The sequence below is a fragment of the Pipistrellus hanaki genome (assembly GCF_964339955.1).
Source record: "Pipistrellus hanaki genome assembly, chromosome: 3".
Classification (NCBI taxonomy): Eukaryota; Metazoa; Chordata; class Mammalia; order Chiroptera; family Vespertilionidae; genus Pipistrellus; species Pipistrellus hanaki.
Window position 1 is genome coordinate 130330626 of NC_140505.1, and position 136799 is coordinate 130467424.

Sequence of the window (136799 nt, forward strand, 5' to 3'; positions counted from 1 at the left end):
AGAGAGAGAGAGAAACACTAAAGGAGGCTCTTCATTACCCAATCAGATGACATGTACTGCTTTGAGTTTATTACCTGATATTGAGCCAGATATTCTGTAGGGACAAAGTGTACCAATGCCCTGGGCTGGGTTCCACAGTGGTAACTTGCTGAGAAACCCGTTTTCAATAACTAATACCTACCTTCCCTGCCTGACCTTAACTTCTGGAGAAACAGCAGTTTGGGTTAGGTCTCCTGTAAACTGTGGATGAAGCTAATCAGCCATCCAACCTCAGCCAGAATCATGCAAACAGACCAGGATATAATACAGGGAGCAGAGCTCAAGCCTCGTGTTCTTCTGACCCACACAGAGGAGGTGTAAACATTAGAAAAGCAAATGGTTTTCCTCCCTCCCCATGTTCCAGGGAAACAGGCAGGCATCAAGGACACGTGTAGGACTGATTGACCCGATGGGACCTCCATGGACTCTTGCCCTGTCTGTCCTCTTCCCCACAATTTGGAGAAGGCAAACACTCTGGGAAGGGTGAAAAGATTATAAATAGGACAAACTCAAGGAAGGCCTCTCTCCCCTCTTCACTGGTGCTCTGCCTTAGGAATATCCCAGATGTGCATTTGAAACAGGGAAGAGAAGTGGGCAGAGCCATCTTCATGGATGTGGGGACCTGCACAGTCTCTCGGGGCCCTTGGTTTAATGCCATAGTTTCACTGTTTTGAAATTCTCAATTTTTAAAAATATTTTTATTGATTTTAGAGAGGAAGGGAGAGGGAGAGAGAGATAGAAACATCAATGATGAGAGAGTATCATTGATCAGCTGCCTCTTGCATGCCCACTACTGGGGATCAAGCCTGCAACCCAGGCAAGTGCCCTTGACTGGAACCGAACCAAGGACCCTTCAGTCCGCAGGCCAACACTCTATCCACTGAGCCAAACTGTCTAGGGCTCAATAATTTCTGGACGTTGTACCTCACATCTTCATTTTGTACTGGGCCTACAAATTGTGTAGTTAAGTCCTGGAGTTGGGAGCTGGCAAGAACTAGCCTTTAGGAAAAAGCAAGATCATGCCTGACTCTCACTGGTCAAATACTTCCTTTTCCCAAGTATGTCAGAATAAAGGGATTCTGGACTCACTAACCTGGCTCTGAGGGAAAGCAGGAAACAGCTCTCCTCAATTGTGACATTTCTTTGAAAGCTTATATTTTATCCTAAAGGGGAAAAGGTGACATTTGCATGCTGTTCCATAATATATCTGTTGGATACATTTTAAAAATAAGGAAGACTTTCCCTTCCCCCCCAAAAAAAAAAACTCATTAAATAAGACAAACACTTTAATATATATTTTATTGATTTTTGTACACAGAGAGGAAGGGAGAGAGATAGAGAGTTAGAAACATCTATGAGAGAGAGTCATCGATCAGCTGCCTCTTGCACACCCCCTACTGGGGATATGACCACAACCAAGGTACATGCCCTTGACCAGAATCGAACCCGGGACCTTTTAGTCCCCAAGCCAAAGCTCTATCCATTGAGCCAAACCGGTTTCGGCAAGACTACACTTTAAAAAGATACCCCTGTCTATCACTTAGGCATGAAGGTCTTCTGACTTGTCAAATGACCCCTCATGCTGTATCAGTGGGGGCACACAATGTTATAGTAATAGTAATAAGGATAAATATAATACTGAATAAGTATTAAAGTGTGGAATTGAAGTGCGATATCTGAAAGTATGGAATGTAATGTAAACAAACTGATAAGTCCACTATTGACCTGTACATAGGAAATAGATAAAGTGATCTGTACCCCAAATGGGACCTGCTGATAAGACACACTGAAGACGCATCTGAGCACTGAAGACACATAAAAAGAGGAAGCTCCACTGAAGATCAGAAATGTTCCTTCTGCTCCTCCACAGAGGGTCACTCTCCACTTCCCCTGCCTGCACCAGTCAAAGCTCTGCCCGAGCCACGAGCCCGAACCCGGAGCTGGGGACTGTGAGCCGTTGTGAGAGGCCTCAACTCAAGCCAAGTTATAGTTGCAAAGTCCTCCATGAACCGTGTGTGTGTGTGTGTGTGTGTGTCTGTCTGTCTGTCTGTCTGTCTGTCAGTGCGGATCCCCAGGTGGTCTGCCGAGGTCTGGAACCCACCAGGACTCTGGTAAATAAACCGTGAGTGATTCATGCATTGCATGTCTGCCTCCTGTGTAACTTATGCTCGGTGGATTATTAATTAAGTACCTAGGGTCGTACGTGTCAGATTTCTGGCTGAGGCACCCGAGGTCACCTGTGCATACGTCCCTTATGGAATTATTGGGACACACAGGGCCAATTCAGCAAATACCCACGCACGGACTCCAACTTCCTCTCTGTCCTCACATGGTACCCCTTCACTGGCACATTATGTAACTCATGGCGTCTGGTTCCTTTTTTTCTGCTCTTCTTCCTCTTCCAGTAAAGAAAACCACACGTGCTTGCCCTAAAATTGCTTTACATTTTCTCTCTCTGTCTAGATGTGCCCTCACAGTCAGGGTAGCGGGCTTCTGATTAGGCCTCCAGTCTCCTGGTGGGGCTCTGCTCTCCTGGGCTCTACACCACCGCCCAGTCTTCATCCCTCTTCCCTGCTTGGGACACAAGATTTATTGTTGGTGTGGTGAGGGGAGAGGGGTTGAGGGGCTGTCAGGGCCAATATTCAGCATATGCAATGGGAACTCTAACATTAATGACAACCATCAGGTTCTCTCTTACTTCTCAGGTTTGCACACACGGTACTCTCTTAGAATGCTCAAGGAATCCTACCTGTCCCCAATTCTCAGTTTAAATACCACTTCCTCTGGGAATCCTTTCCTGATATACCCCACCCCACCACCCCACTCCCCACCAAGACTAAGCCAGTCCTCCCATCCTACTCTTTCTTCCCCATATAGAAATTCTTACCACAATTCACTTACCACATTCTTGCTAACTTGCCTGCATGCCCCCTTGACCCCAATGTGATCAGAATAGGGACTTGCTTCCCTTGTTCTCCACTCTAGTCCTAGAGCCTGGCAGCTATCCCCACCAAAGATAAAAATTAAAAAAGTGTTGAATACTGTTGAAGGCTAGACACCAAGTGATTTTCATGTATCATCTCATCACAATCTTAGAAGGCAAGGACTAGTATTCCCATTTAATAGATGGGGAAAGTAAGGTTCAGAGAGGTTAAGTTGCCCAGGGTCACACCATTGGAAGTGGTGTCATGAGGTTGTCAGACTTCAAAGTCTTTATGTTTAATTCCCTGCACCAGTTGGAGTTCAATCAGAGAAGCAGAACCACTAGGAGTGATACCAATGAGGGGTTTAAGAATCAGAACTTTACTAAAGCCATTTGGCTCAGTGGATGGAGTGTCGGCCTATGGACTCAAGGGTCCAGGGTTCTATTCTCGTCAAGGGCATGTACTTTGGTTGCAGGTACATCCCCAGTGGGGGGTGTGCAGGAGGCAGCTGGTTGATGTTTCTCTCTCATTGATGTTTCTGACTCTCTATCCCTCTCTCTTCCTCTCTGTGGAAAATCAATAAAATATATTATTAAAAAAAAAAAAAAGAATCGGAACTTTCAGCAGCAATTTTTGGATCTCCTTAAGTGGTCTTTGCAAAGCTATTGATTCTGCCTCTGGTGCTGGGGCCTGCAATCTGCAGGGTAGGTAGTCAGGAAGGAAAGGTGGACGTGAAGTGGAAGACAGCAAGCACACACTGGAACCCGTGGGACCCATCTGGACCCTCCAGGACAGACTGGTACCTAGAGAATTGCTTGATGGTGGTGGAACCCCCAGCCCCCATAGAAATTGGGTGTTCAGAACCTCTTTAGATGGGGAACAGCTGTTAGAATTGTTTGGAATGTAGGGATGCTAGAAATGAGGAGAGCATATGACAGTGTACATCTATTTAAAAAAATGAAACTACTCATTATCTCAATATTGTCTCTAAGGTGTGTAAAGTAATGTAATAAAAACTACATGAGAGTGTAAAATAAAACATACTCTTCTCTCTGCCTGAACCTCCATGTCTCCGTCCTCCCCAGGTTTTATCCCAAACACACATCTTCGAGAAGCCTTCTCTCACCTCCACCCATACCCACCCCAACCGGATTTACATTTTGTAATACACATCAAAATGTTAATTGAGTGGTTGTTTATCTGTGAGTCTTCCCCAAGAGCATAGGAATTCTATTAAGGTAAAGGCTGTTCCTGCTTTTCCACCACGGTATTTACAGTGCTTACAATATTATTGGATGTTCGATAATTATTGACAAACTGGCTGAATGAATCAATTATGCAGAGATAAAAGAATCTGTTTTGGCTGCTGTCTGAGTATATTTATAATCTCATTTTGTGAGGTAGTGTTGAATGGACATCATTTAGGCTGTTTTCAAAAGGATCATTGAAAAGAAAATGATTCCATGAACTTACAAGTATCAACTACAGCATTTCCCCTTTCACTACAGTTTCACTTTCTGCAGTGTCAGTTACCTGCAGTCAACCACGGTTTGAAAATGTCATATGGGAAATTCCAGAAATAGACAATTCCTAAGTTTTAAATTGCATGCCATTCTGAGTAGTCTCGGACTGTCCTGCTTGGGCATGAATAATCCCATTGTCCATTATGTATCCTTTAGTCATTCAGTAGCCTTCTGGTTATCAGATCGACTGTTGTGGCTATCTCAGTCCTTGTGTTCAAATAACCCTTATTTCACTTAATAATGGCCCCAAGCACAAGAGCAGTGATGCTGGCAATTCAGATATGCCAAAGAGAAGCTGTTATTAGTGTGTCATGCAAGCGAAAAGGTGCCCATGCTCAACTTAATAAGAAAGGTATGCAGCCATGTAAGATCCCTACAACCATAATCACCAAGTCATGGACACGAGGGTTATCTCCGTTTTCCAGAAGAAAGATAGAGTCTGCATTTCCAGCAAGCTCCAAGGTGATGCCAGTGCTGTCCCTGGACCACAATCTGAGTTGCTAGATTCTGGATCTTCAGCCCTCAGTCCTCTGTCCTCCCCACCTCCATTCTCTGACTGACTGCTCCTGAATCTGCTTCCCTTCCCACCCAGTGTGAACTCCAAGGACAGTCATTTCAGCTTTACCTTGCCCCTGTCTTTCTGGAACAACCACCCTGGCCATCTCCACCCCGGCCACCTCCACCCCTGTCCTGATAAAATCTCCCGTCTCCACTCACAGAACCATGAAAGGCAGCCATGGAACTGCCACGGCTTCTGGTGATTTCTCACGTACAATCAGCGACCCTTCACTTTGTTCCTGTCAGATCCCTTTCCCAGGCCTTATGGTAACTTTGCCTAAATTTAACTGATCTCCCTATCCCCACACCCCTCCTTTCAGTGAACAATCAAAGGAGAGCCTTTTCAGGCCTTCTATCAATAGAAGTCCCTTCTAGCATCGTTAATGGCTGCGTACTTTTTTTTTAATCCACTAAAAAATTCAACAATATCAAATTAAAAATTTCCAACTCTTAGAAAACTATTCGGATAGTGGTATTAATTAAACTAGATTATTTCCTTAATAAACAGCTTACGGAGTGATCCAGATGTGTGACACTTTATAGTCTTTGCTCTGAAACCTTTCTGTTCTGCTGCCTGGGAATCACAGGCCGATTTACAATAGTACCTGCCGCCAAAAAAGGGCAGGCAAACTCTCGAAGGCACTTTTTAAATTTTTTGAAAACTCTGTCCTTTTCTTTTGTGCATTTACTACAAGTTTTTCCTTTGTGGTTACGGTGGGTTTCACATATAACATCCTATTTACTTAACAGCAGTCTATTTTAAGTTGATAGCAACTTAAGTGTGAACACATTCCAGACTTTATTCTTTTACTTCCCAGCACATTTTATATTTTAATGACTTTTTTACTTAATTTAATACTATGTCTTCCTTTACCCAAGGCACTAAAAAAAAAAAAAAAAAAAAAAAAAAAATCTCTTCCTCGGCCTCAGAGAGAGAAACCCTGTTCCATTCGTATGGGGTGAGGCCGTGGCACCACCACTTTTAACGTGTGGAAGAGGAATGTTATTGCCAATCAGTGGTTTTCAAACTTTTTGTATATTCACAGGACCCTTGGCACCGAGGCCCTCATTACCTTGCGGTCACAGGCAATGCGGTCACAGGTAATGCGGGACAGGTGTACGCGGTCTCCGGCCCCTCCCTCCCCCAAACCGCCTCAGGTTTGGGGGAAGCCCTCCTTCTCCCCAGTGCAAACACAGGCCACCCAGTCCTTCCAGAAGGAAGCGTTTTAGGGAGGGAGAACGGATGTTGACCTAGGACATATGAGTGGAGGGAGCCCTGGATTTGCAAATAGTGGCTCTGCTTTGTTCTCTGCGATTTCCAGCTTTAAATAGAACTCAGGTTTAGTCAACTCTCATTCACCATATACTGTAATTTGCCGGAAATTTTCCTTGACTCCACACTTGACATTTAAAACTTTCGCACACATGCTTTCTTTTTCAAATCCCACGCGACTGCAGAGCGGGGCTGAGGAGCCTGGCGCGGCTGGGGGCGCGGCCCCGGCCCCTCCGCCCGCAGGGACCCCCGGAGCCGCCAGTGCGGCGCTCATGCACCCCGAACTCAGCTCGCGGGGCGCCTCCCGCGGCCCCCAAGACCCAGCGCGGGGAGCCGGCCGAGCTTCTAACATCTGCAAACAAACTGGCCGCAGCAGCTGGAGACACCAGACGCCGGAGCGCCCGGGAACCCCTCCGCGGCGGGAGCTGGAGCGGAGCGAAGCCGGAGACCGCGCCGCCTGCCCCGGCGCCCGGGAGCCCAGGTGCGAAGGAGGCGGAGGAGCCCGGGAGGCGCGTCCCGGCCCCGCCTCGGAGGGACCCAGAGCGCCGGAGTGGGCCGGAGGGACGTCAATCAGGAGACAGGGGCGGGTCCTGAGCGCGCCCCGCCCCCCGGCCGGGCTATAATGGGCGCCCGTGCCGCCGCGGGCCGGTGGAGGTGTGCGCGGCGCGGGGTGAGGCCGGGTGCGCGCGGACCATCAGCGGAGACGCGGGAGGAGAGGGGGGCGCAGGGGGCGGGATGGCGGGATGGCAGGCACCCCAGGCTGCCCGTGCTCCGGGGGCACTCACTCCCCAAGGTGTTGCTTCCAACTTTTGCCTCCTCCTTCGGGAGCGGGGAGCGGTGATGTCCGGAGATCGGACGCTAGACTGTCAGTCCCCGGGGCTGGGCACGTCCACCCCGGCTCCCGCCCCGCCCGTCCCATCCCCTTCCCAGCCGGGTCTCCGCCTGATTGACCGTTTCTATTCGTCTCCAGACCATGGACTTCGCCCGCCTCTGGCTCGGGCTGCTGCTGCCCTTGGTGGCCGCGCTGGATTTCAGCTACCACCACCAGGAAGAGATGGAAACGTTTCTGAAGAACGTTGCCCAAAACTACAGTTCTGTCACTCACTTACACAGTGTGGGGAAGTCTGTGAAAGGTAGGGGCCGCCTTGCGCGCCGCTGCAAACCTTGCTTTTCCTTTAGTGCACAGACCTCAGCTCCGGGACCCCTCTCCAGGGAGCTGCTCCGGGGGGCTCCGGGCGGGGACCCCATGCCTGGCTTGCTGGCGGCTTTATGCCTTGGTGTGTTGTGTCATTTGGTCTCCTGAGAGGAGTGGCAAGAGGACCACCTGAGTTTTGCCTAGTGCCTCCGCCGCCGTCGTTCGAAGTCATTCGGTCCTAGGAGTGAAGGGTGTGGTGTCATTTCGGATCTTGCAGGCATTGGTTGGCTGGGATGGGTCTTTGGGTTCCTTTTGTAGATAATCTGCCCAGGAGGTCCGTGTGTCCGTCTCGGGTTTCCCTTTTAAGTTGACTTCTTTAAAATATGACTCAGACTGTTAGTATCAAGTCTAAAAGGTCTCTCTTAAACTCAAACAGTGCAGTTCTGTTGGTGAGATTTCCATGTCTTGCATAATTAGTCCAAATGCTTAATGTTTTGTGTTTTTTTTTGTTTTTTTTTTAAAAAGTGGCTCTGATACTGTTAAAGGCTGTTTTTATAATTATCCATTTGGATAAGACAATTGCAGGATAAGAAATATGTTAACAGTGATTTCACGTCTACTGTTTAATCGCTTTATTGATTTAGTTTAGAAACTATACATTAAGTGTCAATATATAACGTTATATTGGATAGTTGTCATTTCTATAGACAGGGATGTTGAATACCTTAAAGACATTAAGGATTTTGCCCAAGGTCACTCAGATGGTAAGTTTTACAACCAGGATTGGCTCTGAGATCAGTACTTCAGGGCTAGGACATTTGGGGGCAAGGCAAATAAAGTTATTAGCTATTACTTCTTTTTTAATCTTCATTGCTGAAAGCATTACATAGGTCCTCCTTTTCCCCTCACTAACCTCTTCCAGCCCACTCCCGTGCCCCCCTCCTGCCACCCCATTGTCTGTGTCCATAGGAGATACTGCTGCTTAATCCTCCTTTGTTTTACTGATACCTACAAAGATGTCTGACTGGTGGGTGAGACCAAACCTGGGTTCAGCAACCTCAGACTTGGGTTCTGGCTAGGAAAGAATTCAGAGCAAGACCCAAACTGTAAGAGAACATTTATTGGGTAAAGTACAGAGGTAGGAACAGTAATTCCTAGAAGAAATGGGCTGAGGAATCAAGTTATAGAGCTAAAGGAAGGGTCCTGGGAGCTGGGGAGTGAAGGAGCTAATGGTAACATGCCTGAGGCGAGGAAGAGAAGAGAAGAGGGAAGGGAACAGAAAGACTGGTGTGTGCTCCTGAGGCGAGAGCGCCCTGGGTCCTCAGTCCTAAGGTTTTAGGGTGGACATTTTCGGGGAAGTGCCAGGGGAAGATTTTTTTTTAAATATATATATATATATATAATTGATTTTTTACAGAGAGGAAAGGAGATTAGAGAGTTAGAAACATTGATGAGAGAGTAACATCGATCAGCTCCCTCCTGCACACTCCCCACTGGGGATGTGCCCGCAACCAAGGCACATGCCCTTGACTGGAATCGAACCCAGGACCCTTCAGTCTGCAGGCGGACGCTCTATCCACTGAGCCAAACCGGCTTTGGCCAGGGGAAGATCTTAATAGAATTTTCAACAGTTTTTCAGGTGTGTCCTTTTAAGGTTGTGGTCTCCACACTGATTGGCCAGCACCAGGGCAGGGGGTCATGACTCAATGCAGGAGGTCCTGACTTGCGGCTGTTTTTGTTGCTTATCTGAACCTGACAATGGAAGCATAGATGTTATCTCTAAGGAGAAGAAGTCAGAGGGTCCAAGCCCTTGATCTTCACTAGTGGAGGGAAAGTTACCCTGGGGCCAAGGTCCCACCCTACAAGTGATTGTCCACTAGGCATCTGAGGCTTTCAATCCTGGGGACCTTCTGTACCCAGCTCATTGTTCTTGCTCTACTCAGTCTGTCTAATTGCCTACAACAGTTTGGATCTCTATTTTTTCATCTTCAAACTCCCCCCTCCTCCCTACTCCTCTCCCCTTCCCGCAAGGTTTATTTTAAAGAAGTATAACATACTCATGTGCAATGCAAAATATAAATAAAAATCCAAGGCTTATGTGTATAATGGTGCCTTTGTTTTAAAACATTGCCAAAAGAGATGGTGCTAGAATTACTCTACATTGCCCTGTAATCCAAAATTATAGAGGTTAGATGCCTGAGAAAGCTGTATCTTGAATCAGCATACGTATTCAACCTTTTGAAATCATTTCCCCTTAAGGTTAGAGAGGGACAATTTTAAAAGATCTAAGGATACTAATTACATTAACAAAGAAAATATAGACCACAACTAGCTTGAGTTATTGTTCAGTCATCATTTAAACCGCAAGGTGAGAAGGATGTTGTTAATTTTAATACTGGCTTCAGTACTAGCTTTGGTAAGTTCTTACTTCTTTAAGCACAAAGTGTCCTTGAAAGCTGGGGAGTCTCTTCATGCTAGCCAGCTGTTTTGATCTGTCCTGCGTGATACCAGACCACAAACTGTTATAGAATGGTAAGAAGCTAGGAAAATTCCAGGACCAGCAGAATAGGGAAACTTAAGTTGGTTAAACAGCAGTTTGCAGCCACCTGATCAATCTTATCTTCCTTAAACCAAGGACACTTAAGAGTAAGTGGTTTGCACTTCTCCTTCCCAACCAGAGGGTAAATAGTTTAAATACAATGGTAGCCCTACTCTGAAAGACAGATAACAGAAACCCAACTGGTGCCATTTTCCAACCACACTCAAGGACAGACAAATTAAGGGAATAAATCTCATTTGGTACGTCAGCATAAAGCTGTTGAATAGTCTATTGATCTGCCCCTAACACCCTGCCTAAACACCCAGCCTTTATTTATTTATTTTAAAAATATTTTTATTGATTTCAGAGAGGAAGGGTGAGGGAGAGATAGAAACATCAATGGTGAGAGAGAATCATTGATTGGCTACCTCCTGTACGCCCCCTACTGGGGATTGAGCCCGAAACCCAGGCAATACTCAGCCTTCAAAACCCCTAAAAGTGAAGGTTCCAGGGCACTCTCCCTCCACAGAGCATACCTGTGCCACCCTCCTTCTCCCCCTCCCACATGCTAACCTCTAAGAGACCCTATGATACTTGTAGTCAGGGGAGCAATGGGGAGCAGCACCTAATCCAGGGCTAATCCCCTTGAACCTGTCTCCAAGGCCCCCTGTTCTCTGACTTCCCAGTGAGCTAAGGCAGCCCAGCCTATGTCTCCTGTTGCTTCCTCTATGCCCTTCCTTGTTTCACTCTCCTAAGTATATTTTTGCTGCGGTCAATAAATTCTTGCCTGCTTTTGTACACTTGATTGTCTTTTGACTGAAATCTTTTCCTCAAGAAGACAAGAACCGAGATCTTCTTGTCTCTCCAGGAACAGGACCAGCAGGCTTTTTGCTGTGGTGGTGGTTTGTTATACGTGTCCCTGTGGTTAAAGGACTGAGGAGTTATCCTGTGAAAAGAAAAATCTGACACTAGTGGTCAAATGTTTGAACTGAGTATGTTCTGAATAATCCACTCAGATTGAGAAAAATCCCAAATCTGCTCTTAGATCCCAAGTGGTAGGCGAACCTACACACTGTAGCTGAGAGTCATGGCCGCAGTCTCTCTGCATGTTAGTAGGGGCATTAAAGACAGTGCCCCTTGGTTGGCACGCTTCACTAGATAGGCAATTTCTCCTGGCCGACCTGCCCTCTAGTGCAAGATAAGTTTGCTTAGCAAACAGGATTCATTATACGTGATGTTTATTTTTCTTTTTCTGTTATGAACACGTGCAACCTACCCTGAAGGGGAAGTAATATTCCTGCCTCACTGAATATATTTTTTTATTTTTGTAAATGCATATTTTATATGTTTTCATTGTTGTAATCATGAATTCTACTCTGCCCCCCCTTCTTGTTATTTCATTGCATAGGTATTTGTTATTTATTTATTTATTTTTTTAACAGAAAGGGAGAGAGATAGTTAGAAACATTGATGAGAGAGAAACATCGATTGGCTGCCTCCTGCACACCTCCTACTGGGGATGTGCCTGCAACCAAGGCATATGCCCTTGACCAGAATGGAACCTGGGACCTTTCAGTCCGCAGACCGATGCTCTATCCATTGAGCCAAATCGCTTAGGGTTCATTGCATATTTTTATGAATTGACAAAGTCTGCAGATGTGAATTGGTTGTTATATAGTATTTCATACTTTTGATTACCTGGATTTTCTTAGTCATTCACCTCTTTGAGGCATCAGTATAGTTTCTGATCTTTTTTTTTATAAACAGTGATGTTATAAAATCATTGATGCATGACATAATAATTTACTTGTTATATTTGATGATTTTTTTCAGTTTTTAATTTGGAAGTATTTGAAAACCACACAAAAGTTGAATGCATGTGCACCCTTCACCTAGATTCAGACATAGTGGACTGACCATATTTCAGTTGAATCTTTTGGAGAAACCCCACTACCTAATGCCATAGTAAAAAAAAAATCTGCATGAAACAAGAGAAGCAACTCAGAACAAACAAGCAAAACAACCTGACAACTGAGTTGAAAAAAAACAGTAAAAGTATAATGGTCATTGGTTCATCCCTCCATTCAGTTAAGGAAGCTTCTCCCCTGCCCCTTTTTAAAAATTCCTAATGCCACCGAAACCAGTTTGGCTCAGTGGTAGAGCATCAGTCTGTGGACCAAAAGGTCCCAGGTTTGATTCCGGTCAAGATCATGTACCTTGGTTGAGGGCACATCCCCGGTAGGGGGTGTACAGGAGGCAGTTGGTCGTTTCTCTCTCATTGATGTTTCTAGCTTTCTATCCCTTTCCTTTCCTTTCGGTAAAAAATCAATAAAATATATTTTTTAAAAATTCCTAATGCCCTTTGTGTAGCAGGCTACCTGGTACATATTCCGCAATCTATGTTTACGTAATGAATATTTGCTGGGCAGATACTATGCGGAGCAAGCCAAGATAGGTGCCATTTGTTCCCTGCATCAGGTAGCCTGCTTGAAAATACGAATGTGTTTATTGTGTGTTTCCATTGTGAATGCATACATTCAACTTTTGTTTGGCTCTTCACACCCCCCAAAATTAGTTCTAGGAGCTTTTACCTGATTAAGGAAGGTTGCAAAGGTCAAGGGATAATAATAAAAAAATCTCTGTTATCAAGTGTTTTCTCTGTATTAGGTATTTTAACACATCATTTCAATCTCAACAACTCAAACTAGGCATTATCCTCATTTATAGAACAGGTCAAATGAGACACAGAGAAGTCAACGTGCTGAAAATTGCACGGCTGACAAGTGTTAGAGGAGGGTTCGAACTCAGGTTCACCTATCTCCCAAGCGCATGCCTTTTCTCTTTCAAGAAGCAGCCTGACATGGATGTAGATGGCTACATGGAGACTGAGGTTGTGAGTGAGGGTTTCAGGTTCATGGTCTGGGCACATTTGATGTGAGTCCAGCTTCTGCCAAGGATCTGTAGCTGTGTTGTCCATTATACTACCCATTAACCACTTGGTAACTGAGTAGCTGAAATGTGACTCTACTAAACAAGTTCATTTACAAAATTTGGGAGATACAACAAAGCACCAAAAAGAAAATTAAAATCTCACCGTCCAAAGATAACAGGTGGCTTCCCCTCTCCCACTGAGCCACAAATCTTGTTTGTCCATGAAAACGTTATCTAGAAAAATATATTTTTATTGATTTCAGAGAGGGAGGGAGAAGAAGGGAGAGAGAGAAAGAGATGGAAACACCAATGATGAAAGAGAATCATTGATTGGCTGCCTCTTACATACCCCCTACTGGAGATCAAGCCCAAAACCTAGGCATGTGCCCTGACTGGGAATTGAACTGTAACCTCCTGGGTCACAGGTCGATGCTCAACCACGGAGCCACACTGGCCAGGTGAAACCTTGATTTTTAATACCTGCTTTGTGTCCTATAGATGTACTATTGCTTATTTAACTCATACCCCACTGATGGACATTTAGTTTGCTTGTAAACTTTTCCTGTTACAAACAATGCCATAGTGAACATCTTTGTAGCTAAGACAGCAGATTCTAGATTCTTTACTTTGTAGGTTGTTAGAGTAACTCCTGGCACATAATAAGCCCTACATAAGAGCTACTGTTTAGGGATACATTAGCTGCTATTAGAGATACATTTCCAAAAAGGAAATTACTGGGTCTTCAGCAGTTTTATGTATTTGATACATGTAACCAAATTGCCTTCCAAAAGGATTGTATTGATTTATAATCTCAGGAGAAATGTATGCTAAGAAAAAAAACAACTCCAAATCTTATACCACTCATAAATCAATACTGGCCTTAATGGTTTGAAAGATTACAGTAGTATTTGTCAAAGGGTACAAAGTTTTGGTTATACAAGATGAATACATCTTAGAGGTCTACTGTACAACATAGTGCCTATATTTAATAATACTGGAGTATATACTTAACAATTTTGCTAAGAGGATAGATCTTGTGCTGAGGTGATGATGATGATGATGATGACCATGATAGATTACTGTACTATCAATTTTTCATTGTGTTTAATATATATGGAAGAATTTATTTCTCATGCTTTCCTCCCCAAGTGCTCTCACCTTCATATATTCATTGAACAGATATTTATTTAATTCCTCTGCCAGGAATCTTTATACAATCTTTATACAATTTCAGATGCTCAAAAGACTCCCGAATTTTGGCTTAGATTCCTGCCCCTAAGAGATAGAAACATCAATGATGAGAGAGAATCATTGATTGGCTGTCTTCTGCATGCTGCCTACTGGGGATTGAGCCCACAACTCAGGCATGTGCCCTTGGACAGAATAGAACCTGGGACCCTACAGTCCACAGGCCAACACTCTGAGTGAAACTGGCTAGGGCTTGTTTTTGTTTTTTTGTGAGTGATCTGTGGAATTTCTTGAACTCTTTTTGGTATTCACAGTTTCATCCAGAGCAGTTTGAATTCCTTTTTTTTTTTTTTTTTTTTGTATAAACCTAATTTTTTCCTAAATGCAAAACTCTTGGATTGTGAGACAGAAGGCAGAGATTCTGGTTTACACATCTACAGAACAGACAGAACACCCATCCACCAAACTGCTTTCTGAAAACAATGGTTCTCATTAAGAGCAGTAGCCCCCCCTAGAGGGACTTTTGGGAATTGAGGAGGTTTAGGCCATATGAGTAGGGGGTTCATTCCTTGATGAGGCCTCCTGATCTTGTTAGCAAAGCACAGAATAGTCATGCATAGTGAAAAATTGCCCCCAACATTTTCTAATGCCCCCCATAGAGGAAAGACCAGCTTACAATGATCTGAGCTTAAAACCATACTCTGGCCCTAACTGGTTTGGCTCAGTGGATAGAACATCAGCCTGCGGACTGAAAGGTCCCAGGTTCGATTCTGGACAAAAGCATGTATCCTAGTAGGAGGTGTGCTGGAGGCAGCTGATCAATGTTTCTAACTCTCTATCCCTCTCTCTTCCTCTCTGTAAAAAAAAATAAATCAATAATGTATATATATTTTTAAAAACCATACTTTGTTTTATATACAAACACAAAATACTTCTCCCCCATCCTCACATTCTTAATAAAGAAGCTTTTCAGGAATATAAGTAGTTAAAAAGGAAAATTTTGATTTTTGTTTCTCTCTGAACTTGACTGAGAGGTATTTCACATTCATAAAATGCTGACACCAGTGACCACACAGCTGAATTAGTCTGCATGTGTAATAGATGCATTCACCGTGTGACTGGAGGCGACAGTGGTGACAGCAGGGTCTGGGGTTGAGAGATGATAACCGCCGTTAGCCCTGTTTCCTTCTTTTTGTTTGCATAGTTAGAATTTCCCTTTCTCTAAGAGTATAAAGCAAGAAAGTATACAAAGAATTTTAAAGTAAAAATTTAAAGAAATATTATATTTGCCAAGACCGGTTTGGCTCAGTGGATAGAGCGTCGGCCTTCAGACTGAAAGGTCCTGGGTTCGATTCCGGTCAGGGGCATGTACTTTGGTTGCGGGCACATCCCCAGTGGAGGATGTGCAGGAGGCAGCTGATCGATGTCTCTCTCTCATCCATGTTTCTAACTCTCTATCCCTCTACCTTCCTCTCTGTAAAAAATCAATAAAATATATATTTTTTAAAAAGAAATATTATATTAAATACCAACATGCTTTTGGGGGAGAGGGAAGGGGTTCAATGAACTCTTCCTATCCAGTGATTTGAAACAATTGATATGCTTCCTAGCTTCTTAGCAGTTCGGTGGCATACAGTCTAGCTGTTCACTGAGAGGTTTGTAAGTCCTCATTTGAGTACGTGTTAAAATAGAACAGACATGCATTGCACATTCAAAATGTTTCTTATCTTTGCGTGCCAGGTGTTTAAATTAAAGTACAGAATTTCTGGTCTGTGACCTTTCACATGCATAGCTTCACACCGGAGGGCTCAGTCTTCACTGTGTCAGGAAAAGTGCGGCCGACTTCAAACACGGTGCCTTCAAACTGGCCCCACAAACTTATCATGAATTTACCCAGAGCTAAAGATAACGGCCTTTTAGGTGGGTATGGAGGCATTAACAACAGCGCTCACGTATTTGGAGGATTTACCCTATCACGGAGTTCACCAGATGAAACCATCTAAGTAACTCTTCTATTTGTTTAAACCATGAGCTTTCAATTAGTTGCTTTCCCGGTGTTTTACTTTCTCTGACAGGAATCTCTCTGAGGAAACTAGATCCCCTTTGCACTGGCTGATAGAAAGCTCAGTGCAAATAGGTCATTGATCTCCAGCAAAAGTCTGGAATACTTTTGGTACCCATTTGAGATACAAATTATGAAACCTAGCTAAATCACAGGAACAGACAATTACCTAAATGCATACCTAAGACTCTTTTCTGACAAAGTGCACAGGTGTATTACGGATACAGCAGGTGAAACTTAGCATGATTTCTCATTTTTAGAGCAGGTGTGAATGTGAAGGCTTATTTGTAAACTAGAGGCCTGGTGCACAAAAATTGTGCAGTCGGGGGAGGGGGAGAGACCCTCAGCCCGGTCTGTGCCCTCTTGCAGTACAGGAGCCCTCGGGGGATATCTGACTGCCGGCTTAGGCCCTCTCCCCACGGGGAACGGGCCAAAGCTGGCAGTTGAACATCCTTAGCGCTGCCATGGAGGCAGGAGAGGCCCCCGCCACCACTGCTGCGCTTGCCAGCCATGAGCCCAGCTTCTGGCTGAGTGGCACTCCCCCTGTGGGACCACACTGACCACCAGGGGACAGTTCCTGCATTGAGGTTTGCCTCCTGGTGGTCTGTGAGCATCATAGCAACCGGTTGTTCTGCTGTTCAGTCAATTTGCATATTAGCCTTTTATTATGTAGGATTGTACCTCCTCCTGAAAGCCTTGTCCTAGTCCTCTGGAAAGAGTTAGCATCCCTTCCCACGCCTCTTCCCAAGCATCTTCCTTCTATACATTGCACCTGGAGAGCAGGGACCAGGCTTTGCCCATCTTTGTGTCCAAGGCCAATATGTGCTTATATGTGACACACACTCTACAGGTCAAAGCTGAAGACTTTCTATATGTGGCAAGTGGAACATGAATGTAAATATATTTTTATACAGTATCTCTATCTATCTATCTATCTATCTATCTATCTATCTATCTATCTAAAAGCCTAAGTGACCAAAGGACTGGTCAACTGGTCGCTATGACATGCACTGATCACCAGGGGGCACTGCTCAATGCAGGAGCTGCCCCCTGGTGATCAGTGTGCTCCCACAGCGGGAGCACCGTTCAGCTGACCAATGGGCATCAGACACCGGGCTCGTGGCTGGCAAGTGCAGGTGCAGTGGTGCAGCCTGACCTGCTAGGATCTGTCCGAAACCCGCAGCCTGACATTCCCCAAGGGGTCCCAGATTGCGAGAGGGCACAGGCCAGGCTGAGGAACCCCACCAGTGTGCGAATTCATGCACCGAGCCTCTAGTAGTATATAATATGTTATATTGTATAAGTATGTTGTATAGGATGTGTATTTATATATATACTTCTACATACACTGAGTGGCCAGATTATTCTGATCTCTGAATACATAATAATCTGGCCACCCAGTGTACTTCTCTTGAGTACCTCATTTATTTGATATCAAAGTTATTATAAATCCTGTACCTGATGATCAGTTTTCCCCTTTGCACTGGCTGATAGAAAGCTCATTGCAAATAGGTCATTGATCTCCAGCAAAAGTCTGGAATACTTTTGGTACCCATTTGAGATACAAATACACTGAGTGGCCAGATTATAATGCGTTCAGAAATCATAGTAATCTGGCCACTCTATGTAGTTACATAGTAATCTGGCCACTCTATGTAGTTACATAGTAATCTGGCCACTCTATGTAGTTAATATGTAATGTTACACATATATGTAACATTACATATTACTTTACATAGTGACGTATATAGTATATAGTATATAGTAAGTACTTCAGTCTCTTGAGAAAATGAACCTGTTTTTTTTTGGCAATGTAAACCTTTTTGGCTACAATGTTTTTATGGTCAGTAATATAACTTTGGAGCAGTAGACGTGGAGGACTTCTTATGCCACAGCTTCAGGAACGCTCCCGGAGTGGAGGAGGAGGCAGCGGGGAAGTTGGTGCGTCTCAGGCAGGGAAGGGCCTCATTCAGCTCTTCACTGACAGGTCTGGAGTGGTTCTTTCCTCCCTCCCCTCAGCCCCAAACCTAACCAGACATGTAGCTAAGGAAGAGAGAGTAAATACAGAATACACACACCTCCATTAAGCAGAGTTTAAGTAAATATCCCTGGTTCTATTTGAACAGCACAAGAATAATTCTCCAAATAACTTTATTTGGAAAATGTTAAAAGAGAGAAGCCTTTCTCTTTCTTCATGTGATGAAGACTTTCCCACCAAAAAAGTTAAACAGAGATCTGAAACCCCTCAATTTTAAGGTTTTTTTTTGTTGTTGTTTATTTGTTTTTTCCCCTCTCCATACTCAGGAATGTTGTACAGATTTAAGATGAAGGCACTAGTGGGTGCCTCTAGTTATTAAATAACAGCAGAGCCTGCACCCTCTCCAATCCAGGACCCCTCGGGGGATGTGCGACTGCCGGTTTAAGCCCAATCCCTAAATTGGACCTAAACCGGCAGTCAGACATCCCTCTCACAATCCTGGACCACTGGCTCCTAATCACTCACCTACCTGCCTGCCTGATCGCCCCTAGTTGTCCCCACCCCTGCCCCCCGTGCTGCCTTGATCCCACCCCCCGTGCTGCCTTGATGGTCCCTCATTGCCTCTGCATGCCAGCCTGGTTGCCCCCAACTGCTCCCCTGCCAACCTGGTCACCTGCCAACTGCACCTGCCCTCACTGTCCTGGCTACTCCTAACTGCCCCCCTGCCAACCTGGTTGCCCCCAACATGCCCCCCTCCCCGGCCTGGTCATCCCCAACTGCCCCCACCCCCCTACCAGCCTGGTCGCCCCACGCAGCCTGCTGTTCAGCCATTTGGTCGTCCCTCACTAATACCCCTGCCAGCCTGGTCATAGGCAGCCATCTTTGTGAGAGAGTGATGGTCAATTTGCATATTACCTCTTTATTATATAGGATTCTTGCTGTGAGTGGTTCAGAAAGACAGGTTTGGAAAGACACATATAGGTAGACTGTTGAAGGTATCTTAACTTTAATTTTTAGGCCCTATTAAGTATTCACTCTCTTGCCATTGTTGGCAACTTGGTAGAGCCCAACCATTAAAATTCTTCTACTATGGCCCTAACTGGTTTGGCTCTGTGGATAGAGCGTTGGCCTGCATACTGAAAGGTCACAGGTTTGATTCCGGTCAAGGGCATGTACCTTGGTTGCGGGCACATCCCCAGTAAGAGGTGTGCAGGAGGCAGCTGATTGATGTTTCTCTCTCATTGATGTTTCTAACTCTCTCTCTCTCTTCCTTCCTCTCTGTAGAAAAAAAAAATCAATAAAATATATATTTTTAAAAATTCTTTCAATGTGTATGCAGGGTATTCACACTTGTGAAAGTGTAGAGACCTGGGGACACAGGAGCACAGGTCATTTTAACATGAGGTAATTCCACAGGAGCTTTGCCATTCGTCTTATTTAGAGAAATTTATTTATACCTTAATAATAATACCAGGTGCACATGGAGTTAAATTTCAGATAAAGCTTGCTCCACTGGGGAACATTTTTATTTTTATTTTTCTATTACCCTTGGGAACTCAAAGGGATAACCTTATTGTGCTAGAGATAAGCCTAGCTGGTCTATCATTTGTTACTGGTAAGTTCCTTTCTGTTTATTTTTATTTTTTAAATATATATATTTTATTAGTTTTTTACAGAGAGAAAGAGAGAGGGATAGAGAGTTAGAAACATCAATGAGAGAGAATCATCAATCAGCTGCTTCTTGCACACCCCCTACTGGGGATGTGCCTGCAACCAAGGTACATGCTCTTGACTGGAATCAAACTCGGGACCTTTTAGTCCGCAGGACGACGCTCTATCCACTGAGCCAAATTGGTTTCGGCTCCTTTCTGTTTATGAAGAAACAGAAAGATAAGCTGGAAAACACCTCATTCTAGCCTTAACAGACATTTAATCGGGTTTGGTCATTTTTTGAGTTTTAAGAACATGTGCTTCTACGTGTACGAAATATGTTGTCAGGCTCTAGCATCCGCTGGTTCAAAGGGAAGAGGCCGAAGGTAAGCAGGTGTGCTGTGCTCTGTAGAAAGGAGAGCAGAGGGGCCGAAGCCCACTGAGCAGGGGAGAGGTGCTAGGTGGAGGGAACAGACTGGGAGGTGGGTGGGCAGGAAAAAGTTGAAAAGCCAGGATGACCTTTGGGATTCATGCATGGGCAACGGAGAGTATGAGGTTTTACTTACCCAGATGGGAAAAACTAGAACACGCTTGGAGTCAAATCAAGAGCTCTGATGTAGACAGTTTTTTATAGTTTGAAATCCTTATTTCAAACAATGGACATCCCCAATGTAGACATACAATGGGGATGTGCAGTAGACAAGTGGGAATGTGTGTGGAGTTTTGGGGAGAGCTTGGACGGTAGAAGTGAAATTGAGAATCATCAACATATAGATGGTATGGAAAGCCATGGGACTAAGAAAATAGTCCAGAGCGTGGAGAGGAAAGGCCAGAATTAGAGCTGCAGGACCTTATGTCATTTAGAGGCTGGTAGAGACAAGCCAGCTAAGGGGGTTGAAAGGGAGTCAGCAAGGAGGCAGGAGGCAGCAGCAGTATCACAGTCATCAAGGAGGGCCACGGTTCCAGAAGGAGGCTGTTTCAGGGTCCCCTGACCACCCAGAGGGAGCTGCAGAGGGACTGATGACTCAGCACAAAGTCCCACTCCCAGCTGAGGGTTATTGAGCAAAGGGTGCCGAGCAGGAACGGCAGGGTGATGACATATGTAGGGTGTTCCCAAAAATGTGTGCGCACTTTGAATGAATGATTACAAAGTCGTCGTTTATTGTTGTACAGTTCATTATCTGTTTTCTTTTTTTAAAATTCTTTTATTAACATATTTTTTGTTGTTGAAAGTATTACATATGTCCTCTTTTTCCCCATGGGTTATGCACATATGCATACAGGCCTTTGGTTGATTAATTCCTACCCACCCTCCCTCCCCCGCCTTCCCTCTGAGATTCTACAATCTGTTCCATGCTTCCATGATATACAGTTCATTTTCAACATTTAAAGGATTCTCAATCTACAGAAATGAATCATTTTGTGTGTGTCAATGCCTGTTTTCAAACTGATGACCATTCTGGTCCAAGCACTGCTGATAACTCCAAGCAGTGGAATCACAAACATCAAGAAGCCAACTCTAGTGTTGACAGTGCAGAGTTCTTCAAGGCCGTGCCACCAGCCAGGGCACCGGCCCCCATAGGTCCCAGGTGCACATCATGAATCTTCGTGTTTACCTTGGTGCTTTCAGCCTGCTGCATGCCGCCCACTGACTTGAGGGTACAGAGTAACGCCATTAACTAGTGAACATTTCAGGACTTTAGCGCTCAGTTTGGTTAAGGGGAGAGCCATAAAGTTGAGTGACATGTCTCAAAGGATAGTTACATTCTGTGTTTGTCTAGACAGGACTGATTTAATTTTCTCAGTGCACATTTGTTGAATGCCTAATATGGTTTGTGGCATGTGCTGGCCTAGGAATATGGAGGTCATAGATTGGCCCTGCCCTAAGGGAGTTGACATTCTGAGAGGTGGGTGGGTGGGTGGAAGAGTCATTCAATAAATACAGGTGTGATTGGCCCTGCAGAGCGGAGGGGTTCTGTAGAGGGGGCGGATTTACCCTGACTGACACCAAAAAGATAAATAGAGGCAGCCAGGTGAGAGGGAGAAAGCGGAAAGCAAGGCAGTAAATAGCGTGTTCAAAGACCTGGTCTGGAGGGAGCATACTGACCTTGAGGAACAAAAGAAATTCGTTGTTGCTGGAGAGAGGGAGGAGGGGAGGGGAGAGCACAGGCCAGGTGGGCTGATCATGGAAGACTTGTACCATGGTTAAAGACTCTGCTTCATCCAGGGGAGCCACAGTCATCCTCGGGACTCATGCGTGATCAGAAAAATGGGAATTTTTCTGACGGGAAACTTGCTAATAATTTTATAATTCACCTTGCATTACAATAAAGATTCCCTTTAAAAAAATAATAATAAGGCAAAGCAGCCTTTTCTGGGATGTAAAAAAGTGAGAAAATACAACACACTGGGGTGAGAAAAGCGGAGCACCAACAAAAGGCAGTATTAAATCTGTAAAACGTGTAACAGCCCCTAAGAACAGGCAGTGTGGGGAGTTCTGGTTTAAATACCGAACTTAGATCAAGTTGTTCACTTAAACCAGTTCTGTGTTATACACAGTGTCTTTTCTTTTTGTCCTCATAGAACACAGATCTCACACACACACACACACACAAATGTTCTTTAATCAGTGATTTTGGAGATAAATTCTGTGTATGCCAACCATGCAAAAACTGATGACTATGAACTGAGTCTGTAATTCAAAGAGAAAGCCGGAGTCCTAGGAACAGATACTCCTTCCCAGCTGTATGGAGATAGAATTGTGTGAGTTAAAGGGTAGGATGTGGTGATTTGACACACGTGTGTATTATAAGATGATCATAAGGTTAGTTCAGACCTCCTTCCCTCACATAATTGCTATTTTGTTGTTGTGATGGTGAGAACATGTAAGCACGTGATGCAGTTTTGTAACCATCGCCACCATGCTGCACATGAGCTCCCCAGAACTTACTCATCTTACAACTGGAAGTTTGTTCCCTTTGACCAATACCTTCCCATTGGTCCCACCCCCTGGTAACCACCGTCCTGCTCTCTGAGGTCAGCTTTTTTAGATTCCACACGTAAGTAAAGTCATGCAGTATTTGTCTATCTCAGACTTATTTCATTTATTATAGTATAATGCTAAGTTTCATCCACGTGGTAGCAAGTGGCAGGATTTCCTTTTTTATGGCTGAAAGATGTGTGTGTGTGTGTGTGTGTGTGTGTGTGTGCAGGTGTTGGATGAGTGTGTGTGTGTGTGTGTGTATGTATGTGTGTTCAATGAACATAGGAATGTAGATATCTCTTGGAGATAGTGTGAGTTTATTTCCTTTGAATATACTCACAGAAATGGGATTGCTGGGTCATTTAAATATTTGTAATATTAGAATTAGTAATTCTAGTTTTAATTTTTTTTTTTTTTTTTTTAGAAACCTCTATACTGTTTTCCATTTACATGCCCGCCATCAGTGCTCATGATAGGAACAGATACTTTCTACTTAAGAATAATTTTGGAACATTATTATTATGAAATACAACTGCTTGTATTTTCTGCAATTAATCTTGGTCTCATGCTCTAGGTAAGCTATTCAACATGAGCAATGAGGTTGGGGCTATTCAATGCGAGCAATGAGTGTGGGAAAATGAAAGAAAAGCAACTCCTGTTCATTGAGTACCTATGATATGCCAGGCACACTGGGCTAGGCCCTTGACAGACTTTTCTCCTTTAAGCTACACAAAAACTCTGTGACCTGTTATTTACATTCCCATGTGAGAGCCAAGAACAGATAGATTTTATAGATAAAGTAAACAAAGGATCCCAAATGATATCTTGGTAATTGATGGATCTGAATCATTAACCCAAATTTGTCTTTTTAAATTCACTTACCTATTTGTTCAACACACATTTATGGAGCGCTCCTGTTGTCTATCGGAATCTGTGTGGAAGGACACAGAGGAGAACTCAGACCTGTGACGGGAAAAGCACGGGAACAGGCCTGGCCTCCGGGGTGCTGGGTCCAGCTGAGAAAGGCTTTTCAGGGAAACGGGTGCTGGAACAGAGCTTTGGACGTTACCAGGCAGATTGGTGCGGGGATAGGGATTCCAGGAAAAGCGGAAGGGACAAGAGACTGGAGCCTGGGGGCCGGTGGGCTGGCGCAGCAGGAAGCAGCAGAGCCCTGTGAGCGGAGGAGAGGGAACGGCCCTTGTGCCTATGGACGAGGACAGAGAGTGGATGGCCATTTCTAACGAGCCTCAGCAGGGAGGGATCTGAGCTTGTGCTCCCTGGAAAACACCGAGTTTTAGGAGGATGTTCGTCATCATGGTGGTTTTCTTTTTAGAAACGGGCTGTTCAAAGAACAGTGATAAATAGAGAAAGTATTTTGACTCACGTAACTCTTCACTAGAAACGTAGCCCCAAGAGAACTGTTTACATGGGACATTCTGTTCTCTATCCTTGGGAAAGTGTTTTAAAAGGATTAAAAAGGGGCGCCTGAGGATCGGTCATGAAGTTGGGACACTGTATTGAATGTTTACTGTGTACTAGCAACTTTCACATGTTCTTTGGAACCCTGGCATCAGGGAACTCATTGGGTAGTGTTAGCCCGGTGTTACAGATGGGAAACTGGAGCTCAGGGAAAGGTGACTTGCCCAGGACAACTGAGCTAGAAAGTGGCAGAGCTGGAAACTCACACCCAGGTCTGTCAGGATTCAAGGCCCCAGGTCTTTCAGTTTTCAGATGTTCTCTAGAGCTACCGGCTTCTGTGGAGGAGACACGGGGCACTTCAGGAGGGGGAGGGGGGGAGACTGGCAGTGAGGGGGGAGCCAGAGCAGCTCAGCTTTAACTTTCTACATGGGATTTTCACACGGACCTGATCATATAACATTCCAGGAACAGGAGCGGGTAGCACGAAAACTCCCATTGCCCGTGGTACCTTTGCAAGAACAGACTGAGGAAGTGCCATAGGCCAGGCGATGTGCCAGCCACTCTGGCGTGTGCCAGGGGTATCAGTTCCCACCTTTTGGAACGTAGTATCCTAGTGGGACGTGTATAAGTGATGCTTGACAGAGGTTCAGTGCCCTCTGAAACAGGTCAGAACAAGATTGTATCTATTAGAAAATATTGAATGCATTCCACATGCCAAGCCGAATGCCAGGAGCGTGTGTAAATAGCAGAGTGTCTGGGCTGGTCATCTGTATGTTGAGCTGGGCAACAGGTCTCTTGACCTTCCCCTCACCCACTTCCTTGCTTTGCTCGAAGCAGATACAGTCTCTCTACAGATCTCAAAATGCTCAGAAACACTTCACCACCTTTCCTGGTTTTCTTGGGCTGAGGAGCTCCCTCCGCACAACTGAGACTCAGACTTACACAGACTCTGCTGATTGACAAGGTGGAACTGGGGAGTAGGGAGCTGAACCTGGCCATCGGGAACTTGGGTTTTCCAATGAGATCAGTGTAAGATGCCTCAGATGCTCAGGCTGCAGAACCTGTGAGGGAAGACATCAAGCCACCCAACTGATAGGACAGATTCCACTCAGCATCCTTAACATCTGGGAAGAGAAGGTGGCGGTGCAGGATAGGGGCATTTGAGGTATGCTGACCAGCCTTATTCCTGTGCATCCTGTGAGGGAGATGGCCGGGTTAACACGGAACTGTCATTCCTCGCCACTTGCTAGCAGGGGAAAGCTTTTCCCTGCATGTTAGGGATGGAGCTAGAAGTGGATTAAAGAAGACAAAATAACCTTTTATATTGGGTAAATTAACAGAATCCCAGGCTGCCCGGCACTGGGACATGCTCCATGCAGCAGCACACCAGACCTTTATTCCTCTCAGGGACCTATCATGAGCTGGTATAATAGTACATGTGGTCTAGTGAGAAACCATTCCATTTTAAGGTGGAAACTCTAGGGAAATAGCCAGCTAATGGACCAGAGTGCTGTCCATCATGAGAGATGGTAACTCTCCAAGCATTTGAGTTCCAAAAACATCTTAGGCTCCTAGGAACCCTGGTGTGATCTTAAGGTCCTAAGTGGCCCATGGAAGTGTAATAATGCCTTTTCTTATCTTCGTTCCTTTACTATCGCCGCCTTTAAACAAGTTATCATCTGGCAGTCATTTTAAACATAAATTCAGTGTTTATCAAAATAACCTTAATTTTAAAAATCGTGGTAAGAAAAAGATCTGGGGATCAGGTATTGAAATTGGGATCTTCCAGAATAGGGGGAAATGCCATATTTATACCCACACTCATCACTCCTCAGGTATCTGTGAAACAATGGTCTTCCAGGTTAATACCCTGTTTCCCCGAAAATAAGACAGTGTCTTATATTAATTTTTTCTCCCAAAGTTGCGCTAGGTCTTATTTTCAGGGGATGTCTTATCTTTCCATGTGCTAGGTCTTATTTTCGGAGGATGTCTTATTTTCGGAGAAACACGGTAGTGGCTGAGGACACAGACTCTGAAGAGTCCAGACAACCTGGGTTGAAATCCTGGTTTGGCTATTTAACTATTTTTTTCTGGATCAGTTTCTTGCCTTCTGGTGTGCCTATTTCCTGTTTTGTAAAATGGAAATAATAGTGTTGACACCATAGGTTGACAACGTAAAATAGATGTTAAATGCTCAAAATGTGATTGGCACGTGGTAAATGCTGCCGAAGTCTGTGCTGCTGGCATTGCTATCACAGGAACAGGATACGTGGCAATCTAGGAAAATGGCACTATCACGTGCTTTGATGTTTAAAATACTTGAAGCTGCTGTTTACTGAGGGCATCTTTGGTGTCGGGCACGAGAGAAGCAACACGAGAGAAGCAACACGCCTGCTTTATCTCACTGAGTTTCACAGCGTCCTGTAAGATAAGTACCAACTGACAGCTTCTGACTTGCTGGTGACTTGCCCCGGGCCCTAAAGCAGAAGCTGGCAGATTCAGACCTGAACTCCCAGTCTGCAGAGCGCGGCTCCTCCTCCCACCACACCGGCAGGTGTAGGCTGACCTCATTCGTGTCAGCACTCCCAGCCATACCAGCTACAGCATCCAGGCTAGCGCCTCCAGTTTTCAGAAGAGGAACCTGAGGCCTCTGGATTTTACCTGAATTGCCGAGTGTCACCCTCTAATAAGACTGAAGTCCAGAGTGGGAAACCAGATCTAATATCAAGAAGGTGTCTCTCTCTGAGGGGCCAGTGGCTTGTGGTACGGTTGGCCAAAAAGACTCCAGATGAGCTGCCAGATACCAGATAACGGATGCCATTGGGGTCTAGCATATGTACACTCAGATACTGGGTAACGAATCATCTTTTGCTTTTATTGGCTTGTATTTCTACACGCAACAATGTGAATGAACATAGAAAAATAAGAGTGTTTTTGTTTTCCACTTGTGCATTTGCTTTGGAAAATCCCTTATGTTTTTATGAGGTTCAGAATCACATTGAACAATAATGTAGTACTCAGGAAAAGACCATCCCAAGTTTCTTCTTATCACTGGCCCTCAGCAAATGAGTTTTCTATCCTATAGAGAAACACTTTTCTACAAAATATGAGGGGTGGATTTAGAGCATTATTTATAATAGTATGAAATGAATGATAGTTGCCTAATAAATGCTATTGAATTGTATACTTTAAATGGTTAAAATGACAAATTTTATGTTGTTTTACACAATTTTTAAAAAACTAACGTAACTTTCCAAAACCATTAACTTGTACACTTAAAATGGATGAATTGTATGGTGTGTGAATTCTATCTCAATAAAGCTGTTAAAAAGAGTCATCAATAGAGATTTGATTAGTTAATGTTATACCCAGCCAATGGAGCTTTATACAAACTTTCTAAAAAAGAATGAGGAAGCCCTAACTGATTTGGCTCAGTGGATAGAGCATCAGCCTGCGAACTGACCGGACCCCAGACTCGATTCCAGTCAAGGGCACATGCCCAGGTTGTGAGTTCAATCCTCGGTAGGGGGCATGCAGAAGGCAGCCAATCAATGATTCTCTCTTATCACTAATGTTTCTATCTCCCTCTCTCCTTCTAACCTTCCTCTCTGAAATCAATGAAAATATATTTTTAAAAGAAAAAGATATATTTTTATGTTATGACTTGGGAAATATCCAGAATATACTGTGAAGGGAAGAAAGTTCATATGCAAACTTTTTTGTATGCATTTACCTAGATGCACATAAATATAGTTTCATTTTATCATGTCACTCAACTTACCATTTTTTTCTCTCTGTATGTTGGGGGTTGGTACATGTAGGCATACCTCTCTATTTTTAACTACTTCATACTATTCCCAGTCTGATCTTATCATAGCTTATTTAATAGTTTCCATATTGATGAGTATTTAGGGCACTTCAACTTTCAAGTATTTCCAAGCAATGCTGTGATCCACAGCCTTGAACAGCACATGAGCTCTCATTTCCCAAGGTAGGCGTTGCTAAGTCAGACGGTACGTGCCTTTTTGCACTTGGTAGATACCGACAAATTGCTCTTCGGTGAGATGTTATTTCACTCCCAGCCCCACATCCTAATTTCCAATCCAAGGGTAAAAATAAAAACCTCCATTTGAAATTGTATTTTTGTCATGAAGAATCAGAATGGGCATGTTTTTACTCCATTTCACATTCTGTACATATGGAGATTGTGCTGTAGATGCTGTGACCAAGCACGGATCCCTGCCCTGTGGAACCTACTTGCAAAGCCTGCTGGCCATTTCTGCTTCCTTGTGTCCTGAGAAACACTCTTATTTTTCTCATTTGTAGGCTTTCTTAGACATTATTATATATGTGGCAACTATTTTCACCCATTCTGTGGCTTGTCTTTTAAGCTTTATTTTCAATGTATTTTGCATTACTGAACTTTTAAACTTTTATGAGGTCATACTCATCAATCTTTTTATTTATGCTTTTATGTTTTATGTCTCATTTTAAAAGGCCTTTTTTCTTTTTTACCCCAAGACCATAAATATAGCCTGTACTTTTCCCCCCCAATATTTTTATAGTTTTCGTTTTTATATTTAGCACCTGAATCCATCTGGAATCTATTTTTGTGAGTTGAGTGGTGTATGGATAGACTTCATATCCTACAGTATATATGTTTTGAATGTTCATGTTTTTTTAAAAAAAAACAACAAAAAACATGTATGATTTCTGTAAGCAGAAAGAGCTGTGCAGGTTTTGGAAAGACACGTAGAGAGTGACTGTCCAGGGAAGCAAAGGTGCAGGGATGGGGACAGGAGGCTGTGGCCTGTGGAATAGATTTGGTCCTCAGGGATCTGGATAGGGACGGGGCAAAAAGATGAACTCGCGCCTGGCCTTGTGTCCTGGCTGTCGCAGCAGCTCAGGAAATAATGAGCCGTCTCAAATACGCAAAAGGTCATAGCTTCAGAAAACAAGATAAAATGAACCGGAGAGTGGATGCTGCAGTATTTCCATTCGTAACGGAATTGTGAATCCATCATCTGGGACACAATCGAGTTTGGAATAGCAGCCTGTTTGAGAATAACCGAACCCGGGATTAATGGTTTACTTGATTCCCCTTAGTTCTGGCTACCAGAGGTTAAAAGTGCATTCCTAAGTGTGTAGGCCTGTTAATTAGCACCTTTTAGATTTAAGAAAGGGAATGTTGTGTGACAGAAATAGGGGTGACAAATGAACAAACCTTCAGAAGATACAATTCTTTAAAGGGGAACTGGTCTGGGCTGATCCACTCAGTCATCTCAGGGCCTTTCTTCCTTTGGCACAAAACCCACCCGGCCCTTTGGTGTCTGTTACACCAGTGAGTTTAGAAATGCCAATTCATCTATCAGTCCTGCTTGCCTGCTTGCTACGTGCCAGACCCTGTTCTACGTGTTTTCGAACATTAGCTCATTTACTTCCTATAACAAGCCCAAGAGGTACACACTTAGTCTTGTTGTTGTTGTTTTGTTTTGTGTGTGTGTGTGTGTGTGTGGTTTTTTTTTTTGTTTTTTTTTTCGGGGGGGGGGGGCATATTTTCAAAGCTTACTGAGATATAAATCATAGCCTTATTTTACTTATGTGGAAACTGAGGCTCCAAAGAGGTCAGCAGGGTGCCAGGGCCACATAAGATGCAGCAGATTTACAGTTTGGAACTAGATAGTCTGGCTCCCAGTAAGCATAGCCACTATGTTAATGCCTCCAAACGGGCTGGTTTGGCAGAGGCAGTGAGCAGAACAGAATTCTACTCTGATGAACCTTCCTGGGGCAGCGCTGAAAAGCCTGTCAGGAGAAGGTTTATGTACTGCCTCCGGGTTATCAGAGCCTGTGAGAAGGTGGAAAACAGCTGCTGCCGCGGCACATCTGACTTCGGTCACAGTGTGAGTTCCACAGTTCCTGGTGGAGCTTGACCTTCTGGCAGAAGTGGAGGAGCGTGCCTTCTGCCATGGGTGGTGGCACATCCATGCAGGGACGGCTCCTGCACACTTCATTCTGGAAGGCAGTGGCTCTCAGTTTGCTCTGCATCACACAGTGGAGTACTCTACTGCCCTGAGAATGAGCAGTATGAATGAATCCACAGGGAGTAGTGCCTGAAAGGAGGATAAAGGTACTTTTAGGGTGCTGGCTGCACAACTGTATGTCCACTTTATAAAATCCCCAGTGATGCCAAAACCGGTTTGGCTCAGTGGATAGAGCGTCGGCATGTGGACTGGAAGGTCCCAGGTTCCATTCCGGTCAAGGACATGTACCTTGGTTGCGGGCACATCCCCAGTAGGGGTGTGCAGGAGGCAGCTGATCAATGTTTCTCTCTCCTCACCAATGTTTCTAACTCTCGATCCCTCTCCCTTCCTCTCTGTAAAAAATCAAGAAAATATATTTTAAAATAAATAAATAAAATAAAATCCATAGTGAGCTGTAATATACACGCTTTTATATTATTTTACTGAAGAGTGGTGTTTTTTGTTTTGTTTTTTAATAGTATATTCTGTAGTTAGCTGAGGTGTTGTAAAACACTCAGACTCCTGAACTCACATCCAGAGAGTCCCATTCTGGGTGGAGCCCTGGGTCTGCAGTGTGATAAACGCCTCAGGTGGTTCCGTGGTAGGCGGTGCAGAGATACACTTGTAAGAAATTCGGTGATGCCACTGGCCTCGTCTGCTGTTGGTCAGCTTCACTCTGGCGGTGACAGGATTGCATAAGCTGAGCAAAAGATGTTTTTGAGAATGACCGAATCCACAGATTCAGCTTACCTGAAAAATCCACAAAAATGCAGGAACACTATATAAAATGCCTGCAATAAGATTTCTCTGAACCCCTCTGATGCTTATAGGAGAGCTGTTTAACAATCTTCCTGTATTTTAATGGTGTGGCTCTAGCTTGCCCAAGTTTATCTCCATGAGGTAGAAGTCATCCTGTGTGACTAGATCACCACCCACACCCTCCACGGTTTCTTCTTCTTCCCCTCCCACTCAAATGCAAAAGCCACGGCTAAACCGATTCTCCCAGCTTTTCCGCTGGGCCTTTGTCATACCATTTTATGCCAGCTTACCTGTGTGGCTTGAACCATACCTCATTATTGGCCTGTGAGAGCGCATCTAATTCTGAGTAGTGGTTGGGCATGTCTCAAGGTATTACCTGATTTGTAATCCTTTGGCTGAGTATTGCCGAAGTGTTTGTTGAGCAATGAGAAAACCCTGGGAAATCTTGAGGCCATCTTCTCTTAAGAATCCGCCACAATCTTTCAGTCCAATCATCTGATTGAGTGTAGGCTAATGAGGTCCCTTGTCTACCAATTTCTTAACCTCAATTGAGGGGAACAGAGGCACGCTGTCAGAAAGGATAATGGCTGGCCCTCACGTGCTGCACACGATGGGTGCAGAGCTGTGACTGTGAGAGGAACCGAGGCTACCTCCACCCATTGTGAGAAAGTGCCTCATGGAGTCCAAAAGCACAGCTGGAGCGGCTCCTAATGTTTATTTGGACTTTTCAGTGAGGTTCCTGTGTCGCAGCCCTTGGAAACGTAGGTGCTTTTTAAGAGGCCTGACTTGCATCATACATTTATGCGCGTGAAATCAATTCTAGGCATCTGGCCCACTCTTTCTTGGGAATAGCTTGCCAGTGAGCAATGTGCTGTGTGACCACGCTGCCTCATATCCTTTGTGAAATTGGCAGGGCATGAATCATTCATTAAACGTATACAAACTAGCCAAGATCGAGATAAGATGTGCTTTAATGGGTGAGTAAGCTCGGGTGGCTTATTAACAACTGCGTTTCCTCATGCTTCTTCCGAAATGGGCACAGCTCAGCCCATATTTTCAGGGAGGAGCTGATAGGAGATGAAGCTAATTATAGCATTGGATGAAGCCAGAGCGTTGGGCTTGGGAGATGCTTTGACCTTCCGATGTTCATTGGCGGTGGCCCATGGAATCTTGGGTCTGCTCTGGCAGGCAGTACTGGGCCTAAGCAGTCAGTGTTGCTCTTTGAGACAGATTGAGTGAAAGGCGAGTTGTGGGTGCACAGTTGAAGCTAAGATCTTCAGGGCAGAAAAGACTTACGATCGATCGATCCATTGTAAATGCGCAGCCAGAGACACTGTTGGGAAACTTAGTATCTTCCAATATAAATGGTGGTTTCTTTGTCATTGTGTGCACAGGCCTACTAGGCAGCTAACATTGGCTTTGAGTGATGACGAGTTAGTGTCTCAGAGCTCTTTTTTTTTTTTTTTAATATATTTTTTAATTGATTTTTTTACAGAGAGGAAGAGAGAGGGATTGAGAGTTAGAAACATCAGTGAGAGATTATCATCGACCAGCTGCCTCTCGCACAGCTCCTCCTGGGGATGTGCCCACAACCAAGGTACATGATGCCTTGACCGGAATCGAACCTGGGACCCTTCAGTCCGCGGGCCGACGCTCTATCCACTGAGCCAAACCGGTTTTGGCATCACAGCTCTTATAGACACAAAAGAAAGTAAGCCCATGGCATTCCTGAAAGCATCTTCTGGTTGACGAATCTAATGCCAAGATTGGAGAAGTGACTTAGTAATGGTTGTTTTTGTCTGGTGGGGAGATGGACCTGGGAGAGGAAGCTCTTGCTTTGTTTTGGGAGTTAGAGATACCTTGTGAATTTGGGAGTTAGATGCCTCAAGTTTTTGTTCTCAGAAAGACAAATACCTATTGCACCTAAGGTGATTACAGAGGAATGTGGAGTAAACATTAATCTTAGAGTTGAGTAAACAGAAAACCAGTTCAAAGCTACTGGTTTGAACTCAGTGTTCTCAATTGTAAAGTGAAGATAATGACATCTGCTTTACCTGTCCCATAGGGTTTCTCTTGAAGACTAAATAAGATGAAGTAGATGAAAATACTTTGGAAATTATGTTAAATATTAGCATTTTAGGCAGATACGATTTTCTGAAATCTTTGAGATTTTCCTCAGATTCCATGATTATGACATCACTTAAATATACTACACCCTCTCATAATGCTAATAGTAAAATAATCAGTGAAATGCTGGCAAAGTCCCAAATCATGAAATTCCCTACTAAAGCAGCTTATCTTATAATGCTTCTCGGTGAGTGGTCATAGTCAATGGGTCTACTTAAAGCATCAATTGTTTTGTAAGCTTGGAAAATCTGTTGATAATTTTGAAAAGGTAGGGTGTTGTGATGAAATGAATGTGTAGGCACCGGTTCTTTTTTTTAAAATGTTGTGTGTGTTTTTTAAATTGATTTCAGAGAGGAAGGGAGAGGGAGACAGAAATATCAATGATGAGAGAGAATCATTAATCGATTGCCTCCACACCCACATTGGAATTGAGCTGGCAACCTGGTCATGTGCCCTGACTGGGAATGGAACCCATGACCTCCTGGTTCATAGGTCGACACTCAACCGCTGGGCCACACTGGCTGTGCATTTTGTAAAAAGTCAACATATTTGTATTGACTTGGCAACGGTAGGTACAGCAAATTTAACAAGCTACTTTGTTATAGAAATTTGTTAGTTGGTTTAAATGATCTAGGACTATAGTGTTAAAGTATGCTCATATTCTTGGCTTTATTAAAAATGAACAACAGGCCTAGACAGCCTGGCTCAGTAGTTGGAGCATCCATCCATGGACCAGCAGGTCATGGTTCGATTCCTGGCCAGGGCACATGCTCAGGTTGCCAACATGATCCCTAGCGAAGGGTGTGAAAGAGGCAGTCGGTAAATGATTCTCTCTTATCATTGATGTTTCTATCTCCTTCTCCCTCTCCCTTTCTCTCTGATATCAATAAAAATATTTTTTTAAATTGAACAACATAAATGAAGTAAATCTCATTCTTAACACTCATTTGAAGGAGGTTGAGTAATTATCATATAGCTTCTTAAGTTTGTTGACAATAAATATAGGCTATGACTTTGTTAAGGGATAAATTAAAAGAATCCTTGAAAGCCACAAATATATGGCCCTTCATTGATGTCCACTGGATAAAGCAGAGCTTCTGCATCCAAGTACACAGGCTGCATGCTATTCAGGCCCTTCTCTCTCACACTCTTCTCCTCAGTAGCCACTGATACTGCCTCGCCTCCCTCCGTCTCCTGCAATAGTCTTGCTGATCTGTTCTAATCAAAGCCCAAAGAGGAGTGGTGATAGAATTGAGGCAGAGAGAACAATTTCAAGCATCTACATTTCTCTTTCCGTGACCCAAAGTCCAATCTTAAGGAAGAGATGAAAGTCATGACTCAATTGCCCAAACTCCAGCTTTACTGATTCCTGATTCACATCCTATGTTAATCACTTGGACTTGATTAGATGAATGACTTGGTGACCAGAAGACTCAATGATCACATAAATCATAGAATCTAAAAATATTTTTATAGTTTTTTTTCTTGTTGTATAAAAATTAAAATGTCTGTTCTTTAGTCGACATTGATATTTGCATCAAGATGGTTTTTCCTTCTGAATAGTTAGGGAGATTAATCAGCTAAGGTGCCTTTGTTTTGGAGAGCTTCCATGGTAATGTTTACCCCTTCTCTAGCACAGTTCTGTGCTTTCGAAGGGAAGAGGCAGCCTGTGAATTTCTCACTTGGGGCCTCATTCCCTCCGCATGGCTTCTTGTTTCAGGTGATCAGCTCTGACTTTTCTTGATCCCGCATCTCACCTTGACAAGCTACAGAAGCCAGAAGCCAGATCAAACCATAATGTTTCTACCTTAACCATTTTTAAACTCCCCTCTCTCCCTCTCAGCTGTTTATTTTTAAAATTTTCAAACCTACAGAAAATTTGTAAAAATAGTAAAATGAATAGTCTTCCTGTAAGTCCTCCAGGTCTCACTCTTTTGCCACATTTGCTTTCTCTCTCTCTCATAAGCTCCATCTACAGATTTTTGCTAAACCATTAGACCTGGTAAATGGCATGCTTATTTACTAAACCCTTCAGCATGCACCATTTAAAAATGACTTCTCTCCACCTCACCACAACACACCATTATTAAATTAAGAAAAATAATGATCATTCAATAAACCATTTTAAAGTTCTCTAGTGGTTCCAAGAATGCCTTTTATAACTTTTTGCCCCCTCTTAGAATCCAATAAAGGATTGGAAACACATTGCACGGAGTGTCATATCTCTTTTGTCTCCTAACCTGGGACAGTTGCCCTGCCTTTTGTTGCCATTGACCGGCTCGGATTGAGTCAGTTTTATGTCATTGACTGATTCCTAATGAACCGATCCCTCATTGCCAAGTTCCCAGGCTGCCCTCGCACAGTAACGAGGTGAAATCTCTCCACCGCAGGGCCAGGCTGGAAATCTTACATGGGTGAGCCTGGAGATAGTTAAAATCTATGCAATAGCTCAATCACTCTGGCAACAGGCCCTGTAGGGAAATGCTGTGAAAGACGTGTTTATGGTTAATGTTTCAGCGCAATTTGCCAAGGTGACCTGCTCCCGGGCCCAGCACTGTCCTCGGGCATGTTGTCCTGGGAATTCTCAGTGAGATGCAGTCCTTGGACTTAAAAAGTAAGTCCACCTGGCTGTTTTTGTGCTACTAGGTTTTGAAGGACATGCTCTGAAGGTAGCCCCTTCTGCTTTCTGAATCCACACGTCACTTTTTAAAAATCTCCCACGTGTCTGGTCTATCTGAGCTGATCTGCAGACCCTCTGGAACATGCATTGCTGCTAACTGTTGACATGTGACCTCTCTAAATTTTATGGAGGCAGTTTATATTTGAATTTTTTTCTTTAATTGCTCTAATACTGTGTCATATGTTAGGGCCTAGAGTTTGTCAACAGCCAACCCGGTGCTCTCAAGCCCCCAAACAAATGTGAGCTTACCATGTTTCTGGCACTCTTTTGTAAAGAGTGTGAGAATTGAATGAGATCACAACCCCATAATGTACAGGTAAAATTAATCCCATAACACAAATGAGAAAACTGATCCACTCAGAGAGAATTAGTAACTTGCCCACTACAAAATGGCTAGGGCAGTGGTTGGCAAGCCACAGCTCGTGAGCCACATGCAGCTCTTTGGCCCCTTGAGTGTGGCTCTTCCACAAAATACCACGTGTGGGCGCACACGTACAGTACGTTTGAAACTTCGTGGCCCATGCACAGAAGTCGGTTTTCGGCCTGGGTGATTCTATTTTGAAGAAGTGGTGTTAGAACACTCAAGGGGCCAAAGAGCCACATGTGGCTTTCAAGCTGCAGTTTGCCAACCACTGGGCTAGGGCTTTAAACCTGATTCTGGAACCTGCATCTTCATCTTTTTATGAGGTGCCACTAAAGGGATACTGCATACCTTATAAGAAATTTTATTTTTATTATTTTAAAAAAATATATTTTATTGGTTTTTTAGAGAGGAAGAGAGAGGGATCGAGTGCTAGAAACGTCGATGAGAGAGAAACATCAACCAGCTGCCTCTTGCACACACCCTGCCGGGGATGTGGCCGCAACCAATGTACATGCCCTTGACCAGAATCGAACCTGGGACCTTTCAGTCCACAGACCGACGCTCTACCTCTGAGCCAAACCGGTTTTGGCACCTTATAAGAAATTTTAGATGCTGTTTTGAGATAGTGTGCTGCTGAAATACTGGTTTTGATGTCATTACTAAACTATTGAGCCATTGATGGATTTAAACCCCAGAGCAAAGTTGCTAGTGAGAAGCCACCATTGTTCACTTTAGCTCTTGTAGGAACCTCATCTTGGCAATGTCAGGGCTTCTCCTGCTGTCCGGAGCTCAGCATCCTGGTCTGGACTCTGGCTTATTTCACTTTCAAATGAAAGCCTTTTAGGACACAGACGCAGGGAGTAGGATGATGGAAAGAAAACGTTTTGTTTTTTTGTTTGTTTTGTGTGTGTGTGTGTGTTGTTTTTTTCCCGGAGTTGTCCTTTTATTACAATCATTTAGCTTACTGGAATAAATAGGAGAATATCTATCAGCAAAGTAAAGCATTTTACAAAACCCATTAGAAAGACATGGGTAGCTGAGATATAGGCTTTTGTTTTCAAATCAATTTTTTTATAAAAATGAAAACTAATTTTCAAGGGAAGATATTATAGCAGAAGAAAATCTTCTCCTAAGAAAAGACTTAGTTGTTTACAATGATCAAATGTTGTGCTCTTCGTATGCCCCGTGGCCTGGGCTCCATCGGGGGGTCCCCTGAAGCCAGGCCGGAGATCTCCAAAGCAGTCTATGAGGACGCTAGAGATTACCCTTGTTTTTTGCCACTAAAAAAATGAGCCCAGCTGAGACCGGTTTGGCTCAGTGGATAGAGCGTCGGCTTGGGGACTGAAGGGTCCCGGGTTCGATTCTGGTCAAGGGCATGTACCTTGGTTGCGGGCATATCCCCGGTAGGGGGTGTGCAAGAGGCAGCTGATCGTTGACTCTCTCTCATCTATGTTTCTAACTATCTCTCTCCCTTCCTCTCTGTACAAAATCAATAAAAATATATTTTAAAAAAAATGAGCCCAATGGTAGCAAATATAGGCAATAAGGATAAGCACTCCAACAAACTGCTTTTCTTTATGTCAAATGGGTATGAATTGAGCTCATCATAAATGATAGCCATGTGACACCCACAGGAACTCATAAGAGATAAAAACACCAAGTGGGGAGAAAGAACCAAAACCCCAACACTGAGCCAGAATGGCCCTGACCAACCATAAGAGAGCCTTCAAGTGGACGATCCAGGTATAGGGTTAGCTGTAATTGTCATATTTTTAAAAATAACATTGCCCTAGCTTAGTGGTCAGCAAACCGTGGCTCTCGATAAAACAGAACCTGACATCTAACGCCACTTCTTCAAAATAGAATCACCCAGGCCGAAAACTGACTTCTGCACATGGGCCGTGACGTTTCAATCGCACTGTACGTGCACGCCCACACGTGGTGTTTTGTGGAAGAGCCACACTCAAGGGGCCAAAGAACCACATGTGGCTTGTAAGCCGAGGTTTGCTGACCACTGCCCTAGCTGGTTTGGCTCAATGGATAGAGCCTCAGCCTGCAGGGTCCCTGGTTCAATTCTTGCCAAGGGCATATGGCTGGGTTGTGGGCTTGATCCCCAGTAGGGGGCATGCAGGAGGCAGCCAATCAATGATTCCCTCTCATCATTTTTTAAATAAATATATTTTATTGATTTTTTTTACAGAGAGGAAGAGAGAGGGATAGAGTTAGAAACATCAATGAGAGAGAATCATCGATCAGCTGCCTCCTGTACACCCCCCACTGGGGATGTGCCCGCAACCAAGGTATGTGCCCTTGACCGGAATCGAACCCGGGACCCTTCAGTCCGCAGGCTGATGCTCTATCCACTGAACCAAACCGGTTTCGGCCCCTATCATCATTGATGTTTCTATCTCTCTCTCCCTCTCCCTTCCTCTCTAAAATCAATAAAATATATTTTAAAATAAAAATCAAATAGCATTAAAAAAATCTTTTTAAGTACTTGTTGTACTATTAGATAAGATGATGTGATTATGTTTGCTTTCTCTCCCCAGGGACCAAAAGCAGAAGTTCTCAGCTTTTTATAGTAGGAGGCCTCTAGGGGGTTTCACTTCAGTGACTTAAAAACAAGTTTCCTGTCTCTATGAAGAAAAGAAAAAGAAAAAAAAGATGAGAAGGGAACATAGGGAAACCATGATGGTTGGGACATGAGAATTGTGGCTGGTTTTTAGAACTCCATTTTTAAAAATTCCTTATAATGTCCTAATTTATAGCTTCAAAATTAAAATTCTTAGATGGAGGGGAACAGATTCATCAGCCTCTGACCTGGGAATAGAGTGGGAGGAAGAGAGAGGGTGGGGCTGGCAGAGGAGGGAGCAGAGGAATCTTCTATTGTAGAATCCTGTTTGGGTTGATGGTGGGTGACTAATGAGACAAGCCACTTCTCTGGGAGTCTTGACTCTTGAAATTAAAAAAAGAAGAAAAGAAAATGTATTCCAGCTCAGTGCATCTTCAGATTTGTCCTTTCTTTTTTCTCAATTGAAAAAGAATCCCTGATTTAGAAGTGGAGATTCCCTAAGCCTCTCCACTCACCTGTTCAGGAAGAAATAAAACAGAACCTGACATCTGCATTTCTCAGGTACTGATAAACATCAGTGCCACGGGGCAAATGTGTAAGCAAACGAAATCTCAACCCCCCCTGATGTCCGAAGGGTCGAACCCAAAGCCGTATCACTGGCTTAGATCTCGGCACTCTCTCATACAGAAGCGCTCCAAGAAGGTGCATGGCTCGGGAATGATCTGTGTTCTTTTCAGAGGCCACCTCAGTGTGGCTGCCGACTTTTTCATCAATTAGATTGCTTTTCAAATGGAAATAATCTAATCTCTGGATCAAAGGTGACCCCGCATCCAGCTGGACTTCCTCAGTCGTTTATTATTTCATCCCGTCATTCATTCATTTAGCAATATTGGCCAATCAACTAGATACGTGGCAGGCTATGCTGTGCTGCCAGCCCAGACATCACACTCCCTGGCCGGCAGGAAAGCCCGTGGCTCCGGAAGTGTTCGGGGCCGGGTTGCAGAAGTGCCATCAGCGTTCAGAGGGGAGAGGAACTAGGCCAATAAGGGATGGTCCCCAGGAGGAGGAGGGTCAGAAAGGTGTTGGATGGAGGGGGCTTTCAGCTAAGCCTTGAAAAGGCAAGTGGACGTTGGCCCTTTGATTAGGTGGACAAAGGACTATTCATGCAGAAGAAAGTGAATGTGTTGAAGATAAGGCAGATGGTTGGCTCTTTCTGGAAATACACATAATTAAGAATGACAGGCCCAGTGCCCTCTCCCCGGAGGGACAAAAGCAATAGTAGTCGAAGCCATCCCTGAGGATCCAGCCGCCCTATTGGCCAGCAGCCTCTTGGAGCAGAGACCAAAAGGTCAAGGAAACAAAGGACAAGATGGATCTGTGCCCCAAAAGGATGGGTGAAGTGGTGACGATTTTGAACCTTGCTTGAGTCCGCAGGCTACACCCCAATAATGCACACACTGCCAGGCCAGATTTGCACTACGTCTGCATCTGCTTATCCAAAGGGGCGGGGAAATGACCTTCCAGAGAATTGGGACTTTTTTCTTAATTTCATTGACTTCAGAGATAATTGCAGAATTGCAGTGTAAGTATTGGAATTTCACGAAAGACATAGGACTTACCTGGAAAATGGAAAAAAGAAGAAGAAAAAAAACCCTCTCGGTAGTTTAGGTGAAAAAAGAAAAATGTTCCTTTAATTTGCCACTGGTTATGATTTCAGAGCATAATGCTTTGGGTTCTTGTTTAGTTTGTTTTTTACTATTCTATTTTTCCCGATTTTAAAATCTGTACGTACATACAGTTTTCTCTCATTTTTAAACCCTTCCCTCCCCCAAATGTTTACATTTGCACCTGGAGAACACTCCGGAAAGCGGGAATTCTGTTTTTCCCTTCCAAACTGGAAAAACATGTTTATGAAGACGCTTTGTCTTGGAGAATTTAACAGTGTTCCCCGAGGTGTGTCTGGAAGGGTGGTTCGTTTTCTCTGACACCTTTGTACGCACGGTACAGGACTGGGAGTCCGAGAAAAGATCTCTCCTGTACATTACACTGCCTGCGTCAGGATCAGCTTGATTTTGCAGCTAAGAACAGGGATGACTTGTTTACAGAAATGCATTCGGAATCTTGTAAAGCGCAGTGAATGCTTCTTCAGCTTCTTGTTTAGCCAATGAGGAAAAGACACTGCCTTTATTCTGACCGCTAGTCAGCTTCTCAATAAGTGTAAGATCCTGTTGAGCATTAAAAATAAGAGGCGAGAGGCTAGAGCCTGGTGTGTGTGGGAAGGTGGGATGCAAGTGATGAAAGTGATGTCAGAACTACAGAATTTGGTGTTTTTCTTGGCAATATAATGGGTGAGGGATTTACATTTGTTTTAGCCGACGAGAACCGGCTTGGGACAGGCAGGCAGTACCTATTGATGAATGAGTGTGTGAGAAAACGGAGTTAAGTCTTTGTGTAGGATGGTCCCTGACACTATGGAGATGTATCTGATTTTTTTGGAGGATCCACTGAGTCTGGTCACCTTGGGGAGCTGCGTTTAGCCCCTCAGGGCTTTGGTGCAGGTGACAGTGCAGGTGCCAAGTGCAGCTTCATCTTGGGCCTGTGGTCAGCCCGTCTTTGCCGTCCAGTCCCCGATTCCTGGTCAGGCGCTGTGTTCCAGCACGTTCCTGGGCCACCCTTGCCTGCCACCGTGTCTCCGCTCATCCTTAACCGCCTCCCTGCCCACCTCGCTGAGGTCGCCCCCCTTTCCTTAACCACGGGGCAAGTATTTAGGTGCTTTTGGTATCTCTCTCTCTCTCTCTCTCTCTCTCTCTCTCTCTCTCTCTCTCTCTCTCTCTCTCTCTCTCTCTCTTTTCATGCTCAAATTTGCACTCCTGGAATTCAAAGCATTACATCAGCTCTGGAATCGTATTTGTCCACATACGAATACTATTTGATGGTGCATGTATTTATAATGAGATTACCCAGGGAAAAAATTCCCGAGATAGGCTTTGCCAGTGATGCCTTAACTATGGTATTCTATGTTAAGATAGTGCTTTCCGTACCTTTAATGGTAATTTCTTGACCGTCCACGATCAGTCGACAAGTACAGTGAATGTGCATGACACCTTACAGTGCTGTAAGAACAAAACTGGACAAGTTTAGCAGGTGATCATGTGGAATAGAGTCGCCTTGGGCAAAAACCCAGCCCAGCCCCACGCTGCTTCCAGGCGGAGCGGAGCACTGGCTTTTGTAACAGTAGCAGCAGCAGGACTCCCGGGACCCCGGTTCCCTTCCAGACCCCTTCTTGACAAGCTCCTGTGTTCACGAACAAGGCCGGGAATTCCAGGCCCAGTGCACAGGAAATGGCAGTTAAGCTTCATGGGATTGCATGGCTGACATGGGATTGCATGGCTGCTGTGGGGGGTGTAGGTGAGGGGAGAGTATTGCGCCTGTGTAAGTGTGGGTTCTCGGCTTTGCCAGTACAGAAACGGGCTGGGGGTTCACACGGGCTGGCCAGAACCCTTCAAGTCCATGCAGAAGCCACAGTGAGCCCTGGGCAGTTTGCCACGAAGGAGAGACGTTTGCATGAATTTTGGGTTGCAGAAACAGGATATGTAGGCAGCATATGGGTTTTGTCTATGTCTTTCCTTCTGTGGCTGCCTCATCCACTCTGCTTCTTCGCCTCTTTGTTGACCAGCGGCCAAACGTATTGCAGGGAAAACACCTGGTGGCCAGATCCCAGGAAGCACAGCCCCTCCAGACTCCACAGCTTTGGGCTTGCGGTGCCCTTACATAGAGAACAGTTTTAGGGGCACAGATACACCGGCTGGCAGACCGCTCTTGGGTTTGCACACCAACGGGAGCAACGATAGCTTTAACTTGGCCCTTCAGCCTCCTCCTCCCGGTTCTTCAGCCCGGAGGAAGAAAAATATCTCAGCACCAGAAGCGGTACAGGTCAGGTTTGGGTCAGGTTTCCGTGATTTTTGTCTTTGATATTTTTCATCCCTTAGGTGACTAGAGCATGCAGCTGAGGGGTTAAGAACTGAGCAGATTCTGTGGGTGGGTGACCCAGCTTCATTCCTGGTTACAGAGGTTCTTACACTAGTGCAAGTGAGAGTCCCTGGATTCTGATTAAAACGCAGACTGCAGGTCCTTACCCCCCCCTACCCCCACCGCCCACCCCGTTTCTGATTCAGTGCCTGAGGGGTGCAGCCTTAGGTCACTTAAGACTGTACCCACCTGTGCGAAAGGTCATTCAGCGCCTCCTGCTGCCGGTGGTCATGTTAAGTGGATGTAGGTAAAATGCGTTGAGCTGTGAATACTGCTCTGCAAGGGTAGCCATTCTGGAAACTTTTGCCCGTGCTTTTTGTCCTTGTTTTGTGTGTCAGGTTTTTGTTGTTTTTTGGGGGGGTGTTTTTTGTTGGCTTTATTTGTTGTTGTTTTTTTGTTGTTTGTTTCTTCTTTTTGTAATGAGCCGCTTAGCAGGTGTGAACTTTAGATGCTGAGTTTATAACCTGATTTAAGTAATGGGTTATTTTCAATAATTCTTTGTTCCTTTCTTTTTTTTTTTTTTTGTAGCATAATTTATATGGTTTATTTAAAAACATCATTTAAAAAATTCTTGTAAGGCTGAAACCGGTTTGGCTCACTGGATAGAGTATCGGCCTGCGGACTGAAAGGTCCCAGGTTTGATACCTTGGTTGCCGGCACATCCCCAGCAGGGGGTGTGCAAGATGCAGCTGATGGATGTCTCTCTCTCATCGATGTTTCTAACTCTCTATCTCTCTCTCTTCCTCTCTGTAAGAAATCAATAAAATATATATATTTTTTTAAAATCTTGTGCCGGAACCAGTTTGGCTCAGTGGATAGAGCGTTGGCCTGTGGACTGAAAGGTCCCGGGTTCGAGTCTGGTCAAGGGCATGTACTTTGGTTGCGGGCACATCCCCAGTAGGGGGTGTATAAGACACAGCTGATCGATGATTCTTTCTCATCGATGTTTCTAACTCTCTATCCCTCTCTCTTCCTCTCTGTAAGAAATCAATAAAAATAAATAAATAAATAAATAAATAAATAATAAAATAAAAATAAAAAATCTTGTAAGGGACTCATCCATTATTTAATTTACGGCTTTATATGCTATGGTGCTATTTCCTTCTCTGATATTTTTAAAACAAGCAGTCTGTTTCAGGTGGCTGTCATTATATAATTTTGCTTTCTGATTTCTTTCAAATGATTAAATGTTTTTATGTTATAAATTCTGTGCATAATCTCAGTGGACTTGCTGACATTTATATAAAACTAGAGGCCCGGTGCACAAAATTCATACATGGGGTGGGGGGGTGGTATCCCACTGCCCAGCCTGCACCCTCTCCAACCTGGGACTCCTTGAGGGATGTCCGACTGCCTGTTTAGACCCACCGGGATCGGGTCTAAACGGGCAGTCAGACATCCCTCTCACAATCCAAGACTGCTGGCTTCCAACTGCTCACCTGCTTGCCTTCCTGATTGCCCCTAACCGCTTCTGCCTGCCAGCCTGATCACCCCCTTACCACTCCCCTGCCAGCCTGATTGATTTCTAACTGCTCCCTTGCCAGCCTGTTTGCCCCCAACTTCCCTCCTCTGCTGACCTGGTCACCCCTAACTGCCCTCCCCTGCAGGGTTGATCACCTCCAACTGCCCTCCCTTGCAGGCCTGGTCCCTCCCAACTGCCCTTCCCTGCTGGCCATCTTGTGGTGGCCATCTGGTGTCCACATTGGGGGCAGGATCTTTAACCACATGGGGGAAGCTATTGTGTGTTGGAGTGATGGTCAATCTGCATATTACTCTTTTATTATTTAGAATAGTGGCCTGATGCATGGGTGTGAGCCAGCTGGTTTGCCCTGAAGGGTATCCTGGACCAGGGTGGGGGTTCCTTTGGGGTGTGGGGGAGCCTGGGAGAGGGGCCTGTGGTGGTTTGCAGTCCAGCCATGCCCCCTGGTGACCCAAGCAGAGGCCCTGGTATCTGGAATTTATTTACCTTCTACAATTGAAACTTTGTAGCCTGGAGCAAAGCCAAGCCTTCTGCTTGCTCCATGGCCAGCAGCCATTTCTGTTTGGATTTGTTTACCTTCCATAATTGAAACTTTGTAGCCTGGAGTGGAGGCCTAGGCTGGCCAGGGCTGCAGAAGCTTGGCTTCCTCCATTGCAGGGAAACCCAAGCCTCCCTCCTGCTCTCTGTGGCCTCAGCCATCTTGGTTGGGGTTAATTTGCATACTTGCTCTGACTGGTTGGTGGGTGTGGCTTGTGGGAATAGTGGAGTGATGGTTAATTTGCATATAATTCTTTTATTAGGTAGGATCATTTATTGTTGGACACCTACCAACAGAGCATTGGTTGAGTAAATTGTAGTCCATTTATGTATAAGACATTAAGCAGCCATTTAAAAAGATATAGCAGAAGTCTATTTGTTAGCAGAGAGATATATTTTTGATTATATGTAAAATGAGATGATTTTACCAAAAGATCGACTGCCTCCCAGATCTACCTGGTTGTTTACCGCCCCAGTCTCAGCAGCTTTAAAACTTTAATGGGCCCTGAATCACCAAAGAAGCCTATTAAATGCAGGTTTCAGGCCTCCTGCTTCGAGTTTAGGAGACGGGGTTCAGGGGCTGGCATTTTTACAAGGATCCAGGTGATTCCGACGTGGGAACGGCACTCCTCCCATTTCTACCTTAATTTACCGCGCTTCTCCTACTTCCTTCTCAACGCCTAGAGAACTTTGGGCACTTCTTGCCTGCTTTCTTGTGCCGTGTGGGTGTTGATGAAGCCTTCTGAATGGTAAGAGTTTTCCCAGTCTTCCCAGCCGAACCCGTCCGGCTCCCGGTGAGAGCACTGGGATTTGTGTCAAGCCCCACGTGAGTTCCTGAATACAGACACTGAAATACTTGGAACCCCGTTTTGTTTACTTTGTAACGAGGAGAAAAAGTCCCGGCACTTCAGAACTCTTAAGCACACCTGGTACTAGCAATAACCTTTCCAACCTTGATATAGAGAGAGAGAAAAAAAATCTTGTTTAAATTACCCTCACCTTGGCCAAAACCGGTTTGGCTCAGTGGTAGAGCATCGGTCTGCGGACTAAAAGGTCCCAGGTTCGATTCTGGTCAAGGGCATGTACATTAGTTGCAGGCACATCCCCTTTAGGGGGTGTGCAAGAGGCAGCTGGTTGATGTTTCTCTCTCATCGATGTTTCTAGCTCTCTATCTCTCTCCTTTCCTCTCTGTAAAATATCAATAAAATATATTAAAATAATAATAATAATAAATAAATAAATAAATAAATTACCCTCACCTTGGCAACCAGGCTGTGAAAAGTAAATCGTTTGTTCTTTTGTGCATTCATGTCTAAGCCAGACAGCCGGTGTTCATTGGAGAAGGTGGTCAGCGCCCTTCCCGAGGTTGGTCGCTCCTAAAGCTTTGTGTGACTATCTTCCGGATTTATCACTTGGTTTCCTCCTGAGACTTTGTGCCGCTGAGGTTTATTCAAGGTCAGTGTCTCCTCTTGCAGTTCACGTAGGGGCCATCTGTGCTAACGTGATGGGAAGTGAGTTTCCCATTAAAGTATTTCTTAGGTTTTATTGGCTTCTCTCCTTCCTTAAACCAAATAATACTGGCTCTCCGTACCAGGTCGGGGTTCTGTGTCTGACACTGTCCTCTGTGTAGCAGGCCAGCTGCCACAGAGGTAGGGTGATAAGTATAACCATTGGTAAATATTTCGTTGAGATGATTTTGACATTTTCCCTTACCTAGGAGGGGATTAGACTAAGGCAGGGGTCTTCAAACTACGGCCCGCGGGCCACATGCAGCCCCCAGGGGAGTCTGATCCTGCCCTCCAGGTTTTTTGGGCAGTGAGCGCAGCCGAGGTGTTACAGTAGGAATTAGTAGTTCATATAGTCCGGCCCTCCAGCTCTCTGAGGGACCGTGATCTGGCCCCCACTTTAAAAAGTTTGAGGACCCCTGGACTAAGGGGATCAGACGTCCCGCTTTTGGCGGGACAGTCCCGATTTCTAACAATTTGTCCCGCATCCCACGGCATTTTTAAAAAGTCCCGATTTTTGGAAAGATTCTTTTAAATCTTTTGGACTTTTTTAAAACTCAGCGGGACATGGGACAAATTGTTAAAAGTTGGGACTGTCTGGTCACCTTAGACTAGACCTTATTGTGTACAAACCTGTGATTGTCCTAGCTTTAAAAGCACGAAGCGCTACCTGAAAGCATTCCCCAGGAAGCCCCGAGAGCCCGGTTTGATAGCTCGCTTCTCAGGAAAAGTTCTTCCTTGCTTCCCGTGCGGATGTTAATTTTGGCTCCGGATGGCCTGCGAATCGGTGTTATGGGCCAATAGGAGGTGCTGGTTAATGAAATGGTTCTCGCGGATTGTCCTTCTCCGTATGGCACACTCAGAATCGTTCTTCAGAACTCTGTTCAGACATCGGATCTAAAACCAAGTCTTACATGCGCCCTTTCCTTGGAAAAAGCTAACCATTTCTTTTATTCGACATCCACCGCCATCAATACCTTTTCGCAACTGTTCCATGATCTTCTGTCACAGTCCAGTGTAATGATATGTTTGCATGTTGCTCTTGTCCACCGGGTCAGAAACTCCCTGGGTATAGAGTGTGACCTGCTTATCTGTACAGTCTAATCGCCTGGATAAATGCCTGGGGAAAGCGGTACTAAATAAGTGCAATGAACAAGTGGCATCAGTCAGATAAACTGCATTTTGGGGTTATTTTCTGAGGATTCCTGCAGTTACCAAATTTAAAGCTATCACCTTGTCATGACAGACTTCTCTAAAATATTGTTATAGTAAGAATAAATGCTGGAGCCCGAGCCCATTTGGCTCAGTGGGTGGAGTGTCAGTCTGCGGACTGGAGGGTCCCAGGTTCGATTCCAGTCAAGGGCGTGTATCTCAATTGAAGACTCCAGCCCTGGCCTTGGTCAGGGCACATGCAGGAGGCAACCAATTGATGTGTCTCACATCAATGTCTCTCTCTCTCTTTCTCTCTCTCTTTCTCTCTCTCTCTCTCCTTCTCTCTCTCCCTTTCTCTCTCTCTCTCTCTCTCTCTCTCTCTCTCTCTCTCTCTCTCTCTCTGTCTCCTTCTCTCCCTTTCTCTCCCCTCCCCTCCCCCCTTTCCTCCTTCCCTTCTACTCTCTCTAAAAGTCAATGGAAGAGTATCTTCAGATGAGAATTAACAATAATAACAACAAAAGGAATAAATTGTGCAAAAGATAAGTCCAACGTCTTCTGGCAGCTGTGTGTCCCTAGCCTGTGGGACCCCCGATTTAAGGAATAGAGCTGAAATTCTGCGGAAACCTGCTCTACATTAGCCCATTAGCTGCTGTTAAATTCCTTTCCTGGGCTCTTAAATTCCACAGAAGGCTTGGCTATCACAGATATTTGAACCATGTATAAATGTGATAGAATTCAAACACACAATCCCCAATCTCTAATTCTAAAATGTTTGCAGTAAAAGAGCCAGAGGACTATCGAATTGAAAGGGACCTCTTCCGTTTCCTGGTTAGGAAGCCGAGCCTCCTGAGGGGCCGTTTTCGCTAGTGGAAGGAGCGCCAGAATTGAAATCAAATCGGCAGGATTCTGGTCTTGGCTCTGGGGCTCAACTCATAGTCTCCTCCTGGCTGGCTGTGTGGTCATAAGCAGTTCACTTAATATGTTTTGAAGATCAGTGTTCTCATTTGTAAAGTTTGGTTAAAGACCCCCCTCGGTGAGTTTTGACAAGGGATGACCTGTGGGCTGGGGTATAGACCGTGATGCCTGCACAGAGCGAATCCCCAGAGACCGTAGTCTCTGTCCTTCCTGCCCACGTCACACCCTCTGACACAGTTGGGACCTAGAGGTATTGTTAGTAGGGATTATTAGGGTACGTTGTGGTTCCCAGTTTACAGGACTCCTTCACATCAATGATGCGCTTCACGGATACTCTGACAGTCGTATCAGCAAAGGAGTGTGTCCCACCAGCATATGAATACAAGAGTCAGTTCCTCACCTCAAGAACAAGCTCCCTTCTGAGTTACACGTTTAGCGGCTGTTGTTTTTTTTCTTTATCTTTTTCCCTTTCCTTGCCCTGAGAATCATGGCACCTTCCAGTGAACCATCAACTACAATTGAAGTTTGTGTAATAGTGTGAATTAGAAAGATACACACACACACACACACACACACACACATTAATAAAAGTTAATATGCAAATCTACCAAACAGCAGAATGATTGTCTGGACAACCTTCTGCTGACCACACTATGACACACACTGGCACCAGGCCAGACAAAGCGGTGTGATGTGATTGGTTGGGGGCCCCCCGCCATCACCCCATGAGGGTCCCACAGAGGGAGGCCCAGGCCACCCTCCGCGCAGCGATCAATCGCAGAGCCCCAGCCGGGTAAGCAGGGCCTCCCTCTGTGGGGCCCAGGCTACGTGACCAGGAGGTGCTGTGGCGGGTGGGTGGGGCCTCCCTCTGTGGGGTGTTCAGTCTGGGGGTCCCACAATTGATTGGCCCATAGAGGGAGGCACAGGTCACCGGCCAGCGATGCTGTGGCGGGTGTGAGGGGCTGGCCAGTGATCACCCGCAGAGGAAGGCCCAGGCCAGCCAAGCAATCGCACCCCACGCCTGTCCCCCGCAGAGGGAGGTGACCAGTGGCGGGGGTGGGGGGCAGTGCTGCACATGGCAAGCAGTGGCAGTGGCAGGAGTGGGGCCAGCTGCCTGCAGCCGATAGGAAAGCCCGGATAAGCCCCGATTGTAAGACAGGCCTGGGGACCCTACTCGATGGATTCTGGATTGCAAGAGGGTGCAGGCTGGGCTGAGGGACATTCCTCCAACACCCGTGCATAGATTTCATGCACCGGGCCTCTAGTATATCCTATATAATAAAGGTGTAATATGCAAATTAACCTTCATGCCCTCACAAGATGGCTGGCTACCAACAGGCTGGCAATGGGATTAGTGAGGGACAACCAAATGACTGAAGAAGCAGGCTTTATGAGGGGACCAGGCCGGCAGGGGGGTTAGTGAGGGATGACCAGGTTGGTGGGGGAGGGGAATTGGGGGCAATTAGGCTAGCAGGGGAGGCAATTGGGGGTGACCAGGCTGACAGGGGGGGCAGTAAGGGGTGACCAGGCCAGGGGGGGGGGGCAATTAGGAGAGACTTGGCCAGTGGGGGCACCATGAGGAGTGACCAGGCCAGTGGGAAGGAGGGGCAGTTGGGGGTAATTAGGCTGGCATGGGGGGCAGTGAGGGGAGACTAGGCTGGCAGGGGAGGCAGTTGGAGGTGACCAGGCCAGCAGGGGGTGGGGGGGTAGTAAGGGGAGACCAGGCGGGGGGTAGGGGGCTGTTAGGAGCAACCAGGCGGCATGGAGGGGCCAGTTGGGGGTGACTTGGCTGGCAGTTAGCGGCAACCAGGCAGGCAGGTGAGCGATTGGGAGCCAGCGGTCCAGCATTGTGAGAGGGATGTCCGACTGCCGATTTAGACCCAATCCCTAAACTGGCAGTCGGACATCCCCCAAGGGGTCCTGGATTGGAGAGGGTGTAGGCTAGGCTGAGAGGATACCCCTCTGCATGAATTTCATGCACCGGGCCTCTAGTATGTATATAAGCCTATGCAACCATCCGATCAGTAGCTATGACGTGCACTGACCACCAGGAGGTAGATGCTCCAATCGGTTGCTATGATGTACACTCACCACCAGGGGGCAGATGCTCAACACAGAAGCTGCTGAGCTGTGGTGACTTAGTAACTGCGTTTCTCGGGTGACACACCTGGAAGCAGAGAGGAGGGAGACTGATTCTGGGGTGCACCACCTGAGAATCACCCCCTCACAATGCAGGACCGTCGGGGGATGTCAGAGAGCCGGTTTGGGCCCGATCGCTGCAGGCCAGGCCGAGGGACCCCACCGGTGCACGACTCTGTGCACCTGGCCGCCAGTTTCCTATAAGGCACTAGAAATTCAGCGCAGAGCATATGATAAGCATTTTGGAAAAATGAGATCTATGTCACCTAACAAATCTTCAGGGTTTTTTTGTTTGTTTTTTAAAAAAATATATTTTTATTTATTTCAGAGAGGAAAGGAGAGGGAGAGAGAGATAGAAACATCAATGATGAGAGAATCATTGATCAGCTGCCTCCTGCACACCCCCCACCGGGGACCGAGTCTGCCCACTGGGCATGTGCCCTGACTGTAATCGAACCTGGGACCTTTCAGTCTGCAGGCCAACACTCTTATCCACTGAGCCAAACCAGCTAGGGCTAGCCTTCAGTTTTTAAATATCACATTGTGAAACAGTAAGTTACACATTTGTGTGAAGTGCAGGGTCTGGGCTGGCAGTACCCTGGGGCCCTTCAAGCCTGGCGGTGCTCGTCGCGAACTGCAGCATCACGGAGCTTTAATTGGGGGCAGCGGTGGTTTCCCTTGGTCATTCTCCCAGAGTCCACGTGTCATTCTTAAAGACAACTTATTTTCCGGTCTTTTTCTTCCCTATAAAGGCAGAAACCTGTGGGTTCTTGTCGTGGGACGCTCACCAAGGGAACACAGAATCGGGATTCCAGAGTTCAAGTACGTGGCCAATATGCACGGAGATGAGGTATGTATGGGGCCTGCATAGGTGAACTGTCACCACAGAAACTCCGCTCAGGTCTTTTGAGCTCTGCCTAAGTGCCAAGGGGCAGCATAAACTACAGCAAAGAACCTGGAAAGGCCTTCCTGTGGGGCCTTCGGAGAGAATTAAGCAGCCGGGGCCCAGCAGCCATCGCAGGCATTTGGTTGTGTACCCGGTGTCCTGCGAGGGCGACGAGAGCTGCTGTTGTGTCGGGTCTGGAAGACCAGCCGTGCCCGGACTCAACTGCCAGCCCAGGCCCTGAGCACCTTCCGGGGTCGACCCGCCCCTCCCCCCACAACCCCATCAGCAACAAGGTGACCCAGCAAAGGAGCTATATTTTGTTTTCAACTCCAAGCAATCCGAAGATCCCAAATCGCTATTCAAACTCATAATATCACTTTTTTTAATACGCTTGTCACTTGCTCTTCATCTAATACTCAAATGTTTTCTGTGCTCAAGTTTAGACAATCCAAGTCAGGGTTCTCTCATAGCCACCATTCTACAAACACTCTAAAATTCCATAATGCTCTGTCTCTTTTCCAACTTAGCAGGGATAAACTCTATTTTTATTTTGTTTGTTTTTTGTTGTTTTATTTATTTTATATTTTGCAGAATATCCCTTTACTACTCCTACCTGCCCTGCCATTCTTGCTAGGCATTTGAAAATGCTCACTGCTATTTCTCGCCCTACATCTCAGAGTATTTTAAGAATGTGACAGCTGGCCCTAGCTGGTTTGGCTCAGACTGAAAAGTCCCAGGTTCGATTCCAGTCAAGGGCACATGCCCAGGCTACAGGCTCAATCCCCAGTATGGGGCCCACAGGAGGCAGCCGAGCAATGAATCCCTCTCATCATTGATGCTTCTATCTCTCCTTCCCTTTCTGAAATCAATATATTGTAAAATTAATTAATATTTTTTTTAAAAAGAACCTGACAACTGTAATAGTTTTTGTTCGCCAGGACTTCATACAACTAGGCAGTCAGATGGAAGGCAGACAGTTTCTAGTCATCGCATTCAAGAAAGTTTACGTAGGAATAATGTGTAACACCCTGTAAAGTGCACTTAATGTTAAGGAATGTCAAAGTAAGTGCATATCCAGTAAGTGTAACCGGCAGGCTTGTTAAAACCCTTCTGAAGTTGCAATCGTGTGGGTGGCACGCTCTCATCAAATGCTGAGCTTCCTGTGGCGGCTCACCCCGCCCCGAACCCGGGCTCACAGGGACAGGACACGCGCACGCACGCAGGCATGCTGCCCAACCTGTCCTGCCGCAGACGGCCCTTCTCGAATCTGCAGCTACATGCAAACACTTGCCTCCAAGAAAGGGGCTGACCTTTGACCCTGCCTTGTAGTTGGGTGGAAGGTCATCCCTCTGTGACTTTTTAAGCATCATGGGCTGTGCTTTAAAAGGCTTAGTATCGCTGGGAGTCTGACCAAAGTTGTTTTTAATAAAACAACCATTCATTATAGACAGCAGCCCAGAGTTCCTTTGCCTTTTGCTATCTGGCCTATTGATCAAGGTCCCGTGCAATCCATTTTTCATAAGAGACACATGACACCCATTGGCTTCAGTTGTTAGTTATTACTGAATTCCTGACATTTCAGAGGTTGCAGCCTGTTGATCCAAAATTAATTCTCTGGACCCAGAATTAATTCTCTAGACCCAGAATTAATTCTCTGGACCCAGACTTCCAAAGGTAAGCAAGAGTCCTTTCCCTCGCTCACCTCTGACTGTGCTCATTCCTTCCATGCACTTTCCAAAACATCTGGCATCTTTTCTGCAGGCAGTCAGCGAACCCCATCAGATCAGGCTCTCCGGTCCACTTTGGTCTGAGGACTGAGACCAGGCAGGGGAACGTCCCAGGATGTTTTGGAGTGAGGACCTGAAGTCCTGTTACCCCCTGTGTGTCCCCACTGGGAACAGTGTTTGCGGGCGCTAGGGGCCATTGAGAACTTGTTATTCTGACATTGAGATCTTGCCTGTTCGGCCCTTCTGGTGCCACTAGGATCGGGGGGACGTGGTGGCTTAACCCAGGAGCAGAGGAGTCACTTGAGGTTGAGGTCTATCACTTGACTCATCCTTCTTCTCCCAGATCTTTTGTAATTGAAAGAACATTTCAGCCGAAACCGGTTTGGCTCAGTGGTAGAACATTGGTCTGTGGACTGAAAGGTCCCAGGTTCGATTCCAGTCAGGGGCATGTACATTGGTTGGGGGCACATCCCCGGTGGGGGGTGTGCAGGAGGCAGCTGGTTGATGTTTCTCTTTCATCGACGTTTCTAGCCCTCTACCTCTCTCCCTTCCTCTCTGTAAAAAGAAAATCAATAAAAATAAATATAAAATAAAAAATAAAAAAGAAAGAAAGAACATTTCAAAACCCACTATTAAAAAGCACCGTAATCCACATCTTAGGGCAGTGGTCCCTAACCTTCTTTGGATGGAGTCTTACTCTTCTGCACAGACTGTGAATGCTAACTTCGGGGATTGTGCTTCTCCAAGGAGTTGTGGGCCCCGTGTGGAGACCCCAGCAGGGGCACATGTGCACGGAGTAGTGTGGTGGACAGAACTAACCTCATTGTTATAAAATGTTTCCTCTTGCCTGGCTGGTGTGGCTCAGTAGTTGAGTGCCAACCTATGAACCAGGAGGTCGATCAACCTCTGAGCCACGCCAGCCAGGCTGGCTGCCCCTTTGTTCTCCCCACTCCGCACCCCCAGCCCTGACTGCAGCGAAGTCACACTGGGTAGCTAACTGACATTGGATAAGGTGTTGTCAGCTGATGTGCATGCTGCTTCAGAACATGGGAGAACACTTCTGAGTTTCTACCTTTCTCATTTTAATGAGACTAGCAGGTGTTGCTCCACCCAGTCTGACCTTCCTTGCACATCCTTTGGGGTGGTGCATGGGAGAAGCCCTGATTCTAGGCTTACTTTATGCAAACGCCTACGTGGCAGTGCTGCCACACCTGAAGTCTACGAATTGTTTTTAATCGTGAGGGATGATGCAGCGCGCACTGAGTGTCTGGGCCACTCTCTCACTCCAGATAGTCCCAGTGTTTGGGGGCGGGGCCTTTGCCTCCGTGCCCTGTCCCTCCACCTCATTCTGCTCCTGGCTGGCTTTGTAGTAAACTGTAACCTCATATCTACAATCAGCTCTGCTGAGAACTGGGACCACTAACACCCACAGCCTAAACGGGGTGCAGGAGAGAAGCTGGGAAATCGCTGCTGCCTCCTCCCCCCACCCCCACCCCTGTTCTGTGCCTATCTTCTATCCCACTTTATAAAAACCTTTGTAGAAAAAGATGTTATACTTGGGTAATCTCCAGACTGCTAAGACATGTCTAATTCCTCTCTAATACAGATGGTAAAGTGAAGCCTGACCATGCGCTTAAAAAGTTGGGTGCCAGTAGATTGAAAACTAATCCAGTCATAGGCAAAGCACAGGTCAGAGGCTGGGTTCACAAGGGCCCTTGACCTCAGGGCCCGTGTTCATAAGTAGTATTGTGGTCGATGTTCAATATGCGTTTGTTAAGCTTAACTGCATTACCAATTCTGATTTTTTTGGGGCGGCGGGTGGGAGTTAAAACTTCTGTTTCTTAGACATCAATGCATTTTTTTTTTTTTTTTTACTATGATGGTTTATTCGGGTATAGACTTTTGAAATATCCATGTCACACTTAGAATTTCACATTTGGTGGCATTCATTTATATAATTAATTGTATTCCAGGTATACCGGTTGAAGGGGAAAACAGTCCCTGCATAATAGTGACCCTATTTTTCAACTTTAAAGACAAGTGATTTTCACACGCTCTCTAGAGGTGAGACAGCGTATGAGATGCAGTTGGTGTGTCTCACAGGTTTGCGTTTGGAGGATGTGCTCCTGTTTCCCTGAACAACAGGACATACTGCCTGACGCCGTGCCTGCCCGGACGGTCTGGGCTGTGTGGGCAGCTTGCAGTAGAGATTCCAAACTTAGTAAAACAAAACAGAAGCTTAAAGCGTTAGCGCTTGTCCTTCCAAATGCCACTTCCCACGTTTTCCCTCCACCCCTATCCCAGATGGCAGCAACGTGTCCTCAGTTTTGCAGTGTGGCTTTGGATAATTAGTTCTTTTTGTTTTTTGTTTTTGTTTGTTTGTTTGTTTGGTTTTATTGTTGTTAATCCTCACCCAAGGATATTTTTCCATTGACTTTTAGAGAGAGTGGAAGGAAGGGGAGAGATACAAACATCGATGTGAAAGAGACACATCCGATGGTTGCCTCCCACACGTGTCCCAACCAGGGTCAGGGATCAAGACTGCGACCGAGGTACTTGCCTTTGCCCGAAATCAAACCCAGGACACTTCAGGCTGAGGGCCAACACTCTATCCACTGAGCCAAACCAGCCAGGGCTAAATCTTCTTTTTGGACTTAGACAGAACTAATCTTTACTCCAAATGAAGTGTCTCCTCCCCTTTTTGGTGAGGCGGGGCTGGGTGAGCAGAAATCCTGAGCCTTCGGCATGAGCAGAACTGTTAGCCCCACCCCCATGAAATTTGTTCAATATTGAAAACCCTTCAAAGGAGGGAAGTAACTTGAGCATTTGTATGTCTCCCCTCGCTAAGGGACGGAAGTGCTCATCTTTCCAGAAAATTCCTCTTTGGCACAGTTTTGACCTTGGAACAGACTTGTCAACAGTCGTTTTTGGGTCCATGATATACCAGGAGCTGGGTAAGATCCCAGGGCCACCCAGAAAGCAAGCAGGATCCCTGCCCCCCGGCCGAGATGGCGGAGTGGGGGCAGGGTGGCCAGTCAGGGTCGGTCAGGCCACCGCGCCTGTGTGAGCTGGGTTGGGATAGCACACAGGTGCAGGGCTGTGGGACCACATAGGCTGGGCGGCCGGGCAAAGGTGTGCCAGAGAGTCATCGTTAGGCTAGTTGACGAGGATTTAGGTAATCAATCGTCAATTAAATCTGTAGCACCGCTGTGGCACCTCAGAGCTCTCAGGGTAGCATTTCCCAAACAGACTCCAGCATGGGAGAGCTCATGTTGGTTCATGAGCTCTCACACGGCACTGCCTGTGTCATGGGTTGCTCCTAAAAAAATGATTACATTGGTTATAAACATTCTTGAAAGAGCTCAAACGCTCAGTTTTATCTGTCTGTCTAGTGAATTCCAGCATGACCGAATCGAATGAAAACGGGTGGGGCATTATTTTGTTTTCTGTGTTATGGCCGGTTCAACGGCCGGATGAGCTCTGAGGGAAAGGCTCCCGGAGCTGTTGTGTTCAGCCTTTCACTTTCTTTTCTTTTTTTTTCTTTTTCTTTTAAAATATATTTTGTTGATTTTTTACAGAGAGGAAGGGAGAGGGAGAGAGAGGTAGAAACATAGATGAGGAAAAAACATCAATCAGCTGCCTCCTGCACACCCCCTACTGGGGATGTGCCTGCAGCCAAGGTACATGCCCTTGACCAGAATTGAACCTGGGATCCTTGAGTCCCCAGGTCAACACTTTATCCACTGAGCAACCTAATTAGGGCTTGCTTTCTTAATTAGGGATTCTCTCCTTAAGTCCACCCTCCCCCGAAGGAAGTGAGCGACTGAATGAAAGGCTGCTTAAGCTACTCGACACTGTTTTGACCACATTCTTTCTTAATATTTGTACTCTCTAAGGTTTCATATTCAAAGACTTAATTTTAAGTGAAGGGAAGTTTATACATAAAACATGAGTGTTTGAGACATTTATATTAAAGTTGGGAAGAATTGATTTGAATATTATTTGGCATAAATCAACTGTTACAGAGGCAGCAAAGATATGGCCCAACCAAAAAAAAAAAAAAAAAAGAGAGGACTTTGTATAACTCACTCTGAAATTTCATCTGTTTACCTCAGCATTTCTTTTTAAATCATCTGACTCTTTGTTAGCGTTTTATTGTGTTTCCAAGATTTTTATTTACCCTCTGCAGTGAAGAACTTGTGGTTTGTTTTGGCATATGGAGACAAACAGAAAAATCATGATTTTTTTCCCCCCTCCAGTAACATAGATTTTCTTTCATTTAAAAGGGAAACTAAAGGCCTGGCCAGTGTTGCTCAGTGGTTGGAATGTCGACCTATGAACCAGGAGGTCATGATTCGATTCCCAGTCAGAACACAGGTCCAGGTTTCCAGCCCGATCCTGAGTAGAGGGCATGTGGGAGGCAGCCAATCAATGATTCCCTCTCATCATTGATGTCTCCCTCTCTCTCTCTCTCTCTCTCTCTTTCTCTCTCTCTCTCTCTCTCTCTCTCTCTCTCTCTCTCTCTCTCTCTCTCTCTCTCTCTCTGAAATTAATAAAAACTGTTGTTGTTTTTAAATAAAATGAAAGTCCCCAGCCCACTCCCGCTGGTTTTAGGGCAGCCAGTAGACAGCCCATGGAGGTTACTTCCAAAAGTGCTTGAGTTTCCAAAACACAGAATTGGAAACCCAGGGTATGACTCGTTTGACTTTTCTGGTTATTAGTTTGTAAGGACTTTTTCAAGTGACAATTTTTATTGTAAAAACTGAAATCACACTAGGGGGGAAAGATAGAAACTAGTAGGAAGAAACTGAAGTCAGAGTTAAATATTTCCGCTCTGAATTTCATGGCTATCTGTGAATAAATAATTTGCATATGCCAAATGTTCTTAGTCCCAATTCTTTTGTGTTTATTCATTGGGATAAAAAAAAGTGGTCTCTTTCTTGCTTGCCAGTGAGGAGCAGGAAGGAATTGCTCATCCTTGGTCCCAGCGATGAATCCCCACAGTGGGGTGGTAAAGGGAGCACCTGATCTTATGGAAGAAGCAGACATTCCTCACTCAGAAACAGGCTCCTTGAAGCCAGGCTTACAGGGAGAGACCAATAATAAAATCTCTCCATAATAAGGCTAAAATGTGAATTACTTCTTAAAAGAAATCTCTTCCTTGGGAATTGTAAAGCAAGATCTCTTCACCAATCCTTGGTGCATAAGATGGTTTTAGGCGGATGTGATGACCATTCTATTTTCAGAGTCATGCTTTTATTTTATTTTTAATTTTAATTAATCCTCACCCAAGGATGTTTTTCCACTGATTTTTAGAGAGAGTGGAAGAGTGAGAAAGACATAAAGAGAAACATCGATGTGAGAGAGACACATCGATTGGTTGCCTCCTGCATGCTCCCTGGCTCCCTGACCAGGGCCAGGGACCAAGCCTGCAACCGAGGTATGTACCCTTGGTTAGACTAAAAACCGGGACGTTCAGTTCATAGGCTGATGCTCTATTCACTGAGCCAAAACTGGCTAGTGCTTTTATTGAAATATGCATTAGAAACAAATGTAGCAAAATGGTAGTGACACAGTTTTTCCGTTATTTTAATTTATTTTGACATTCAATATTTTGTATTAGTTTCAGGTGTACAGCAATATTTCTAGTACCCACCTGGCAGCATAGATAGTTATTATAATATTATTAGCTATATTCCCTGTGCTGTACTGCATATCCTCATGACTATTTGTAGCTATCATTTGTACTTTTTCACTCAGATCCCCAGGCCCCCATCCCTCTGGCGACCTCAGTCTGTTCTCTGTATCTATCAGTCTGTTTCTGTTTTGTTGGCTCATATATTTTGCTCTTTGGATTCCACATGCATATAAGTGAAATAATATGGTATTTGTTTTTCCTTTTTAAAAATATTTATTGACATTATTGGGGTGACATTGGTCCACATGAACATACAGGTTTCAGGTGTGGGTTGCTGTGTTACAGGATCTGTATATTGTGCCATGTGCCCACCATCCAAAGTGAAATATTCTCCTCTCTCCATATATTAGGACCCCATCCCTCCACCCCCCACCTCTGGCAATATATTTGTTTTCTGTGACTTATTTCACTTAGCATAATACCCTCTAGGCCCAGCCATACTGTCGCAAATGGTAATACTTCATTCTTTTTATATATATATATATATATATATATATATATATATATAGCTTCTTTATCCACTGGTCTATCAGTTGGGTCACTTCCATAGCTTGGCTATTGTAAATAATGCTGCAGTGAACACTGGGGTGCATATATTCTTTCAGATTAGTGTTTTGGGTTCACTCTAATTCCCTTTTTTAAAGTAACTTATTTACAGGTGGGTCTTTTTTAAATTAACTTTTAAAAGAACTTCTACAAATGAACAATTTCCTGAACACCCGTGGTTGACTGTCACTCGCCAGAGGCTCCGTGTGCTTGGGAAACAGGGGTCTCTCTCACAGCTGGTTTGGTAACATTTACCACGTGTGGAGTGCCCTGCTGGGGATTCCAACTGCTCTCTGACCTAATGATGTCCCCCTTCCCCACATGCAGACTGTAGGGCGGGAACTGCTGCTCCATTTAATTGACTATCTCGTAACCAATGACGGAAAAGACTTTGAAATCACCCGTCTAATCAATAGTACCCGGATACACATCATGCCTTCCATGAACCCAGATGGATTCGAAGCTGTCAAAAAGCCTGACTGTTTTAACACTAATGGAAGGTAAGGATGGGCTAGTCGATCTTTATTTAAGATAAAACAAAATATGCCGAGACCGGTTTGGCTCAGTGGATAGAGCGTCGGCCTGCGGACTGAAAGGTCCCGGGTTCGATTCCGATCAAGGGCATGTACCTTGGTTGCGGGCACATCCCCAGTGGGGGGTGTGCAAGAGGCAGCTGATCAATGATTCTCTCTATCCCTCTCTCTTCCTCTCTGTAAAAAAATCAATAAAATATATTTAAGGGGGGGAAAAAAGATAAAACAAAATAACAAAAAGCTCCCTACCCCGTAAGAGCGTCCCTGGGCCCTGTGCGAGGAGAGGGAACCACCTTGGAGCCGGTGCCACATCCCCGCCGCGCTGAGAACTCCCCAGGGCTGCCTGCCGGCGGCCTTCAGGATGGAAAGGGAAATCCGAATGTGGCTGCTTTCCTCCTGTGCCCTCCTTCCTGCTCCATCCGCCGCTCCTCCTCCCTCCCCTGCTTCAGCGGGTTTGAGGCCCCTAACGATGCCCATGTCACCTGGCTCTTTACTCCCAGAGCAGCATCTCCAACGTCCAAACTGCCAGCTCCCTGTCCATCGCTTTCTTCATTGTTAAACCCCAGGGCCCCGCACAGCGCGAGGCCCTCAACAAGTACCTCTGGATGTATTAAGCCAGGACAAGAACTAATAACAGCAAAAAGAAGATGAGTCTTACAGTATTTTTGTTTTTAAGTGAACAGATCCTCAAGATGATTTTTTTTCCTTCATCGTAAAACAAAGTAGGAAGCTGAGAACCGGGTCACGTGGCCCTTTCTCTTCTTATCACCTCCCAGTTCACAACGCTGGCATCTCTTCGCAGCCAGCATTCTTTCAGGCCCGCAGCTGGGGTCATGGCTTTGAAGCCTCGGCACCATCTTCTTTGTGCTGTTAGCCTTTTTGTGGAAAAATCAGCTTCATCCGCCCACCTTAGCCACTCCGCTTCCTGTCCCAGCGCCGAGGTCCCCGGCCTTCTAGCCCCAGCCCTCTCGCCCCGGGTCACTCTGAGGCTGGTGCTGCCACACTCATAGGCAGTCCGGCGGATTGTCGGAACATTCGCCATGTCTGCGAGAGCACTGTCAGGGTGGAAAGTAGTGTTTCTGACTTAAACAGTTTATTTGGTTTCCACTCGGGCAGTTTGGAATTTCTCAAATGTCTGATGTACATTTATATTCGTGCAACTAAAAGTTTGGTTGCTTCTACCCAAAATAAGTAGAATCTCACCATGTGACCCCCTTCGAGGTTTTCTAGCATATTTACACATGGCCAGTCCCCTTCCCAAGTAGCACTTTCCAGAGGTTTCTGTTATCAAATACTTTGTAACAAACCAACATATTAGGACTTAAAGCAAGCTCTTTTTTACTGACTCTCAGTTCTGTATGTTAGGGATTTGGGCAGCACAGTGGAGAGGAGGGTGGTTGAGCGCCGGGCCACGGTGTCCGGGCCTCCGCTGGGGTCTGGCTGAGACCACTAACGTGGGACCACACGTCTGGAGTCTCACTTCGATGGTCACCTGGGTTCCTCACGCCTCTGTGTGGACTCTCCAGAGGCTAACGTTGGGATCTCGGGATTCCCAATGGGGTGGAAAGAGCAACAGCCCCCAAATGGAGACACTCAAACCTCTGCTTACATCCCAGTAGCTACTGGTCCTGCTGGTGAGAGCAAGTCCCAGGAGAGGGGGCTGCGAAGTGTGTGAGTGCCGGGTGTGGCTCATTGGAGGCGCCATGGCAACCGCCCACCGCCCCTGCACTCACTGGGAAAATCCCCTGGAGCCCAAAAAAACGTTTACGCGAATCCTCTCCCGCACATGCCATCAGTAAACCCCCAAAAATTCTTTCTTTTAAAGGGAAAATAATAACTTCTACGACCTGAACAGAAATTTCCCCGATGGTTTTGAATTTAATAATGAATCGAGGCAGCCTGAAACTGTGGCCGTCATGGAGTGGCTGAAAACGGAGACGTTTGTCCTCTCAGCAAACCTCCATGGCGGAGCCCTGGTGGCCAGTTACCCATTCGATAACGGCGTTTCAGGTAAGCAAACCGGGCTGGCCCTGGCTGCCTGAGCCCGGAGTGGAACTGTGAACTCTGCCTCTGAATGGGGATAAGCTCTCTCCCGGCGTAACTGCTCCGGCAGGGGGAGAAAGAGCCTCATTTTCTCAACCCTGAGCCATCCTTCCTACAATGTGTAAACAGTAGGTGGGCAGTATGGCTGAACGGACAAGCAACAGCAGGACTGCTTGACATTCGCCAGTGAAACCGTAAAATTGGGATTTCGATGACCTCACAAAAGGCAGCGTAGCGAAGGGAAAATAAAACTAGAGCAACTTACATTTCTTTGATATAATAAAAGCTCAATATGCTAAGTGTCTGACCATTCATTCTACCCATTGCCATGATATGCACTAACCACCAGGGGGGAAACACTTCGACCAGTAAGTTAGCTTGCTGATTGGGTCTGACCCATCCGGACTGGGCAAGATGGGCTGGACACGCCCTGGAGCACTCCCACAGGCCCTCCCTAGACCTGATCATGCACTGGTGGGGTCCCTTGGCCTGGTCTGCACCCTCTTGCAATCTGGGACCCCTCAGGGGATGTCAGAGAGCTGGTTTCAGCCAGATCCCTGCAGGCCAGGCCGAGGGACCCCACTGGTGCATGATTCTGTTCACCAGGCCTCTAGTATGAGTAATAATTGCTGACTCCTCTTAAAACTCTGAAGGATGAGGTATACCCAGGACCTAAGACATGACAGTGGTTTCATTTAACCCCTACGGCACCCAAGGAAACTTGACTGACCTCCAGAAATTAGCAAGAGTGACTAAGAGGACATTTAACTGTTCAGCTGATTGAGGAGGGATTTGGATTTATAGAGGGCTTATTTTGTGTGATGTCACCTGGTGTGTGCTCATTACACACTAGGAAGGGAGGGGAGGGAGCATTCACGGAAGTGGGTAGAGGATTTCTCTCTAAGCAATGAGAGCCTTTGCGTGTGATGTGCTGGTGGTGGGTCCTGCTCCTATGGCACTGTGTGCTGCCTCTTGCTCTGATGTCAACGCAGCGGTCTTGGTTTGTCTTCCACCTACAGCAATGGGGAAAGTACACTCCCGGAGCGTAACCCCTGATGATGATGTCTTTCAATACCTTGCAAATTCCTACGCCTCCAAAAATGTCAACATGAAGAAAGGAGATCACTGTAAAAACAAAATGAACTTTTGGAACGGGATTGTAAATGGATACGAGTGGTATCCACTCAAAGGTGAGTCTCTCTCCATTTCTGCCGGCTCCTCCTGCCTGCCCAGGGCTACCAGCTGGCTGTCAGGTGTGTCAGGCACCCTGTGGTCCCGTCCAGCAGAGCAGTGAGAGGTGCTCAGACATGTTCCTCACTGCCAAGGCCGCCCTCATTCACTCTGATGCTTGTTCCGCCTTTTTTTTTTTTTTTAATATATATATTTTATTGATTTTTTTTACAGAGAGGGAGAGGGATAAAAAGCTAGAAACATTGATGAGAAACATCGATCAGCTGCCTTCTACACACTTCCCAATGGGGATGTGCCCACAACCAATGTACATGCCCTTGACGGGAATCGAACCTGGGACCCTTCAGTCCGCAGGCTGATGCTCTATCCACTGAGCCAAACTGTTTTCGGCTTGTTCCGCTTTTTCTATGATGAGTCAGGAATGGTGCCGAGAAAGATGAACAGGTCACAGCTCTTCTCCTCCCCCTCCCCCCAGTTTGAAAGGGAAGAGCAACATGCAATTAAAGCATTGCCATGACAGTCTAATGAAAATAGAAATGGAAATGAGGAAAGGCACAGTGTACTGGGGTGAAAAGACAAAACACAATGGGACGCGGTAAAGACCTTGGAGAAACGGAATGCTTACGTCTCGTCTGATGGGGACAGCTGCCGCCGACATCCAGGTGTAACAGCTGTCAGGCCACAGCGAGGCCCAGTGCTGCCAGATCTTCCAGTGGATAGAGCAAGCTGGATTCGTACATGAGGGCTCGTGGTGTTAAAGCCACTTTGCAAGCTAAACAAAATACTCTTCAGACTGGATACAGTGGGAGGGGGGGCCTCCAGTTTTCCAACCTTGGAACAGGATGGCCAGTGAGGGAGGGAAGGTAGGGGACTGCCAGGTAGGGAACATGGGAGGGGGGATGCTCTTATCAGAAGGAACAATGTAAGCAGAAGCCCTGGGATAAGGGATGTCAGAGAACTCACCTTCGTCAGGGAACTGAGAGATAACAGAAGGGACTGAGGATGGAAGGGTGGGAGGGAAAACGGTGCTGGAACCGGTTTCCACGGCATCAGGGGAGAGTGCCCCTTCGAGGCTGGCTGGCCTGACCCTCCCGGCTGCGAGCTTCAGGCTACACTTCTGCACACGGGCCACTCCCCAGTTGTCCCTCTGGGAGCAGAGGCCGTGAGGAAGTCCTGCATATGCTGCCACTGCGGTGTCTGAGTGGCTTGCTCCAGCTTTCCAGGAAATATAGATAAGCATAGACCACGAGTGCGAGGCAGCAGGGCCAGCTAGACACCATGACGTCCCAGACTTCTCTGTCCTGTCCTACAGCCTCCCCCCACCCCCAGCTCGGGGCTCCTGCTTAGTCCCTGCTCATCACAGGGAGGAAAGGGCCCTTCTCGCCCAGTGGCAGAGCGGTGCCTCAGAGACACTGTGCACGTTTCCAGGCAGATCCAGATGAGTTGGAAATTAGCTAGGAACCCAACCTTGCTGCCAGGAATGTTCCCAAGTGTGCCTGTGTGTCAGCTGTGTATCCTTCAGAGAGGAAAAGGCAGGCAGAGCCAGCTACTTGAAGGCACTTGGATCAAAGCATTCTGGCTCGGCCTGGGTGTCTGTCAGCCGGGCCTGACGGGCCCTGTCCAGAGGTGCACACACTCTCCACACTGGGCCTTCTCGGTCCCGCATGCTTTGCACACCTGTTTTCCCATTAAAGGTCTATCTGCCTGAGACATAGCCATCTGCCAAGCGCTGGTTTTGATTCTCTCTCCACTTTCCCCCTCTTCCATTTCATGGTGAAAATGAGGTCAGAGAAACACAAAACTCTGTTTTAAAAAATAGAACAGAGAAATTCTTTCTGGCTAGAATCTGGACCTACATAGATACTATTTAACATTTAAATAATATTCTGATTTATTCTGGCCATTGTTTTGGCATGAAATTTTTTTCTACTTTAGTACCTCCCAAATACCCTGATGGAGTTGAGAATATGTATTTTACAGAGAGGAAGGGAGAGAAATAGAGAGCTAGAAATGTGGATGAGAGAGAAACATCGACCAGGTGCCTCCTGCACACCCCCCACCAGGGATTTGCCCGCAACCAATGTACATGCCCTTGACCGGAATCGAACCTGGGACCTTTCAGTCCGCAGACCGACGCTCTACTAGTGAGCCAAACCGGTTTCGGCGAGAATATGTATTTTATTGGGTAGATATCAAGTATAACAAATTAAAATCTGGCAGAAACTACTTCCTTCAGAATTACTATATTTTATTTCATCAAATCAAAAATGCCATTGATTGTGAAATACGATATACTACCGAGAAAGAAAGAAAAAAAAAATGCTTCCAGCTAAACTAATGACACAATGATGTTTTTTAGCTATCAAATTTTAGACACATCCTAACTCAGAGATATTAAAATATGAAAAGTTTTGCATCTCAAAGAAGATGAAATATGATTCTAACTCGTTGAAAACAGGCTCTGCAGGGAGAAGAACTGGAAAGTGTGGATTCCAGCCGCCCCAGCGCAGGAGGGCCTGGGCCTCTTGACTCAGTCAGCACAGCACCCTCTTCCTTTCCAGAAACAGCGCGATGTCCTGGCTGAGAGCACGCGGCTCGGGCCGGGGCCTGTGCCCTGGTCTGTCACCCTCTGCCAGAATCCCTGGGCATGTCACCATCTCTGATTAAGTTTTCTCATCTGTAAAATCTATAATAATAAAAGCGTGATATGCTAATTAGACGGGACATCCCTGTGGACAAAGCTGGGGCTGCGAGGGAAGCTCGGGTCCTGGATGCCAGAGGGAAGCCGATGCCAACAGCCAGAGGAGGGAAGGCCTACTCTTATACGAGTTTGCATCGGGCCTCTGGCAGGGATAATAATTGCTGTGAGGCTTAAATGAGTCGATACAAAGCTCTTTAGACAGTACCCAGCAATAGTGAACACTCATTAAATGTTAACCATGATTATTCCTCCAAATTAGTGTACTACTTAGCTTTAAAAAAATTTTTTAAACCGAAACCGGTTTGGCTCAGTGGCTAGAGCGTCGGCCTGCGGACTGAAGGGTCCCAGGTTCGATTCCGGACAAGGGCATGTACCTTGGTTGCGGGACGTCCCCAGTGGGGGTTGTGCAGGAGGCAGCTGATCGATGATTCTCTCTCATCGATGTTTCTAACATCTAACCCTCTCTCTTCCTCTCTGTAAAAAATAAATAAAATATATCTAAAAAAGTTTTTTTTTTTAATATTTTTATTGATTTCAGAGAGGAAGGGAGAGGGGGAGAGAGGGAGATAATAACATCAATGATGAGAGAGAATTATTGATCGGCTCTCCACTGCACCCCCTTTTGGCCCGAAACCTGAGCAGTGTGCTCTTGACCAGACTCGAACCAGAGGCCCTTCAGTTCACTGGCTGATGCTCTCCACTGAGCCAAACCAGCTAGGGCTGTAGGAATATTTTTAAAGAGGTGTCACTGTAGTGTACATCTGTTTAAAATGTAATTTAGGAAAGAAAGGTAATTCGAAACATCCTTTTTGTTATGTATGATTACAAACTGGAACCTTCCCCTGCCCCTCACTTAATGTCAGACACAGTTGAACTTCAGTCAGCTGTGATCTAGTCACCCATATGGGAAGATTTAGGGTTGCCCGGTCATGCCTGGGTAATGAGTTGCCAAGCCCTGATTTTGTGTGCTACTATGCCAACTTCACCTTTTCCTGTTTACACGTGCTTTCCGTGCAGCTGTCTGATTCATTGGTCCTCAAGGGCTGGGACGCTCGGCTCCACTCCCATTGTAGACCTTAAAAATATTGACTGTGCTTGTGCTTTAGGTGGAATGCAGGATTATAACTACATCTGGGCCCAGTGCTTTGAAATTACGTTGGAGCTGTCATGCTGCAAATACCCTCGCGAGGAGAAGCTTCCATTCTTCTGGGATTCCAACAAAGCCTCGCTGATTGAATACATAAAACAGGTGCACCTAGGTTTGTAAGCTTTCCTGATTCATTCCCGTTACAGCACATGACATCTAGCAGAACCTCCGGGCTGGGAAAGTGCGAGTGCCTGTTTGCGTCTTCTCAGTCCAGCCCCCGCTTCCACACAGAACTAGCGGTTGAGAATTCCCTGTGGGCGCATCTGCAGCGTGTGAGAAAGGCCGTGCCCGCAGGTCCGTCTGAGAGAAAGCACGGAGTGTGCTGCTTTCATGTGGGCACGTGATACCAAGCACTTCTAACTGCACAGGCTGAGGGGCATTGGAGAGCTGGCAGAAGATCAGGAAAACGGGTTGTTCCATCATCACCCAGTTAGGAAAGAGCCAAGTTTGCTTGTCATCTGCCAGGCCATGTCCCAGACTCACAGAACAGTGGACATGCCAACGGGGCACCACTGACTCTCACCCTTCCCGCCCATCCTTCCCTCTGCCAAATGGCCTGGCAAACGACAGGGAGTCCTCCCAGCTCTCTGCCTTTACCATGGACGGACAGACCAACTGTGGGGAGAGTGGTGGTTCTCAAACGTGAGCAGTCGACTCCCCGGGGCTTTGGGGGGCTGTTAACACAGGCTGCCGGGTCCCCTCCCAGGGTGTGTCCCACCCCAGGGTGTGACTCAGTGGGTCCTGAACGGTTAGCATCTCCCGGGAATGCCGACGCTGCGGGCGGTGGGGATGGAGTCGCTCACAGTCCACGCTCACTTGATAGTCTGCGTCTCTCTGGGCAGGTGTGGAAGGCTCTCGGTTGCCAGAGTGGAAGTTATTTTTCTCCATCCAGAATGGCTCGGGGGAAGAAACATCAGGAACTGACACAAAAGCCGAAACCGGTTTGGCTCAGTGGTAGAGCGTTGGCCTATGGACTGAAAAGTCCCAGGTTCAATTCCGGTCAAGGGCATGTACCTTGGTTGCGGGTACATCCCCAGTAGGGGGGTGCAAGAGGCAGCTGATCAATGATTCTCTCTCATTGATGTTTCTAACTCTCTATCCCTCTCTCTTCCTCTCTGTAAAAAATCAATAATATATATATATATATATATATATTTTTTTTATTTTTTTTTTAAAAAAGAACTGACACACAAGTTATGCTGCCACATCCAGCCATGTTGGGGAGTCTGTCTGTGCTGAAGAGGTTTGCCGGGTGTGCCTGCTGCATACCTGCATCCCTCCTGAGGCTCTGCAGATGCTTCCCACCTGCTGCCAAGGGGGGAACGCAATGCAGCACAGAAGCACAGGACTGACGACAAGGAGAATTCAGAGCTTTCCTTGACCGCTTGTCCAAAGCATGGGTGGCCTCCACCTTGCATACCTATTTTCCCATCCCCATGCCCCTGCCCCAACATGAGTACGCAGGGATTACTGGTGAATTCCCAGGACTGTGCTTAACTGGCTGAGACATACCTAGGGTAGGTTGATCCCCTGTGGCAGATGCTACAGAATTTCATCTTTCTTTTTCACTAGCATATTAATACCATTTGCTTATTTGTCTGTTGTTAATCCTCACACGAGGATATTTCTTCCGTTTGATTTTTAGAGGTTGGAAGGGAGCTAGGGAGATGGGGAGAGACAGAGAGAGAGAGAGAGACAAAGAGAGAGAGAGAGAGAGAGAGAGAAGCATTGATGTGAGCGAGACACACAGATTGGTTGCCTCCCATATACACCCCCAACCGGGACCGGGGAACGAACCTGCGACCCGCGTGAGTGCCCTGAGCAGGAATCAAACCTGAGATCCTTTGTTGCACAGACCCACGCTCTACCACTAAGCCACACTGGCCAGGGCATAACAACATTTATTAAGCTTATTATTGTGTCTTTCTCCTTTTTAATTGTCATCAAAGTTTGTTTGGGGTCTTCTCTAGCGTTAATATCCTAGTATTTATCCACAACATTTCCTCATGAGACACACACTGGTTTAACCTTTCTATTGTATTTAGGACTATATCGATCCTTTAGTGTTCACTCTGCCTATTCTTTTCTAGAATTCCTCCTCATCAGCATCAGCAGTGGAGGGTAACGGACATGCAATGGCCCCATAGAACTGCACCCCTATCTTTGGAATTTCAACCTACTTGTCAAGGTTACTCCCCAAGCACTGAATGAAGGCAGGCCCTGATGCAGCTTGTCCTGCTGGCATAATGTTGCCAGTGAAGGACTTTGTAAGCTGTTTGGTAGCATACAAACTATAGCATAGCTATTGCCATTATCAGTTTGGAAGGGGAACAAGTCCATTGACGCTAGGTCTTATAAAGAAGCTGTGTCTGGCTGGCTGGCTCAGATATGCACATATATTCATCAGCACATCAACCCTGCCCCCTTGTGGTTTAATACAGAAGTGCTTGTTTGTTTTCTAGCTTAACATGAAACCCTAGTATTTCAAAACACTGATACAGTGTGGTTATTGTTACTTGATAGATAGGAAGAAAGGTTCTCTTTATACTGGTGCCCAATAGGCAGCAAAGAACATCTTTGTTTGTGGGTGATGGGGGCAAACACCTCCTCCTTGGGATTGTTCTGGTTTAAGGAAATTGTTGATATTTGTCAGTCACATTACTGGTACAGTTTCGCCACTTGCTGAGTAAGATGCCTCAGATTTTTTGTTTGTTTATTTTATTGATTTTTTTACAGAGCAGAAGGGAGAGGGGTAGAGAGCTAGAAACATCGATGAGAGAGAAACATCGACCAGCTGCCTCTTGCACACCCCCACCAGGCATGTGCCCGCAACCAATGTACATGCCCTTGACCAGAATCTAACCTGGGACCTTTCAGTCCGCAGGCTGCTCTACCACTGAGCCAAACCGGCTTCGGCAGAAGCCTCAGATTTTGACCCGCCGGAAGTCTCTGGCCTGTCTCCCTGTAATGGAGGGGCCTGGCCTAGAAAACAGGAAGGCCCACGCTGTGTTTTTTGTTTGTTTGTTTGTTTGTTTGTTTTAATATATTTTATTGATTTTTTTACAGAGAGGAAGAGAGAGGGATAGAGAGTTAGAAACACTAATGAGAGAATCATCCATCAGCTGCCTCTTGCACACCCCCTACTGGGGATTTGCACGCAACCAAGGTATTATACATGCGCTTGATCAGAATAGAACCAGGAACCTTTCAGCTCGCAGGCCGATGCTCTATCCACTGAGCCAAACCGGTTTTGGCTCCCACGCTGTTTTGTAATCTGCCCGTGCAAAACCTTGAGCAAGCCACTTGTCCACACGGCAGCTTCGGTCACCTGCTGGGCTCTCTGCCTACTCCATTGACCTATATATCCGTTATTCCATGTTAATTTGGCTGTGATACCTTCTAGGTACAGTTTGAAATCAGGAAGCGAGATCCCTCCCACTTTTTTCCTCAAGGCTTCTTTGTCTGTTCAGGGTCTTCCGTGACCCCATATATATTTTAAGATCGGTTCTAGTTGAGAAGAATGCCGTTAGCATTTTAATGGGGATGGCAGACCTTAAGGCCAAGGTAGCAAAAGAGGGCAAGTCTGATTCTAGGGGCCTGGAGTGCCTGTCCCCGCTCTGGGGAGAAGCAAAGATGAGCAGGACACAATGCTGCCCGCTGCTGTCCTCTCTCCTCAAAGCAGATCTGAACCTTGAGGCTTGGGGGATGGCCCACTGCACCCAGAAACCTAAGCAATCTGTCCTAAAGAGCATCTGGCTCGTGCTGAGCTCCAGAAGCCGATGGGTCACAGACCGGTATCTGTCGATCTGTCGTCCGAATAGGTGGCAACGGTGGTCATTCGGTGGGAACAGGGAGTGGACACGCCGACTCCGAGTGCCACCCAGCGTGGACTCTGCTTTCCAGACGCAGAATTCCAGTTCTTCCCAGACAAGGGCTTTTCATTCACGAAGCTGATACATTTCCAAGGGAATGAGAGCTTTACATTTCTCTGCCTCGTTTTCAGGCAGGCCCACAAAAGTCAAATCTCAGGTCTTATTCTCCTTTGTTTATTATCTGAGCTTTTTTCAAAATTTTACTTTTTTATTCCCCTGATGTAATAGTACTGGCTCTCTCTGCATCTCTTTGGAGCTACTGGTCTTTTTCCAATATTTCAATTTCAACATATAAAAATAAATTGTGTCTTCTGGTAAAACAATTACTCCCCTCTAAATGAAAGGTTTGATGGTGCCTGGACAGAATATTGTACAGGCATGTAAGGTAGGAGGACAGCTTTCATTTGGCTGATGTATGGGGTTTCCCTCCAATAGAAATTGCATATTTAAGCATGGCCTGTGTTTGTTCAGCAACAGTGACGCTTAAATACCCCAACCTTCCCTAGCTTGAAGAACTGTCTCTAGGTCTGGAATGTGAAGTGAGAAGAGTTTGAAATGTAAATAGCCTTTTATTAACTAACCATAGTTCTGAAATTTTGAGAAAATGGGTCTGGTGTTGGTTCAGTGTGGGCCCTGGAGACTAGCATGAACTCACAGCTAGGCTGTGCCATGTAGCTGGTTATGTGAGTTGGAGAAGGTTATTGAGTAATCCATACCAGTTTCCTCACTGTGTAAAGCTGTGGTAGTAATAACATTGCCTACCTCATACAGTTGATGTGAGGATTCAATGAAAAAAGCACATTAAACACATAGCATAGAACCTGAAATATACTAACTGGTCAATAAATATTCAGTTATTAGTAATGATAAGACTCCATCAATTGATTCCATGAACCCTGTGATTATAATTTTGTTACCCACGTCGTTTGCATGACTGCGAGACAGACAACACTGTTGAATCCCTGAATAGATAATTACCCTGTTGTAAAGTGATGCATTGGTATTATTGCGTTTTGTTTAGGATTTTATGGAGTCTACCTGTGGCAAAGTCACAGTGCAGTTTGGTGACTGAAAATGACAGGAATGGATTTAGGATTTTATGCTTTCTGATTTTGATATAACATACTTAACCTATAAATCAGATTGGTAGCTTGATTATATTTTAATTACATTAAACATAAGTTTACCAAGTTCTGGATCAAGATGGTGATGTAGGAGGATCCTGAACTCGCCTCTTCCCACAGATACCAAATCTACAGTCACATATGAAACAGATTCCTCTGAAAGAAACTCAAAAACTACCTGACAGACTCCTACATATTGAATGAATGAGGGGGGAAAAAACACACACAACATTGAAACTGTTGGAGAGGCTAAGACACAATCTCACCATAAATCTTATTCCAAGTACAGCACCCACAATCAGGAAGGAACTCACAACTCTGTTCCCTGAGGTGTGAAGGGTTTGAACCCTACATCTAGCACCCCATCTTTTAAGAACTGCACTCGAGAGATGAGCCCCCAAAACATCTAACTTCGAAAGATTTGGGTCTTGCATCAGTGAAACCCACAAAGATACAGAACATGAAGAAACAGTTCTTAGAGGGCTCGCAAGACTCATCTGACTATCCCCCGCAGAGACAGCCAGCTGAGAAATGCCCAGTCTTTCTTTGAAAGAAGCCTGTTTGCTTGTCTTAGAGCTTCAACCCGAGGGGCAGGCCTCTAATTTACCCACATCTAAATGCCTACTGAAATGTTCTCCATAGATGCGGACCAGCAGGTACCATCATTCCACCTCTCTCCTATTTGCCAGTATCTCCACACACCCCTTCAAACCCCCCCCCCCCAAAAAAAAAATGTGACTAAAAAAATGGCAGAGGATCTGGATAGAGATTTTTTTCCAAAGAAGAATAATAGCTAACAGGTACATGAAAAGGTGCACAACATCAATAATCATCAGAGAAAAGCAAATCAAAACCACAATGAAGTGTATTGCCTCACACCTGTTAGAATGGCTATTACCAAAAAGACAAGAAAGAACAAGTGTTGGCGAGGATGTAGAGAAAAAGGAACCCTTTTACACTGTGTGTGGTACAGACTCTGTGTAAAAACAGCATGGGGGTTCTTCAAAAAGTTAAAATAGTTTTGTTGATGGTTTCTTTTGCTGGGCAGAAGCTTTTTATTTTGATGTAGTCGCATTTGTTTATTTTCTCCTTAGTTTCCATTGCCCTGGGAGCTATATCAGCAAAGATATTGCTACAACAAATGTCTGCTATTTTGTTGCTTATGGCTTCTAAGATTTTTATGGTTTCCCATCTTACATTTAAGTCCTTTATCCATTTTGAGTCTATTTTTGTATATGGTGTAAGTTGGTGGTCTAATTTCATTTTTTTTTTTTTTGCAAGTATCTGTCCAGTTTTCCCAGCACCATTTATTGAAGAGACTGTCTTGTCTTCATTGTATGCTCTTGCCTCCTTTGTCAAATATTAATTGAGTATAATGGTTTGGTTCGATATCTGAGTTCTCTGTTCTGTTCCACTGGTCTGTATTTCTGTTCTTGTGCCAGTACCAGGCAGTTTTGAGAACAGTGGCTTTGTAGTATAGCATGGGAGAACATATTTGCCAATGTTATCTCCAATAAGGGTTTAATCTCCAACATTTACAAGGAACTAATACAACTTAACAAAAGGAAGGTAAACAATCCAATCAAAAAATAGGCAAAGGACCTAAATAGACACTTTTCAAAAGAGGACATTCAGAAAGCCAAGAGACACACGAAAACATGCTCAAAGTCACTAATCATCCGAGAGATGCAAATCAAAATGACAATACGGTACCATCTCACACGTGTCAGAATAGCTGTCAACAAATCAACAAATGACAAGTGCTGGAGAGGATGTGGAGAAAAAGGAACCCTCATGCATTGCTAGTGGGAATGCAGACTGTTGCAGCCACTGTGGAAAACGGTATGGTGTTTCCTCAAAAAATTAAAATGTAGCTGCCATTTGACCCAGTAATACCACTTCCAGGAATATATCCCAAGAAAACAGGAACACCAATCAGAAAGGACATATGCACCCCTATGTTCACAGCAGCACAATTTACAATAACTAAGATTTGGAAACAGCCTAAATGCCCATCAGCAGATGAATTAGAAAACTGTGGTACATCTACCAGTGTTTCCCAAACTTTTGACATATGTGTACCCCTTCTATAATTTTTGTAATGCTGAGTACCCCTCGTACTCATGAGAACATAGAATTAGGGCGCAGCTAAGCACGGTGCAGTACATATCCCCACCAAACTCCGGTGCAACGTGTACCACCACCAAACTCTTTCCATACCCCTGGGGGTACACGTACCACACTTTGGGAAACACTGTCACAATTGAATACTATGCTGCTGTAAAAAAAGAAGGAATTCTTACCATTTGCAACAGCATGGATGGATCTGGAAAGCATTATGCTAAGTGAAATAAGCCAGCCAGTGAAAGATAAATACCACATGATCTCACTCATTTATGGAAAATAAAGAACATTACAAACTGTTGAACAAAAATAGACAGAGGCAAAGAAGCAGCAAACAGACTGTCAAACTACAACAGGAAGGTAGGGGAGGTTGGGGGGGGGTAAAAAATCAACCGAAGGACTTGTATGCATGCATATAAGCACAACCAACAGACCCAAGACACTGGAGGCAAGAGCCGAGGGTAGGGGTGACTGAGTGGGGGAGGTCAGTGGGGAAAAAAGAGAGAGTCATATGTACTACTATTTATAATACCTTAAACAACAAGGAAAAAAAAAGTTAAAATAGAACTACTATATGATCCAGCAATTCTACTTCCAGGGGGAAACACTAACTTGAAAAGGTCTCTACACCCCCATGTTCACTACAGCATTACTTACAATAGCCAAGACATAGAAGCAACCTAAGTGTCTATCAATGGGTGAATAAAGACAATGTGGTATATATTTACAATGGAATAGTATTCAGTCATAGAAAAAGGATGAAATCTTGCAACATGGATTGACCTTGAAGGTATAATGCTAAGTGAAATAAGTCAGACAGAGAAGGATTCCAAGAACACCTTGATAGTTGCCAAAGGCAGGGCGGGTGGGAGAAATGTGCTGTCAAAAGGTACAAACTTCCAGTTCAAAAATAAGTTAAGTCCTGCAGATGTAATGCACAGTGTGGTAAATATAATTAAAAATACAGTATTGAAATTTGAAATTTGCTAAGAGAGTAAAAGTTCTCATCATAAGAAAAAAAAAATTGTAACTATGTTCACTAAACGTATTGTCATCATTTCACAGTATATACATATATCAAATCATTATGTTGCATACCTGAAACTAATATGTTATATGTCAATTATATCTCAATTTTTTAAAAGGTTTTTTCCTCAAACATTAACTCAAAACAGCTCATAAATATTGGGCATATTTTACTTAAGTAATTAGAAAAAATTTTTTTCATATGCCATCATACATGGTGTTAACTTTTAATTCTCGTTTTGTCTCACAGGTATAAAGGGTCAAGTTTTTGATCAAAAGGGAAATCCATTACCCAATGTAATTGTAGAAGTCCAAGACAGAAAACATGTCTGCCCCTATAAAACCAACAAATTTGGAGAGTATTATCTCCTTCTCTTGCCTGGGTCATATACGTTAAATGTAAGTACACAGTTCTAGTTATTGGTATTAAAATACTACAAAATTCACAATACTTACTCACCTAAGAGGAATATAAAATATGCCTGGCAAGTCCAAAGTAGTACATCAGGACAAAGGAAAAGACGTCAGACTTGCCTGTGGCAGGAACTGAGAGAGGTGAGCATGATCGGAACAAATCAAAAAAGTCTTGGTTTTTTTCTGGCAGTTAATATTTTTAATAAAGGCTAAACCCTATTTTTTGTTATACTTTTTATTATAAAAAAGAAAAAACCATTATTAATAATAAACAATGTAGCTAGAGTACTTGCAAGCTTTATGAAATACCATTTTAATGCCCATTTCATGAAACATAATTTCTGCTATTAAAAAATAGATTTGGCCTGGCCAGTGTTGCTCAATGGTTAAGTGTCAACCTATGGACCAGGAAGTCAGTTGATTCCCCATCAGGGCACATGCCTGGGCTGTGGGCTCCATCCCCAGCAGGGGGTTTGCAGGAAGCAGCCAATCAATAATTCTCTCTCATCATTGATGTCTCTCTCTCTCCCTTCCTCTCTGAAATCAATGAAAATATACTTTAAAAAAAAAAAATTTGGCCCTGACCAGTTTGGCTCAGTGGATGGAGCATCGGCTTGCGGACTGAAGGGTCCTGGGTTCGATTCTGGTCTAGGGCACATAACTTTGTTGCGGGCACATCCCCGGTAAGAGGTGTGCAGGAGGGAACTGATCAATGTTTCTCTCTCATAGATGTTTCTAGCTCTCTTTCCCTCTCTGTTCCTCTGTTTAAAAAAAATAAAATAAAAAAATATATCAACAAAATATATTTTGGAAGAAAAAAAAAATTGGACACAATTTCCTTAAGATTCATTATAAGTAAAATTTGATGCACAAAATTTAGCACTATACTAAGCCATAGACATATTTTGCAGTCCTTTCAAAAGCAAATAAGTTTTCCAACCAATGCAAGTAAAATTACAGGCTTTAATTTTAATTTAAGATTCATGTTTCTGAGTCATTTCTCCCTGGTAGGAAGCATGGACTGGTTTGAGCCCAGGTAAGCTAATATGTAAATGAACTAAATGAATAGGTATCTGATTTAGTTGTCCAGATTGTGTCTCAAGTAAAAGCAAAGCTTTATAAGGAAGCAGTAAACTTGTACACTTGGATCAGTTGCAAGGAAATGGAATAAATTAAGAAAATAGTCCCACTTATAAGGGATCTTGATACCCAATCGAGATATTAAGTACAGACTTGGAATAAGAGAAACAGCTCTTTACCTTTAATCTCCATGAAAATGATGGGCAGGATCAGTCTACTGCTTCCTCCTCCTGACTTACAACTCTAAATAAAGGACCTATTTATTTCTCTTTGTAATTCTTGGCAACAGCGTTAACAACTATTGTCCATATCAGCAGACATTGGGTAATGCTTTCAATGAGCAAAACTGAAGTGGTTACTAGCCTGGGAGGCCTGGCCGGCTGTTCCATGCGTTTCCTAAAGGCTGCATTTTGGTGGTGGATATTCGTGTTTGCACCACAAAACATCTGAAGTCATTCAGATAATTGTTTCTTGTTTCTTCTCAGGTTACAGTCCCTGGACAGGAGCCATACCTCACAAAGGTGATTATCCCAAAAAAATCCCAGGACTTCAGTGCTCTTAAAAAGGATATTGTATTTCCACTCAGAGGGCACTTGGATTCTAGCCTACTATCAAATCCTTCATGTCCTATGATTCCTCTATACAGTATTTTGCCAAGCCACTCAGCTGCAACAAAGCCTAGTCTGTTCTTATTTTTAGTGACTCTTTTTCACATATTGTTCAAGTGAAGCAAAATGTGAAACTCAACCCCATCACCACCTGGAATCAGGGATTACTCATGCCAGGTTACTGCAAATCTAACTCCCTCTGTGAGACAACTGGACAAACTCCACCATCCTTCCCTAAGAAGACAAATGGTTAAATCCTGTAATGAGAAATGTGTGGTGATAACTAAAGGAATTATTTAGCTTTGATGATGAAAAGAAGACACCCAACTATCAAGTACTGCCCACTTACACTTAATTTTAAACACATCTTAGAAATTGGTAAGAAGTTAAACTTGAGGAGCAAAAATGAAGTTCCTGCAAGGAAAAAAAAAAAAAAAAAAGATAAATCTGTGTACGGAGAGACAGATGAATATAAGCGATGAACATGGACATTTATTGATCGCCTATCATATACAAGACCTTGCTATGAGTGCTATATATGAAGAGATAGTGCCATATATTGTTAGTTCTCAGGGCAAGGAAAAATGATAACAAGACTGGGCATACTTAGCTTTGCAAATGTTCTAAGGAAATAGGAGAGAAAATAGGCAACCAAGTCTCAGTGGCCCAAGAAAATATGGTCCTAATAGTATGACAAGGTGGTGCCTACAGAGTCCCAAAATAATGGGTCTTTTTAAGTGTCCCTGCCATTCAGCACCTGGATGCCAACAGTCCTCTGTTGTGCTGATAACCCCAAGTGTGTGATTCTAGCCTGTTGCCTGAGCTTCAGACTCACATCCAACTGCCCCCTGGATATCTATCCACCTGGATGTGACCCAGAGGTACCTCAAACTCATGCGAAAATGGAACTCTCCCTAGAGCTGCTCTTCCTCCTGTATCCTGTCTCAATTCCTGGTCCCACCAAACCTGGGCGTCGTCCTTGATACTTCTTCCTCCTCTGTCACCCCATATATCCCCTCAATCACTAAAGACTATAAATATCAATTCTACCCTCCCTCCAGGACTACTCACACTGCCAAGCTCCGGCTGTCAGCTCACCTGCACCACTGCAACAGCTGGACCGTCCGTCCCTTGCTCCCAGCTTCCTCCTCTTCAGATCCATCCTCCACACAGCACCTGGGGAAGGGAGTCTATTTAAAACAAAAATCAACAACCTACTGACACCTAATGTCCTGTTGAGTCCCTGTGTCTGGAATGCCCTTCTGACCCACGTTTTCTTTCTCCTCCCTCTTTACAACTCAGTTCAGGCATCGACTCCTCCAGGAAGCCTTTGCTGACCATCATTCCGTTCCTTTCCATTTCGCCTCCTCCCAGTCAATCTGGGGACCTTCCTCTTTGCTCCCCAAATAAAACAGGTTACTTCTATTGTACTATTGGATTTATAACACTGTATTTATAGTCTTCTACTGCCAGGTATGAGTTTTCTCTGTTAGCGTGAGTTCTTTGGGACCAATGGGCTAATTTGTTTGAAAAGTGCGTTTTTATATCCTCAGAGAACATATTAGAAATTGAATGAATGAACAAATCCAGCAATCTGCTACTCCCAATGTCTCCCAGAAATTGTATGGGGCTTTGAGTTAAACTACATCCCATGCTTTGGCAATTTCTGGTTCCCAGTAATGCTGACAGGAGAGTGTTTTCATATATGTATCAAGAAATAAATTCAAATACGGTGCTTTTGCTGGACTTTGCATTTATCCTAAGCTTCATAGTAAAGGTATTATGTTACCTATTAACTCTAAGGCTACTTTTGTTTTATTGGAAAACAAAATTTTTATCATTAGTACTGAATATGAAGCAATTATTCTTTACCATAATGACAGTTAACCTAACTTAAAACATTATATAAGGAGAAGTATCAAACAAAAAATGAAACTATACTTGGCTTGGTACATGTTGTATGCTTGAGAACCATACATGAATGGGAGATACATGGGCATTTAGGACCTATTCTTGTGCCAAGCTTATTCTATCTATACAAAATCATACATGTTTAATATAAATAACATTTATAATCTCTTAATCACTTCTTTAAAATCTGGCAATAAGCTAAATATCTTGATCATTTTCATTTAAATAACTTATTATATGTGAAAGTTTATGTTGATATAGAAAATGATTCGGTATATTACATATAAAAGTATATGAAATTTGGCTTGATTCGCCATTAAGCCCTAAAGAATTTTTCAATCAGGCATTCTGAGTTCTAACTTTTCCTTTCCCAAGACAGTGATTTTTTTTTCCTTTTTAATATTATTTTTTACTCTTTTAATATTATTTTTAAATTAAATGTATTAGGGTTACATTGGCTAATAAAATCATGGTAGCGATTTTTTAAGAAACATGAGAACCAAAATCTGAATTGGGTTCATGAGCCATAAGGTTAAGGAAATGTTTTTTTAAAATCAGAAATTTTATCAGAATCAAAATTATTTAGAGATGAACAAAACAATTAAAATAATCTCCAAACCAAATCCACGCCAAACCTGGACTTAATTCTGAGCAGGTTTGGGGTACGTATTTTCAGCAATGCCCTACGGTTTGTAGCAAGAGTTTGGTAAGCAGAGCTACACCCTCCGCTAATCCAGTGAAGTGTCCAAGAGGAGAAACACTATGGAATTCCAACCAGATCACATCTCCCTGCAGAACGTTCCTCAGGTTCTAAGCCCAGATATAAGCCCTTTCATAGAGAAACCAATATGGTACAGGTTTCCAAGCTAGAAGAAAAGATAGCATGTGGCAGTAAAATGATAGGTAGGAGCCCTGGGTTCAAGCCCACCCCTCGTTCAGTTTCCTTCCTGTAAAACGAAGGCTCTGCTGGCCTGACTCTGTGGCTGTCAGAAGGGAGTGTGGTGAAGCCCAGGTGAAGGAAGGATAACTAACATGCAAGTGGTCAATATTTTAAAGGCCATGTAACTTATCCAGGACCAAATCTTTTGCCTCAGATACAAACAGAATTGATCTGAAAAAATAAAAATAAAAAATGAGACATTGGTTAGCTAGCATGATCGTTTAATTACACTTAAGGAAACTTGCATGAAGCAACAGTTTTTCTGATGTACGTGCTCGAATTATGTAAACATAAGCAAATCTTTAAAGAAATGTGGCTAAATCCCTGCAGGTGTCAGTGTTAATTCTGGTGCCTCATTTGCCACATTCAGACTTGCGTTGTTGCATGTACTTGATGTTCCAAAAGCAAATGTGCGTGTTCTACCTGCAGAAAGTGAAGATATCTGGCACTTGATTGGAAATATATTCCCCTTGGAAATTCAGAAAGATGAGCCTAGCATATTGTCTCATGGCAACAGGATAAGTTGCTCTCGGAGAAGTTTGATTCTTATTGTACACAGTGAAAATACAGTTAATGTCTATTTTATGACAAATCCCTTATATCTTCCTCATGATTTTAGATTGGGAGAGAGGGAGAAACTGGTTAAAGAGAAACAAAAAAAAAGTTAACACCTAAAACAGAAGTTTGGGGAAAGTCCAACTTCATTATACACTTTGTATCACCAACAAGCAGGTATTGTACGGTATTACTTACAAACTTGTGTCATGCTTTAGCATATTAACTATTCCACGGCTTTTTATAGATGGTTTCTCAACGATTTTTGCAGTTTTCTCAGTGACTTTCTAATTAAGAACCTTAAGTGTACAAATTTAGAATGTAAACTTTTATTGGGTATTGGCCATGACTACCTCTGAACTCAATAAACCTAAAGTGTATCTTATTCTCAATAAATTAATATTCATCATGTAAATGATATGATGCTGCTTCTTTCCATTGCATTACCTTGAAAACCATTACTTACACAAATGTAATAGAGTCCACATACTAGAGAACCAATTACCACTGAATAAAGCCTGGTAAAGGCCAGACTTAATGACCCTTTATGAGGCAATACTACAATAACTCTTCAAAGCCCAGGTAGTTCTCTTATAACTTTATGATATACTAGAGGCCCAGTGCATGAAATTTGTGCACGGGTAAGGTCCCTGGCCGGCGATCAGGACTGATCTGTGGGGGTGACCAGTGGGGTGATCATGGGGTCCCCACTGGCACCAGCTTTGGCCAGCCTGTCACCACCCACTCACCAGCCCTGCCCACCCCCACCCACCAGTTGCCTCCCTCTGGGGGGAATTAGGGGGAGAGCAGGGGCCCTGCTGGCACTTGCCTTGCTGGCCTGAGGGCAGCTCCTGCATTGTCTGCCCCCTGGTGGTCAGTGCACGTCATGTGACTGGTCATTCCGCCATTCAATTAATTTGCATATTAGGCTTTTATTATATAGGATACTCATCCTAATGTTATATTCCAAATTAATTTGTACCATGGGTAGATAATGAAAAGTGCTTTCTGGTCAAAACAAAACGAACAAAAAAACTTGGAAAATTCACAATGCACATCAATGTAGTTAAAGGGTCTGAAAAATGATGCAACAAAGAAATAGGATTTCCCAAACATACCTTGGAACCATTCATAAATAATTTAGCCAGGAACTAACTTTCCTAGATTTCCAAACACACTTTGGGAAATGTTGATATAGAGAGAAGTCTTTAGTCCTAATTGCTATCTAAGTAAACAAGTGTCCTAAATAACAAAGTACTTTTGAAACACAGAGCGTACTTATAACTTGCCTGATACAAGAATTGGAAAATAGCCCTTAACCTATGTCCATGTAATCCTGTACAAATATCTAGTCACAGAGAAATTGGGCTTGAGTATGTCTGCCCTCGGAAACATGCTAAAAAAAAAAAAAAAAAAAAAAAAAAAGTTAAGTTTAAATGAGAAAAGGCCATTAGGAAATAGCTAATTTACAGGTACCAATTTCTAAAAGTGAACTCTTTCCATTTAGAAAATAAATTGGGAACAGTTTTCCTATTTCCAAAAGAGAATTCATTGGCAGAAACTTCCTGGTATATTTAAGATAGACTTCGATATTTAAATTTGCAACTCAGAACATCCATTACTTTCTATCCCAACTCCACCCAAAAAAACAAGGCACAATCTTTTTCAAAATGTTCCAAGATCATCATGCTTTTATTTTTATTGTTGAAAGTGTTACAGATGTCCTATTTCCCCTCCACCGCACCCGCACCTCCAGGCTTTCACTGCACTAATGTCTGTGTTCATGGGCTAGGCATATAAGCATATAAATTCTTTGGTTACTCTCTCCCTCCCCACCCCCACCTTCCCTCAGACTTGTGGTCAGCAAACTGTGGCTTGAGAGCTACATGTGGCTCTCTGGCCCCTTATGTGGCTCTTCCACAAAATACCATGCTCTAGGTGAGTCTATTTTGGTGTTAGAAGAATTTAAAATTTAAAAATTAAATTTAAAAAAATTTGGCTTGCCAAAACCGGTTTGGCTCAGTGGTAGAACGTTGGTCTGGGGACTGAAAGGTCCCAGGTTCGATTCCGGTCAAGGGCATGTACATTGGTTGCGGGCACATCCCCGGTAAGGGGTGTGCAAGAGGCAGCTAGTCGATGTTTCTCTTTCATTGACATTTCTAGCTCTCTATCTCTCTCCCTTTCTCCTCTCTGTAAAAAAAAATAATAATAATAATAATAATAAAAAAAATAAAAAAATTTGGCTCTCAAAAGAAATTTCAATTGTTGTACTGTTGATATTTGGCTCTGTTTTCTGACCACTGCCTCAGACTCATCAATCTGCTCCATGCTTTTATGTCTCTGGATCTACTTTGTTCACCACTTTATTTTGTTCATTAGATTCCACATCAGAGTGAGATCATGTGATACTTATCTTTCTCTTGGCTTAGTCCACTTAGCATAATAATCTCCACATCCCTCCATGCTATCTCAAAGGGTAAGAAATCCCTCTGTTTTACTGCTGTATAGTATTCCATGGTGTAAATGTACCACAGCTTTTTTATCCACTCAACTACTGATGAGCACTTGGGCTATTTCCAGTTCCTAGCTATTGCAAATTGCCCTACTATGAACATAGGGGTGCATATTTTTTTTCTTTTTGTTTTAAAAACTTTTTTATGTACAAATAAACTGCTATTTAAATGTTGAAAATTGAGTTTTGTACTTACATCTAAAACTTTAGGTTGGCCGTGGGAAATCATCATAGTACATCATCTCAACTTTCTACAAGAATTTTTTTTTCTTTATTAAGGTATTACATATGTGTCCTTAGCCCCCCTCATTCTACATACACACACACACACACACACACACACACACCATATATTCTTTCTGATTGGTGTTTCGGGTTTCTTAGGATATATGCCTAGAAGCAGGATCGCTGGGTCAAATGGGAGTTCCATTTTTAATTTTTTGAGGAAACTAGTGTTTTCTATAGTGGCTACAGCAGTTTGTATTACCATCAGCAGTGAACTAGGGTTTTCTTTTCTCCACATCCTCGCCAGCACTTGTTATTTGTTGATTTGTTGATGGTAGCCATTCTGACAGGTGTGACATGATACTTCGTTTTAATTTGCATCTCTCTAATGATTGCTGACTTGGAGAGCATTTTTTCATGTCTCTTGGCCATCTGTATGTTCACATTGGAGAAGTATTTGTTAGGTCCTTTGCGCATTTTTTAATTGGATCGTCCTCCTTTTGTTAAATTGTATGCGTTCCTTATAAACTGTGGATATTAACCCTTTATTAGATGTATTATTGGCAAATATGTTCTCCCATGGAGTGGGTTCCCTTTTCATTTTGTTGAGGTTTCTTTTGCTGTGCAACAGCTTTTTATTTTGCCTCGCATAACGAACGCCTCGCACAGCGAACTTTGGGCAGGTTTTTCATGAAACCATCGGCCAAAAAGCAGAAAATGGATGAAGATGTGCAAGATTCGGTAGACTCTACTTAGTCTGTCTTAAAATTAAAAAAATGTGTTTTTTTTTAAAAAAAAAAATTATGTTTTTAGATGTATCTAAATAAAAATATGTCATCTTAGCATATTTTTTTATGTCATCTTAGCATATTTTATGCTACAGAACGAATTATTTTTTTTAACATGTATTGTTATGGGAAAACGCGTTTCACATAACGAACTTTTCGCATAACAAGCTTGCTCCTGGAACGAATTAAGTTCGTTGTGTGAGGCACCACTGTAGTGCCATTTGTTTATTTTCTCCTTAGTTTCCCTTGCCCTACAAGATGTTTCAGCAAACATATTGCTACAAGAGATGTCTGATATTTTGCTGCTTAATTTTTTCTAGGATTTTTATGGTTTCATGACTTACATTTGTCTTTCATCCATTTTGAGTTTATTCTTGTGTATGGTGTTCGTTGTTGGTCTAGTTTAAATTTTTTTCATGTAAAAACAAGGTACAATTTTTCAATAAACTAAATTTTAAAATATTAAACATAGTGGAAAAGGTAAAAGAAAATTAAGTATAAACAAGTGATTAGTCCATTTTTTAAAAACTTCTATTTACTAGTTTCATAATGAAAAGCAACTGATTTAAAGAATGGAACCCCAAATTTTAGAAGCACCAGTTTACACAATCACTACACCTTCTTACATATTCACTAAAGATTTATACTAGAGATTAACTTAGGTCAAAGTTAGTAAATTTTCTAATTGATCTAAGATCTGTCAATGCTAAAGCATAGTATTTTTATGCATAGTAAGTGTCTCATGAAACTCTGAAGATAAACTGTGAAGGATTTCAGGACTGAAATGTGAAACTTGCTTTACCTGGGAACAGAATTCTCATAATTTCTTTTCTTATTTTTAAGTTTATTTTTAAATATATGTTTAATTTCAGAGAGGAAGGGAGAGCGAGAGGGAGATAGAAATATCAATGATGAGAGAGAATCATTTGATCAGCTGCCTCTTGCAACTGGGGATCGAGCCTGCAACCTGGGCATATGTCCTTGACTGGAATCAAACCCAGGACCCTTCAGTTCACAGACTGACACTCTATCCACTGAGCCATACCTGCTGGGGCTCATCATTTCTTCTCTGTCTAGCTCAGCAATCTCTCTCCTGGAGTAGACTGCTCATAGTTACAATAGATCTACCTCTGAATGTCTTTAGAGAACCCAATGTGGTGCTTCCACCCTGATTTAAAGCATGCGTAACTAAAAAGACTTGGTCTTCTCGTGCCACTAAAAAATGGTTGTGATAGAAGATGAAAAGTTTTTTATTTCAGAGGGATGTTTGTTTTTTAAGGAAAGCTTTCCCGAATCAAAACAGGACAAGAAAAACCAAGATGGTGGCATAGGTAAATCCTGCACTTGCAGACTCCCACAACTACATCAGAATTACAACAAAAATACAGAACAACCATCATTCAGAACCACCTGAAAGCTGGCTGGATGGAAGTCCTACAACTAGAGAAGTAAAAAAGAAAGCATGATAGACTGGTGGTAGGAGTAGAGGTGCAGAATGGACTGGCCTAACATCAGGTGTGCTATATTTTTAATCAGGAGGGAGACTCTCTCTGCAGAGGCCACTTGTGAGAAGCAGGGCTCCCAGCCGTCTCCCGGATCCCCAGCACAGGGCGCCAGAGCTGGGAAGAGAAGTCCCCACAACTACAGGCTATAAAAACCAGCAGGGATTGTAGCTGCGACAGAGGCTGCTGGAGACTCAGCTGTTCCTTTCAAAGAGCCAGTGAGTGAGCTTACATGGTCTCGCTTCTTCCAAGAAACCCAGACACATACAGAGAGAAACTGAGTTGTCTGACATAAGGACAGAAATTAGGCGGAGGCTTTCTCCCAGGCTGGAATGCTCTCTGGGGTTATTGCTTCTGTGCTGGGACTTACCCTGTCACAGGGCTGACTGGCTGCTATAACTGAGTTTCCATCAGCTTTGCTCACACTGTTTGTCTGCCTGGGGATTCCCTGAGACCCCACCCCATCCAATTTGAAGCCCCACCCAAGCTGCTTACAGCAGCTTTTCCATATGCACGCCTGTCCTGGCTCAGGCTTCACACTTTGCTAAAATCACTCAAATAAGCTGTAGCTGGGAACAGTCAGGGCTGTTCGATTCCAGTCAAGGACATATGCCCTATCAATAAAAGGCCCAAGCCCCAGCATGTTTGGCTCAGCGAATAGAGCATTGGTCCATGGACTGAAGGGCTCTGGGTTCGATCCTAGACAAGGGCATGTACCTCTGTTGCAAGTGTGTATAGGAGGCAACCAATCCATGTGTCTCACATCGATTTCTCTCTGTCCTCTCCCTTCCACTCTCTCTAAAAGTCAATGAAAAAATATTCTCAGGTGAGGATATTAACCAAAAATAGTAATGACATTTTTAAAAATGGGAAGGGTTTATATTTTTTAAATTAAAATATAAATAAATAAATAAATAACTCAAGACTTGACACTAGCACCAGACTACCTCGCTTCATAGCTGGGCCTCATCTGGGCACCTTCAAACCCAATACAAATAGTAAATAGCAGCCATCTGCAGATTCCTCTGCAGCTCCTACCGGATGGCCTTAGGCAGTGGCTGACTTTGCACCTCCCTGGAGGCCCTAAAGTCAGTGCACCCAATGGACAGCTTCAGCCCATAGCAGATTACAATTTTACATAGCCATAAATGATACACTCAAGAGGCAGACTCAGAGAGCACCAAAGCACCAGCAAAGCAAGTCCTGCTCCACAGGGGAGTTTCCTGCACAGCGGCTCTCCCACTGTGATCGCAGCTGGTCCTCACAGACAATTGACCTGAAGGTTGACACCTCCTAATGATGCCTCCTAGTGATGTAAACAGCAATCAAAATTCAACTACAAAAAGAGTAGGTTGCACACAACCCACACAAGAGCATACCTAGAATCCACAGTGACTGGGGGGACTGAGCCACTGGACCCTACAAGATACCTACTACATAAGGCCACTCTACCAAATCCAGGAAACATTGAAGCTCTACCTAATACATAGAAATAAACAAAAGCAGCAGCCAAAATGCAAAAAAAAAAAAAAAACACAAAACAAAACCAAAAAAACCACACACACAAAGAAACATGTCACAAATGAAAGAAATGGAAGCAAGCAAACTACTCGATACAGTTCAAAACCATGGTTATAAGGTTACTCAAGGATCTGCATGAGACTTTTCAAGAATCTTAGTGAGAATGTCAAAGACATGAAAAAGGACCAGTTAGAAATAAAGCATACACTAACTGAAATAAAGAATAATTTACAAGGATTCAACAGTAGAGAAATCCAAGAATCAAATCAACAATTTGAAATATGAAGAAGCAAAAAATACCCAATCAAAAGAGCAAAAAGAAAAAAATCCAAAAATATGAAGATAAGTGTTAGGTTCCTCTGGAACAACTTCCAACATACCAACAGTCACATTATGGGGATGACAGAAGGAAAAGAGGGAGAACAAGTTATTGAAAACCTATTTGAAGAAATAATGACAGAAAACTTCCCCTATCTGGTAAAAGAAAGAGACTTGCAAGTCCAGAAAGCACAGAAAGTCCCAAACAAGAGGAACCCAAAAAGGACCACACCAAAACACATCATAGTTAAAATTCCAAGGCTAAAGACCAAAAGAAAATCTTAAAAGCAGCAAGAAAAAAGGAGTTGGTTGCCAGGTTCGCATTCCGGTCAAGAGCATGTACCTTGGTTGCGGGCATATCCCCAATAGGGGGTGTGCAAGAGGCAGCTGATTGATGACTCTCTCTCATCGATGTTTCTAACTCTCTATCTCTCTCCCTTCCTCTCTGTAAAAAAATCAATAAAATATATATTTTTTAAATAATAAAAATAAATAAAAAAGAAAAGGAGTTGGTTACCTATAAGGGAGTGCCCATACAACTGTCAGCTGATTTCTCAACAGAAACTTTGCAGGTCAAAAGTGGTAAGAAATATTCAAATTGGCCGAAACCGGTTTGGCTCAGTGGTAGAGCGTCGGTCTGCAGACTGCAAGGTCCCAGGTTCGATTCTGGTCAGGGGCATGTACGTTGGTTGCGGGCACATCCCCGGTAGGGGGTGTGCAAGAGGCAGCTGGTTGATGTTTCTCTCTCATCGACATTTCTAGCTCTCTATCTCTCTCCCTTCCTCTCTGTAAAAAATCAAAAAAATATATATTAAAAAATATATATTCAAATTGACAAGTAGTAAATACTTACAACCAAGATTACTCTACCTGGCTAAGCTCTCATTTAGAATTTAGATTCAGATAAAGAGCTTCACAAACAAGGAAAAGTTAAAGTTCATCACCACCAAACATAAAATGTTGAAGGGTATTCTTTAAGAAGAGGAAGATGAAGATAAAAAATGTGAGCAAAATGGCAACAAATACATGTCAACAATTGAATCTAAAATCAAATGAACAAGAAATTTAATGAACAAAATAAACTGGTGAATAAAATGAAAGCATAGAACAGACTGACGAATCTCAGAGGAGAGGGAGCTGCAGGTGGGCGGGTGGGGTGTGTGTGGGAAGAGATTAACCAAAGATCTTATCTATGGACACAGACACTAGGGTGGTGAAGGCCTAGGGTGGGGTAGGAACCAAGTGAAGGGGGGCATTAGAGGGAAAAGGGAGACATCTGTAATACTATCAACAATAAAGATATAAAATTAAAAAGAAAAGCTTTCTCAATTGTTATAAATCTGACACCATACCGACTTTTAAAGATTACTGTTTCCGGCCGGTGTGGCGCCATGGTTGAGCTTTGACCCATGTACCAGGAGGTCACAGTTCGATTCCCCAGCAGGGTACATGCCCAGGTTGTAGGCTCGATCCCCAGTAGGGGGTGTGTAGGAGGCGGCCGATCAATGACTTACCATTGATGTTTCTCTCTCTTCCTCTCTGAAATCAATAAAAATATATTTAGCCCTAACTGGTTTGGCTCAGTGGATAGAGCATCAGCCTGCAGACTGAAGGGTCCTGGGTTCAATTCCAGTTGGGCATGTACCTTGGTTGTGGGCACATCCCTGATTAGGTGTGCAGGAGGGAGCTGATCAATGTTTCTCTCATCGATGTTTCTCTCTCTCTCTCTCCCCCTTACTCTCTGTAAAAAATCAATAAAATGTAAAAAATAAGAATATATTTAAAAAATAAAGATCACTATTTTCAGGAATTTTTGTAAACTGCCTTCTTTTTTTTTTTTCCTAGTGTAAACTAGGAAAAACTGCTTAGTGGCTTTCCTTGCCAACCAGTATTCTTTAATGAGTGCCTACTATCATATAATGCATAGACTAGGCACCTGGGGGAAGGTGACATGAAAGGATGTTACATTCATCTGCTGTGGGAGAGTACAAAGCAACATGTCAGCGAACGTGACAAGCACCGAGCGGAAACAACGCAGGAAAAAAAGATAGGGTTAACTCAGCTGCGTTTTGGAAGTAGTGGTCATGAATGGATACAATGCAATTAAACAACTGTGATTTATTGGAAGTCTTACTACCTGCCAGATCCCATCCTAGGATTTATTGTACACTTATTATCTCTAATTCTGAGGGCACTGAGCAAGTAGCACAACTGCTATTAGAACTTAGCTCTTCCCATTCTACATAATGAAAATTAAAACTCTTGGAAGAGTCAGGATGCAAACGAATTTTGTTGCACTAAAAATGGTGATTATGGTGAAAAGAAAGCACCTGTTTCATAGAACTCTAAAAGTCTAAAATGATCAGGCATAACATTTAATATCCATCAAGCAATGAAATTAAAGTTTTTTTTTCCATAAATGAACCAAAAAATGGAGGAGACCAAAGGAAGTGGTCAATTTATGCAGATATTACCGTATTCTTGAAGAAAGGCCTAATTTGAGGGTGGCTTGGGTTCGGGTGTGAATCAAAAACACACAAGAGTCCTAAAATTGAGCCAAGAAATGAATAAAATTCACCTAACATGACAGTAATGGAAAAATTGAACTATTATGGTTCTCTTATTCCAAATAGCATTATTCTAACAATATTTTTAAAAAATATATTTTATTGATTTTTTACAGAGAGGAAGAGAGGGATAGTTAGAAACATCGATGAGAGAGAATCAGCTGCCTCTTGCACACCCCCCACTGGGGATGTGCCCGCAACCAAGGTACATGCCCCTGACTGGAATCAAACCTGGGACCCTTCAGTCCGCAGACCGACGCTCCATCCACTGAGCCAAACTGGTCTCGGCCTAACAATATTTTTAAAGCTATCATTCCGAGTACATTACCTACATGGGGTTTTCTACCTGCTTGTCACTTCACACTACTATTTTCTGTTTTCTGTTGGTATTTATTAGATCCTGTTTATAGTCCATTTAACAATTTAATATATTCAACACTTCTGAGTACTAATGCTTTGGACATTTGTCCTTGTAAAGCATCACTTGTAAATATAAAAAAAAAAAATAATTCTCTATTATATATAATTGTAAGTTGGTAATATCCTAGACCAGTGATTCTCAACCTTTCTAATGCCATGACCCTTTAATACAGTACCTCATGTTGTGGTGACCCCCAACCATAGAATTATTTTTGTTGCTACTTCGTAACTGTAATTTTGCTACTATTATGAATCATAATGTAAATATGTGTTTTCCGGTCTTAGGTGACCCAGCTAGCAGTTCTCAACCTGTGGAACCCACAGGTTGAGAACCGCTGCTGTAGAGCCTTAAAGAAAGCACAAGTCTGGTAGGTGCGGAGGCATGGAACCAGCTGGCACCCAGGTGTGCTGCTTTTTTAATTGGGAGGGAGATACAAGCTCCCGCTTGCTCTGCACTCCAGTTCTGGGCAAGTCTCTGGGGGACCCAGACTCACATGGGGACAAACTGGACTGTTTGGCATTGGGGCATGAACACGAGGACAGCTTTCTTTCAGATGGAGGTGCTCACGGCGGTCATTGTTCTTGCACTGGGACTACTCTGGTGCAGGCTGACTGACAATCATAGCTGTTTGCTCCGCCTTAGTGATTCCCTGAGACCCTGCCCCACCCAATTTATAACCCACCCAATTTATAACCCCACCCAAACTGTGCTGAAATAAAGAATAATATACAGAGATTCAACAGTAGACTAGAAGATCCCAAGAATCAAGTCAAACATTTGAAATATGAGAAAGGAAAATACATTCAACTGGGAGCAAAAAGAAAAATAAAATAAAAAAATATGAAGATAGTGTAAGGAGCCTCTGGGACAACTTCAAGTGTACCAACATCCGAATTATGGGGTTGCCAGAAGAAGAGAGAGCAAAATATTAAAAACCTATTTGAAGAAATAATGACAGAAAACTTCCCCTACCTGCTGAAAGAAATAGAATACAAGTCCAGGAAGCAGAGAATCCCAAACAAGAGGAATCCAAAGAGGACCACAGCAAGAAACATCATAATTAAAATGCCAAGACCAAAAAACAAAGAGAGAATCTTAAAAGCAGCAAGAGAAAAAGTTACATACGGTATAAGGGAATACCCACACGACTGTCAGCTGATTTCTCAATAGAAACTATGCAGGCCAAAAGGGAGTGACAATAAATATTCAAAGTGATGAATAGCAAGAACCTACAACCAAGATTACCCTTCCCAGCAAGGCTATAATTCAGAATTGAAGGTCAGATAAAGAGCTTCACAGACAAGAAAAAGCTAAAGGAGTTCACCAGCACCAAACCAGTATTATATGAAATGTTGAAGGATATTCCTTAAGAGGAAGAAGAAAAAGGTAAAGACAAAAAATTATGAACAAAGTGACAGCAAATACATATTTATCAACAAGTGAATCTAAAAATCAAGTGAATAAAAATCTGATGAACAGAATAAACTGGTGAGTTTAATATAATCAGGGGCATGGAAAGGGAGCAGACTGACAATTCTTGGGGGGAAAGGGGGTGTGGGGGTACAGAAGAGAATGGACAAAGATCTTATACCTATGGACAAGGACAGTGTGGGGACAAGGGCCTGGGGTGGGGTGGGAACCGGATGGGAGGAAGCTATGGGGTGGGGGAACATCTGTAATAATCTGAACAATAAAGATTAATAAATAAATAAATTCTTACTGAGCACCTATAAGTGTATCCCAGAAGTTCTTGGCCTCAAAAATGTAGTTTTGTAGATGACGCAAAGAAATTACAATAGGGACTTTTCATGCCGACAAATGGCACGTGGCTAGTTAACCTTAACTCTCCTTCCTGCGTCCAGGCTACATCCCTTCCAGGACAATTCACTATTTCTAATTCAGAAACTTCTCATTTAAGAGAAAGAAATTATTATTAAAATAAAGGCCAAGGGTAAAGAATGAGCTATATATTCAGTTAAAATTACATTAAAACTTAAATATAAAATATAAACAGAAGTGAAATTTTCCCACTTGCAAAGTAGAGATATTACACAAAACAAACCTACATGTACTATAATTTTTTATACATGTAAAAAAATATTTCACTCTAAATTTTTAGTTATATAGTTAGAATTATACTAGTGGTCCTGTGCACAAATCCATGCGTGTGTAGCTCGATGCTGCTTGCCTCAGCTGGCGCGGCCCACCGCCGCTCAGTTCTCCACAGCAGGTAGCTTGCTGTCTCGCCCTCCTGTAGCTCTCCACGCTTGTAGCTCGCTGCCCTGTGTTACGGCGTAATGACCATTTGCCTATTACCTCTTTATTATATAGCATAATTCTACTTTTATAGGTAGGTCAACTAGGAGAAATAAGTTAGCACAATCATTTGAATTGGTTGTCTACACACTGGACAGGGCTTATTTCTTTTTTTTAGCTTTTTTGCACATGTAAAGCATGCCATAAGATGTCCTGTCTTGCCATGGACGATGCAACCATTTTTAGGTCGGCCTTGGCAAATCACACAAGGTTCGACGGCATTATTGGGAAAATTAGATTCCACACTTTCTTTGTCTTGTGTTTCTTCCCTCTCATACTCTTTGACATCTTCTTGGCTGCTATAAATGATGCTACCAGAAGTTGATGGCTGAGAATAGTCCTCACTTTCTTGGGATTGGGAGGCTTGGGTGATCTCTTCATGATTTTCCTCAAAACATGATTCTTGGGAATCATTCACTGTACTTTTTTTACAATCAGGGACATCAAAGCCCTCTTCTACTTGTGTTGAGTTTTCTAGTTTGGTTTCCTCAGGCATGCTTCCTTTTCCTTTTTCTTTCCCTTTGTCTTCAGGAAGCCAGTTCTCACGAAGGGCCCAACATCTGTTGCAATGTGATGGCAGGGGAGGATTCATTTCATTGCATGAAGTACACTTCCAATAGTCCTTCAATGAAATAAGACAATCTGTTACCCTCTAATGACTAGTCATTTTAACACTAACTTTAATATGTCTAGGTAAAATGTATCACAAGGCCTAATTTTCAGCATTTCATGTTTAATAGAAAACATTCAATATTTAAACAGTCTTTCCGCAAGTATGAGATTTTTAAGTACTTTTTTTTCCCCAGCTAACCTCTTAACCATGCACCTCAAATTATCTGTTGGGAGGACACAGATACACAGTTGGTTCTGAGTTGAAACAAGGGCCACGGCATCAATTACCATCTGGAATGAGACTTGTAATCACTCCACTCCCTTAAAGGCTCAATCCAGGATTCTGTGCCAGAGTCCACCCATCAATCTAGATGAAGCTCTCTCAATCTGCCATGGACTCCCTCAGCAGTGCTCTAAAACTCAGGGCGCAGCTGAGAGTTCCCTAACTTCACCCACAAAAGCAATGTGGAAACATTCTTCAATAATCACTGTGAGCTAAAATCTGTCATCACTGTCACTATCCAAAATGTATGCCTTTTATACTTGTTTATCCTTTCCTGTGTTCTCACTCTAACTGCTCACTGCTTTTTCTTTATCCTAACTTATTACCCAAAACTTTCCATCTTCAGCCTCTTCACTAAACACATCCTTCTCTCCCTATCTTAACTGAAGCATGGTTTTCCCTGAGGACCCTGTACACGTAACAGTTGCCACCAAAGGTCCTGCCTATCTTGCCATGAATAATGTACCATTTCTAAACTGCCTAACAAATAACATAATACAGTAGCAAGAAGGGTGGAGAATGTTCATTCTCCCACCTTGGTTCTTTCAAGTTGTTAAAGTGATAAAACCAAAGACAAAGGTTTTATAATATCAGGAGTTGAGATACTTCAAAAAGTCCAAAAATTTGCAAGATCTATATCTGAAACATTTTACTCAACTTGGTATCAAATGAGTTTAGATACCTGAATTATTTTCTAGCTAGAGACTCATGTACCAATTCATGCACCAGTGGGGTCTCGCAGACCGGATCAGGCTGAAACCAGTTCTCTGAAATCCCCTGAGGGGATCCAGATTGCAAGAGGGTGTAGGCCAGGCTGAGGGACCCCACCAGCACACCATCAGGCCAGGGAGGAATGCTGGAGGTTAGTCAGTCAGGAAGGGACTGTGGGAGAGTTCCAGGGCGTGTCTGGCCTGTCTCGCTCAGTCCCAATCAGCCAAAACCCAGCAGCAAGCTAACCAACGGGTCGGAGCGTCTGCCCCGAGGGTCAGTGCACATCATAGTGAGTGGTTGAGTGGCCTTACCATATCATTAGCATATTACGCTTTGATTGAACAACTGACCAGTCAACCGGACACTTAGCATATTAGGCTTTTATTATATAGAATATAGCAAAAAAGTTTACTTTTGCATCTGGGAAATTGTTTCAACTCAGAAAAGAAAAATGAGATTTCCTATTCAAACAAAAAAGGCAACATTAACAGAAATTAAAGCAAATATTCAGTTAAAAATATCTCAGGAACCCAGTAAAGCATGCAATATCTAAGTCCTGATTTCTTCTTTCCAGAAAATATATTTTTATTGATTTCAGAGAGGAAAGGAGGGATAGAAACATCAATGATGAAAATCAATTATCAGCTGCCTCCCACACACACCCACAATGGGAATCGAGCTCACAACTTGGGCATGTGCTCTGATCAGGAATCAAACCTCCTGGTTCAAAGATTGACACTCAACCACTGAGCCATCCCGGCCAGGCAAGTCCTGATTTTTTTTTTAATGCAAATCCTACTATATTCTAATAACAAAATGTTTATATTCAACAAGATTGGCAAAATGTTGGTAACTATTAGAAGTTGGTGATAAGTACATTTGAGATATTTTGTATGCTGTACAATTTTTCTATAATAATGTTCTTTTGCTGCTCTGATTGGGGTTTTTCTTCTTGCTTTGATCCTCTTCATCATCCAACCTACTGTTTATTTCTTCTAGTGTATTCTTCATTTCTAACCGATTCTTTTTTATGGTTTCTATGTGCCTTTTTATGTTTACTATCTTTTAGGTTAAGTCTTAATTGATTTCATCCATTCTTCTCCTAAGTCCCTGTGCATTCTTATAGCCATTTTAAACTCTGTATCTGGTAAATTGCTTGCCTCCATTTAGCTTTTTTTTCTGGGGATTTCTTGTTCTTTCATTTGGGGCATGTTTGTCTCCCCATTATGGCTGCCACTTTGTGTTTGCTTCTACATATTAGGTAGACCTGCTATGACTCTGTGTTGGTAGGGTGGCCTTCTCTACTAGGTGTCTTGTGGGATCCTGTGGCACAGAGTCCTTGATCACCTGAGCTGGGTGCTCCTGAATGTCCCTTGTATGGATTACATGAGCCTTCCTGTTGTAACTGTCTCTTGATTGGCCTATTCATATGTGAGGTCAACCCTTAGGCTGGCTGTGAGGATCGATCCTGACCACAGAGCATGAGCTGCTGTGCAGGTGCTAACCACTCAGAGTGGAATTTGCCTCAGTAGAATCTGGTACCTGCAGAGATCTTTCTTGGATATGTTGCTTGTGAAGCTAACTGGATCCTACTCTGATGGTGTCTGACACTGGCCACTGGGTGTACTGGATCTGGGGCCTCTTGGCACGAACTCTGGTACAGGTCAATGGTAGACGCTGCCAATGACTGGCTCAGGGCAACCTGTTTAAAGCAGCAAAGTGATTCACAATTTGTGGCTGGGCTTAAGCGTGCTCGGGAAGGATTAAGCTGTGCACCAAGGCTTACTTATACCAGCACTGTACCTAGGGGCCAGTCAGCAAAAGTCCCTAGGAACCTCCAGGTCTGCCTCCACCTGTTAGGCTGTCACTGAAAGGGTCTCTAACAGTACTCAAGTTGTATGCAACAGGTTCTTAGTGAGTGACAATGTGAGAGGTGTTCTCCATATCTACATGCGTCCAATCATGGTACCAAGCTGGGTCTAAGAACACTAGCAAATGCCCCAGGGTATGTCAAGTCTAGCTACACCTGCTGGGTGCTTGCACACCTTCATGGTGGGCAGGGCCTCAGGGAGTCGTCAGGGTGAGGCCAGCAAAGTTTATCAGGCCTAAACAAGACAAGATTTAGCCCTGTGGAAGGAAGGCTCTGCACCAGTTGGACGTGAGGAAAAAATTTCCCCTGTCTGAGAGCCGTGTAACAAAATTTGCCTGTTTCTAGTGGAATCCTGCCTCTCCCTGGCAGACAGAAATCCCACTGCTTTTCACAGCCAGATGTCATATGGGCAGCTCTTCCAGGCTCTGGTGCTCTGGGCCGGGGGGCCTGGCTTGGGCTTAAGAACCTAAACTTATCAGGGAATCCCCCTGCAGCTGAGATACTCCCCTGGAACCTCAACTGCCGCCTGTGGGAGCAGGGTCAGTCCTTTTGCTCTCTGCACTTCCTACGAGTCTCGAGTCTTAATGTGGACTCTTCTGTAAATCCCTGGTTATAAGACTTCTCTTCAGCTGGTCTTCAGTTGGTTATTCAGGTTGATTGCTCTATATTTTAATTGTTTGGTCCTGGGTGTACCTTCCACCTATTCCACCACCATCTTGGATCACCTTTCATAATAATGTTCTTTAAAAGTTTCAGTTCAAAAAGCTAAAAAAATGTAGCAACATATTCCAACCCAACAAACAAAAGAACAAAACACTTTAAATGACTAAAATTTTAAAGATTTTAACTTTATAAAAATTGCTTCATCAGGAAGTAGACTAGATATATTCTAATCTTGATTTTAATGTTATTTTTTGACACCTTAAAAATAGATGTATACTTACAGCTAAGGAAATTTCAGGATCATCTTCAAATGAGTCTGTATCACTCTCCCCTGCATGATACACAGTAACTTGATATACCTAATAAAATAAATCCATAATTTTTTTCAACCAGAAAGGTTTCTTAATGGTAAGTCCTAAATGAATAGCATGTGCTACTATATATTAGAAATTCTGAGACAAGTCAAATGGAATGAGTGAGTGTAAAGGGGGAGAAATGGAGATCAGTGAAATCCTGAGCCAATATGGTAAAAACTCAGATAAGATATATAAAATGAATGAAGCAAAATATGCAGTACAAACATTTTATTTTATAAATATGGAGGTATTAAATAACAATGAAAAAGCTAAAAATGTAAGACAATAGATCTTGAGATACTATGTGACTTTATATAACTGCATGCATGCGTCACATTTATAAAAATTAAATTAATATTAATAGAGAATGAACTGAAGTTCATTAAAAATGAACTTCATTTTTAATGAGCAGACTATTATAACAAGGCTCATTAAGGCCTACATACTTCTTGGCATATTTATAAAAATATAAAACAGACAAGGAACTAAAAAGCCTTAATTCCACATAACAATATTCCAGTTTGAATAAATCAAGCTCAAGTATTTCAAGTGAATTCTGAATACATTCTTTCAATCTCATCAATCAATAAATGAAAAAACATTTAGAATATAATTAGAGAAAATAAAACTACCTCATCATCTTCATCTGAGAGTTCTTGTGCTTCTTCACTGAGGTTATAATCTTCCGAATTCAAAGACTCAACTTCAAATTCTACACTGAATCGATCTGAAACTGAATCTTGATCCAACCAATCACCTGATTGTTCACTTACACCAGCATCAAGATCCTAAAATCGGGGGGGGGGGGGGGGGGGAGTGACATTGTACATTACTTGTTGGTTGTTGGCCTCTAACAGCTTCCTAAATCTTCCCTATGCCCCTAACTTTTCCTTAATTCTATTCTGCACACTGACACTAAATTAAGATTCTGGATCCCTCAGCCAGTGGAGCTTAGCAATTGAGTATTGACCCAGGAACCAAGACGGTCTATCTCCCCATAAGGATAGGGATCATATCTACCTTGACTAATGTATCTCAAGTGCCAAATAAAACCTGGAATAGAAGACACTTAAATATCTACTGAATAAACTTGTTCTACTCATGCCATCTAGTGGCCTACATAAGTAACAGCTCTTTTAAATAATAACTGTAAAGTTCACATCTGTATCCATAAAATCAGTGCTTTGGAAAAGAAAAACAAATACAAGCAACAAGAATAGGGTTAATATCATAATTGGATCAGTCCCTTATATATTCTAAAGCACATGTGTCAAACACAAGGCCCGCAGGCCAATTCCAGCCCGCCAGGCCTTGCAATGTGGCCCGCACCGCGCTGTCATCACTGCACTCCGCTGTCAGTTTATGACATTGTCAGTTTATGACTGTTCAGTAAACCATTCGGCCCGCGATTTAGGCTGGATTTTAGATTTTGGCCCCTTCTCTGATTGAGTTCGACACCCCTATTCTAAAGAACTAAAAAATGATCATTCGGATCCAGAATAGTGATCATGAGGCACTGTCATATAAAAATAAATGTTCTAATTTTAATTACATTTTAAAGACCATGTTAAATGACAAGAAAAAAAATCTTCCATTTTTCAAGTACTATTGCTAACAAAAACATTTTTACAAAACTTCTTTCAGTGACATCTCTTAAGAATTTTATTCCTGGCTAATACTTTGAAATTTTTATCAATCAAAATGTACTGATATGTGTCATCCATGCAATATTACACCTATTTCATAGCATTTGTATCAAACCTCCTCCTTTTTAAAAAAAAATATATATTTTATTGATTTTTTAGAGAGGAAGAGAGAGGGATAAAGAGTCAGAAACATCGATGAGACAATCATTGATCAGCTGCCTCTTGCACACCCCCTAATGGCAACCAAGGTACATGCCCCTGACCGGAATCGAACCCGGGACCTTTCAGTCTGCAGGCCGACGCTCTATCCACTGAGCCAAACCAGTTTCGTCTGTATCAGACCTTCTTGAAGTCTAGACCTACATATCCCAAATGTAAAGTTCAGACTCTGCCAATTTACTTGCTGACAACTATAGTAAAAAAAATTTATTCTAAATACTTAACACAAGTTTGTCTTAGAATACTAAAATATCTAACTGAATCAAATTTCAATTTTTGTTCCCTTACTTTAATTTTCATTTTTTTATTGATTTCAGAAAGGACGGGAGAGGGAGAGAGACAGAAACATCAATAATAAGAGAGAGCCCTAGCTGATTTGGCTCAGTGGATAGAGCGTCAGCCTACAGACTGAAGGGTCCTGAGTTTGATTCCAGTCAAGAGCATATGTCAAGGTTGCGGGCTTGAACCTCAGTTAAGGGGCGTGCAGGAGGCAGCCAATCAATGATTCTCTCTTAACATTGATGTTTCTATTTCTCTTTCCCTCTCCCTTTCTCTCTGAAATTAATAAAAATTATATTTTTTTAAAATAATGATGAGAGAGAATTATTGATCAGCTGCCTGCTGCATGTCCCACACTAGGGATGGAGCCCACAACCTGGGCGTGTGCCCTGACTGGATATCGAACTGTGACCTCCTGGTTCATATATGATACTCAACCACTGGGCCACACCAGCCAGGTTGTTTCCATATTTAAAAAAAAAAAAAAATCTAAATTCTCAGACTACCCTATATTCCAATTTATTTGAACTTACTATTGGTGCAGTGGCCTACAAGATTCTCTAATATATAGGATGACATTAGTAACTATTAATATTGGTACTAATTTTACCAACACACCTCAATGCTACTCTGCTCTCTTACACCATTCTCTCTAAATCTGGGATTGGGGTGGGGAAGATCTATACTTGTTTATTTAGAAAGAAAAAGAAAAAAAAAAAAACTTATTGGGAGCAGTGAGATCTTGCTCCCTGGCATATGTCACCAGTTTGGCTTAAACAAACTCATAAAAATAAAAAATAAAAAAATTACCACTGTATAGTGGTAATCGTGTATCCTACATGTACATCCCACCTGAAAGCTTATTAGAACTGCCAAAATCAGATTTAAAAAACAAGTCTTATTATGTCATTTTTTACTTAAGCAAGAAGATTACCGGATTTGACGAAGTCCCTGTTGATTCACTGCTACTGCTTCTTTCACAGTGTATCTCCCTTATCACACACAGAGCGAGGCTTTCATCAAAGGAAAAGGAAATACTATCAGATCTGTGGCGCTTTCTTTGACGTTCACCAGGTAATTCCTCTGAGTTTTCTTCTGGATATGTAAGGAAAAACAAATTAATTAAATTGCTACACAGTTTATTTAGAAATTGAGCTGTCATGAGTATTTATTTGTACTGAAATTTAGTTCCTCTGAAATTTAACCTCCGTTTCAACAGTTAACATTTTCACTGGATCTGTCCAGAATAATAGCAGAATAGTATGTTTTAAAGCTTTTTTAAGCTTCTTTCAGAATGTTATCACCATTAAATCACAATTTAATCTATCCCTAGCTTGTATTAAACAGTCTAGGACTTCTCTGTCATAAGTCAATATACTTAGAAGGTACATCTGGAATTCACTTCAGCATAAATACAAATATAAACTGATTCTCTCCCCCAAAAATAACTAACCTTTTGTTCCAGTCCCATATATTTAATGACTCCTCTGCCCTTACTGCGCTCACATACAAGATTTTAATCTGGGTATAACTATTTCATTGATCTTCTTTCACCTAGTTCATATATTTTTGGTTATAATGACTTTTGATTAGGCAACAGCCTCCTCCTCCACTATCTTTTAGCTGCAAAACTGTTCAGCTATTTTCTTTATCTTGTTTTTATTTCTAAGACGCTATTTACCATTTTAAACTCACTGAGATTTTATCACTTATTAAAAACAATTAAAATACTTTAACTGCTAAGATGACTAAGAATAATGAATAAAACAGAGTTTACATCTTTGTCCTCTATTATCTTGAATAGAAAACTGGCTAACTATAAAATCCAGGGGGGCAAAGTAAACTGTGTCTGCAGTAAACCAGAAAAATGTTGCTCAGAAAGCCATTTTTTACATCAAAGTCACATAAAACTGAGACTAAGACTCAGAAATTAATTCATCTAAACCAAAAACACAATGTCATTAAACCTAAATGTATTAATTTCCTAAGAAAATTAACACTAAAAAGTTGTTTGAAAATGTAAATTAAATATTCACATTACCTGTCTCACTAATTGTTCTCCTTCTTGATGAGGTAGATGGTCTAGAAACCAAATCTGAAGATGAAGGTTTCTCTTCCTGCAGCTCTTGTACAGAGTCCTAAGAATTCAAGGGGAAAAGACCCACAAACTTAACTTGTAACACCAGAGAGCTAATTCCCCACTGTAATAAACATTCCTATTTTTAAGAATTATACTAGAATGAGTTTATTTCAAAATTACCTTTTGATCACTCCCACCTTCAAGGTGACCTCTGTTTTCACTCACAGATGTGCCTGAATCTGATGGTTCTGGTGGAAAATAAAAATAAAAAAACACAAATTAAGAAAGGGCTACTCAATATATAATCCAGGACAAAATGCTCACACAATTTAACCTTTCAACAAATATTAATCATGAGTCTCCCAGCCTGGCTGGCATGGCTCAGTGGTTGAGAGTCAACCTATGAACCTGGTCATGGTTCGATTCCCAGTCAAGGCACATGCCCAGGTTTTGCTCAACCCCTACTGGGGATCAATAAAAAATATACACATTAAAAACTAAAAAATATTTTTAAAAACTGACTTGCCAGTGCACAGCAAGTATTTTATCCAGCAAGCAATCCTTCCCTAAATGGTCTTTTTATAAATTTTTAAATCTTTATTGATTTCGGAAAGGAAGGAAAAGGGAGGGAGGGAGAGATAGAAACATCAGTGATGAGAGAGAATCATTGATTGGCTGCCTCCTGCACACCCCACATTGGGGATCAAGCCCACAACTCGGGTATATGTCCCTTCCACCCCACTGGGAATCAAACGGTGCCCTCCTGGTTATAGTTCAACCACTGAGCAATGGTCTTTTTATGCAAAGGAGTGACAAATCACTCAGATAAAATATAAGGAAAAGAGAGCAGAGGCAGGAAAACCAGTATTGGACAGCAACTGCAATAATACATATAAATAAGTATTAAAATCTAAACTAAGCCATGGAAAAAAGATGAATTCCAGAGAAATTAAAAAGATAAAAACCAGGGTGTCTGACATACAAGGCAAAGGGAGAAAGGAGTTAAGGATTCCAAGATTCCATCCTGAGTGCATAAATGGGTGGTGCCATTCACCAAAACAGAAACTGCAGAAGATGAATAGATTTGGATGGGAGGACAGTGCACTAAAGGGGATGAAACTCACTGAGGTAGATAAGTTTAGTTTTTAATTGGATGTGTAGACATGGCACTCAAAAAGTCAGTTTCAGTTACAGAAATTACCAAACATCATAATCAAATGCACTTTACTGCTCCCTGAGACATTTTCACCTTAGTAGGGAAGTCAGGCCTGAGCATTAACAATTTGAAATTATATATAACGTTATAACTGTTTATTTCTTCTTCATATTATGAGCAAGGTATTATACTTAAGTTGTACATGTACATTTCATATTTTTAGTATAACAGGCATTACAAAGCAGATGTAATAAGAAAGGAAGCACTACGTATGACAAGGATTAGAACAATATGAGTTCTAAAGCTAATGCCACTAAACTGAAACCTGAAACAAACTCAGAATGGAAATAACATAAGAAACTTACAAACTACCATCTCATTAACAAAATTTTGCTAGTAATCCACCGAGGTTTATTTACTTTTTGTTCTTTTCAAACTTCTACCAAGGCTAATTTTTAAAAATATATATTTATTATTTCAGAGAACGAGGAGAGAAACATCAATGATAACAGAACCACTGGTCACAGCTGCCTCCTTCACGCCCCCTACTGGGGTGAGCCTGCAACCCAGGCATGTGCCTTGATTAAGAATCAACTGACATCCTGGTTTACAGATGGAAGCTCAACCACTGAACCACAATGGCTGGGCCTACTAAGATTAATTTACATAAATGAATACATCAGAGACAATACTTCAGAAAACTGCAAACACTACCTATAGTTGTTTATTTGCCTTCATTTGATTTCATAAAGAGCTTTGTAAAACATAGTCACCAGACTACTAATCACCTCTATTCAAAATAGGATAGATGGTGATGCCCTTTTCTGGGTCTTAAATCCTAACTTTGGAAGAATAAGTATATAACACATTTACTAAACACCATATTAATAAAACACTGTACTGTGTATGTGATGCAGAATGTAGACCTGAACAGGACATAAGAAAGCAATATAAACAATTATTAAAAGCAACATATCAATAAAATTTAAGTATAGAATAGTAAGAGCACAAAGGAATGGTCTGTTCATCCTGGGAAATAAGCTTCTGAGAACAGTTTTTTGTTTTTGTTTTTTGAGAAGAGTTTTTAACTGACTTTTCTAGGATGGGCTTTAAGAAATCTGTGGTGTATTGGAGCCAGCTCCTACCATCACTCAAACCCAGACTGTGCACACCGCTCTTCCCAATTCTGGGTTTGTATCCTAAAAATGGACATGGTGGGAGTATTTACACCATGGAAATCAGCAACCACTATAAACCAGGCCTTTTCCCCTGGAGAGTAAACACTTACCAGCATACCACTATATATGTATATTTTTCTAGAATGAGAATCCAGTTGCTTTTGTCAGATTATTTAAAGGGTGACCCAAAAATAACCTGTTAAGAACAATACGTCTAAAAGCAAGAAAGTACAATATCACTTGCCTAAACAAATTGATAAACAAAGCTTTGTCTATTATAAAAGTAAAAAAACAAACAGAAAAAAAAAACACACACACACACAGAAAATACCCATCCTTTCAAATGGTCCTACCTAGGTATTTATATATATTACTTCTCAAAGCCTTTCAATACATTTCAGGTTTGATCACATCTCTACAGAGGTAACAAGACATTTAGGCTTACATATCATAAATCTGCAATAGAGCCTTAGTGTTATGTTTTTAGTTTAGCAGTAGACAACTGGTGGTCTGCGGACCACTGGTGGTCCATGAGGTCCAAAGGCTGGGGACTGCTGTTTTAGTTCATATATAAATTTATCATATTCTTTTATTACAATTAAACATATCACTAAAGCAACTTTTAAAGAGAATCACAATTACAAAATGACTAAACATACACAAAATGTCTGAAAATATTTTCATGGTATATGTTTATGATATCCAAAAATTAACTTACCCGCCTGATTGACTATTACCAAGTTTCTGTAGATCATTGTGTATATTTTCCTTGTAGGGAGAAAAAATAAGAAATGTATATTTATCAAACTGGCCTTAACCAGGCTTTTAAAAGATTATTATATTTAAGTGCACAAAGACCAAATTTTAAATCACTGAATTCATATTATATCAATGTTTTAAGTCTTAAAAAGCACATAATGAGTTGTAGAATGATTACATACAGCTACCTTTTATGATCACTAAAGTCTCTGTGTTCCAAAGATTTTATGTTTCCATCTCTTGAAATGTGCCTTGCTTGGACTTTACTACACAATCCCAGAGAATAGGTATAAATGCAGAAAGCGGGTTAACATATGTATTTATTTTGAAAGAGAAAATTTCTGGCTCTGTGTTTAGAAATAGACTACCTAAAAAAAATAGTGTGTTATAAAAAACCCATTATAGAAACTTGATTATAATTCTGACTTTCATCAACCCTTGACCAGTCACTTAATGGCTTTTCTTTCTTGACCTTAAAATGTGTTGAAGAGCCGAAACTGGTTTGGCTCAGTGGTAGAGCGTTGGTCTGCGACTGAAAGGTCCCAGGTTCGATTCCGGTCAGGGGTATGTATGTTGGTTGCGGGCACATCCCCAGTAGGGGGTGTGCAGGAGGCAGCTGGTCGGTGTTTCTCTCTCATTGACATTTCTAGCTCTCTATCTCTCTCCCTTCTCCTCTCTGTAAAAAAATCAATAAAAATATATTTAAAAAATAAATAAAAAATAAATAAATAAAATAAAATGTGTTGAAGATAAAACAATATTCATTCATTTCATAAATACAGACTGAAAACCTACTATGTACCAATCACTGTTCTATAAACTGGAAGGAAAGAATATAAATAAGTAAATATATAAATAAATAAATAACAAATCTCTGCTCTCACTGAACTTACATCTTAATAAGAAGACAATTCACTTATTCCAGTCTTCACTTATTCCAGTGCTTTTTTAAACCAAAGATTTTAGAGAATGTGTTTGGTCAAAAGACATCATTTCTAATTCTCAATGTTAAGAAAGAAGTGCCAAATCCAACTATTTCTTTTTACCCTTCAGACTGATGATACAGCTCCTTAAACTCACAAGTCAACATTCTTTTTCATATCCTTTTGCTAAGTCAGCAATTTCCCTAGTATGTAACCTCTCAACATATCAGAATTCAAGTCAAAGATGACTTTAATACCAGGAATTACATCTGAAATAATAATACAAGAATAAACTGTGTTTCTTGTACTCACAACCATAAACCTACTTTTGCCCCACCCTCTATGCTATACTAGAGACCCAGTGTATAAAACTCATGCACTCGGGGTGCGGGGGATCCTCCACCCTGACCTGTGCTGTCACAGTGCAGGAGCCCCACAATCAATCATCCCAACGAGGTAGGCCCCGCCCCGTTCACCCATCGGGGATCCTCGATGGACTGCCCCAGAGGTAGGCCAGAGCCAGGGGTCGCGCCTCCACACCATCCAAGGCTGGGAGGCAGGACCCGCAGGCAGGCCTCGCCTCGTGGAGGTGGAACTCCCCGGCAGGCACTGTGCCATGCACAAAGCATCAAGCCCATCCCCACCCACCTTCGCATGCCTGCTATGTGCAGGCCATCTTGTGACAGTGTGAGGGCATCACGGCATGACGACTACTTAGGTTCTTATTAGTAAGGATTGCTAAGAAATTAAAATTTAGCATCTTTTATATATAACTAGATGCCCGATGCATGAAGATTTGTGCAAGAATGGCCTTCCTTCCAGGAGCGCCAGTGGCACAATAAGTTAGCACGCAATACTTTTAAGAATGGGCCTTCCACCGAAACCGGTTTGCCTCAGTGGACAGAGCGTCGGCCTGCGGACTGAAAGGTCCCAGGTTCGATTCTGGTCAGGGGCATGTACCTTGGTTGTGGGCACATCCCCAGTAGGGGGTGTGCAGGAGACAGCTGATCGATGATTCTCTCTCATCGATGTTTCTAACTCTCTATCCCTCTGTAAAAAAAAATCAATAAAATATATTTAAAAAAAAAAAAGGAGTGAGGGTACAGGTGAACTAAAACATTTACCCAGCTTTTTTTTTTTTTTTTTTTTTTTTTACAATAGACTAAACTGAAAAATTTACCTGTGTTCTTTCACAGAGAAACTTGGCACTCCAAACAAATCCCCTAGAAGATCATTTGAACAATATACAATATGCTGTTGCTTCTCATCATATAATCGCTTCTTCATAATATATTGGCCAAGATAAAATATAACCTGAAATAGAAATATGATTTCTGAGGATTAATAAAAATTAAATGTTAGTTTCAAATACATTCAATATCATATTTATCTGAAGAGGGTTAAACCAGCAACCACATTCACAACCATCGAAAATAACCACCTTATAAAAAGCTGCTTTTAAATCTTTTCCTTCTAATTTGATGGATGCAGAGACATTGCTTCTGATTTAAATAAAACTTTGAAATATATTTTTTCAGACCTTAACTGCCCAGATATCTAAGTACTACACATTAGGAAAGGAAAAGGCAGCAAAATGCTAGTAACATATTAGTTATCTCATTAACTCTTAGTTCAGCTTACCTCTTTCATAGTATAAGTGTCTTTTTGTGCACCAACAGATTTTAACAACTTCGAAAGCAATGGCTTTGGTCTAACCTATGAAAAAGAGTTGCTATTATACTTCCAAATTTATTACATAACTATAAGCCCTACTGCAAACATGTCCATAATTTCAATAAGGGTAGCAGACACTACATTTAACAATCTCATGAGGTTATACTTCAAAAAACAAGCCATAATGTTTTCACTAATGTAATATACTATTTAAACTGAATACCAGACTGTCTCAGGAGTTTGAAAAAAAATGCTGGGACCAAATTATTACACAAACAGTCAGACTTCTCAACTATTACCAGTTGTAATCAAAACAGGTATCCATGGCAATGCAGTGAAAATTATGTTTTTTCTCCCTCCAGTTATTTCTGTCATCTGTTTATCTTACAAACTCAGCCATAAGTGAAATACCCCTATGTGCTTACTGTAAACTAAATTACAAAATCCAAGAAAAATAAATAAACATTTAGTGTGGGGCCTTTTACCAATCTTTTCCGTCTACAGATTAGGTTCCTGAAGAATGGAGAATTTAAATAACCAAACCAAGGTGACAAGGTAATTAGGAGCAGATCTGAGACTGCCACTTATGCCCCTCAATTACAAGCCACCATTTTCTTCCAACTATATCATGCTGCCTCTTAGTTGGTCTCCATTTCAATTATCTAATTTATAAATATTTACTCCTGTATTCCAGGGGCCAGTCAGCTACACTGAAGGGAACCAAAGTTTTGCTACCCCAAATCAAGACTAGAATTTTCATTTGTGACTTTTCTTCATTTCTGCCAATGCATGAATTACTTTTGTGACTTCTAGGAACCACTTAAAAAGTTAAATACTAACGAGTCAAAACAGAAAAAACCTCTGTCACGTAATGAACATCAGCACCCATGCCTCAGCATGCCGTGGAACTCACCTTTACATCCAGGGTGGCAAAGAGCAAAGAAAAGACTGTTTCTTACAGTAACTCTGACTCCACGCCCAGCAATGCCCACGCAGCAGAATGTAAGCTATGTACACAGAATTTCACTCTTTTAAAGAGCCATGCTATGATTGGGTGAGGTATCAACATAATTTAGCTGATCACACCATAAAGTAAAAATATTCTTAAAAGTTACACTTTGAAGTAAAATACCAACCAGGGTCTCTTGCTCAGAAGCTGGAATCTGTGAGGTGCTCACAGCACCATCAGCGGACACCGACATACTGGTGTTGCACATCTGCCTAAAGAGGAGGGGAAAAAGATAAAACACACTCAATGCTTAACACAATACCTTCCTATAGCGATGCGTTTACAAAAAAAGTAAAGGCATCTATCTGTCCTTACCTGGATCGCTGGGGAGCGAGCGAGCGAGCGAGCGAGCCTAATGCCAGAGTGAGCGCAGCTGGCAAAGGTCACGGTTTAAATCCCCGGCTGCAGACAAGTCGGGGCTTAGCTCCCGGGACGGCGGCCTCGGGACGTGTCCCAACTTGACCGGCCCGGCCACCAGCTGAGTCAACCGGCCCGAGACCCAGCCCACTCGCGCCCAGACTCCGCGCCGCTTCCGGGGCCACGGCCCCGGCACACGCACCTGTCATGACCCCCACCCCCACCCCGGCCCCGGCGCCGCAGCGCCCCCCGCCCACGTGACCTCCCCCCTCCCCCGGCCGCCCGCGCAGCCCTCCGCCCACCCGCCCGCCCGCCGGGAGCGCGCGGCCTGACACCCAGGTGGCAACCAGCCCGCCTCCTTCCAGCAGGACCTCCGCGAGCCCACGCGCTCTGCGCCCCCCGCCACAAAATGCACACAAAATGCACACCGCCTGCGCGCCAGGGAGGAGGCTGGCCACGACAGCACCGAGCCCACCACTGCCGCGCGCTTCCCGGCGGAGACCTGCTCCCCGCCGAGCCGGCTTTCCCGCGCCCGGAAGGGGGTGCGGGCTTCCCCAAGGTGACCCGGCGCCCTCCGCGGGCGCGCGTGGCAGCCCTCCTCCACCCAGGGCGCCCACCCGCGGGCCCCGGCCGCTGACCTTACTGTGTGCGGAGAAGGAGGCTCCTGACCTGGGAAACGGCAGGGCCTCGGCCGGAAGGCTCAGGGCTGCCCCTCAGGCTCGGCTTCCGGCTCCATGTTGCTTCTGGAAGCACAAGCCCGCACATGCCCCCGGCGGGGCCGAGCTGGACCAGGGGCACCGAAACTGCGAAACGGCGACCCCTACCGCCCGAGGGCGCCGCGCCGGAAGCCGCGGCCCATCCGGGCCTTTCGGCGCGCGTCCCAGGCTCGCCGCCTCCGCCAATGGGGGCCGGGGAGGGGCGGGGCCTCCGCGCGGGCGGCGGTGGTCAGTGCGCGCCCCCGGCAGGTGGGGAAGGGGCGCCGGGCGCCCGCAAGCCGCACCAGCGGACGCGCTTTTCCGCTGCCACCCGGCTTGGCGCTCGGCGCTCGGGACGTATTTGTGTTGCTATTTTTTGTGCTTTTTTTTTTTTTTTAATGTGTTTACCCCCCTCGCAACCGGGATGGAAACTACAGGCAAATGCGTAGGTTAGGGCCGCTACCAAAAAAGAAACCGGAATGAACAGCTGGGCGCTATATTAAGCCTTCACCGCCAGCTGCTGGAGCCGTAGACAAAGGAGTTATTTGGGGACTTGCGTGGTTTTTGTGTGTGTGTGTGTGTTTTTTTTCCAAAGGTACGACTAAAATTAGCACAACGTGGGCCTGTACCACGGAGGCGTATAAACGTTCTAGCTACAAAAATAAGAGGCTGGCGGGGTGAGGAAGAGGGGTTACTTCTCATTGTATGATTCTAGAGTATTTGGCTTTGTGTATATAATATATGCGTTCATCATACCCATTAAAAATATAAATGTGTTCAGCACTCAATACCGACCCACCGACCTGCCCCTTTGGGTACACTGACGTGGCAATCTCAAACATGAAGGAGGACATAAGAACTGAGTGGGTTCAACCTGGAAAGCGCGACCATTGGCAAAGACCAGCTTCTTTGGCTTGTGAACAAGAACCTTTTATATCTTTGCCTTCTTCCACGCCCTAGCTTTCTAGAAAAGACTCTTCCCTTAAACATAGTGGCCACTCAGTTGATTTAATCAGCATTATTCAAGGATGATTGGTGGGGTTTTTTGGTGGTTTTTAAAACTAGAATGAAAATAAACAGAGACGCAGCCGGTTGCTTAGTTGGTTGGAGCATGTCCCAGACACCAGAAAGACTGCAAGGTCGCAGCTGGACTACAGGTCAGGGCACATACCTACGGTGTCAGTCCCATCCTTGGCCCGGGCATGTACTGGAGGCAGCCAACCTCTTTGTCTATCTGTCTGTCTATCCCTCCCTCTTTCATCAATAAAAACATATTCTCAGCCCTGTCCAATTGGCTCAGTGGATAAAGCATCCACCTACAGACTGAAGGGTCCCAGGTTCAATTCCGGTGAGGGGTATGTACCTTGGCTACAGACACATACCCAGTAGGGAGCGTGCAGGAAGCAGCTGGTCGATGTTTCTCTTTCATTGATGTTTCTGGCTCTCTGTCCCTCTCCCTTCCTCTCTGTAAAAAATCAATAAAATATATATATTTTTAAAAACACATAATCTCAGATGAGGATAAAATAAAAATAAACAATAAATGAATAAACAAACCAAACTCATACAAGGAACAAATGGGTAGTCTCCAGATTGGGGAGTGTGTGTGAAAATGGGAAAAGGGATTAAGAAGTACAGATTATCAGTTATTAAAATAGTCATAGGGATGTACAGTACAGCATATGGAATATAGTCAATATTGTTGTGATAACTTCCTATGGTGTCAGACTGGCATTAGACTTCCCGGGCTGATCGCTTCATAAGTCTAATAACTATATGGTTCACCTGAAACTAAGGTAATAATGTATGCCAGCTGTAATTGAAAAATAAAAGTTATTTTTTAAAAACTTGTTTATTAAAAAAATTACAAACTTGAGAAAATAAACAAATGGGACTACATCAAAATTAAAGGCTTCTACACAGCAAAAGAAACCATCAACAAAACAACAAGAAAGCCCACTGCATTGGAGAACAAATGTGTCAATGTTATTTCTGATTAGGGTTTAATCTCCAACATTTACTAACAAAATACTAACCAGGGCACTCATACAACTTAACAAAAGGAAGATAATCCAATCAAAAAATGGGCAAAGGACCTAAATAGACACTTTTCAAAAGAGGACAAACAGAAAGCCAAGAGACACATAAAAACATGCTCAAAGTCACTAGTCATTTGAGAGATGCAAATCAAAACAACAATATGATACCATCTTTCTCACACTGTCAGAATGGCTATCATCAACAAATCAACAAACAACAAGTGCTGGTGAGGATGTGGGGAATAAGGAACCTTCCTGCATTGCTAGGGAATGCAGACCGGTGCAGCCACTGTGGAGAACAGTATGGAGTTTCCTCAAAAAACTAAAAATGGAACTCCTATCTGATTCAGTAATCCCACTCCTAGAAATATATTCCGAGAAATCAGAAGCACCAATCAGAAAGGATATATGCACCCCTATGTTCATAGCAGCACAATTTATAAAAGCTAGGATTTGGAAACAGCCTAAGTGCCCATCACCAGATGAGTGGATTAAAAAACTGTTACATCTACACAATGAAATACTACTATAAAAAAGAAGGAATTCTTATCATTTGCAACAGCATGGATGGAACTGGAGAGCATTATGTTAAAGGAAATAAGCCAGTCGGAGAAAGATATATATCACGTGATCTCGATCATTTGTGGAATATGATGAACAACATAGACTGATGAACAAAAATGGATCCAGAGACAGAGAAGCAGCGCTGAATGGACTGTCGAATCTCAGAAGGAAGGATGGGAGAGTCTTGTAAGAGATCAACTGAAGAACTTGTATGCATGCATATTAGCATCACCAGTGGACACAGACACTGGGGCAGTGGGAGTTTGTCCTGGGGGGTAGGACTGGCCAGGGAGGGGTTGATGAGAGGAGGGGGGGAAGAGACATAAAAAATTTTTACAAACTCTGACCTTTATCACAACAAATATAATGAAGCTTCTGATTGTGAGAGCATGTGCTTGACACAGGATAAGAGAAAATCACAAGAGATGAAGAAAAATAAGCATAAAAATATAAAATATACAAGTTGGCATTTGTTAATTGAAGAAACAGGTGTGTGATGTAAAGTTCAAAGTCAGGATTGATCAGTGAATATCCGGGTAGTCACAAAGGCCTCAGAGAGGATCAGAGTAGTTAGTGCTTTGAAGGACCGTAAGACTTAAAACAGAGGAGAATATTATAGGCACAAAAAAAAAAAAAAAAAAAAAAAAATAGTATGTAACAAGTCCAGAAACGAAAGTGTAAAGAGCTGTTGGTGAAACAATAAATTAACTTGACTTACACAAAAGTCAAGAAAAAATGTTTTAAGAACCTGGAGGCTCCTTTAAATTCAAAGCAAGGGAATGGGGGCTTTGGACAGGGAAGGTAATAGACAGGTTGGGGGAATGTAAACAGGAGAATTGCTTCCAATTGTTTCTTAAAAGACCACCACAAACAGATTCAAGCTCTGAATAATCTGGCCAGCCCTCTCTGGACCAACTTTCCCCCTTCTCATTAGCCCTGTATTTTGAAAAAAATTCTGTTCAAAATGTTTTGTAGAAGCAGAAACAATGGCAGAATGGACAGGACTAGTGCTTTTCTAGTGGTGGAACCATACATGGAGGAAGAAGTGGCTGGGGGGCTGAGTGGACTGGGGGATTCTGGAGGCCGGCATACAGAGCCGCCAGACCCGCCTGGGGAAGGGCCCAGCCATGCTGTGCACCTGCCACCCTGGCAGGCTGAGGGGCCTGGGCACCACCATCTTGTGGCTGTGGGTGTTGCCATCTTTGAGGTCGTGACAGTCAATTCCCTCCTTATTGGCTGTGGGTGATGCCATCTTTGTGAGAGTGTGATGGTCAATTAGCATACTCTCTCTTTATTAGATAGGATATATAGTTCCCTTCTATTCCTATTTCTTTGAAATTTTAAAAATATGAGTAAGTGTTCAGTTTTATCTAACGCGTTTTTATGCATATGGAGAGAACTATGTGGCTTTTTTCCTTAATCTGTTAATATCGTAAGATTATAGTGACAGGTTTTATAATATTGAACCATCCTGTACTTACTGTAATAAACTCTACTTAGTTATAATCAGTGGGTTTTTAAGAGAGTGATGAATCAAATTTTTAACAGAATAAGGTAATAGAATGATATGGAGCATAATTGATATCATATCCTATTCTTAGAGGTTACCAAATATTTCAGGGATTTCTTTGGGGATATTGTCCTGTTGAAAACAGTTACTCTATTCTTCAAAATTAAGTTAAAATAAAGCCAAATTCTTGATCTGGCCCTCTGGTTCCCACAAGGGTACTATGAACTCAACCAGTTTGGTAACTTTTACCACAGAAAGTTTTTAGGGAGGACCAGGAGCAGTATAGGTCACCTTTTGGAGGAATAAGGAGTTTATGGCCCCCACATCCCCCAACCAAATCTGACACTTGTAATCATATGACCTCAGAACCAGCTCAAAGTTGCTATTCTGTTTAATGAAACACTGAGTTGCTTTTGGGGGACAACAGACCAAAACTTCAAGCCATGCAGCTACAGCATCTGCAAGGGAGAGATCTTTGATCTCCAGCAGCCAGGAGCCAAAGCCTTGCTTCACCACCCTTCACTTCACCCCCTACACTCCCACACATGGAACCAAAGGACCAGGGTATAACCGGACCTTGAACACCAGAACGCTTTTGGAAGCAGAGGGTCTGGTTGTCCAGGAAGATCCTGTGTTGGTGCTCCTTACCGTAAATGCCAAGCTCCAAAGTCCTCCGATAAAACTTGCCTCACCAATGCTTCCACATATCATAGTGTTCCACTGAAATGCTTTAAATTCCTGCCCAAACCCTGGACCAGAGAGTTTGGACTTTGAGCATCAGCTTCCTTTTCTCCTGGGTGGTGCCATCTATATATAAAAGCCTAAGCAACCATTATGACCAAATGACTGAAACGACGGGAGCAACCACATGACCAGCTGGTAGCTATGACACACACTGACCCGGACCTTATTGCTGGGGCCCTGACAGCCCCAAATCTGGCTCACCCACACCCCAGACCCAGACAGGAGGGAGGACGAAGCCCAATTCCCTGTGGAATTGGCTGCTGGTTAGCTTGCTGCTGAGGCCAACCTCCCACGATCCCTTCCCCCCAAAGGTAGGTCCCCCCTCCCGCCAGCCTCGATCGCTGGCCAGGCTGAGGGACCCCACCTGTGCATAAATTCATGCACCGGGCTTCTAGTACATAATAAAATAACCAATCTTTCTCCACTGCAATTCTTAGAATTTACTGTTTGGCTTTGCTAGCGCAAGATGAATAAACTCTTTCTGTTCTGTAACAATCCTATCTTGTATGAAAGTTGCTGAGCTCATTAACTGGCAGAGAAGACAAGTGAGGTTGGGTAGCCTCCACCTTCCTTTGGCGGAGAGAGGTTGCTAGAGTTTTCTGCAGCAAATGGCAAGGGTTTAAGGAATTTCGCTGGTAGTCCCAAAGACGGCCACTGCTTTGGTAATAGAATCTTGGCGGCAGCAGGAGTTCTATTTGATCATGGCGTTGGAATGTCTATTGGTGGGATGTTCTGAGTTGGGGCATAATTTCAGCTTCATTTGGATCCCTGTTTTCCCTCCCTCTCACCTCCCCACCCCTGCCCCATTCCCCTTCTCTCCTGACAATAAAGAAAATATAGTACAGACATGCTTGATCCATTTTCTACCTCTGACTTGTGTTATACTTGGTAGAGACTATAAGCTCCACAAGGGCTAGTTCTGGACTGTTTCTGCTCACCTTTGTACCCCCAGGACAGACACAGTGTCTGGCAGGCAGCATGTTTTCAATGACTGTCTGTTGAATGATTGAATGCTTAAATGAGTGGTTTAACCGGACACATGAACACAGACATATGTGTAGTAAAAAAAAAATATTTATTCACTTGGTTTTTTATTCACTCTCCACAAATATTTACCGAGCTCTTATTATGACAGATACTCAGATGCTAGGAGTACAAAACCCCTGGGTGAAATAATCTAACCAAGGGGTCTTTCCCAACTAAGTAAAGTCAAAGATGTAGTTCTTTATTCAGTGGGTAGAATGACTCGAGTCCTCTGCACATAACTGTACTGACCCCAGAAAAGTGCAAAGAAATGGAATGCATTTCCTTTCATCACGGAGCCCTCAATCCAAAGCCCAGAGAACACTGCCGGGTGCAAAATACTAAACTGTCATGCAATGACACATTCATGAACTAGAAAATATTAATATACCAACAACTGAACCAAAACACTGAAGCTCTCTGAGTAACTCAGTGATCATTACTCATAATGTGTCTGTCAGAGTTTCCGTCTGCCCACCAAGCTCACCCCGCCCTCTGCCACGATAACGCCTCCCGTGCTGAGCTCACAGAGTCTGTGTCTGTATCTGTGTCTACATGCCCCTGTTAGTCTCTCTTTCAAGAACCCAGTTCTTTTCCTCCTGAAAAAAACACAAATTTTATTTCCTTCAGAAAAATACAATTTGCAGTTACATATTTTTTGTTTGTTTGTTTCTAGTCTTTCTACTTTACTAAACTATAAGCTCCAAAAACAAGAAGACTTTTTTTTTTCTTTTCATTTTTATTAAGGTATTATATGTGTATATATCTTACCATTGCCCCCCCCCCCCCACTCCCATACATGCTCTCACCTCCCAGAGTTCTGTGTCCATTGGTTATGCTTATATGCATGCACACAAGTCTTTCGGTTGATCTCTTATCTCCCCCACCTCTCCCTAACCTTCCCGCTGTAATTTGTTTTGATCAGTCTATCTGTCAATTGCCTTGCACTGTGCCAATAAATATTTGTTGAAGATGTGAATGAAGGATCACAGCCAGATCCGCAGCTGGTCCGGCTCCATTCTGGGAGCCCCGCGCCCCTCCAGGAGGGCGCACTCCTTTGCTCTCGGGTCATCATCTTCACCACTTTCTGGGCCTCATCAGCATCAAGGTACCCATCATCATCTTCACTTGCTGGGGCCTCACCAGCATCAAGGTATCCCACCACCAAGAGATCATCATGATGCTGGTGGCCACCGCTGTTTGCTGTTCCCTCTTCTGGCTCATGGCCATGCTGGCAGCTGAACCCCCGTTTGGGCTGCAACTGGAGAACAGACCATCTGGTAGGTGCACTTCCTGTGGGAGTGACCCCTGCCACTGCAGCCCAGGTGCCCCAGGTCTCTGGGTGACCTCAGCTCCATTGTCCCTGAAGACCCCTTTGTCCCCACCCCCACAGCTGTGCCCTGGTCCCTCCATGCTCCCTCCCCCAGGGCCTGCCTGGTTGGTTCCCAGAGGTACCCCCTTCCCCAGCCAATCGGCCTGAGCTCAGAGTCAGGCTGGAGAAGGAGAGAGCCACCCTCGCCCTATCCCCTTTCCTTTCCAAGCAGAACCTGCCCAGGAGCTGACAAGCCTGGGATCTGCCCTGAGGAACGGGGAGCCCATGGAAGGCCATGTGTCCTGTGGAGAAGGGCCACCAGCCCAGGGAGCTCCGAGCCTGGGGTGGCCAGGCCAGAGAGGAAGGAAGCTCTGGGTGGGAAGCGGGGACGCGGTTACCAAGTCTGCCCCCTCTGCCTCCAGGCCTCCTTATCTGAGCAGTGGAGGGAGGGGCAAAGGCCTTTCTTAGAATTCTTGAACTTTCTGACTCAGTCAGATGTGAAATTTCTGAAAATGTTGAAGTAATGGAGAAACACTCACACCAAGAACACCATAATAATTTGGGTCCAGATCGAAACTTGTAGGTTTACTATCCTTTATGGTTGTAAAGTCACTTAAATTGGCCTGCTCAGAAAGTTGTACCTCCTCAGAATATCTTGTTCCATTCTCCTCCCGCACCTGCCCGTCTCCCACTGGGGATAAGTACCCCACCTTCCCAAGAGACTCAGAGACAGGGCAGCCCCTATGCCTGGGGTGGGGGTGGGGGGTGGGGGAAGGAAAGAATCACAGCCATAGTCCCCCGTTAGATACCTGGATACCTGTTTGAGAAGACTGCAGTGGTATTGCAAGAAACTCCCCATGTGACTGGTCGCACAGGATATCCTTCTACGTTAAGCTAAAAGACTGTTTTCCCCTGTGCTGGGCAAAGACATCTTATTTGTTAGTTTATTTATTTATAATTGTGATAAAGACTCTAGTTTGCTTTTCAAAATTGGTATTTAAATTTTAAATGATTTAAGTGATATTGGCTTTACTAAAATTTTAGGAAAAACATTTAAAGATCCACTGACTTAGAAAACATACCGCAAATTAAGCAAATTATAAAATTATATATTAAATACATATAATTGTTTTTTTTAACTTTTTTTTTATTGAGATGTAAATGACATACAGCATTGTGTAAGTTTAAGGTATACAGTGTGTGGGTTTAACACATTTATATATTGCAATATGATGACCACCATCGTGTATGATATGAACAGTGAATGTCAAGTCTCTTAGCAACTTTGACATACATAATACAGCACTGTTGATTGCAATCACTGTGCTGTGCCTTCGAGTTCCAGAACTTATTCATCTTCTAACTGCAAGTTCTTACCCTTTGACCAACTCTCCAATGGCCCCAGTCCTACTTTAAAAAAACCACCATCATTTAATTAAAAAAACAACCCCATTAATTTTTGTTCCTATTTTAATGTGGTGTATTTGTGGGTTTATGTCTTTAAATAACTTACATATAATGAGGACACTAGAAGGTAAGGTACAGAAAACATCTATTCTTTACTGAAATTTTTAAAACAGACCACAAACTTCAAACTTGAAAACAAAACCACAGTTAGATTGCGCCATATTCTGGTCTTTAGAGGGAGTCATTGCTACCACTGGCTTTCTAAATCTTACTGATTTATAGAGAAAAGTCTCTGTTTTCTTAAAAACAAGCCTCTTTAAAGTATCAAAATTAGATTTTAGCTCAGTGACTTCCCTTAAATGGCAACAATCCTAAGACAAAGAAAGAAGTAAAATCAAAAAGTAGTTGATTGACTAACATTGTAAAACACAGGAACGCTGCCTATCAGAATTTGAATTTATTCTTGGATTTTTTCAGAGAGGTTTAAAGGTCCTGCTGTGTTCACTAACAAGACATACCACCCGTTAGCAAATGAGGGAGAGAACATTTTAAAAGGAAGGATGACTAACCTCTCAGGGTCAGAGCCTTAAGATCGTGGTGAATTAGCAAATTGTAACACATGGATTTTTCTCTGAAAAAAACAACACATACACACACCACAAAGAAACATTCTGTACTGATTTCTCGTTTTGACCCCAGTAATTACGTGTCAGCCTATAATTGTGCTTGCCCTTTAATTTCTCCTCTGATGATAAAGGAAGCTGCAATTGCTAAACGTTTGAGTTGAAAACATCAAACAGGACAATTACACAAGAAGATGGACAAGCCTGGGCAGAGACAAGGACAGGAGTCTGTGCCCTCTTGTTCCTCCGTTTTTCCTTTCTCCTGTCCTTTTGCCATCGTTTCTTACCATATTACCTTTTTTTTCTTAACCTTTTCTGCCACTCTTTTTCCCTTCTGTCACACCTCTTCCTTAAGCTCACCAGTTAAAGCACCAGGCGAACACTTTCTACTTGGACCCCAGTGGTAACTACAATATAATGTGAAACACATTCCTTTCTGTAAAAACATAACCCACAAGTTTTTCTGTCTAAAATAGCCCTGAAGTCGGAATTTTTAAGCTATAAAATTGTTAAACATTTTGTTTTATTTTTCATGAAAACCTATAAATCCATATCTTTCCAATTTAGTATACCCAAGGGTAAAACAAGTAACCCCTTACATCAATTGTAGCTGATTGTACTGTAAATTGGCATACTCTTTCTTTAATCCAGAGAGTCCACTGGTAGGAAGGAGTTGGTTCTAAGGAAGTTAAGATGTACCCAAGGGCTTTTGTCCAGGGAAGTTTACCCCAGAACTATTGATAACAGCAAAAAATTGGAAATCACCTAAATGTCCCATAGTTCTTGGTCCAGTAATCTTTGTGATTCCCCAGTTTTCTGGAAAGGCCTGGGGTTTTTACTTGGTACTTAACACCTGATGCTCCGTCGTAGGTTAGGAGAAACCCTGGAGGTCATACACCTCGCCAGTTAACGCCTGCTGGTCTTCTCTTATTTCTGAGTACAAATAGCTTGGTTTTTCCTTCCTTTTAGACCTCCTGCTTAGAACTTCCAAATGCTTGCAATTTTAACCCCACTACTAATATAAAAAGCTATTTCTGCCGAAACCGGTTTGGCTCAGTGGATAGAGCGTCGGCTTGCGGACTGAAGGGTCCTGGGTTTGATTCCGGTCAGGGGCATGTACTTTGATTGTGGGCACATCCCCAGTAGAGGATGTGCAGGAGGCGGCTAATCGATGATTCTCTCTCATTGATGTTTCTGACTCTCTGTCCCTCTCTCTTCCTCTCTGTGAAAAATCAATTAAAAAAAAAAAAAAAGCTATTTCTTTCTTTCAAGCCATAGAAAAGCCTGGGAATTTTTATGTATTTCTCTTGTGAATTGATTATTCCCATGCCAGACAATCATGATCATGATCAAATTCTTACTATTTAATTTCCCTTTTTACATACTTCCTGGATATAAACATAATCCACCTTTACTATATATTATTCCATACAGGCTCTAAAATAACAGTTACAATTTTCATTTTAAAGACACATCCTGCTCACTTAGATAAATCTGGGGTATTTATCTAATTTCAGCACTCTATGTGTGTGCCCTTTCTGAGTGCGTGATTCCTGAAGATGGCTAGTTCACCCAAGTTAGGGAAATACTCACAATTCAGTAAATGGCATTGGAACAATTGATCATTTGTTTGGTAAAAATAAAGTTAGATTTTCTACCTAACACTGCTCCAAAAATAAATGCTCAAAAGATTAAAGACCCAAACATAAAGTACAAAATCCTAAATATATCAGAAAAAAAATAGGAGATTATGTTTATGGTTTTGAGAAACTCAAAGTCATTATAAATCAGACCCTAAATGCAAAAGACATAAAGGAATTAGATAAGTTTGACTCCATTGAGACTGATATATGTGAACAGCATGTAACACTTCTCTACTACAAAAGGCATCATAAGCAAAGTTACTAGATTGATAAATTTCAACAACACAAACAACATGTTTAAGCAAAGTTAAAAGACAAGTGACAGATTAGGAGATATTATTTGCCACATGTATAATACAGAAAGGACTAGTATTTAGATCTATAAAGCACTCTTACAAACCAAAGAAAGAAAAAAAACTCAAACCAATGGAAATATGGAAAAATAGTAGAAGTTATTTATAGAAAAATAAATACAATTGGCCAATGAACAATGAACATATGGTAGCTTATCCTCACCAATTATCAAGAAAATTGATTGATTATATATTTTTAAATGCTTATTTATTGATTTTGAGAGAGAGAGAGAGAGAGAGAGAGAGAGAGAGGTGGGGAGAGAGAAACATTGATGCATTGTTCCACTTACTTATGCATTCATTGATTGATTCTTGGATATGCCCTGATTGGGGATCAAACCCAAAACCATAGAGTAGGGAGACAATACGTACTCTAGCCAATTGAGCTACCCCGCCAGGGACAAATTGATTATATTTAGAACACTGAGGTAATTTTCAACCATTACATTGGCAAAAATGAAACACATTAATAAAATACTGACATGGGTGTGGGAAAGCATGCACACACTGCTAATGGGAATATAAAACTGATATAGCCATGTTGAAGAGCAATTTAGCAATATTAAGTAAAATAAAAGTACAAGTAGGTTATGATCCAGCAATTCCAGGTATCAGTGTCCACTTTTGAAAAACACTGAGATTTTGCACAAGAAAACATGTACAAACTTGTCCATTGCAGAGTTCTTCCTAAGGAGAAACTGGAAAAACTAAACCACGAATAGACAAATGACTAAGAAAGTGTGCACTCAAACTATGTGTGCAGTGGTATGAGGAGTTAAAAGAATGTGGTAGGCCTGTGTCAAACTGGATAGCTCTTCATAGCATCCAGCTGGGCGAAAAAGCAAGCTGTAAATATATTACTTTCTATGTGAAAAGAAAATAAAGGACACCACCGAATGAAATTACATATTTCCTAAGGGAGATGTGTAAATATATGTAAACGTTGAAAGAAGCACTGAGAGGAGGCTAACCTAATCGATAACCCAGATTTCCTCTGGGGGAAAGGGGTGGGGCTTGAAGGGGATTTGTCCTTAGCTATAATATGTGGGGGGTATAAAATATGAATACTTTCCCTCCCACCTTCTAGTTCTTCTGGCTGGGCTAATACAAAATTAACAGAGACACATAAACAGGAGAAAATCTAGTATGCATGGGGAATTCACATAAGCAGGAAAATGCCAAAGATAGTGAGGCAAAGATAATGGACAAAAGGGAAAAGAGGTTTCAGAAGTGAGAATGAGCAATTTACAGGGAGTTGAGGAAGAACAGAACACACATGGCAGAAAAGTTCTTCCTAGGCAACTCAGAAACAATGGAACACAGAGGTTATCTGAGGCCCCTGTGTGAAGCCCTCTATCTACCTACTTAATTCAAATCAGGCTAAGGGGACGTCCTAAGGTCTCCTTTCTGAAGCAGGTTGCTCTGTCTGAATCTTTTAGCCAGGAAAGAGGGGAAGGGTTAGATGTTCTTTCTGAGTCTTGTTTCTTTCTTTTTTTTTTTTTTTAAATATATATTTTATTGATTTTTTTTACAGAGAGGAAGGGAGAGGGATAGAGAGTTAGAAACAACAATTAGAGAGAATCATGGATCAGCTGCCTCTTGCATACCTCCTACTGGGGATGTGCCTGCAACTAAGGTACATGCCTTTGGCTGGAATTGAACCTGGGACTTTTCAGTCCGCAGGCCAATGCTCTATCCACTGAGCCAAACCAGTTTCGGCTGAGTCTTGTTTCTTAATAACTAGCTTAAAATCAATATCCCAAAAAGCAGCATCAGGATGGCAAAACTTTGGTCCCCTTCAAATGTAATTCTCTTTTTTCACAAGGAGAATTTATGTATTACTTATTTAAAACTAGAGGCCCAGTGCATGAAATTCATGTACGGGTATGGTCCCTAGTCCTGGCCTGCAATCAGGGCCATCTTCCTCTGCTGACAGCAGCTGGTCCTGCCCCTTGCCGCCACCACCCACCTCCATTTCCCCTTTTCGCCAGCCCCACCCGGCCACGTGTCTCCCTCTGTGTGTGTGATGACCGGCGGGGGCCTTGGCCTGGTGCCGCCCATGTCCTTCACCACCCATCCCTTTTTCCCTGTTCGCCATTGGGCAATGTGAGCCTGCCGTCCAGCGGAAAGGACCAAGAGGTGGTCAGTGTGCCTCGTAGTGACTGGTCAAATGGTCATTCTGGTCATTCGGCTGATAAGCCAACTTGCAGATTACCCTTTTATTATATAGAACAGTGGTTGGCAAACTCATTAGTCAACAGAGCCAAATATAACAGTACAACAATTGAAATTTCTTTTGAGAGCCAAATTTTTTAAACTTAAACTTCTTCTAACACCACTTCTTCAAAATAGACTCGCCCACGTTGTGGTATTTTGTGGAAGAGCCACACTCAAGGGGCCAAAGAGCCGCATGTGGCTTGTGAGCCACAGTTTGCCGACCACTAACATAGGGTTTATTTGTTTAAGTCAATTTTCTGGTCAATAACTGGTATAAATGAAATATGTATACTCCCTTTAAACATATAAAGATGCTGACTAAAATGTCAAATAAAATTTAAATAGTATAAACTTATAAATATTAATTTAAATATATACACATATACATGTATAGCATCACTTGAAATAGACTTTTTTCATTTTTATTTTTAATTTTTTCCTTTTTTTTTTTTTTGGTTCTTGTTAATCCTCAACCGAGGATATTTTTCATTGATTTTTAGGAAGAGTCAAAGAGAAAGAGAAACATTGATGTGAAAGAAGCACATCGATTGGTTGCCTTCTGTCGAGCCCTGACCAGAGCCCAGGCCGAAGAGGAGCCGGCAACTGAGGTATGTGTCCTGGCCACAATTGAATCCTGAACTCCTGGTTCATAGGCTGATCGATCAATGCTCAACCACTGAGCCATGCTGGCCAGATTAGATTTTTTTTCTTTAAAAAAAATTTTTTTTTTTAAATTTTAGAGAGAGAGAAATATCAATGTGAGAAAAGAAACCTCCTGCACACCCCATACTGGGGATCAAGCCCATATCCTGGACATGTGCTCTGACCAGGAATTGAACCCGAGACCTTAGTGCATGGGATGACACTTGGCCAACCGAGCCACACCGACCAAGGCTAGAGATTTTCTTTTGTAGCAGAAATAAAAAAGGGAATAGGACGAGACTTCATTAGTAGGGACTGGTCAGTAACCTGTGGGCTGCAGCATCAGAAGCCAACAGAGTGTGGATTAACCAGGTGGACAAGGACATCGGGCTGGAAAGGGGGTGAGAGCAGAATTGACAAAACAGCACATGGCTAAGAGCAACTCCCAACCCCAAGGTCTAGAATAGCAACTTAGAAAAGCAGGGGATGAGAGAAATATAAAACCAAAGACTGAACATTTCTTCTTATCTATCTACCTATTAAAAACCAGAACATTTATTGCACAGCTAGTTATTAAAATCCTTAAGATAAACTGTTAAATATCACAAGCATCTACGAATATTCCTATTTAAAAGAGACTGGGCATTGTCCAAATGAACCGTTTAAAATGATCAGATCCAACCAGATTTAAATCATTAGTTTCCCTCAGGAATAATTGTAGGCAAAATTAAAGTGTTATATTTTTCTTCGCCTGAGTTGTAATGAGTTGAACGTGCAACCCCACCTAGTTTTCAGAAGCTCAGAGCAGGGCTCCTGGGTGAGTGGGAACCAGGGCTAAGTACAGATGGCGAAACCCTGGGCTGAGATGAGTTTGTTAGTAAGGAACCTGGTTCTGTTGCAATCCAGATGCCAAAGTGCCTAGAACCAGGAGCTAAGGCCGGCCTGGAGTGACTGCTTTCCCATCGAGGTTTGATCCTTCACCCCGTGCCATTGATGGCACTCAAGAATGTGACAAGCGAGGTCTCACTGTCTTTGTTTGGGGGAAGGCTGCTCTTTCATACCAAAGCTGACAGTTGGGTCCCCTTACCTGTGGGTCTAAGGTGACGTTTGCACCTAGAGAGGGAGTTACACAACCTTCTGCCTCCCTGCATATGTTAGTGTAGGTAGCTAGTTAGTATTAATAGGAAAGAAGAAAAGGGAACCAGACATCAAACATCATAAACCAGGCACCTGAAGTGGACAGTAATCCTACTTCACGAGGAAGTCGCAGCCTAGGCCACTGCATCCTCTGCCCTGGGGACCTAATCCCCAAGCGGGCAGGCTTGTTACCGGTCATTAGCTGTGATTAGCTAGTGAGAAATAAAACAGCAGAAATTCCTCTGCTGGGCGCATGCTCAGGGGTGGGGAGAAGAGATTAACGGAAGAATTGATATGCATCTATGCATAACCCGTGGACACAGACAATAGTGCAACGAATTCCTAAAAGGGGAGGGGGGTAGGGGGGGAGGGGGGAGTGTGTGTGTCACATGGTACAAGGGAGAGCGGGTCATTGGGGAAACAGGGGGCTTATGTGTAATACTTTCAGCACTAAAGGAGAAAAGATGTTTCTAAAGCAGTTTACTCCAGCTCACAGCAAGTTTGGGGAGTTTCTCCTTGCGATGATCACTCCGCACACTCCGGTGTGCAGAGAGTGCTTTATGTGTACTTCCCGTTATATCACACGGAACACGGGCAAGCTGGATAGTCAAGAGTCAAGGCTAAGGACAATGGGTATGCTTGACTGCTTCTTCAAGGATATTCTTAGTTGACTCTTAAGGAAAACCGTCTTTTTTTTTTTTTTTTTTTTTTTTTTTTTTTTTTTTACAGAGATGAAGGGAGAGAGAGAGCTAGAAAGACTGATCAGCTACCTCCTGCACACCACCCACTGGGGATGCGCCCACAACCAAGGTACACGTTCTTGACCAGAATCGAACCTGAGACCCTTCAGTCCACAGGCCGAAGCTCTATCCACTCAGCCAAACCGGTTTCGGCTCGTTTTCTTTTTTTCTTTTTTCTTTTCTTCCTTTTTTTTTTTTTTTTTTTTTTTTTTTTTTTTTTTTTACTGTGAGTGCGTGACTGATGCCACAGCCTTGATTCATCCAAGGTGCCGAGCATTCCCTCCCCACCATCGGTGTAAATGTCAACAAGGTAAAAGGAAGCAAATAAAGTCTTAAAATTATTATGAAAACAACTTAGACTTTACAAGAGCCTTTCAGGGAGTACATAGACCACACTCTGAGAACCTCTGCCCTCAGCTTTCAGGATGTCACAGTGAACAAAACAACAAAGTCCCTGCCTCAGGTGGAGCTCAAATCCCAGGAATGGCAGACAATCCACAAGCAGAGAAGTAACGAGGTGATTTCAGAGGCAATGAATTCCATGAAGAGAATAAACAAGGGCAGGGAGAGCGGGGACTAGGATTGGGGAGGGGCTGCTTTTGCGAAGGCCCTCCCAGGTGGTGGCCTCGGAGAGGAGAGCTCGGGGGTGAAAGACTCTCCACCATCAGGAGCATGTGGGAGAGATTTCTGGAAATAGGATACAGCCAGGCCCAAAGCCCCATGGCAGGAACTGGCATTTGAGAGATGGAGGAAGGAAGACAGTCGGTTCTGCATAGGGCAGTATTTTTTATGGTCCTTAGTATTTCTTTGGGGGATTTCATGTTATTATTCTGAAAAATGGTAACAGTATATGCATTAGCTTTAATTTTAGCAACAATCTTGTTATTATCCCCTATTTTACAGATGAGAAAACTGAGGCATGCAGAGAATAGGAAAGTGGGTGTCAGAGCTAGAACACCGAGGCAGTTTGGCCACAGAACCCATACTCACAATATTTAAAGACTCTTAAAAAAAAAAAAAGAATATATATATATATATATATATATAATTATTATTATTAATTTTTTACAGAGCAGAAGGGAAAAAAATAGACAGTTAGAAACATCAATGAGAGAAAAATATCAACCAGCTGCCTCCTGCATACCCCCTACTGGGGATGTGCCCACAACCAATGTACATGCCCTTGACGGAAAATCGAACCTGGGACCTTTCAGTCCACAGGCTGACACTCTATCCACTGAGCCAAATCGGTTTCGGCTAGAGACTCTTTTTGAGAAAACAACCGCTCACTGGGTTAAAAACTTCCTTGTTAGTGCATATAAAAGCTAGTGTGTGTGTGTGTGTGTGTGTATGTGTGTGTGTGTGTGGTGTGTGTCTATATCTAATGTATCCCTTTTCACTTTGGGTCTGGAAACTGGAAGCTTAATCACTTGAGGAGCCAAAGTTCAGTGGAAAGGAGTTTCTCTGAATAATTACCCTGAAAAGTGTCTCAGCTTGGGCAGCTAGTCAACTTTGCATTGATTCTTTGAAGTTTTTGTCTTATCTCTCTATATATATAAAAGACTACTATGCAAATTGTCCCTATGGGGGTTCGACGGGGAGACCAATTGCTTGCTATGATGTGTGCTGACCATCAGGGTGTGGTGTGGAACAAAGGAAGGCCCTGGCCGGCAGCCGAGGGGACAATTTGCATAGTAGGCTTTTATTATACAGGATAGCCAAATTAAGTCTAATTTACTTTTTTTTGTAAACTGTATTGCATTCAGTCCAGTTTCAATTCGGCCTAATTATTTGCGTAAACATAACAAGAATAGTAATTGATCACAAAGTCTCCCTTAAACCAGCTTTACTGCAATCTCACAAGGAATCTCCAGACTGAACTTTAATTAGATTCCCCAAACTAAGAAGTCAAGCCACATAGTTGCCATCGGGCTTTGCCTGAAATACCTGTAGGTATCTTACTTGTCTAAATCTCTTGGGCAGGAAAGGGGGGGAAGGTCAAAGGGTCTGAGTCTTTTGTTTCTTAATAAATCAGCTTAAAGTCAATATCTTAAAAAGCAACTTCATGGAGGCAGAATTTTGGTTTCTTCTCTACTTATATTAATTCTTTAGGATTTTGCTTTTTTCCTTTAATAGAGAATTCTTGCTTATCCAGAGAGTTTTCAACATGAGGGCATTTAAAATTAATTGGAAAGTGGCAACACCACAGATATTCCCAATTCTAAAGATTTTGTCAAATTTACAATGAGAATGGTAATTAGCTTTTCATGTCTCCGTACACATATTGTCATATTCATCCAAAGTCACTTAAGTTCATATTGCAATCACAAATCTTATACTTTTAAAAATAATGCTCTTGCCAAAACCGGTATGGCTTAGTGGATAGAGCGTTGGCCTGCAGACTGAAAGGTCCTGGGTTAGATTTCGGTCAAGGGCATGTACCTTGGTTGCGGGACATCCCCAGTAGAGGTGTGCAGGAGGCAGCTGATCAATGTTGCTCTCTCATCGATGTTTCTGGCTCTCTATCCCTCTCCCTTCCTCTCTGTAAAAAATATCAATAAAATATGTTTTAAAAAATTTAAAAAAATAAAAATAATGCTCTTTTAAATATATATATATATATATATATATATATATATATATATAATTAATTTTTTACAGAAAGAGAGAGGGATAGAGAGTTAGAAATATCGATGAGAGAGAATCATCGATCAGCTGCCTCTTGCACATCTCCTACTGGGGACGTGCCCACAACCAAGGTACATGCCCTTGACCAGAATTGAACCTGGGACCTTTCAGTCCGCAGGCCGATGCTTTATCCACTGAGCCAAACCGGTTTCGGCTAAAAATAATGCTCATGATAAATTCAACCTGAATTTTTCTTCCCCAAGGATGTTCACCGCAACCACAGTTTAAACAAGCTTTTTCTTCTTTCTCCCTCTGTGTTGTGAATGTGCATTCATTTTGGGTTAGCCCAGAGTCCAGGTTTGTTCCCTCTGAATCAATGCTCTGTCTACGAGGTAGGTGCTGGAGAAGACAAGCCTCCCTTTCATAGGTTGAGGGCAGCAAAATAAACTCGTTCAACCTTAGGTCTGATGGAGCAAGTTCTCCAAATTAAAAAAGAAGCAAGGCTTTCAGAATAGCATACTAATTTTTATTTTATTTTAATAAAAGGTGTGACTTTAAAAATTATGTATTGATATTTTAAAACAAAATTATAGGACTAATTTAAGTAAAAGTGTTAGCATAGATAGCTAGACATTAATGAAGGAAGAGAGCAAAGGGAATCAGACATTATTAAACACAATCAACTAGGAAAATACACTTCCCTAGGAATTCACAGCTCCACACACTCCCCAGGGAACCGCTGGCCCACTCCCCCAGATCACAGCAGGAAGGGACAGAACAACAAAGAGGGAGGTGAGCACATGTGCAGTAAGAACCAAGATGGCACCAGAGAGGCGTGGCAGTCTACCATGGAAAAAGGATCAGATGGGATAAAAGAAACAACGCAGAAGATGTAGGAAAAAGACTTGTTAGGGGTTAGACCCGTCAGAAGCCTATGGAAGCTTGGGAAGTTGATTGGTTATTTTGAAAAAGCACCCGATTGCCCTGGCAGGTATGGCTCAGTTGGTTGGGCATTGTCCCATGCACCCGGACTGTTGCTGGAATGTCAATTTCAGGTCAGGGCACATGCCCTGGTTGTGGACTTGATTCCTGGTGGGGGGCGTGCTAGAGGTAGCCAATTGATGTTCTGCTCTTGCATCAATGTTTCTCTCTCTCTCCCTCTCCCTTCCTCTCTAAAAAAACAAACTTTTTTTTAAATGCACCTGGTTTTTCCCAAGCCTGAGATAACATAATCCCAGTTAACAAAACCCTTTTTTTTCTCTCTCACTTTGTAACTGTTGCTCATCCCATTTGTTCGCATGTTTTCTTTATAGTGGCCATGTGACCCTAGCAACTTCCTGGGGCCTACAGACACCACACACGCTCCGAGTGAGAACCCGACCCAGTGCCAGCTAGAGCACAGACTAAGCTAGGTGGATGGGGAGAAAGACTGGACTAGCCTTGGCATGGAATCTCTGGACACTGGCCCTATTTTTGGGCCTGATGAAGGCAAGCTTGGACTCTTTCTATGGTGAGACGGATGGAGATGGGGCTTTGGAAACCCAGGGAAACTCCTTTGATTTTGCATCTGGTGCCACAAGTAAATCTTACTCCCCTCCCCCCCCAATGAGTCTCCTGGAATGCTTTCCTGTGACACCACAATCCCACTTCCACCAGCCACAAAAGGAGGAGCTGACCTACAATAGTCAGATGTTCTGCGTTAGAAATAATACTAGATACAGCCCTAAAGATTCACAAAAAAACTATTAGGATTAATAAATGAATTCACTAAAATAGCAGGATACAAAATTAATATTCAGAAATTGGTTCTACTTTATACACCAATTAATGAACTATCAGAAAGAGAAATTAATAAAAATAATTCAATTTACAATTGCATAAAAATGAATAAAATATCTACAAATAAATTTAACCAAAATGGTAAAGGAACTATACTTGGAAAATTATAAGACTTTGAAGAAAGAAATAAAGAAGATATAAATAAATGGAAGCATGAGATGTGCTTATGGATAGGAAGAATTAGCATCATTATCTTGTCCATACTACCCAAAATAATCTACAGATTCAAGGCAATCTCTACCAAAACACCAGTGGCATTTTTCACAGAACAAATAACCCCAAAATTTATATGGAACCATAAAAGAGCCCCAAAAAGCCAAAGCAATATTGAGAAAGAAGAACAAAATTGGAGCTACCTGAGCCAAAACCGGTTTGGCTCAATGGATAGAGCGTCGGCTTGGGGACTGAAGGGTCCCGGGTTCGATTCCAGTCAAGGGCATGTACCTTGGTTGTGGGCATATCCCCAGTAGGGGGTGTGCAAGAGGCAGCTGATCGATGACTCTCTCTCATCGATGTTTCTAACTCTCTACCTCTCTCCCTTCCTCTCTGTACAAAATCAATAAAATATATATTTTTAAAAATTGGAGCTACCTGATATCAAACTATACTACAAAACAGCATGGTACTGATATAAAAACACACAGATCAATGAAAGATAACCAGAAATAAACTCATGCTTATGTGGCCAACTAATCAATGACAAAAGAGGCCAGAATATACAATGGGTCAAAGACAGTCTCTTTAATAAATGTATTTGGAAAAATGGACAGATACATGCAAAAAGAAAAAAATTAAACCAGACCACTGTCTTACACTATATCCAAGAATAAACTCAAAGTGGGTGAAAGACTTAAATGTAAGACCTGAAACCATAAAATTCCTGGAAGAAAACATAGGCAGTAAACTCTTTGACATCATTCTTAGCAATATTTTTTATTTGTCTCTAGGCAAGGGAAACAAAAGATAAATAAACACATAGTATTACATCAAACTGAAAGGTTTTGCCCTAGCCAGCTTGGCTCAGTGGATAGAGCATTAGTCTGTGGACTGAAGGGTCCCAGGTTTGATTCTGGTCAAGGGCATGTACCTCGGTTGCAGGCTCAATCCCTGAGTCCAGTCGGGGTGGGTGCAGGTGTGTCTCTCTCACATCTGTCTCTCTCCCTCCCTTCCACTCTCTCTAAAAATTAAAAATAAAAATAAAAATAAAAATCCTTGGGTGAGGATTGATAACAACAAAAAAGCCATGGAGATGTAAACTACAGCATAGGAAATATAGTTATTAATAATGTAATAACTATGTATGGTGTCAGATACTAGACTTACTAGAGTACTTTGCAAGGTATATAAATGTCTAACTACCATGTTGTACACCTGAAAGTAATATAATATTGCGTGTCAACTGTAATTGAAAAATAAACTAAAGAAAAAAAAAGAAAGGGAATTCTGACCCATGCTACACCATGGATGAACCTTGAGGATGTATGCTCAGGGAAATATGCCAAATAGTGGTACAGCAAAGGAAATACAGAGTAGTCAGATTCATAGAGACAGAAAGTAGAATGGCGGTTGTCAGGAGCTGGGTGGAGGGGGGGAATGTGGCATTACTGTTTATTGGATATACTAGTAGTTTCTGTTTTACACGATCAAGTGCTAGAAATGGATGGTAGTGATTTTTGCACAACAATGTGAATGTACTTAATACCTCTGAATGTGTACTTTAAAAAATAGTTAAGATGTTAAATTTTATGTGTATTTCACTACAGTAAAAAATTTAAAGAATTTTAGATATTAGAAATTGGAGCCAGAGAAGTGGCCCAAAATCTGCTTCTTCGTCACTCCCTGTATGCTTAGCAGCAACCCAAATTTACGGTTGAACTTTGAACAATGCAGAGGAGGGCGTGCCTCCTCTCTCCCCCACACAACCGAAAATCCATGTATAACCTTTGACTCCCCCAAAACTTTATAGCTAATAGCTGTGGGAATGTAAAAAAATATTTCCCCCACTTTTTAAATTCTTTTAGCTGGGTTAATAATCAAATCAAGACAGACTAGCAGAACATATCCAACATTTATTACGATTATACATGTGGGGGTGCTATAAGAAGAATCTAAGTCCTGATTTATAGGCCATTTTGAACAAAGGAGAAGGGGGGCAGAGGTCTAGGATTTCAAAGGGAAAGTAGGCAGTTCACAGGGGGATGAGAAAAGAGTAACATGCAATGAACACATTTTTGCTGGGCCGCCCACAAACAACAGTTCAGAGAGGAAGTTCAGGGGCAGACTCTGCTAGACTTCTCTCTGTCTGCCACGTTTCATTAATGTAATGCTAAGGTGATGTTCCCTTCCTTTTTTAAGCAGTTTTTTTTCTATCTAAATTCCTTTAGCACATAAGGGGGAAGGTCCAAGTTCTTTGAGTCTTTTGCTTCTTAATAAATAGCCTAGCTGGCATGGCTCAGTGGTTGAGTGTTGACCTATGAACCAGGAGGTCATGGTTCGATTCTGGGCAGGGCACATGCCCGGGTGGGGGCTCCATCGCCAGTGTGGGACGTGCAGGGGGCAGCCGATCCATGCTTATCTTTCATCATTGATGTTTCTATCCTCTCTCCCTCTCCCTTCCTCTTTGAAATCAATAAAAATATATTTAAAACATAATAAATAAATAAACAGCCTAAAACATATTTGCCAAAAGGCATAGTATTTTGGGGGTGGCAAAAGTTTGGTTCCCCTCACTGCCCACTGTTGGCTAGACTTGCCAATGACTAACACATTTTTGTGTTATAGGTAGTATGTATTACTATGTTCTTACAATAACATAAGCTAGAAAAAAGAAAACGTTATTAAGAAAACCATGAGGAAAACACATTTACAGAATTTATTGGGGGGGTGGAAATCCATGGATAAGTGGACCTGTGCAGTTCAAACCTGGGTGGTTCAAGAGTGAACGGTATTTATTAACCACATTTATTTACTCTTTTAACTTTCCTGCATATGGCTTCATCTGTCCTCTCCTCCTGAGCTGTTCTCCTGCTTATTCTGGTTCCAGCTGCATATCTTGGGGCAGGATCCACCGTCACACTCCTGCACCAAACACTTAATCTCGAAGTAGTAGCTCCCGAAGCCTCTGCCTGTGCCCTGAAATGGAATCGTTCAATATTCCAGCACATTCTCAACCTCAAGTATCTTAAAACAGTAAAAGATGGCTTACATAAGTTATTTGATAATTGCACAGGAAACAAACAAAAGAACTCTTCACTTAAACTTACCAACTTTATGATGTCATCTCCGCTCATCTTTACTGTTGCCAATGTTCCAGACACCTGAAATGATGTGTGTTCTTTGCTTGTTGAGTTGCAGGGTCCTCGACATATCTTATTAGACAAGCTCACTAACTTTCAGACTACTCGCACTATCCATTTCTTTTTTAAAATATTTTTTTATTGATTTCAGAGAGGAAGCGAAACATCGATGAAGCAGAATCATTGAGCAGTTGCCTCCTGCACGTCCCCTATTGGGGATTGAGCCCAAAAGCCAGGTATGTTCCCTGACCTGGAAATCAAACCATGACCTATTGGTTCATAGGTCAATGCTCAACAACTGAGCCACACCGGTCAGGTTGCGTTATCAATTTCTAATGGAGTTATGTTTAAAATCTCAATTTTTCTTTTAATTTTATTAGTTTGTTATGTTACTCATGATTGTTAATGTTCTTGGTGAGTTGTCCTGTCCTTTAAAAAATGACCCTGGTGATCATGGTACCTCCCCTGTCAGGTAGGTAGTCACTCCCTGTTTCAGAGGTCCCGGAGATCTCAAAAAGCTATTTATTTTATTTTATTTTTTTAGCTTCCTGCCTCCTGGGTTAAGGTCCACCGTCACGCTCCTGCACCAAATGGCCATCTGTAATTTTAAGAAAAGGAGAATTGAGAAAACAGGAAACTGACTTTTTTGGGAGTGTAAGCACAAACAGGAAAAGGAAAAGGATGACATTTGGTGGATACAGATCATTTCATTTTAAAAGGAAAAATAATCTCTTATGGGTAATGAAAAATCTCAAAATTTAGGAATGCAGGTAAAAAATAAAGTCCTTGCCCAGCTGGTGCAGCTGAGTGTCAACCTATGAACCAGGAGGTCACGGTTCATGTCTGGGTTTCGGGCTTGATCCCCAGTGTGGGGTATGCAGGAGGTAGTTGCTCAGTGATTCTCTCTCATCATTGACGTTACTATCTCTCCCTCTCCCTTCCTCCTTGAAATCATTAAGAATAAGCTACCTCTTGATGGCAGAAAACAAACAAACAAAGAAACAAACAAAATAAAGTCCTTAAAAAATGCATAACTCTGACTGGTTAAATAATTATACTGGTTTGTTCTTGTGGCATACATAGTATTTATGAGATATTTTTAAATAGAAAAATGTGAATTATTATGGTTTGGGTGATATGCTATTTTCCATATTAAAGACAGCACAGCAAAAACCACAACAACTAGTTGAATGGCAATAATTCACCTCCCAATGACTTCATATGATGTGTGAAGCAGCTTGTTAAATGAATCAAAACATGTCTTGTAATATAAAAAATATGAAAATAAGTCACATTCAATGTTTTGCATATAGTTTCTAAAAACAGAGCCTATGAGTAAAGAAATGCTCATGAACAAGAAAATCCTTAGAAGCATTAAATAAATTCTTTCTCGTTTACTTAATCAAATCTGCTCTCCATAAAAATAAATGAGAAATTATAAATTTAGTCTAAAAAGCAGAGCCAGGCGGTTTTATAGCCTGAGGGTCCCTTGGAAATCATCTGAATCCAAGCTCTCACTTCATAGATGAAACAGAACTGAGAGTCAGGTGACTCGCCTAATGCCAAGGGTAGCCCAGTGCACGGCGGAGTGTGGACTGGAAACCACAGTCCTGATGCACAGGACTGCCCCCCACCACAGCACCCACTGTTCCCAGGCTGCCACAGGCCTTTCTCTGGGCAGGTGTCATTTTCTCTTTAACCTTAGCAGTACTAGAAGCAAGAACATGCATGACTGGATCAGCCCTCAGTGGTTCACAAGATTGTTTTTCCAAAGTATCTGCAGTTGGCAAAAGTAACTGTTGATTTTATTAATAGCAATCCATATGACAAGAATACATTCAGGAGCGCAGGAACCAGAAATAAAACTTCTTTTCAGAGCAAAAGATCATCGCTGTCACAGAAGCACCTGCACTGTGTCTAGGGGTACCCAGGATATTGGGCACTTGACAACTTCAGTTCTGTAATGATAAGTTACCATTACAGTAAGTCTTAGGCTCACACCCAAAGAGCCCCCAGTTCTTGTTAAGCAACATTCAACTCTGCTTGTAACACTGCGTGTTCTTAGCCACAGAACTGTCTATACTCATGGACTCTATATCCTGACCTCTCACACACCGACTAAGCCCAATCCAGTCTGCTTTTTCGCCTCCGTCACTCTACCGAAGCAGCCTTACTAAGGTCAACAAACTGCCAGTACAATTGCTATTTTTCTGTCCATGTCTATTTTTCTGTCCATGTCTATCTTGACTTCTCGGCAATTATCACAGTTGTCTACCCTCGCTCCCATTACATCATCATCCTCACTTTCCTTCTCCTCTTCTCTTCCTTTTCAATTTCCTTTGCAGAATTAGCTTCCTCTACCAGTATTTGCTGGAGTTCCTCAAGGTTCAGTAGACTTTTTGCTTTATACCAAGCTCATCCTGGTCTGTTTTCATCCTTATTGGGTATACACCATTAACTCTCCAAGTTTTATCTCCACTCCAAGTCAAATACTTCCTAACTCCTAGATCTGTTTATCCGATTATTTAGTTCACATCTTTTATCGGATGCCTGGAAATCCAGACGGCTGTGTATGAACTCATCACCTTCCTCCGCCCTTGTGTTTCCTAAGAGGATGGCACCATTCTCTACCGAGCTGTGCAAATCAGACACATGGGTTATTGACTCACCCTCTCCTGTGCCCTTCATTTCAGTTCATCTCAAGTCCAGTGGATTCCGTAGACTAAATTCTCTTTAATGTATCCAATTCTATCCTCTCACCACCATCCTTCCAAGCAATCACTTCTTACTATGGTCATCACCCAACTGGTCTCCTGGCATCCCTCTGGTTCTCCTTCTTTTGCTTCAAAACAATGGGGCTGCCTGTGCCATCCATCAGAACACCCCTCCACTGAAGAACACACCCGCTTGCTCTTCTTCGATTTCTCCCATAGCCTACAAGATGTTCTGTGGTCTCAGGCCGGCCGGCATTCCAGGCTCATGTCACACTCTCTCTCCCCCTTCCCCATACGCCATCCTTTCTGCAGTTCTTTACACTCGTAATTCCTCCAACCAATGGGCCTTTTCCTGGGCTGTGCCCTTTGCTTAGCTAACTTCTATGCTTTCATCAGATTTCAGCTCAACCATCCTTTCTCCATGGATGCCTTCACTGACGCCAATTGTGGGCCAGATTATTTGGTTATCTGCTCCAGAAAACCATGTTCTCGTTGGCATAATAAACTCACTTTGTTTTTGTTTAATTAATGTCTATCTTTTCTGCTAGACAGATGTCTCTTGGGGACATAGGGCTGTATTTGCACAGTGTCTGGCGCAGTACCTGGCACATAGCACACCTTCAGTAAAACCTTGTTGAGTGAATGAAATTACTGTGTTCCTAATGTTAGAAAGTATAATCCAGTACAAGTTTGGAAACAGAAACGCAAAACAGAATGTTTAGTAAATCTGATTTCCATTCTTTTAATCAGACTTTCACCTTTGGCCATTCTGCATATTCACTCGCTCAACAACTACTGGCAGAGCCAATGTGGAGTGCTTGATTAATGCTATTGTTCTTAAATAAATAAATTTAAAAAAGATGACTAATAAGCGTGGCAGTGTGGCTCAGTGGTTGAGCGTCAACTTATGAACCAGGAGGTCAGGGTTTAATACCCAGGCAGGGCCCATGCCCAGGTTGCAGGCTTGATCCCCAGTAGGGGGAGTGCAGGATGTAGCCAATCAATGATTCTCTGTCATCATTGATGTTTCTACATCTCTTTCCCTCTCCCTTCCTCTCTGAGATCAATAAAAATATATTTAAAGTAAGTAAATAAATATAGCAATGTTTAAAAAGTATTTT

The 136799-nt window shown here is 43.1% G+C and overlaps 2 protein-coding genes across 7 annotated transcripts; one reads left to right on the forward strand and one right to left on the reverse strand.

Annotated features, from left to right (window-relative positions):
• The first annotated feature begins 6528 nt into the window (after window positions 1-6528).
• On the forward strand, window positions 6529-81025 carry CPM (carboxypeptidase M). Of its 2 annotated transcripts, none has more exons than XM_084878919.1 (9): window positions 6529-6798; window positions 7288-7450; window positions 51234-51331; window positions 59666-59838; window positions 61697-61881; window positions 62934-63104; window positions 66913-67065; window positions 75350-75498; window positions 77079-81025. In XM_084878919.1, the coding sequence occupies exons 2-9, from the start codon at window positions 7291-7293 to the stop codon at window positions 77319-77321; spliced, it is 1332 nt and encodes a 443-aa protein (XP_084735045.1). In that variant the 5' UTR covers window positions 6529-6798; window positions 7288-7290; the 3' UTR covers window positions 77322-81025. The 2 variants fall into 2 exon arrangements, with proteins under 2 accessions (XP_084735045.1, XP_084735044.1); XM_084878918.1 differs by lacking the exon at window positions 6529-6798 and adding an exon at window positions 6932-6987.
• Window positions 81026-91935: 10910 nt separating this feature from the next.
• On the reverse strand, window positions 91936-109424 carry MDM2 (MDM2 proto-oncogene). Of its 5 annotated transcripts, none has more exons than XM_084878910.1 (12): window positions 109191-109404; window positions 108511-108597; window positions 108323-108407; window positions 107154-107228; window positions 106693-106826; window positions 104549-104598; window positions 101677-101744; window positions 101458-101554; window positions 100351-100511; window positions 97905-98060; window positions 97198-97275; window positions 91936-93399 (listed from the first exon to the last, which is right to left on the reverse strand). In XM_084878910.1, the coding sequence occupies exons 3-12, from the start codon at window positions 108401-108403 to the stop codon at window positions 92821-92823; spliced, it is 1479 nt and encodes a 492-aa protein (XP_084735036.1). In that variant the 5' UTR covers window positions 108404-108407; window positions 108511-108597; window positions 109191-109404; the 3' UTR covers window positions 91936-92820. The 5 variants fall into 5 exon arrangements, with proteins under 5 accessions (XP_084735036.1, XP_084735038.1, XP_084735037.1 ...); XM_084878912.1 differs by having other exon boundaries at window positions 109196-109399; XM_084878911.1 differs by lacking the exon at window positions 108511-108597 and having other exon boundaries at window positions 109191-109424.
• Window positions 109425-136799: the final 27375 nt, after the last annotated feature.

What these genes read in the sequence shown, in the direction of transcription:
- CPM (XM_084878918.1), top strand. Translation starts at nt 6,940, where the DNA reads ATGGGCGCCCGTGCCGCCGCGGGCCGGTGGAGGTGTGCGCGGCGCGGG. An exon ending in CCAATATGCACGGAGATGAG is followed by an intron (nt 51,332 to 59,665) that starts GTATGTATGGGG and finishes CCCCACATGCAG; the next exon opens with ACTGTAGGGCGGGAACTGCT. An exon ending in CTGGGTCATATACGTTAAAT is followed by an intron (nt 75,499 to 77,078) that starts GTAAGTACACAG and finishes GTTTCTTCTCAG; the next exon opens with GTTACAGTCCCTGGACAGGA.
- MDM2 (XM_084878908.1), bottom strand. Translation starts at nt 109,317, where the DNA reads ATGTGCGGGCTTGTGCTTCCAGAAGCAACATGGAGCCGGAAGCCGAGC. An exon ending in CTTCTGAGCAAGAGACCCTG is followed by an intron (nt 107,229 to 108,322) that starts GTTGGTATTTTA and finishes TCTTTTTCATAG; the next exon opens with GTTAGACCAAAGCCATTGCT. An exon ending in GAGAACAATTAGTGAGACAG is followed by an intron (nt 100,512 to 101,457) that starts GTAATGTGAATA and finishes TTACATATCCAG; the next exon opens with AAGAAAACTCAGAGGAATTA.